Source organism: Artibeus jamaicensis, unplaced genomic scaffold, assembly GCF_021234435.1.
Source record: "Artibeus jamaicensis isolate MK-2021 breed Jamaican fruit bat unplaced genomic scaffold, CSHL_Jam_final contig_700, whole genome shotgun sequence".
NCBI lineage: Eukaryota > Metazoa > Chordata > Mammalia > Chiroptera > Phyllostomidae > Artibeus > Artibeus jamaicensis.
In genome coordinates this window covers 11,130,560-11,274,738 of record NW_026521930.1, presented here as the reverse complement: position 1 = coordinate 11,274,738, position 144,179 = coordinate 11,130,560, and the positions used below count along the sequence as shown (strand labels likewise).

At 43.4% G+C, this 144,179-nt stretch overlaps 4 protein-coding genes across 4 annotated transcripts; 2 read left to right on the top strand and 2 right to left on the bottom strand.

Annotated features, from left to right (window-relative positions):
• The first annotated feature begins 42 nt into the window (after positions 1 to 42).
• CUNH16orf90 (chromosome unknown C16orf90 homolog) lies at positions 43 to 3,184 on the top strand. Its single transcript, XM_037154665.2, has 3 exons — positions 43 to 127; positions 1,937 to 2,290; positions 2,666 to 3,184. The coding sequence occupies exons 1-3, from the start codon at positions 43 to 45 to the stop codon at positions 2,851 to 2,853; spliced, it is 627 nt and encodes a 208-aa protein (XP_037010560.2). The 3' UTR covers positions 2,854 to 3,184.
• A 2,600-nt stretch (positions 3,185 to 5,784) lies between these two features.
• NAA60 (N-alpha-acetyltransferase 60, NatF catalytic subunit) lies at positions 5,785 to 30,140 on the bottom strand. Its single transcript, XM_037154619.2, has 7 exons — positions 30,034 to 30,140; positions 14,125 to 14,240; positions 12,587 to 12,716; positions 10,686 to 10,782; positions 9,649 to 9,883; positions 7,979 to 8,320; positions 5,785 to 7,190 (listed from the first exon to the last, which is right to left on the bottom strand). Exons 2-6 carry the CDS (start codon positions 14,232 to 14,234, stop codon positions 8,164 to 8,166), a joined length of 729 nt encoding a protein of 242 aa, XP_037010514.1. The 5' UTR covers positions 14,235 to 14,240; positions 30,034 to 30,140; the 3' UTR covers positions 5,785 to 7,190; positions 7,979 to 8,163.
• A 4,442-nt stretch (positions 30,141 to 34,582) lies between these two features.
• Positions 34,583 to 48,474, top strand: ZNF597 (zinc finger protein 597). The gene is given in 7 exon segments (XM_053671742.1): positions 34,583 to 34,595; positions 43,084 to 43,164; positions 46,664 to 46,759; positions 46,762 to 46,854; positions 46,857 to 46,997; positions 47,000 to 47,091; positions 47,094 to 48,474. Coding segments are annotated over 7 exon segments (801 nt in total). The 3' UTR covers positions 47,379 to 48,474.
• An 11,562-nt stretch (positions 48,475 to 60,036) lies between these two features.
• Positions 60,037 to 106,274, bottom strand: ZNF174 (zinc finger protein 174). The gene is made up of 11 exons (XM_053671741.1): positions 105,950 to 106,274; positions 105,743 to 105,857; positions 104,041 to 104,233; positions 102,944 to 103,035; positions 102,319 to 102,445; positions 100,321 to 100,428; positions 99,572 to 100,163; positions 71,665 to 71,945; positions 70,804 to 71,219; positions 69,631 to 69,853; positions 60,037 to 63,245 (listed from the first exon to the last, which is right to left on the bottom strand). The coding sequence occupies exons 2-11, from the start codon at positions 105,749 to 105,751 to the stop codon at positions 62,653 to 62,655; spliced, it is 2,634 nt and encodes an 877-aa protein (XP_053527716.1). The 5' UTR covers positions 105,752 to 105,857; positions 105,950 to 106,274; the 3' UTR covers positions 60,037 to 62,652.
• Between the last annotated feature and the right edge of the window lie 37,905 nt (positions 106,275 to 144,179).

The window sequence follows — 144,179 nt, the reverse complement described above, 5'->3', positions numbered from 1 at the left end:
CTGGGTTGTGCCGATGTATGTGGGGGCGGGGTTAGAGGGGCAATGGCGTTCGTTCTGCACTCTCGGATTTTGGTCCTCTCTGCTGCTTCCTGTAGGCAAATTGGGTCCCTCTGGTGCCGGCTCCTGGGTGTGTGGGCCTGTGCACCCTCCAGGACCCTGTGGGTCTCACCAATGAACTCTGTGAGCCTGGGAGCCTCTCCCAGCACCTCAACCTGGGAAAGTTTTTCCAATTGGTGCTTTTAGGCTTTAATTCTCATCGCTGGGGCCCTGGTTTGCATGGTCTGTCTCACCGCTCGCTCCCTTTGCCTGGTTTATCTGAGTGTGAATGTGTGACCATGGGCAGCCAGCCACCTTGTGCCCTCACAGGGTCCGCCCGTTGCCACCCCACACCTGGGATCTGCCAACCACCGCCTGTGTGCCTGGGTCAGTCTGGCCACTTTTTCCTGCACTACCCCTTCCTGCCAGCAGCTGATTCTGCTCCTCTTACTGGTCTGGCTGAATGGTTCGTTGTTTTCGGACTTCTGTACAGTTCAGTTTTCTGTCTGTTTTGGTTGCGTATTTGCTACTAAAACTTTGTTGTCTTTAAACTTGGTTTTGTGAGGAGGCACAATGTTTTCACCTATGCCTCCATTTTGGCCAGAAGTGAAAGTTTAACTTTTTAAGAAATTGTCTCCCAATGTGGTGGAGCTATTTAACATTCCCACCAGCAGTAGATGAGGGCTCCAGTTCCTTCATAATCTTTCTTCACACTTGGTATGAGCCATATAATATCACATCATTTTCTTATGGGAAAATGGACAGTTAAAAAAGTTGTGAGGTGCCCCAACCAATGTGGCTCAGTCAGTTGGGTGTCCTCCTGCAAAGTGAAAAGCAGGTTCAATTCCTGGTCAGGGCATGTGCCTGGGTTGTGGATTTCTGTCCCCCAGGAGACAGCCAATCAGTGTTTCTTTCTCTCATCAATGTTTCTTTCTTTTCTCCCTCCCTTTCCCTCTCTTAAAAAGGAACAAGCTGTGACTTCCCCAGTCACCCAGAACCAGCTTATCGGCATGCTCAAAGCACTGACCCAGGTTTCACTAAGTCTGTACCACTAATCCTCATTTCCCACCCACATATGAGGAAACTGAGTGACAGCCTTCAAGAGCTGAGTCTGTTTTGTGTGGCCTGTCACAAGCTAAAGAGACCTAGAACTACCTCTAGGATTCTGCCCCCCTCCCTTGCCCTCCTTACACCCTGTCCCTGTTCTGGGCATCGTCCTACCCCAAACCCAGGAGGTCCAGGAAGGCTGGAAGTCTTCCCTGTGACATCACATAGCTGGTTGCCAAGGGAGACCTGCAGACCTACTCCCCAGGCAGGGGAGAGCAAAGCCCTGCTGCACAGAAGGCTGGGCCACTCCTCCCCCATCACACAGGCTCTCAATGGAAGCCTTGGTCTGTGCGTTCTCTGAGCTGCGCATAAGAGAAGGTGCAGGGCTGTGGGGAGAAGTGGCAGGAAGAAAAATATACTCTTATCCTGACCTGGGCCGAAAGCCACCAGGGTGGCCTCAGAGACATGCATGCTTGGGAGAGAGATGGTCACTGGTCCATGACATGTGACTGGACTGTGATTCTGCACCCACTGTGCAATTTCTCTACTGGCACCAGAATACTCACTCTTTCCAGGGTAGCGGGGTAAAAAGGGGCCAAAAGGGCTTGAAATCCTGAAAGAGAATTTGGTGCTAAGGCTAAGGCTTCTCAGACCTCCCTGTTGGCTGGGAGAGGAAAGAGGAGTAGTATGTTGGGTCAGGGGAGGCCAGAGTCAGGACATTTAGCCCTACTGACAGGCAGGTAAGCTGAGGGTCAGCAGAGCAGTGTGGAAACTATCACATGAACATAGGGCTGTTTCCCCTCATGGCTGCTGTGGCCCACAGACCACCACCCTCCTGCTTTCCCCTCCGCAGATGCAGTAAGCTGGGCCAGAGGACTCCCCAGTCACCCTGATACACCATCCAACATCTACGAGGGAGGGCTGGGGGTCCAGCAGCAGCAGTGCCCCAGTGCCCAGGGAAGCAAGCCCAAGAACTTCCGGCTACGCCACCTCAGGGGCCTGCCACTCTACCTGCCAAGCCACGTGCTGCCTGCTGGCCAGTGTGAGAGTCACTGGCTGGGCCGGCTCCTGGCAGAGGGCTGCCTCCCATGGCCTGAGGGCGTGGCCTGGCCCCTGGACCTGCCACAGGGGACTCTGAACCCAGATAACAGCCACCACTCAGCCCTTCTGGAAGCTCAACTGCCCAGGGACAGCCTGGGAAATACAGGTGAACACCTGTCCAGGTGAAGCAGGAGGGTAAGATCCAGGGAAGGGTTGGACCCAGATGGACCCAGATAGGCCCTCTCCACTCCCAAGCCTTCTGGGTTTCTGTCCCATCTCTACAATTGACAAGCTCCCCCACTTCTGGACCAGGGTTCAGTTTCCCCACTTGGGGAAACTGAAGAACCCTCATGGGTTAGATGAGGGTTCTTCCAACCTTGACCACATTTCCCCCTTCCTTCTCCCTCCCTCATGGATTATCTTTAGAGACCCATTCCCTCCACTCCTGTTTTGAAGGATGCTGGGTTCAGGGTGGGAGTCATAGGATAAGATAGGCTGGCAACCTCCCCTGAGTCCTGACTCTTCTCCCCACTTTCTTCAGCTTCCAGTTCCAGCATGGATCTAGCCAAGGGTGGCTTCTCCCAGCCTGGTACCTCTGAAGGCTTGGCATTCAGGCCCAAGAGGTCCTGGGAGGCCTCAGAGGAGCCCAAATGTCCACTGTGTAAGAGAACTCGCTCTGGGCCTATGGAGAGGACACAGGGATCCCAGGGCCAGGGCTGGTTCTCATAGCTCAGGACAGGAGGGGGAAAATGACCCAGGAAGTGGTAGAGGAGGCAGGTCTAGAGAGGGAGGGCTCAGCCCCACCAGTAGCCCCTCCAGACCGAGACACCTGCTGCTGCCCAGCACCAGAGCCTGGGCCAGCCTGGCTCTGGCTTGAGGGAAACTCAAGGGGAGGGAGAGGGAGGTCCTGAAGGAGGGACAGAAAAAATAGAAGCCCGGGCATGCCCTTGCAGCCTGCTCCAACTCAAGTCAACCACTTTACCTGGGAGGGCCAGGCTGAGCAGAGTGGAGCTCCCAAGAGGTAGGGGAGCCCATAGGTCTAATCTCAATAAAAGCCAAAGCCTGCATGCATCTCTGTCCTTTGGTCATCAAGCCAGTTCAATTAGAGACAGTCCCTTGGCACCCGTGTTTCTGAGAGCAAGTTTCTGTGTCCTTGGTCCTGTTGATATTTGAGACCAGATCATTCTCTGTGGTGGGGGCCATCATGTGTGCTACAGCATGTTTAGTAGCATTTACCCACTCTATTCATCCAGCTCCCTTCACCCAATTGTGGCAACCAAAAGTGTCTCAATAGAGTCCAATGCCCCCTGGGGGCAGGACCACTCCTGATCTGTCACTGGGGCCTCAGGCCTGCTGGGGCAGGATGGAAGACATACTGACTTCGGTGACCCTCACTGTCTGGTTGACTTCCAGTCCTGCAGCCTGGGTTTGGCTAGGGCTGAGCTGCCCCTTTTGGGGGTTCCTGCCAGACCCACATGATAATGTCAATGACACTCTGGACAACAGGACAGCTGGGCTCCTTCCAGACTCAGGGGAAATACTACTTTAGGCCCCTTCCCTGCTCCTGTACTCTGTTCCACCTTGGACATTGCATAGGTTCCTGGGGCAACAGATTCTAGAGACTTTGGTCCCTGAGCTGTTTTCAGGTTATCAGTAGGGGTGTGGCCCTTGTCAGTGGGAGTCAGACCGCAGTAGCTAGAGAGCAGCCATGAGAAAGCAGGTGTTTGAATATTCCAGCTGCGACCGGGGCAGGTGTGTGAGGGACACAACCAGTCAGACAGTCCATGAGGTGAGCCTCATGGGGTGTCAGAAAGGGCAGCTGCCTTCTCCCACCACCCCAACACTCCCCCAGAAGGCTGAGGGACCACTGCTCAAAACAGACATTAGGGATCTGTGCCAGGCACCAGGCAGAAGTGAGAGCATTCCAGAAGCCCTAATACTCAGTCCTGGGAGACAGTTACATTGCCCTCCCAGGCCTGCTTTTTGATTAACTGTGGCTCAGAGAAGAGCACAGACTGCCCCAGGGTTTGGGTCTCAGGATGCCCAGGCTACAGTGGCCTCTGCTGGGCCGTGTCATGGTAGTTTAGCCCTATGCAGAACTCCCCACCCTTCACTTGGGACTGGCCCTGTCTCTTGCTTTACCAATAGAATGTGGGAAAGTGACATGGCATTACTTCTGGCATAAAGGAGGCCTGGTAGCTTTGTTTGTGTTTGTGTGTGTGAAGTCAGTGTTCACATAAGAAGCCCTTAGCACGGTAGGAAACCAGCCCACCTAGGGGAGGTCCCCGCTGAGCTCAGGCCACCTGAGGAACAGACCCTTCAGCCTGTTGAGCCACCCTCCCTGAAGCATGGAGGGCAAGTGAGCCACAGGCCGGGTCTTTCCCTAAGGAAGGACATTTGCTACAGCAACATGTCAGTCAGCTCCAGAGAAAACTGAGTTGGCCTCAACGGTTCTCCCCTTAACTTCCCAAAGCTTTCTTGAAAAGCACCCCAGAAAAAGCTGAGCAGAAAAGCCATGGCCATGGCAAGCTAGAAACGAGGAGCTGCTGTGAAGGAGTACCCAAAGCCTCAAACGAGCGGACATTTGTGGAAATACACACTGATCAACCTGGGGCGTACTCACTCCATTCCCTGGACGGCCAGTAGGTGTGGAATGGGGTCACCAGGAGTCAATCTCAGCTGAGTCTGTCCTTGAAGCCCAATGGGCTGGGAGAGCAAAGCTCACCAGAACCCCCTCCAAAACCCGCCCCAAGCGGATACCTTGCCATGCAACTAAGCAAGGGCCCCAAGGAGTCACCCCTTAACCCTGAAGCTAACCCATTAACAAGGTCAAAGAAGACTGATATTTCAATAAGCAATGGTGTAACTCAGCACCAGGACACTGCTAGGTAGTCAGAGTCCAGGCCAGCTTACTGACCTTACTCTATTCAATACCTCCAGCCCCCACACAACCCCATGGGCTCCCCCCATACGCAGCTCTGCAGGTGCCTTGGGCCCTGTTCTGGGCCAGGCAGTCTGGGTGGTTCTCTGCCCTCAGGGAGCACGACACACCTGGGCTTTGGAGGGGCCATTCAGGAGCTGTGTGGCTCCTGGGTAACTTCTAGCCCTTGAGCCAGTTTTTTTCATCTATTGTGGTGAGAACAACCCCCACCCCCTTGCCCTCAGGGTGGCCAGAAGCTTTAACAGGAGGTTGGTGGAAGCATGTGGTCCCAGGCTTAGCCCAGCCTCAGGCTCCCATGACAGGCTGCCCTAGCCCAGGGGTCCCCCAGGCTCCCACGGTAGGATGTCCTGGCCCAGGGTCCCTACCTGACTACACTGAGCCACCTACTGAGCCTTCTCTAAGCCAGGACAAGCACCCCCCAGAGGACCAGGCCCCAGCTCAAGGCCTAAAGCTGGCCAAGGAGACTCCTGAACAAATGAGGGCAGCTCCTGAGGACCTGCTGAGTTCAGAAAAAGAACCCAGTTGTGCTTTTCACCTCTAGAACCTCCTTCCCCAGGGCTGATCTATTCAGCAGGACAATTACACAAAACAATGGCCCTTTTACCTAGAAGCCATCCTTGGGACTTGATAGCAATAAGCAGTTCCTGGGCAGCCCAAAGCCACTGCCCCAGCAAGGGGGCAAATCCCCACAGGAATGGCCCAAAGTGCAAGACAGGATGTGACCAATTAAAATCTATTTATTTGTTTGTAATGAAACAAAACACTACAATCTGTTCAACACTGGGCTGGACACTGCTGTGATCGGGGGCAAGGAGGAAAGGGGAGGACAAAGCCTTGGCTCAATTACGAATGTCCAAGGCAAAACCTTCAGGAAGATTCTCCCCTTCCTCCAAGAGGCAGAAATAAAAACCACATGATAACCGTTGATTCCGATTAGAGAGGACACCGAGCTGGGCCTCAGCTCGAAGCTAAAGTCAGGGCAGAGTAAGGACCAGTCAGCAATGGTGTGAAGTGGCCAGGGAAGGAGGGGTGATTTTCCTGCCCAAGCTCACCTTCATCTCAAGACATGCCCGTCCTCTACCGTAGAGCCAGAAGAGCCCCTGGGCTGGGAATTCCAAGGGAAGGAAGGGTGCCAGTCCGAGACCCCTTGCCTGGCTATTCCTTCTCCTCCCACTCGGGCTGGTGTACCATGGTGAGGGCTCCGTGACACTGCAGCAATGCTGGGCACGGCTCCGCCAACCATCTCTCCTCTGGAGGGGAGGGCAGGGAGCAGGCAGCTTTGGGGGATGAAGTGGAGGGGAATGCCGGCAGCAAGTGATGTCCACGTACATGCTTCCTGGTACTGACACAGCCTCTTCTGTCTCTGCCCCCAGAGGCTGAGGGACCACAAGGCACGTGACTGCCTCCAGTCCCAAGGGCCAGGTCCTACTTGACCAACAGCACACTCAGCTTCTTCTTGTCTACATCTGGCTAGGCCTTGGAACCAAATCTCATGGGACTGAAGGGCTGGAGGGGAGGACCCCCAGGACACCCACCAGCACCTGTCCTCAGCCTGGCTCCCTGCAGCAGTTCAGCTGCATGGCACATCCAGCATGTGATGGGTAATTCCTCACTCTCTGGGAGAGCAGGACTGGCCGCAGAGGAGTGGAAAACTTTCCCACCATCTGATGACCATGTTAGGGAACTAAGCCTCAGAGCTCTGTGGTTGGGTGAAAAGCTTCCCTCACTGTCCACCACTTGCCAGCCCTGGGTAGGTAGGGGCTGCTCCCTACCCCCCAGGCTTTTGTGAGCTGATTCTGGACAAGGGTTTATTTCACCCCTTCATTGTTCTGAGGCTCCTGTGTCTTTAGGGTCAAGTCTGTCTACAACACTTGGGTTCCTCCATCCCAGAAGTTCATTCTGGCTTTGGAGGAAGGAGTTGGAAGAAACAGGAAGTACAGGGGAAGAGTCCGGTGAAGAGGTGCAGGGAAGGAAGCCCCCTCCTGCCCCTTTACTTCCAAGGCAGCAGAAGAAACTGACCACAGTGAACACTATGGCCATCCCATGTGTGGGCTGGTGCACTCACGTGGGAGCCACACCAGGGGATGGGCAGAGGTTTCCAGAGCAGGAAGGAGGGCTGAAGAGCCTGCAGGAAAGAGAAGAGAGGAGCAGGGGTGAATGCCTCTGCAGAAATGCTATGTCCCACCCTATGTCTGGCCTAGAAACCCACAGATGGTCCTGGGTACCTCCTAGAGTACCTTCTAGTGACCCCTGGGCTCCTCAGACCCAGCACAAATCAAGGCACTGGGCATGCCAGCCCAGGTGGCCATGGTGCACACAGGGAATCACCAATCTGCTCTAGGGCAGTCCATGCACAAGGAGGCTTAATGACCCTGTCCAGCTCCTATGTTCTCTGAGGTCTGAGAGAAACGGGCTCCCTGCAGCATTCATAGTAGTTAGAAGTGGCCATGTCTGACCAGAGCTCTTATTTACAAGGTGCCCACCTCAGAGAGCTTCACTGTAAGCTGATGATGTCACTGCTGTTAAAGCTGACATCTAAGCAGGATCTACAGAAGCATGCCTGAGACAGAGCAGCTCCAGACACCCCTTGGGAGGGTAATGAGTGGCCATGGACAGGTGGGGAGATGGGGCTTGATCTTTTGGTACCTTTTCCTTTTTTGAACCATGTGAATGCATTGTTTTTTTAAAAGTCATTCAGAAAGTAAAAAAATAAAGTTCTGGCCAAGAGCTCAAGGACTCTGCTTTCCTCCAAGTTTCTATGAGTGGGTCAGGAACTACCCTGGCCCTTGGTGCAGCAAGTGCCCATCCAGAGCCTTCTGTCTTTACTGTCGAAAGCACCAGGCCCTCCATTTCTCAGGACAATCATCCCACTCAGTTCTGCTCCCCTCTTCCCCACCACCTGTTCTGGCATACCTGTTGGAGACCAGGCACACCCGCCTCACGACTCTCTGCTCCTGAGCCCATGTAGCACCGGGCCTGCAGCTGGGGCAGGCAACGGGCCAGCTCCTCTACAGAGTACAGCCGAGGTCAGGTGGCCAGGAAGGTGGGCTCCACAGGGCGCCAAGGGGTGGGACCTGTTGGAGGCTGCCCGGTTGGCATCACATGGTCCGGCTATACTCAATGCCGCCCTTGGTGGAAATGCTGGACCATGGCAGGAAGCTGCAGAGCAGGCTGTGGGCCTGGCGGTAAATCCTGTGTGGGATGGAGCAGGGGCTCAGGTTTGCTAGAGCAGAGCCCAGGTGCTGGATGTAGTCCGTGGGGCTCTGTTAAGGAAGACGCCAACTCGCCTTGCCCACACACCCCTAGAGTAGCACTGTCAGCAGGGGTCTGAAGAGAAACCTGTAGGACTGTGTGCAGGCAGCATGACATTCTCAAGAGAGGCCAAGAGTCTGCTCCGCCTCTGCAGAGTGCTGGAAAACCTCCTTATATGGAGGGGCCTCCAGTGTGCAAAATAATAAAGGGCAGCACATGGGTATAAGAGGACCTTCCAGGCAAGGCCTCAAGTATATAGATACCCAGACTAAGGCTGAAGGATAGGGACTGGGTGCTGCAGGGATGGCAGAAGAGCAAATGTTTGCCCTGGCTGGTGTGGTTCAGTGGATTGAATACTGACCTGTGAACCAAAGGTTTGCTGGTTTGATTCCCAGCCAGGGCTTATGCCTTGGGTTTTGTTTTGGCACAGGTCCCCAGTAGGGGGAACATGAGAGGCAACCACACATTGATGTGTCTCTCCCTCTTCTTGTCTCTCCCTTTCCTCTCTCTAAAAATAAATAATAAAAGCTTAAAAAAAAAAGCAAAAGCAAATGTTCCTGGCCCTCCCCCTACTCTTAATCCTCAGAGGGGTCAACAATGCTAAACCTTAGCACAGAGACCCATATTCCCATCTTCACATGAGCTTGGAGGCCTGTGGGTTCTTGTACCACCTTTCTCTTTCCTGTTTATATCCCTATGAAATGGATAAATCCTAGACTCGTTTAATTACACACACATGCAAACAGTATTTTCTGGGCCATACACAATGGCTATTAAGAAGTCTTCCAGCTTCCCTCCTACCTATCAAGGGCTAAAGAGAGTTAAAGAGGAGGGAACAGGGAAGGGACATACCTCTGAGTCTTGTACCCCACACCCCATATTCAAGTGTTCAAAACAGCAAATAACTCTTTCATCTAGTTTTCCCATGCTAGCACAGAGGCCCCACAAGGGCAGGGGCTTTTGTCTATTTTGTTCATTGCTGTAGCCTTTGCATACCAGCAACAGGGGGCTTTCAACCAATACTTACTGGATGAATGAATGGACAGAGGGATGAGTGGATCTTGGACCAGGAAAGTGAAAAATCCACCCCTCATGCTGAGCTGAAGTCCAGGAACACTGAGTACCAAACCCCGTCTGGTTTCCCAATATCTGCAACCAGACCATCATTTCCAAATACACGTAGACCAGACCTACCCATAATACCATCTCATTGGGAAAAAATGCATCCTGTGAGCTTGGCCTGTGAATGTCATCTGAAAGTGACCACAGCTCCAGCTGGTTCACAGGCCCTGCTAAGAAGCCAGTCCCTTGCCCCCGAGAAGAAAGGATATAGGATGGTCCAGGGAGGGTGGCCGCCATTGATGTAAAGGACGTAGGTGAAGCCATCTTTGAGGACCCCACGGATGGAGTAGTAATAGGGGAGATAGTGGTGCTGCTTAAAGTCTCTGTTTTCGTAGAAGTTTATTGCTGTGTTGTTGGTGGTGAGGACGTGCAGGTAGATGGCTTTGCAGTGGTCCTGGGCGGTGGTGGATATGTGATCCTTTAAACTCTCAAGTAAAAGAGAACCTGCAGGTAAAGGGGCAACAGGACGGCAGAGAGGTGAGAAGGAAGGATGAGGCAGACAAGGAAGTCACCTACAGATCTCTCTGCCACTATATCAAAGACTGACTTCCCATAACCAGGTACTATCAAAGTCTCTAAATCCCACAGCCAGACAGAGCCCATGAGCTGCAAACCACTGGATGTCCAGGACCACGGACCCAGGCTGCATAGTTCCCTCCCAAGTGCTGGACCCACAGTGGAGGCTCACTAACTTCTCAGACAAGAAGTCTAAACCTAAGGCCAGAAAAATGGGGAACGGGCAGGCCTGGGTTACAGTAAAGACTGCTTTCGCTGGCTGTGTGGGGAATTTGGAGATAATATGGATGGCATAGCACCCCAGATGTGACAGGCATCTGCTATGTGGCAGCTAGGACTGTTTAATTATGTTTCCTGTACTCTTAATGAAAAGTGCCTAAAGACCAGACAAAAGCTGTGTAAGGCAGCAGATGTGGTCAAGAGGTGCCCATTCTGTAATGAGGACCTTTGGAAGTTGTTAGTAATTTGATCTCATCAGACTTGGGAATGAGGCCATAGCAGGAAGACCTGGTAATGTGTGGAAAGATCATGGGCTGAAATGAAGGTCACTTTGGGGGGTGGGGTACAGGAGACCTGTCAAGAGGAAAGGATGAAGGTCTGATGCAAAATGGAGGAGGGGTAGAGAGACAGCGGGATACTGAAAAGCAAGAATCATCCGGATTTGGGAAGTGACTAGATGTGGGTAGGTGGGGTGTATGTGCCAAAAACCATGAGCTTGGCCGCCCCTTACCTATGCCGTGCTTTCTGAATTCCTTCACTACTCCCAGACTTAGAATGTATGCAACTTGTGTGTCAACAGAGAAGTTGGAGGCTAGTATATCTCCATCCTAAAGAAAAAGTCAGAAATAAAGTCAGGTCCACATGAAGTCAGTTGAAGTACCCGGTCCCACCGTAGAACACATCTCATGTGCCGACTCTCCCACCCACAATACCTGGGGGGACACCAGGGCAGGAAGGGACAGAACGGAGCATGTGGAGAGTCACCCCTACTCCATGGAAACCAGAGAGTATGGGCCTTTCTACTAAAAACTATTAAAAATAAGAACACTCACAAAAAGTTGTTTCTCTCTGGAATGGGTGGTAGGCCATACAAGGAAGGACACTGGGCCACACAAGGGAAGCTATGGCGGGCGGCACAAAGGAAGTGGCTGTGCTGCGTGGGCTCTACGTGGTGCTCACACGTGTCAGCTGACACACTGAGAGACCAAACAGCCAGACAAACACAAAGTTGAAAAGTTTAATCAATAATGGGGATAAATGGTAATGGAAAAAATACAGTAAAAAATAACTATTAAAAAAAAGAAAAGTTTAAAGGATCCTGTACTGCCCCAGGTGGTCTTGAAGTAAAGACAGAGGGGAGTGTGGGTGGCCCCTCCACTGCCTGCACCAGGCAGGGCAGCGTGCCACGGCCAGCTACCCCACGTGTCTCTCTTGGTTTCGGAGATAGAATTCTGGACTGAGAGTTGTGAATTCGACCACCAAGGGGTTCTGATGTTCTTTTACCTCACAAAAAAGAAGGCGGCTCAGTGAATTCTCCCCCATGGAAAGGATGCCTGGTGACTTGGCCTCCCTGGTTAAGTGAGTGGCTCCTGTGTGCTGGGAGTGGGCTGGCCTGTCCCTGTCCCTACTCCCCACTCTCCTGGCCCTGGCCCCAGCTCTAGCACTCCACACCACAGTGAAGCTAGATACAAGCAAACTCAGTCTTAGGGAAGGGAGTATCCTTATTGTTCTGGTTACTTGAAGCCCATGAGAGGGTCAGGGAAGAAAGGCAAGCACTTCATTCCCCAGCTGATGTCTAACAGGCCCTGCTTCCTCTTCCCAGTGTTGAATTCATCCAGCCTCTCAGCAGGGCCTAAAAAGTGCCAGAGTGCCGTATCTTAGCACTAAAAAGATGGAGTAAAAGGTACTCAAAAGAAACCAACTTTGCCAAAAATCTAGTAACAGGCACATTAGGGAGAAAAAAAATTGAGTGGGTCTGGTCTCTAAAAGAGAGATCCTTCTTGCATTTTTAAAGCAATAGCCTTAAGCTAAACAAAAAGGAACAGTTGCCAGTTGGTGGACTTTTTTTCCTCCTCCTTGGAGTAAATACCCATGTGGGATGCTCCTCAGTCGTTAAGATGACCAAAAGCATAGGCAGAATCTAGACCCAAGTCAACCACATGGAACAATGTGTCTGTGACCATGACCTCACATTTTACATTCAGAGCAGGACTTGCTAACCTGGGGTCCACAGACTCTCTGGGGTTCTTAGACAGACTTTGGAGGGGGTCTATGAAGTTGAATTAAAAAAATTATATCTTTATTTTCACTAACCTCTAACTGAAACTTAACATTTCCTTCAGCACACCACAGCAGTATTAGCAGTTTCTGTGATGCTGCCATCAATATAAATCAGTCCCTCGCAACTGCAGATTCTCAGTGGACCATTTATCCCCCTCCTAACTTCAAAATGACAGTCCTTAGTAAGAAGCTGTGGTTAGGACTTGTTACTTAACGCGCATACGACTGCATCACATACACAGAGAAAGAAACCAGCGGGATGTGAATCTGAGCTCCTAAGAGAAGGGTCCACAGAGCAGGCAGCACGATTCTGTCCCAAGGCCCTGGCCCCTCATCACTGAACACACTTACCTCCTTGTGTATCTTGGTCCTACTTTTTATCTCAGCTACTATCATTCCTACAATGGTGCCCCTGTAGGTTGCGGCAAGTGAAAAGAACTTCTTATTGGAGGTGATGTCACGATACCATGAGTCTGGGTACCTGAGGAGAACAAACTCAGGTGAAACTGCCAAAGACCAAGTCCGATTAACATTGTACTTCAGACAGTGGACCCAAGGGGGGACTCGAGGCTACTCTGTCCACTGCTCCAGGGTTGACAAGGAGCCTGCCGCTCAGTCTCCACCTAAGTGTATCATTCTCAGTGAATCATATTCTTAAAGCAGCAATCCATCCAGATAGGGAATTTCTGATGGGAAAATTATTTTATAAGATGTAGAGATAAGGGGAGGGGCAGGAACCTTCCATGACATTGTCTCTCTGTGAGCTGTGTCTGGAGGGGCAGCTGGAAGAGTTCAGACTCAAGACCTTTGGTAGCCCGAAGGGAGCAGGGAGGAGAACATTTCCTGCAAAGTCCTAAGTCACAGTGATGAAAGGCAGATGACTCAGCCCCAGATAAAGAGACTCAGTGATGGAGAAAGGGCTCTAAGGGCTTTAAGGGTCTGTGGGTTTGTTTCTTAACTTGGGACACAACAAGTCAGCCCAGATGCCTTTCTTGAGACCGAGAGCTGAAAGAGAGTCAGACCCCAAACTGTGTGCAGATACAGCAGAGAGGTGCTCTGCTTGGGTCTGCTCTGCAGAGGCCACTGAGCAGCCACCAGAAGGCCCTATGGGGCCAGAGCGTTGTCCAAGCTCCTCTCATGGTCGCAGTGGGTGAAATCTGAGGTTAAGACTCACAGACATACCATATTTAGCAGGGTCTCGTTTATTTTTAATTTTTACAAGTTTTGCACCTATTTTTCTCAACAAAAGCTCTATGTGCATATTACAAAAAAATGTAGGAAATACAGTCAGTCAAGCAAAACTAACAATAATCTACCCATCCCAAAATACAAAAAAACACTTTGCTAGATGGTACATATCTTCACAGGCTTTTATCTTGTTTTCAAATGAAAAGTGGAATTGTGGTACCAACTATTTTCTAGTCTTTTTTCATTTACTAGCATGTAAAAAAAAATTCTTGTCAAATGTATCTTGATGACAGATATTTTTTTCCTGGCTGAGTAATATGGCATTTCTGCATGTACGTGCCCATGTACGTGCCCATATATGTCACCAATCCCTTACTGGTAAGTAACTTAATTTGCTTCTCAATTTTAGATTTATAAACAGACTGTATCAAACATCTTTGTAATTAAGTTTCTCAGCAAAGTCCTTTTGGGGAACTCTTCACATAAGGGATACAGTGAGGTAGAAAGGGTCTGATGGCCATCAGGGAGCAGGGCCTGGGGTTCTTTGACAGGCAAGGTGACTCTGAGCCACCATGGCACCTCCAGGTCATCCTCACCTTTGCACAAGCCTGCCAGCTTCAGTGGATCTGTGGGTACTACCCCCATCTGCTCCCCTACCCCTCCAATCTGCAGCTGGGGGCAGAGGGGGCCATTCAACTTACTCAATGGGGAACCAGTCGCCACAGAGATGCTTCACAGTGTCTATGTCATCGTGGCAGAGGAGGCGCAGGCTGACCTCGCTGAGGGCGCTGGATGGCACCACCTCTGTCATTCACACCTGCAGAGAGAGAAGCAGTGTCAGGAAGGCAGCCAACCCCCATCGAGCCCACTGACCCCATCATGGCACACTTACTTCCTCTTCCACCTCCAACCTGTGAGGCAGGAAAGACGGGAGGACTAATGCCTTCCCCCATGGATGGCAGTGCCCTCAGTAATCGCATGAAGCAATTACTGTCTCTCACAATAATCCCCGGTACCAGGTGTCATACTCACCCACACACTGCAGACAAGGAAACCGAGGCTTGGGAAGAGCTGGCAGGATGGAGACCTAAGGTCCTTTGCACTGTTCACGCAAGATATTTCTTGCGTGAACAATCCCAGAGAGCAGCCTGCCTTTGGTCAGCTTTTTCTCTCTTCTCTGCCCTCTGAGCTGCCCTCAGAGCACCCGCCTCCCTGGTTGGTCTCCTGTCTCCCTCTCACCGCCATTTCTCCATTGCACAAAGCACACAGCCCTATCAGCCCAACTGCTCCCGACTTGGGCCAGTGGCCACCAACCCTTTAAGAGCTGCCTGGGCAGGGTCCGATGACCTGCTGGATTTCTAGAAGTGGCACTTGCTGGGTGGGTCATTTTCCCTCCTTTATCCAGCAGATAAAGACTCATGAGAAAAGAGAGAGAGAGAGAGAGAGAGAGAGAGAGAGAGACTTTGCAAGACACCAGATGTTCAATCAGGGGTCATGAGTTGCTGACAACTATTTTAAATCAGGAAATTACATTCAGCCCAGGTTGCTGATGGAGCAGCTGCCCTGGGTCCAGGTAAAGTAAGGCAAGGAGGCGGAAGGAAGGCCAAGTATTGGACTCTGACAGAAGAAACACAGGAGTCTTTTTTCTTTATGTGGAAAGCTGGTAATAAAAGGCAAAGGATCGTGAATTTACATCTTTTTAGGAGGAATAGTGATAGAACTGAAATGTCATAACTTTGCAACTGCTGATGAAAATAACCCAGACAAGCAAGATTCATCAAAAGCTTTTAAACCACCTAGTGGAGGGTGTTGGGGAACATGTATGAGGCATGAAGGCACCCACAAGCCTTATCCATCACAAAGGAAAAGCCTTTCAACCTTCAGATTCTGCGCTCACAATTTCCCCAGTGATGGAGCCCAGCTTCTCTGACCAGTGTCATGGGTGTGAAATCCACAAAGCCCTCAGGTTCCTGCCGAAAATGCTGAGCCTGAAGCCAATCGTGCTCCAGACCTGACTTCACAACTACAGATGACACCGGCACACAGGCACGATTCCACAGCACTGTGACACCTGCCACACTGAAGGGTGGTACTCTATAGGATGAATGGCCTGGTCTCTTCAAAACGTCAATGTCGTTAAAAAAAACCAGAGGCAGACTAAAAGACAAAAGGAGACCTACAACCAAATGTAATGTGTAAAACCCCTACTGGAAAAAGAAAAGTCACAACAACATTTTGTGATAATTTAATTATGAGCTAGATAAAATTGTCATTAACAGTCTTAGATGTGACACAAACACAATCGATTGGCACGACTGTGTTTATGAGTCCTTAGTTCTAAACACAAAACCAAACCAAAACACCAACCAAATAAGAAAATACCCCCAGACTTGGTAGATCTGAACTTCCCATGTTGCTTGTTTTCTTCCCACTAGGATGCACATTCAGAAAATAAGACACCGTTTGGCCTGGTGTCTTGTAAACAGCTTGACTATCTGGCCTACACTACACGGCAGGGCCATTCCAGTGACCAGCACGGCTTTCATGGCCATCTTCCAGCCGCCCATCCCCAAGGGCACCCGGGACTGTCTATGTTCCAGTGAGTGTGACCTCAGGGACTTCATGCTGCCTAAGTGGCTAGCTACCTCTTGGGAGATGGACTGGTTGACCAAAATAGGCAAGTCCTGAGTTTTTATGAGTCATCTCTGTCCAAAATATATCCTAGTGGTCATTGGCTAGGAGGGTCTCCCCAGTCATCCTGGGTAAAGGGCTGTTTTGCTCCACAGAACACAACTGTATGGGTTCAAGAGGTCCACCTGCCAAAAGCAGGATAGAGACAAGCACATCACAGCCCCCAGATGGAAACAGCTTCCCTGGAGGTTTCTACACAACCTCTACCACACAGGTGACCCTCCCTTCCCCCAGAAAAGGAACAGATTCCCCACCACACACAAAAACTGAAGGTGTTTTTTCTTGTTAGATATGAGAATAGCATTGTGGTTATGTAGAAGATGTCCATATTCTTTAAGAGATGCACACTAAATATGTAGGGGTGAAATGACAAAATGATGTTCTGGATTTTAATTAAATTGGAACAAAAATGGCAAAATATTAATAACTATTGAATTGGACGATGGGTATGCCAAGTGAATGTTTAAAAATATCCTTAACTAAAATTAACCACTGATCAACCAAACTCCTCTACCTAGGCTGAGTTTTGGATACGGACAGCAGGTTTTCAGGGAGACAGATTTCAATGCCTTTGGTGTCTTCACTGAGAGTTTTGGGAAGCAGTGTCACAGCCTTTGCACACTTCCTCCCTGGAAACAGTGAGTTCTCAGCAAATCATGGTCGGCTGATTGCTGAGCACTCTGGATCCCAGATGAGTCAGGCACTCGGTTCAGAATGTTATGGGGGCAGAGATTACTGTTTGGGACCCATCTTAACCAACCCTCAAATTCTACTAAGGTTTTAAAGAGTGACAGTGTAGACACTTGCTGTGCGGTCCACGGACACAGGGTGTTGTTTTAGGAGCTGTGCTTGAACTTGCCCAAGGTGCTAGGTATCAACCACAGGGCCACTTCGGGGCAACACCCTTCCTTTTCCCTCAGGGCCAAGAAAACTTGGAAAGACAGAAAGCCCTGTCAAAAATTTGAGCCTCTGGAACAAAGTCAACAATCCTACATCATCCCAGGCCAAGGCAAGGCCTGTCCATCAATGCAGTCTTTCTGGAGAGGGCTCCTGAGACAAGGGTTTCCCTCTCTGTTGTAATCAGCTCTAGGGAAAATCCTGGCAGACAAGCCCAATTACCTAATCACCTCCTTAATCCAAGTGGACAAACAGGATGACCTATAAAAATTCTGCTCAACACCCTAGTGATAATACAACCCACGCTCTAAACTAAGCAAGGAAGTATGAGTGGGAGTCCACTATGGGCTCACCAAAAAACAGCCCTCAAGCGGAAGCAACCCAAATATCCATCAATGGATGACTGGACTCAAAATGTGGTCTATCCATACAGTGGATATTCAGCACTGATACATACCTGCTACGATGTGGATGAACACTGAAAACATGTTGAGTGAGAGAAGGGCCACATATCTTATGATTCCATTTATATGAAATGTCCAGAATAGTCAAATCCATGGTTGCCTACAGGTGGGAGAACTGGAGGGCGATGGCAGAGGGTGTGGAGTTTCTTTTGGAGTGGTGAAAATGTTCTGAAATAAAATGTGATGGATGCACAGCTCTGAACACACCCAAAACACTGAAAGGTGCACTTGGAATGGGTCGACTGTATGACATGAGGACATTATATCTTCAAAAAAAGCTGTTAAAAAAAAAACAGCCCTAATCCTGAGACTGAATGATTCTTTTGTGAGCAAATGGATAAAAAAAGATTCTTTTTGAAGACATAGTAAATTCCAGAAAGAATCACAAGCTTTCCAGCCTGCAAGTCAAACTGCAGGGACTCATGCTGGTGCCCTGTGGTGGGACTCCTTTAGTGGGGTTGGCCCAGAGCCCACCTCGTGTGGGCCCACCACTGTGCCAGGTCTGCTAGGGTGGGGCTGGGGATGCTCTGGGGAAGATGAGGCTGAAGATCAAGGGGGCACAGACTCACGAGATGAGGCAGAGCCACCAGCCCACCAAGGCCAACGTGGTGGCTTACTCCAGATTTAGGCCAACTTTAGTATTTCATATTCAAAGGAAAAAAAATCTGTCATTGGCTTGGAATGTGTAAGAAGTGACCCCCAAAAAGTTATCAAGTCTCAACTAAGCACATGTGTGTTGTCCACACATTTTCAGGGGGTAGCTGCTTAGATGATTTTGAGGAAGGAAAGATCACGCCAGATATCCCCTGGCTAGAAAATTAATGCAAACCACAAACCACCGGATAAATATACAATCAACTTTCAGCCCCAATGCATGACGTATACTAGTAAATTCCACACTGTCCTCTTCCCTGGCAAACCAGCTTTGGTGGTTCGTCTGGGTCTGGACAGGCTCAAGCCAGCCCCAGAAACAGGGTGACTTGACTGCGCACCCTCATCACCCGTGGCAGAGCTCCAGATGTCTCATCGGCTGCACCCCGCTGTTTTCTTAACCAAGGGCAAATGTGCTCTGAGCTCCTCCTACAAAAAAGAGCTGCAGGACAGGCTGCTGTCAGCTTGCTCTCAGCAGTCACTCCACCAGAGCTGGCCGGATAAGTGCAGGCAACTGGCAATACCAGCTAGCAAAGCTAAGGTCTGGATGGCCAGAGAGAGACCTGGGGCACCTGAGGAGCTGGAGCCACTGCCCAGTCAATAAGTGCTAAGATGCAAGGCGTTGACCTCTATGGTTGCCTCAGCAGAGGACTGACTACAGAGGCTAGGGGTGGGGCACTTCCTGAGGAGATGGAACTGTTCTATATCTTGATGGTGGTGGTTTCACAAACGAACATATATGCACATGTTAAAAATCACTGAGCAGATTTTCTTGTATGTATATAAACTTCAACAAAGTTAATGCTAAAAGATTAAAAAAAACACTATATTTTGAGGTTTGATAGAAAAGGGAGAGATCCATAATAGATCAGCATCTCTTATGCGCTGGGATTTATATTTTTTTCTCCTACTATCCTTGGGACAAGGCTCTCGACCAAAAGGGGCATGTTGTTCCCTGTTCAATTTTCAAGAAAAACAGTGGGCTCCAGGACACACAGCTATTTGTGGATTCTCACATCCCTATTAAAAGTCCTTCCATGTTTGCAAAGGCCAGTTCTTCAGATGCCTTGATTTAAAAACAGAAACGTCACATTTAACTAGGGAGAAAGCAGATATTACTGTGCTAGTCTGTCCCAGCCCAGCTGACAGAAAGGCACAGGAGAAGGAGAATCTGGCACCCTAGTGCCAGTAAAAGAAGAAATGGAGTCAGAGGATGAGTTTAGAGATGGTGGCAATGCAGGTGGGAGGCTGGTGTGGCAAGTGGCTGGTTTACCGCTGGAGGAACAAGTCAGGGAACCCACATGTAAGCACTTGTGGGGACCCCACTTGTCCATCCAGAACCTTCCATCAAGTACTAATCTCTTATCACTACGGGCTATTGTTAGAGCTCAAAGGACAAAAATTCTAAGACTTGCTAGAGAACAGGTGACAGTGGGCAAAACCAGAGCAGAGGCCCGGTGTTAGGCCCTCTGCTCCGTTCTGAGCCCTGGGGAGCTGATGGGATGGGCACTGAAGCCACAGATGCACAGGCCACCTCTTGGTATGCATTTCCTTACAAAGACACTGACATGTCTACATTACACTGGTGGGGACACACTGTACAGAAGAACCCAGTTCACTTGGATTTGTAAAAAAATTTATTTATTGACTTTAGGAGGGGGGGACACACATCAATTTGTTGTTCCACCTATTTTTGCATTCGCTGGTTGATTCTTGTATGTGCCCTGACTTGGGATCCAGCCTGCAACCTTGGTGTACTGGGATGATGCTCTACACAACTGAGGCGCCTGGCCAGGACCACTGAGGTTTCAAGTAAAAATATGAAGCTGCAAAGGTCAGGCTTTAAGTGAAAATTCTTCCCAGGGATTCCTGGGTCTGCATCATGTTCTTGGCCTTTAGGAGGAGGATGAGTGAAGTAATTCAAGGAGGGGCAGAAACTGGATTCTCCAAGACCCAAATGAAGGGCCTGCTGGCTCAACCCTCACTCCATCCTTTCTCCTTCCCCAAACCTCATCTTCCTGAGGCTATCTGCAAGCCTTGTCTTTCTTCTGTGCTGAAATGACCTTTCTGGTCCCTTTACCCAAGGCCGCTTTTTCCCGAGGACTCCGTGGTGGCTCTAAAATGACGTCTGGATATCTGGGCATTCCCTCTCTCACAATACTTCCCAAGTGCCTCTGTGTGCTCAACCAGAGGGACAGATGAAAGTGGAGGACTGGCTGCCAAGATGTCCCTAATGTCCTCAGGAGCATTTTCCATCTCCCTTCCATGTCCTGGAGATTCAGAATCTGGGGGGCTTGAAATGGAAGTGTTCCATGTTCTGGAGGGGGTTCCTGGCACCGTCATGACACCCACAGGTCCCTCTACTCCCATGCCAAGTAATAAAACTGGAACAGCCCTATTTGCTGCAGAGCCTTCCCCTTTGTAGACTGTGTCCTGGTGCCCTTGGTCCACAGGGCCTCTCCCTTGCTCAGAGACAATGCTTCCGGGTCCCAGACAAGCTGCACTGAACTTTAAACCGCCCCCGCCTTTCACATCTGGCCGGTGTGACTTGGTTGGAGTACTGTCCCATAACCAGAAGATTTTGGGTTCAATTCCTGGTCCAGGCATGGGTGTGTGCGACCCCCAGGTCTGGACGCATACGATCCCTAGTGTGGGCACTTACAGGAGGCAACTGACTGATGCTTCTCTCTTACATCAATGTTTCTCTCTCTCTAAAAGCAATGGGACAAAAAGTCCTTGGGTGAGTATAAACATTTTTTTAAAGATTTTATTTATATTTAGAGGGGAAGGGAAAGAGAGAGGGAGAGAAATATCAATGTATGGTTGCCTCTCATGAGTCCCCTGCTGGGAACTGGCCTGCAACCCAGGCATGTGCCCTGACTGGGAATCGAACCTTGACTGTGTGGTTCGCAGGCCTGCGCTCAATCCACTGAGCTACACCAGCCAGGGCTAAACATTTTTTTTTAATTAAAGTGTCTCTCTCCAATTTCAATACATAAATTTTTTTTTAAAGTGCTCTGGGCTCTACCCTTGACCTCAGCAAGCTTAAGAGTATTCAGACCAGCAATGACCACAATGCACCCTCCATCACCCTAGAACCTTCCCTTCCTTCTCTTCTTCTACTCCCACTGGTTCCAAAGCATCCTTCCTCTTTTCAAAGACTAGGCCAACCTCCAGGTACGCTCCAGATGCTGGAGTCATCATGACCCAGGGTCAAATCCCAGCTCTGATGTCCACTGAGACACCTCTGTCCCACTCCATACTTCAGCTTTCTTATCTGTCTCTGGGAAGACAAATGAGATGGCCACCTCCGAAGGGCCACCCCAATCCCTTGCCCAGCTCCTTGTCTCCTCTCTCCCTGGCTCAAGCACCCTGTTCTTCAACATTTTCAACTTTCCCCTATGCACAAATTCCCCTCCCATTCCCCTCCAAAGAGGGTTTGGACAAGCCTCCTGCCACCTTCCTTCTCTTCAACATAACCACTTACAATACCACATTTGCTGCCACCTTCTTGCTTTATTCCTGCCCTGCACTTTCTGCTGCACCACACTGGGGATGACAAACCAACAGCCTCCCGTCTCTGAAATCCAGCAGCTCTTCCTCAGGAATTGCCTCCTCTGACTCTCTACAGCTCACACTTCAGTTAACCCCTTTCTCAATCCTCCGACTCCTTTCACTCTGACGAAGCATGACCCTGGTCCTTCCCCAGCACTCCAGGCATTTTCTCAAATGAAACACAAAGAAAGATTAGCACTCTTCCATGGCACAAGGACTCAAAACCACTGGGCATTAAGGAATGCGAAATTCTGCAGATGCCATATTTATTGACTTGGAAAATTCAACAGTAAACTACCAGCTCTTGCATTTAGGATAGAGAGAGGAGAAAAGAAAAAATAAACCAGCGATGGGCACAGGACACTGCCCTGCTCATCAGTAAAATGGGTCAAGGGATAAAAGGAGAGAGTGAGGGAAACAGTGAACGCTCTTCATGGCTGGTCTGTTCAAAGGAGCAGCTGCCAATGGGGGCGGTAAGCCGTTTCCTGGGAAGCCTGGGCTGCTTCCAAAACTTCAGTGTAGAAGGAACGTGATTATTTACAGGGTGACAAGAAATGAACACTCAGCACTCTATTACCAAACAGCCTCCTTCTTAAAACCCAATCATCACTCTCTCAGGGGAGCCTGTATATTCGTGACATTTAATTTAAGACACATCTCACCCCGACTGGTGTGACTCAGTGGGTAGGGCAGTGTCCTGCAAACAGAAAGGTCACCAGTTTGATTCCCAGTCAGGGCACATGTCTGTGTTAGAGGTCAGGTCCCTGGCTGGGGGCATGTGAGAGGCAACCAATCAATGATTCTCTCACAAATCAATGTTTTTCTCCCTCTCTTCCACTTTCTCTAAAAATAAATAAATCTTAAAAAATATATACATAAATCAAAAGCTGTATTTAAAAAAAAGACACATCTCTTCAAGCATAAATTGAATGATACTGGAGGATTCCACTTGCATGAAATTCTCAAACTGGCTAAGGGAACTGCTGGTGACAGAAATCGGAAAGTGGTTAAGAGGGGAACACTGAGAAGGGGCATAAGGCAACTTGTTGGGACTTTGTCGATGTTCTGTGTCTCCTTCAGTGGTCATCAAACATATGGACCTGCTCACTTAAAATCTGGAACACAGCCCTGGCTGGCGTAGCTCAGTGGATTGAGAGCGGGCCTGTGAACCAGAGTATTGCGGTTTGATTCCCAGTCAGGGCACATGCCTGGGTTGCAGGCCGGTTCCCATCAGGGAACAGACAGGAGGCAACCATACATTGATGTTTCTCTCCCTCTCTCCTTCCCTTCCCCTCTAAAGAGAAATAAAATATTTTTTAAAAATCTGGAACACTTGGCTGAGTGTTACACCTCAGCTTTAAAGATGACAACAGGTGGTCCTGGTGTGGTCCCAGGTCCAGGCCGTCCTTTCCTTTGGGCCAAAGATTCTATCATCCCCTAAATTTCATACTGAGAATCCATTCAGGTTTTTATTTACCAAAATTGTACTGATAATCCAAGCCCTGCTCTGGGTACTGTGGTGGCAGCAATAAGCACAGTCAGAAATCTTGGATTATACAGGGGCGAGGGTATACAGGGGACCGAGGTTTGTGCTTTCCTGCACCATTACAAAATAGTCACAGAAACCACTTTCTTTTGCTCAAAGAATGCCATGGCAAAACAGCACATCGATGAACATGAAAAGTGCTGTCAACTGGGCTATGCAGGGAGGGGTTAACACAACTGTGTGGAAGGGATGCTCCGCTCCCTGGAGCCACAAGGACAAAGGCAGGGGATCGGTGCTCTTGCATCTTCCCCAAACTGCACCTAAGATCTAAGGGGCCATACTAAGAAAATGAAAAACACCTAAATGTGGCAACATTCTTTATCATTTTTTTAAAGTGTGGTAAAATATACATAAATTTTATCATCTTAATCATTTTTAAGAATACAGGTCAATGGCATTAAATACATTCGTATTGTTGTGCAACCGCCACCAATGATGGTCGCCAACAACAGTCATCGCCTGAAACTTTTCATCTTCCCAAACTGAAACTCTGTCCCTATTAAACACTAACTCCCTGCTCCTCCTGCTGCAGCCTCCAGCCAGCATTCTACTTTCTGTCTCTACAAATGACACCAGCAACATTTTATGCTTACTGACACCTCTTCATTCAAAATGTCAATTTGAAAGGAAAACTTCTATTTCACTTAATCAGAGACTTCCATCAAAGTCTCCCACAGATGTGGCTCCACCCACGGCACGGCCTCTTCGACTTCCCAGGAAGGGAAGATGCAAGACCCCAACATCATTTCAGCACGCCACAGGCCTCCAAGACAGTTCACAGCACCGTGTGTTTCAGAGATGCGCTCTTTAGCTTTCCAGTGTGTTCAAGATGAGACCTTACTTTGTTTGCAATTCTATTTTATCATTTTTGCTTTTTAATTTCATGTCCACAGTAAAATGACCTGATGAGAAAGGCAAGTTCTCAGGCCACTACTGTGCATATGTACCAATTGTAAACCCCAATGCTCCTTCAGAAGGCATTTGGGCTAACCTTGGTCATGGCAGTCTGAGAGAATCCTTTCACTGTTCTCGGGACCTGTACCAGAGCAGCTAATGAGTTTCTACAGGAAGGAGGACCTGATTGTGGTGTGCTACCGAGGACTATTTGCCTTTTGTGGCCCCATTAGGTCAGTGTCAGAACTGGAGAAGGACAGCCCAGGTTCAGAGAAAGAGACTAGGACCAAGAGGAAGAACAGAGATAAGAGCAGGACCTGGGAGGGCATGAACTGGGGGGCCAGAGACATGAAACCAAGACCATAAAACAGACAGAGAGACCTCATGGTTCCATTGCCTGAAAGCTCAGAATAGTCATCTTCCTGGAATAGAAAATGAGGGCACAGATGAGCCTGCACTGCCAGCCTGCATGGTTATGTGGAAAGATGCAGCTAAAGCTCAAAGCAGAAATAAGTGGGGTGTGGCTTGGATGAGCTGTAAGGATGGTCTGGTTAAGAAGTGCCTTTGCAACAAAACCACCTGTATGACTACATTTTTGCCATGTGGAAATCAAAGAATAATAAAATACCCAACATTGGACCCTGCCCGGGGCTCAAAACCTGAAGAGGATTGGTTCTTCCACAGAGAACCTCAACAGCTACAAGCAAACCTGACACCATTTAATTTCAGACTTTTTTTTTAAAGCTTGGGCTGTTTTTATTATCAGGAAAAAAAGACTTTCAGGTGGTATGTAAAAATTAAGAGCACACTTTTATATTAAAATAATCTCGCATGTTGTTTTTAATTAATAACTTTGATATTTTATAGTGTCTTTTCAAATTGTAAGTAGAATAATTAGCCATTTTGCTCTAAAATAGACTCTCTTAGTGCCAGTTTTTAAAACCCATACTATTGAAATAACATGGCATTTTGTGTACTGATGCCAGTAATAGATTCAAAGTTGTAATGAAGCAAAGAGGGGTGGTTGTGGATAAGGGCACTGAACAGACTTGTAAAAATATTTTAAAGGGTTCCTGTGTAATCATTAAAAAGCAATTTTTAGTGACTGCTAAATGCCAGCCCTGGCTGGTATAGCTCAGTGGATTGAGTGCCAGCCTGCCAACCAAAAGGTCACTGGTTCAATTCCCAGTCAGGGTACATGCCTGGGTTGCAAGCCAGGTCCCCAGTCGGGAATGCATAAGAGGCAGCAGATCAATGTATCTCTCATATATCCATTTTTCTTTCCCTCCCGCCACCAAAAATAAATAAATAAATAACCCAATGAAAAGACTGTAAGTAAAATGATGGGAAAAAACCAGCAATTTTAGTAGCTACCTAAAATCCAGTTTTAAAAAATGTCAATTTAAGACAACCACTTAAAAAAAGGTTTAAAAATAACATTGCCCCCCACCCCTTCTTGAGGGAAGGGAATGTTCTTTTAAACCTTTTTGTTTTACTATGAACATACATTCATAGAATAAGAATTCACATGTGCCCTGGCTGGTATGGCTCAGTGGACTGAGCACCAGCCTGAGAATCGAAAGGTCACCATTCGATTCCCTGTCAGGACACATGCCTTGGGTTTCAGGCCAGGTCCCCCACTAGGGGTCTACGAGAGGCAACCAATCGATGTTTCTCTCCCTTTCTTTCTCCCTCCTTTCTTCTCTAACATAAAATAAATAAATAAATATAATCTTTTAATAAGTTTTTTTTAAAGACTTCATATCCAATATAAAGGAAAAACTAAGAATCCCCTATTTACCCCATTACCCATAAAATCACTCTTAATGGTTTCTGGTGTCTTCTACAAGAAAATTAGTATTTTAAATAAAGAGGGCTTGTCTGGTAAGGTGCCCCAGGTAGTCTTTTGGGGCGTACAGGTAGCTCATGCCATGACCATTCTTTGATCAGTGTGCTTTTCTCTATGTATATTTTAATGAAAAGGTTAAAATGGAAGGCCAAGGTAAAAGGGAAGTACCAATACTTTGAAAATAAGTATAAGGAGCAGCAAGTATCCACTAGGGAAACCTTCTGAATAGTTTACAATTGGAGTCAGAAGGAGTCATCCTCCAAAAGAAACAAATTAGAAAAAGGTACCCAACATCACTGCCATGAACTACAGAAATGATGGAAATATTGTTGCATTACATATTCCAGATAAGAATTCTTTTTAGTACTTAAGGGACAATTACCCACAGCCTTTTTTGTAAAGTGAAATTGCTTTCTTCTGCTATTTTCAAATGGGCCCAAATTTCAATATTTTGCTGCCCAAACAGACCCTATTTCAGTAATGCAGTTAATAAAAAAAGAACATAATTTGATTTAAAAAAATAACTATGCAACAAAAGAACTGAAAGAAATTTCTTTTCATACTGTGGTCTGTTAAAGATGACAAAATACTTTTCTTTGGCCTTCCTGTGGAAGCAAAGGTAACAAAGTCTTTCTCAAATATTTGTTCTGTGTCTCTATCCACAACAACCTGTGCTTTCCTTCTTTACAATGTGAAACTGTGTTTAGAATGTTGATTTCTGGCATCAGTACAAAAAATGCCAAGCCATTCCATGGGTATAAGGTTTAAAAGTTAGCACTAAGAATTTATTTTGGGACAAAATGGATAATTATTCTACCTACAGTTTAAAGTCACATTTAAAAACCTCTAAGTTTTCACACTCATAAACAATTCTTGCCATCATTATTTGGAGTGTTTGGCCCCTCCCTGCCATGTGGGTCCTGCCTGAGCAGGAAGTAGGTTTCAGGCGAAGGGATGAGGAGTCTGAGATGCTAACAGTTTAGGATTAGGGACTGGCTCTCACTTGCTGTTAATCCCCATCCACCTGACCATCTCAGCTCAGAGCTGTGGCTGCCTTAGGGTGACTGCCATGTGCCCGCCAGCCTCCACAGCCAGGTATTCAGGCTCCATCAAGCACTTGTTCAACTGATGGCATGAACTCCAAACCACTTCCTTTAGAGAGCCCTAGCTCCCTGTTCAGACCCCCTTCCTATGACTTCACAAGCCCTGAGCAAATGCCTTAAGGTCTGTAACAGAATATGAACCCTACTATATGCATGCTAAGTTTTCAAACACAGTTCTCTTTAATGAGCAATGTTAGCTGACCGGGCCTCAAATAACTCTGAGCTGGCCTGCAGGCTCATTCCTATCAGAGGTCAAGCTAAAAAGAGTGATATTTAGGGAAAGAGTCCTGATCCTGGAGTCATTGTGGATACTCACAAATATTTGCTAAATCAAACTCAGCACCTGAACTTAGCCAGAAAAAGACTGAGTAGTTCCAGCATCATTTTTGCAGGTCAGTATTTTACTTCAAAGCACTACACATGGATACGAGCAGGACCAGCTTCAACACAGTCTATATATCAAGCTTGTTTTCTACAAACAAGGGACTGAGACGGAAAAACCATGAGAGCTTTGTGGATTCTTTCTAGAGAGATGCTGAAGGAAGAAAATGGAGATAAGATGTAGAGATATAGGAGCCACCATAAGGGAAGACACTGCCTCATAAGCAGTCAGCTTTCTATTCAGGTAGAAGAGCTGTCACCAACAGAGTGAGGCCTCTGGGCTGTTTCAGCAAACAGAAGTTATGCACTGGTCTGAACTGAGAACTCTGAGAGTCTTTCCTACAGTGTGTTCCCTGTAGCTGCTGCAATATGATGATGCCATGTCCACTGTGCTAAACGCACCTCAGGCTTTGAGACATCAAACTGTTGCCAACAAGTACACTGAGGCTTGGAGACTGGGCAGAGCACCCAGGACAGCAGCACCCTTCTCAGTTCAGGTATATCTTTAATCTCTTTCCAATCTCCTATCATCCAGGAATTTTCTTCCATCCAGGGCAGAGCATGTGTTACTCAGCAACTTCAATAAGTCATATCCCAAATCTGGAATAGGTGTGGTTAAAATAAATAGTGACAAAGTCACTGCAAGTTACAACTGGGAGAGGCCAAAGATAGGAAACACACAGGCCTTTAAAAAATGTGTCTATATTTTTTATTCTGATCTGTTAATACCACTCCATGTCCTGGCTTTATTTCTTACAGGCTTTAACTGTTTTCATAGAAAACCAAACAGCTCAGTAAGATGGAACTCTAGCAAGCCATGGTCCAATGAAGGACCCACGAACACTGCATTCGCAAAGGGCTGATGTGAACATTAATTCTTATGGCTACAACATTCTGGAATCGGGGAGCTGAAGACCTCTGTGCCCTGCCATGGCTGATTTGTCCATTTGGAAAGATGACTGGGACTTACCGTATTTTGTCGTGTATAATGTGCTTCTGCCAATAATGTGCACTCAAGTTTTTTGCCCAAACTTTCAGAAAAAGAAAATCTTTCATTTTTATTCAATTATTTATTTATTCATATTTAGAAACAAAACTGATTATTGTATTCCAGCATGTTATTTTGCACACATATATTGTTATTGCTTTCTAGAGTTATGCTCTTAATACATAAGCATAAGTAAAAGAATTAAAAACATTTGTATAGATACTGAATTTTACTACCCATGTATAATGTGCATCCTTATTTTTCCCTAAAAATTTTGGGCAAAAAGTGAGCATTATACAAGGCAAAATACATGTATATTTCAGCAACCCCTGAGTTTCTTCTAGTCTTTAATTCCATCTTCTCTAACTAAGCTTAAAATGACTCAGGGACTTAGGGGGGAGGGCAAAAGAGAGGGGGGAGGGGAGAGAGAGAATGAATATGGATAAATGAATTTGTCTTTGTTTTCAGTCCCTTTCAATGCAATGATGCTCAAGACTCCCCTTCTTGCCTGGTACTATTGGCCACAGAACTTCTATCAATCATCTCAACTTCACGAAGTGCTCAGAGGATTTCAATGTTTCTGTACATGACCTGGAGTCTGTCTCAAACTAACTAGGGGTTTTCTGTCTTTCTGATAGCCCCTATGGGGCTATCTTCTCCATCGGGACAAATGAATAACAAAATCATACGGAAGGACTTGGCAGAATGAAAACAGATCAATGAAACAGCCAATGTCCACATTTACTGCAGAATTACTCCTTGCCTCACATCTCAGGTCCTGTGCTCTGTCGCCCGCTGGGCAGGCACACAGACATTTGTTATTAGTGGTCCAAAGAAGGCCCACAGCGTCCCTCAAAATTTTCCCAGTGGGACAAACCACAGATGCTACAGATTCCCTGTTCCTTAGAAAGTGCCCAATTCGGCGAAAGAGGTGAAAGTAGGGAGTGCATATAAACTACCAGAAAAGTAAGGAATTGATTTATCTTACTGCGAAAAGGTACAGCTGAAGACGCGGAGACGACCAACACAGAGCCCCCAAGCTTTCAAGAGTTCACAGGAGAGCAAACAAACCGGCAAAACAACTACAAACCGTGCAACAAGTACCAAAGTCAGTCGAGGAAGCAGCAAGTCGCTCAACCGTGAAAAGGCCGGACACTTCAACCTCAGTGAGACCCAGCGGGTAACGAGGGGCAGGCTGCACTCTGGTTCCAGATATCCCCAACAACTCGTCCCGGGGCCCAGCACCAAGGCGCCCTAGGTGAAAGGGCCTGCTCCCACCTAACGCTGGGAACCGCGCCCCTCGGCACCCCTCGGGTTTGGGGTGCTGCCCCTTCTCAGCCCCCGGCCCCCTCCTCGCCCCTGCACCGCGCGAGGTCAGTGGTGGCCCCGAAACCCCGTAGCGAGATCTGGGCACCGAGTGGAGTGAGCCGCCCCTCGGCCTCCCTCCACCAGCCCAGTTGTCCCGCGCCCCACCAGTGTCCCCTACGCCACCACCCGCCCCAACCCGAACTGCTCCTCCTTCCTATTCACGATCCGGCGCCCAGAGCCGGGCCCGCGCCTCCACCACAAGCCAGAGCCCCGGCGGCCTCACCTCAGTTGGGAGCCGGCCGCAGCGCACGGCGCCGTGGGGCTCAACGCATCCTGGGGTCGCAGAGAGCCGGAAGTCGGGCCACAAGGAGCCCGTAACGAGTTATGTAACCGGCAGGGGCCGCAGCAGCCTAAGAGACGGCGGTCCGCGGCACTTCCGCCCCCCGTGCTGGGCCGGCAGCCCATTGGCCACTGGGGCTCCTGTAGGTCGCCACCTCCCCGAGGCCGACGCCGCCATCTTAGGAGCGGGCAAGCCTATGCTAAAATCTGCGACGGTGAAGCTGGGAAGCTGGTTGGGGGGCGTCAGCCCGGCTACGGGGCGTGTGGAAGGCTGGGGGAAGTTCTGACAGTCGACCAGGGTGCCCAAATGAGGCGGGCCTGAGCCTACGGGCCCTATGCGCAGACTGTGAGGTTGCTCACAGCTCTCAGCTAACATTTCCCTTGTTTGGTCTTGTCTCGTTCCTAGCCCAGGGAAGTGTGATTGAACGACTCACCCGACTGCAAGCAGCACCATCCTGCCTAGCACCGGAATTCAGGCCAACGGTCCGTTTACGCAGAAAGGCAGTTTAGGGCTGTTACTGTGTAAATAAATGGGCAGGGGTCAGTTGCCCTCAAATTGCAGGAGGGCCTATATCACAAGATCCAGGGAATCGTGTTGAGCGAAATCTGATGTTAACTTTAAAGCAGGAATTTATTCTTTGCCTCCCAATAACTTAAACAATGGATCATGTAGCCAAAGAGTGGAATAAAAAGGGCCTGCTTATAGCCAAGGACTACAGCGAACAATGGTTAAAGGGCTTAATTCATAATCAAGAGAGCAAACATCGCAGATTAAAAATCTAAATAAAATAATGTTAGAAATGTTAACACCACAGTCTTTTAACATGTTGACAAGGAAATGGTACCTAAGTAGATTTAAAGTTTTAAGGTAATTTGTATAAAGTGATCAATAATAGTATAAAAATGCGATAGAGAACCAGGAATAAATCATGCGTTATCTATCTATCTCTGTGTGTGTGTGTGTGTGTGTGTGTGTGTGTGTGTGTGTAGTGGCTGGTGGAATCCTGATTTATGTAAAGTAACCTGCATTTACATTTCCTTTTTCGTAGCTGTTTCTGTAAGTTCTTATCTTTTGTAAAAGGCCAATAACAACAACAAAACAATCACGGGCACAATGAAAACTAATATAATACTAATTTACAACTCTATAGAGTTATAGGTTTAAGTACTACAAACATACTACTGTAAGCAAAAACGCTATGGTAAACCATATTTAGGCCCATTCAGAAATGAGCACTGTACAGGATTTATTTAATGTTATTAAATTGCTTATTAATAAACTTGTTGTAAAACATTAAGAGTAATTAGAAAGATCCACACAATACATCGAGATAAAGGACAATAGGACCCTTAGGAGTGAGGAGGGAGTATAAAATGCAGACTTTGAAGCCCTACGTACTTTCTAGAGATGGGCTACAAATTTAGATCCAATCTTTCCAGAATCCACTTTGAGAAGAGTGTGTCAGAAGTGGCTAATTGTCCCCTAGTGTCCATTGTCCAATTCCTCCTCCTTCCCCTCCTCCTCCCCTCCTAAAAAATAACTGCTTTATTATATCTTCTTATAGGTTTAGAACCTTACCCTTTCTAGCAGGTAAATAGCTACTAGACCTATAGACCTATAAAATAGGTTTATATTTCTTGGCCTCTCTTGGGACAAAGGTAAGGCTGTGTGCCAAAGTTTTTACCAATGGACAAGAGTGAAAGTGATATAGGCATCTTCTGGGTCCTGTCCTCAAAGGGAATTTGCTTACATGTTAACAATTGATGAAGCTAGGTGAAGGGTACATAGATGTTTACTGCATTATTCTTTCAGATAATCCCATTTGAAAAATTTTAAATAAAAAGAGTTTAAGAAAAGGAAATTACTTGCTTTCCTTGTCCTCTCTCTCCCCTTTCCCTATGGATGCAGTGGTAAGCCCCTTCAATCACACAACAGAAGCAAAACCTGAAGTATGTCCTTGCTACTCAAAATGTGGTCCAGCAGCATCAGCATCACTAGAGACTTGTTAAAAATGCAGAACCTCAGTCCTCACCCAGATTGACTGAATCATGATTATGAATCAATCATAATCATAATTATGACTGAATTATAAATGCAATCTTAGTTAAAACTTAGTTAAATTGCATTTAACTAAAAGACTCCTCAATTAACAGGTTCCTGAAGTGATTTATATGCATATGAAAGTTTAAGAAGCACTTCCTCACTGATGACAGAGTAATTTTTCTAAGATTCAATGTACAGGTGAGCTTAAAATGAATTTAAGATGAACTGTCAAAAGTGAGAAGGGGCTCTGGCTGGTGCGGTTCAGTGGACTGAGCGCAGGCCTGTGAACCAAAGGGTTGCCAGTTTGATTCCCAGTCAGCGCACAAGCCTGGGTTGCTGGCTAGGTCCCCAGTTGGGGGCATGGGAGAGGCAACCACACGTTGATGTTTCCCTCTCTTTCTCCCTCCCTTTCCCTCTATCTAAAAGTAAATAAATAAAATCTTTTAAAAAATGAGGACATACATATCCATTCAAACTTTAAAAACACTTTTTAAACACAAATGAAAAAATAATAATGTTAGGTTGGAGTCGCTCAAGAAACTGGACGGACGCCGTGAGCTAAGGAGAGCGGGGTTTATCAGCAGGGAATAAGAGGGAAAGTGGAGCCAGCTGAGGGAGGTTAAGAGAAAAGTGGGTCGTACCAAGGGAGGTTAGGACTCACTCAGCTGTTCTTAGATCCGGATTTTTAAACTCAAAAACCTGCAGTTGGGGTATTAGACTCTGATTGGCTAGAGCCGGTTGCTGGGTGAAAGCTGCATTTTGTTATGCCCAATAAGCCAACCCCATACCCTAATCTTCCTGGGTAGGGTCTGCAGGCAACTTCAAATGGTGCCATTTTCTAGCCTGGTGATTTTCATTCCTCCTAGGCCTGCCTAGATCTAACAAATAATAGCTCTTTTCCTGGGGCTTACTAAGTGTCACACACTGTGTTAAGCATCTTACACAGGATCTCACTGATCCTTAGGACAATTGTTTCAGTTAGGAACTGTTACTGTAGAAATAGTCAAGATAATTAATTGTTCTAGAAGAAAAAAAATTCCGCTTCCTCCCACTGTGTGAATGGTATTGACTCCACCCTCAAAATGATGTTAATCAGCTCTAACCAATTTGGTGGGCCTTTCCCCTTCCTTGGTAATTGACTCAGATAACACAGAAAGTGGGAGGGGCACCTCTTGGCCCCAGGGATGGGTTCAGGAAAGGTCTAATCAGCACTGAGCTTAGTACTGATTGGTCCCTCCAGTTTTTGCCTTCCTAGTTTTTTTCTCTTGTTGGTGTGTTTTGAGATATTTCTTACACTTTATCTAAAAGACCACTGGCTTTGTGATGAGCATCTTCTCCTTCATTTATCTACTGAATTAAGTGAAAAAAAATCAGTTCCAGAAAGTTTTGCTACAAACCTCCAGTCCTTGTATTTATTGCAAGTAGCGCTGCTGTCTCCTCTGTTTTGTGTCTGAAGAGTTCTGCCTGCTCTCCTTCTCTCTTACTGTAAGGTCTTTTCAGGTTTATCATTATTTTTCTCTTGTTTAATCATGGCTCTTTTTACCCTTTGGCCATGGGTCAAGCAGAGAGATACCTAGAGGCACTATGAGTGAGCAAAGCCAGCAGTCTCTACCACTGTAGTCTAACCACATTCCAAGAGGCCATAGAGAGACAGTCCTTTGTGGAGCCCTTGAGAAAACCCCTGAATTCCTACCTCCTCAGCTGCAGAACTCTCCCCTTCTTCAGAGATAGGAAGATACCCAGGTTCCTCTGAGCCACACAGTGCAACAAGCTACCATCTATGTGAGCGGGCTCTGCCCTTCTAGAGCTCTAGTTTAATTACTCTGCGAATTATGGAAGTAATACATACTGTACCAAATAAGAATTAACTTTCTCTGCAGTCCCTTGAATATCCAAGGCCAAGATCTCTCCGGTAATTAAAGCATTTCAATTTCGCCTCTCCCCTCTGTTCCTAGGCTCTCATTGGCCCATACCGCTTGCACCAACTTGGGTGATAATACTCACTGCCTAAGGCCCCACTCAGATAAACTGAGGTTGGGGACAGGAATAGCAGGGGTTGATAATCAGGTTTCCCCACCAAATACCCAGACATTTGGGTTATAATGTTATTGCAATTAACAACCTTATACAGAAACCTGCACACAATTCAATTATTTCCTTAGGGAAAATTTTTAGAATGTTGGTTAAAATTTTTTCAGTGAGAAGACTCCTATTTCACACATCCTTACCAACATGGAGTATTATCATTCCTTACCTCTGCAATCTAGGTGAAGCTCTCTCTGTCTTAATGTGTATTTCTTAGTAAGTTTGACCACTTTTTCCTATTTTTATTAACCACATATTTCTTTCTTATATGATTTTTACAGATCTGTTCAACATGATATTTTCATTTTGATTTAATTTGGGGGAATTCTCTCCCTAAAAAATGACATAAACATTTTTTAGGAGTATGAATGCCCATGGTAAGTTTTTAAAGATTTTATTTATTTATTTTTAGAAAGGGAAGGAAGGGGAGAAAGAGAGGGTGAAAAACATCGTTCCATTGCCTTTCACACACCCCCATTTGGGGACCTGGCCTGCAACCCAGGCATGTTCCCTGACTGGGAATCTAACCAGTGACCTTTGCATCCATAGGCTGGCATTCAATCCACTGAGCCACACCAGCCAGTGTGTCCTTGGTAAATTTTTAAAAGCAGTACAAAAAGTACAGTTTCCCTCCCTTCTGACTGGGAAAGTAAGTTTCCCTTCCTTTTGACTCCGAGTGCCAGAGTTCTCAAGGTAACCACTCCTACAGTGTTTGGCATCCTCTCAGAGATCTTATTTATACAGACAAGCAATGTGACATTTTCCTAAATAAAAGTGAGTGTGAGTGAGATGAGGGCCATGCTTGGATATCAGATTCGTTTCCTTCTTTCTTCCCTCACGGTCGAGCACTGTGCTAGGAGCTGTGGGTACAAATGGTGACTGAGATACATTCTCTGCCTTTGAGAAGATGCATAATTACAAGATGGTTTGATAAGGATTTCAACAAAGGTACTTACACAGGACAATGGAATATGAGTGAACACATATTTGCTGTGTCTGCTACATGCTACTCATTGTATTACAGTACTTCTTGAACGTATTCATTTATTTTCCCATTGGCCCTGAAAGGTAGGTGTTGCTCTCCCATTTTACAGATAACGACAGAAGCCCACCCCAACCAGATATTTAGAGCATGCAGAATGAAGCTTCTTTCCCCAGCAACACCATGAAGGATGAAAGCCAAGGAACAAATGAACTGTTCCACCATCTAAATCCATGATGCCTTCTCTTGAATCATAACCTTCCTGACTCGCCCAGGAAGACAGCTAAGTTTCCAAAAGCAGCCTTTCCAGGAAGACCCTAAAAACATTGTTTTCAGGGCTCCAGAAACAGATTATGAACAAGCCATTTCACTGGCAAGCTCTGGGGACAGTCAGCTTGTTGACCAGCATCTGCTCTGCCTGAGAGGACTCTGAACCACCAGACAGCATTCCCACGAGAGGAGAAAGACTCCCTGGCGCTGGCTTGAGTGGGAGTAGATTATTCTGACTCATGGTTCTGAAGGTTTTATTAACATTTGCATGGGTCAAGCCAATACAACCTGGAACCAAATATTTTACTTTCAAAGAAATTCCCTTTCGGTGTAAAATGATGCAAGTGTGTAAGAGATCACCAAGGATGATACTGCTTGCTGCAATTAGAACCAAGACAGAGGTGATAGAGATAGTTACAATCATTATTCCTACTTTGCAAACCATGTGGTCTCTTAGCCTGGATCAAGAGAGAGAGGCTAGTATATTGGGACAGTCTGGCTCTCCACTTACATTGTCAGTGTACCCTGAGAGTGGGCTTACCAGCCAGTGCAAGACTGAAGCTTAAACCAAGTGATGCCAAATGCTGGTTTACTTGTTTCATAGTTAAGAGTCACTCGAATACTTGTATCCCTGCTCCAGACACTTCTCCTGTATAATATTCCTGGGAATATTCCTAGATTGCCAAATAGAAAGTTGTTGGTGAGCGAGGTATAAGAGGAAGGAAAACAGCGTCTTTTACTCAGGCAGCATATAACACAACAAACCCTTCCACAGTGTCAGGAAGGGTTTGTTGTCCCCCAAGTCAGTGTTCCTGGTGTCCGAGCAGTGCCGGGAGGGCGGCCACACTTGTGATGACCCTTCTTTCTCGTGGCAAATTCAAACTAGGCCCTTCTGTAAACATGTTCCTTTTCAGGTCATAAGTCATGCCTTCATTAACTTTCTAGGCTTCGGTGAAGATTACTTATTTCTACAGAAATGTGATTTTATTTCTGTTTTCCCAGTTTAATTCTCAAAATTCAGCCTTATTCCTTCTATATTCTTTGGAAACACCTCATTACTGGAAGTGATATGTGGACTACACTAATGTATCTGATTGCTAAAGAACCAATATATGATTTTATTTTAAAAATTTTCAGTTATAGAGCTCATACTTTGGGGGGGTAAAGTCCTTTAATTAATTAATTAAGTTAAGTTAGTTAGTTATTATTTTAATTGTTGTTCAAATACAGTTTTCTGCTTTCTATTCCCATCCCAGCCCACCCGGCCCCGGCCCTTCCCACCTCCCTCCCATTTCCACCCCCCATGCTGTTTTTGTCCATGTGTCCTTTATACTTGTTCCTGTAAACCCTTCCCCTTTCCCCCTGAAATTCCCTCCCCTCTGCCCTCTGGTCACTGTCAGCCTAGCTCATGCTTTTGAGCATTTATTTTATGCTACGTGTTGTATAACATATTATCTCATTTAATCATTCCAACAATCACACGAGGTAGTTACAATAATGATTCCTATTCTGATATGGAATAGGAAGATATGGAGAGTGAGGCTTATAGAGGTTAAATAAGTAACATAAAATGACAGGGCTGTTAGGAGAAATTTCAACCCAGGAAATCTAAATCCAGAGCCCTGACTTAATTACTCTGCTAATTATAAAGGAAATGTCTACGCACTGTAACAAATAAGAAAAATATAGAAAACTATAAAGAAGATAAAAGTTCCCTTTCCTCATTATCCAAAGATGATCTCTCAACATTAGTATGTCTCCTTATTGCTCTTTTCAGTATATTTTTTAATAATTATAGCATTGTATCTATAATTTTGTCTTATTTTTAGACTTATAATTGAAGCATTTCCTGTTATTAAAAAACTCCTTATAAATATCATCTTCATTGGCTGCAGTCTTTCCTCATACTTAGACAGTAGGTCATTGCCAATTTTTCTCTACTGTAAATAATTCTTCAGTAGCCATCTTCATGTTTTCCCATACATTTCCATTGATCTTTTTCCAGTTTCAACAAATTTTCTCAGTATGACATAGTGCTTATTGCCAGTTGCCCTTGATGTCTAATTTCTCCTTCGTTCTCATTACAATAAAACTTGTGCTTTGTACCTGGCCATGGGCTACCTAGAATAAACACATACAATACTTTCTAGCCCCCCTTAAGCTATGTATTGTTGTATGACCACATGACTACCTAACAGGATGTGAACTGAAGTGACAGATGCAACCTCCCAGTTCTGCCCTGAGACGGAATGGACAAGCCCTCCCTTTCCCCTTGCTGCTGGCTGCAATGTCCATGTGGTAGCAAGACATAGCAGGCTAGAGTCTCAAAAGAAAACACTCTAAGGGCAGTGGAGCACAAAGCAGAAGGAGCCTTAGACCCTTTCTTTTTCTTTTTTTAAAATGATTTTCTTTCTTTTTAAAAAAAGATATTATTTATTCATTTTTAGAGAAAGGGTGGGAGAAAGAAACAGAGAGAAACATCGATGTGTGATTGCCTCTTGCATGCCCCAACCTGGGTACCTGTCCAGCAACCCAGGCATGTGCCCTGACTGGGAATTCAACCGGCCACCCTTTGGTTTGCAGGCCGACAATCAGTCCACTGAGCCGCACCAGCCAGGGCCCTAACCACTTTCAAGAACATAGCTATCATACTAGCTTGCATTATATGTAAAAGAGAAATATATTTCTATTTGTTTAAGTCAATGTTACTTTGGGTCTCCTTGTATAGTTAATCAAATCAAATGTCCAATCAATACAGAGAGGTTTTACAAATTAGATTGACAGGGACTAAGAAAAACTATGAATAGTTTTAAACCTCACAATGCATACAGTGGGGATGAATTACTTTACAAAAGACATACTCATCTACCCATTTACCAGCAAAGTAAAAGCAGTTGTTTCACTAAACCTTCTTCATTACTATTAATACTTTTTAAAAAATTGACCAATATAGTAGACTTCATTTCAGTAGGTTTCCTCTACCTATGAGAGCATCATATACAGCAGGACACAGCAGGCTTCCACTCACCCCCTGGAACTCTTCTCCCCACTATGGCTGGCTCAGTGCCTGTTCCTTCAGGTACTGCCCTTTTGTTTGCTGCAGGGGTGAGAGGCAAGGCCATCACTGCACTCCTGGCCATGCTGTCTCTGTAACTTCTAGGTCAGTTTTCTCAGACAATTAAACTCCTGATCTCAACTCTCTAAATCTGATGGGCCCTTTGGGGACAAATTAATTATCTAAGCATGCAGTCCACTGATATACCATACAACCCATTGTCCCTTGTGCACCCTCACTGTCTAACTTGAATTCTCTGTAGATTTCATTGCTTTCCAGGACTTTCTGGTTGCAGCTTCTGTTCTATTCAACAGTCAGCAACAGTTGGTCCAGAATCTTACTTTGAAAGCATTTCTGGCCTCAATGACTAAAAGAGAATTCTGCTAGAGTTGACATGGAGCAAAGCCATTTTCTGGTAATGGGATTAACTGAGGGGGTACATTTTAGACATTTTAGAGCCCTGATCCCATTTCTTTTTTTTTTTTTTCATTTTTTAAAAATTTTATTTAGTTATTTTTCAAGTACAGTTTTTTGTCTATTTCTCCCATCCCAGCTTCCCCCATCCTGTGCTCCCCACCTCCCTCCCATTTCCACACCCCTTAGTTCTCATCCCTGTGTCCTTCCTTTTTGTTCCTCCAAATCCCTCCCCCTTTTTCCCCTTTCTGATCCCATTTCTGATGAAGGAACGCCTGGCCAGCTAGAGGTAATACTAGTTTCAAAGTCATGAGAGCCTCTTGTTTTTGGTGAATAATTCCTTCAGGCATGATCTATAGCCATCCTTTCCTCAGTGACAGACTGGATACTAGTAAACCTAGTTTTTTAACTGCTCGGTTAGGCATTCTGGATACCTGTGAGAAAAGCCTCTTGTTGAAGTTTGGGAAAAGAAGATAGCCTTTTTAATTTAAACTTCTTTGATGCACCGTGAGAAGGTCCTGCCAACTTCCCATGGATAACATACACTGAAGGCTGTAAAAACCAGCAACTTAGTTATTTTTACATAATGTGCCCTAAAAAACAATGCCATCTGGGAATGTTAAAAATACTAAACTTAGTAAACAATTAATTCTAGAAATCATGTTTAAAATTACCAAGGAAAATACATACACTGAGGAGTAAATAGTGGTAATATCTAGGTGATAAAAATGGCGTGCTTTTATTGTCTAATTTTTTCTTAGCTGCATTTTCTAACTTTCTAAAATGCACATAAACTACTATTTAAATAATAAACAGTTATGTTTAATTTTTTAAAGATTTTACTTATTCATCTTTAGAGGCTGGAGGGAAGGAAAGGAGAGGAGGAGAGAAACATCATTGTATGGTTGCCTCTCGTGCACTCCCTGCTGGGAACCAGCCCGCAGCCCAGGCGTGTGCCCTGACTGGGAATCAAACTGCAATCCCTTGGTTTGCAAGCCCACACTCAATCCACTGAGCTACACCAGCCAGGGAAAGTTGTGTTTAATTTTTTAAAAAATGATGTGATCTTCAGAGAGAAAGCAGATGTTTGGCTATAGAATGAATCTTAATACTGACAGATGATGATGATGATGATGATGATGATGATGATGATGATGATGATTAAAGGCTGAAATAAAGAACCTTGTCAGAAGTTGTGGCAGAAGGATTTTGAAAATTTTGATGATTAAAATGTTTCACCTGAACATATAATGGATATATAGTCAAGCACCTCTGATTTGTTAAAAATCAAGTTATACATATAACTGTCTTTTTCTTTCAATCTTGATCTATCTTAGACTTTATATCTCATCCCTTTACTTTCAGAAGGATCAGGTTTTTCAGCTTCTCCTTTCTTGCTCTACTTGCTTAGTTTTGGTAGTTATAATGTCTAGGGAAGATTCCATTTCCTTTCCCATTTCAGAGATATGGGCCATCCACTGAGTTAATGCCACAAGCTTAATTTCTAGCCATCAGAAACTGTGTTTATCTGTTTGTAATAATGAGAACAGAGTTAAAAGGAAAGAGCTATGAGAACCTCTCACTCATTCTTGGTGAAAGGGCCAAAAATAAAAATCAGGAGCATCTGAGTCCAAAATGAGACATGCCTTAAGTAAGCATACCTTTAAATATAAGCAGAAAGGAAGAGGGTAAAGAGAATTCCTTGAGCAGCACTGTGACTCTATGATGAACATGCTTTTGGTTTAGACCAATATATACCAGGCCATTAGCTCTTCTTAACCATTTATGTTTTGGATTGGTTTAGGTCATATGGAAGTTTGCCCTTATCATTCTTACACCTGTCCTTTCAATACCTTTTTCCTTCCTCCTGGAACAACCAGATAGATCTTTTGGGACCCATTCCCACAAAACCTAGGTCTTAGCTAGCTGTCAACAGAGGTCACTTGTGGCATTCTGTTAGTTATTTGTCTATTCTACTTCCTTCTTTTTCTTTTCCAACAGAGCCCTGATTTTGCGCAAATAGATGGTCAGAGAGTCTGGGCCACAGTGCCAAGTAGGCTTTTTATTTTTGATAATGACTGGATTAGGATAAATAAGCACACAACACAATGCATGTCACCTTCACCAACATGCTAAGGATGGCAGAAGAGAAATATGAAAACACTAGGACCTCGATGGTGTCACTGAACCAATGAATTAACCAATCTATAACTGCCCTACATTTAAATATGGTTTTGTTGGGTTTTCTGTTATTTGCAGCTGAAACTATCTTGAGATTCCACCAAATCCCAATACCTATTTTGTGAATTTTAGTATTTCAATAACCATGCAACCGTTCCTTGAGTATCCTTTTAAGTACATGCCTGACACTAGAATAAGAAAATACATTGAGACTCGCTCAGAATTTTTTATTAAGGTACCCATCAACCTTGGATTTTCATACAAATGCCTTTGTAAACTGACAACTTCTTTGAAAACAGACTCTGAGGAGAGGCATTCTGAGCTCTTTGCACCTGAGAAAAGCAAAGTTGTATATTGGCCAAGAGAACCTAAGCAATTTTTTAATTTTTAAAAATTTATTGATCTTCAGAGAGGGAGAACAGTGAGGGGAAAAGGGAGGAAGAGAGAGAGAGAGAGATAGATACAGATAGAGAGGGGGGATTTGTTGTTTCACTTATTTGTGCATTTATTGGTTGATTCTTGTATATGCTTTAATCCTGGATCAAACCAACAACCTCGGCATATTGAGATGATGCTCTAACCAACTGAACTACCTGGCCAGGGTAGGAGCTCAACTTTTAAATTCCAAATCCTTACACCACAGCACTGAGTGTCATCAGCATGGAATATATGTGGCAGTGGGGCAGGTCCAAAGTGAGGTATCATTAGACATACAACCTTCTGAGAAGCAAATCAACAGTTCTAATCCCCACTTCAGGCTCTGAGCTTGATCTCAGTTGGGTTGCAGCCTCCCCCCAGAACATAATGCCTCTAAACCAGTGATTTTCTTTCTTCCTTTCTTTTATTGTTAACACTATTTCTGATGCCACCATTTTCCCCCAGACCAGAGACTTTCAACGGGTGTGCTGCAAGAATTTTTAAAGCACGCAAAACCTGACTAGTCAGGAGCACTAACCTGTTTTCCCTTAGATTGTAAATTAAGCAACGACAGCCAACACAATAGCAGTCTGGTGTGAATGAACCAAAATTATACCTATTTTTGTTAGATAGACAAAAAACCATATCATTTGGTGTGCTGCAGAATTCTAGTATTTAGTTTCTGTGTGCCACGAGATGAAGGTTGAAAATCGCTGCCCTAGACTACATTGGGTCTGGACTAGCAATCCGGCCTAAACCAATCATAACTTCGACCACGTTGAAAACACTCCATTATTTTCCACGTACCCACAGTTAGCCCTAGACACAGGGTACTACTCGGGCCAAAACTAGGACCTCCATTTCTGGTCAGTTATTCACCTCACCCCAGCGGGACCCAAGTTTTGAGCCCACAGGGCACTGGCGGCTATAGCCAACTTTCGATACTGATAATCTTTCGGGTTCGAGCCTCCCGTTTTCTTGCTGTCGTCCTTTCCTGAAACATTTACGTCCCTCTAGACTTACTCTAACGCTCTACTTCCTCGGATTACTGCACAGAGCTCACCAAGGAGACCAGGCAGCGGAACCGGAAATACTTGCTTGGAAAAACCGGAAAGAGACTACATCTCCCAGAATGCCTGGTGACCTATCCTTCCGGCGTCGAAGTCAACACTGGAGAATCGACCTTTCCACGCTCACGCTGTCCAATCACAGGGCAGAGTTGCTTAACCTCTTGAGGCCGGCAGCTCAACCTTTGGGGAGATTAAGAGCGTGGGTCACTCACCGTGGCTTGTATTTGTGATCTCGGGTTTTGATTGGTAGTAACTTTCTGCTACTTCTGCCTAGGTAGCGGGAGGTTTCCCAAAATCGTTAGTTCTGGAGCAGTAAGTGGGGCGGCCAGCCCGGAAGTCAGCCCTTCCGAGACCGGGACCGTGAGAGGAGCCTTCGGCTCAGGTCCTAGAGGGGAGCGAGGGAGGCTCGTGGTGCTTGAAGGAGCTTAGCAGCGGAATTGGACATCTAAGGATGTCCCTCCCAGTTTTTCTGTGAGGGACTGAAGTCCCTGTGGCGACTGGAGGAAGGCACTCCCGCATCCGAAAAGGTGTCCACGCTCCCGACAGCGGGGGCCCAGGTGAGATCCGGTCCCTACCTCGTAGTCCTACTTCCAGTAGCTACTTTCTGTGCTCTGCCTGTCCTCTTTTAGAATAAGGTAGGCTCTATGAAATGGGAGGGCCTCTGGCCTCCATAAATCCCTTTCAACAAGCTGTTTTTGCTCCCAGGCACACAGGAGAAATGGCTTACCAAATTCTTACTTTCAGAATCACCATCTGGGAAGAGGACCCACGGTAGAAGGCTATACGAGTACCTCAAGTGTCTTTTTGAAATGCCGCTCAAACTACAGATATCCAGGCTTCCATACCTGTTGAATAAACACAAAACCTCCAGGTGATTGTTAATCACATTGAAGTTCTGTTGATTTATATAGGACTGGTAAACTTAAAGTAGAAGGAATAGGCCTGGATGTGATACCACAGTGAGCGTGTCATTGAGTGTCATATGGAAGAAGGAGAAGGACTAGCAAAGGGAAGGATGTTGGGAGAACCCTGAGTCCCTATCTCTCTTACGATTCTTCCTAGGCTGCTCAGTCCTCTCCTTTACCTTTAGCAAGGGTGTCCACCCAAGGCCTAGGATGGCTATGAATGCGGCCCAACATAAAATCATAATTTTACTTACAACCTTTTTTTTTTGCTTATCAGTTTTTGGTAGTGTTTGGGTATTTACTTATTTCTTGGGTATTTAAAGGATTTTTAAAATTTATTTTTAGAGAGGGGAAGAGAAGGAGAAAGAGAGGTAGAGAAACATGGATGTGCAAGAGATACATCAATCAGTTGCTTCTTGCACATCTTCAACTGGGGGACCTGGCCCGCAATCCAGGCATGTGCCCTGACTGGGATTCAAACCTGCAGCACAGGCTGATGCTCAATCCACTGAGCCACACCAGCCAGGGCTAGTGTTTTTTGTATTTAATGTGTGGCCTAAGACAACTCTTCTTCCACTGTGACCCAGAAATGCCAAAAGCTTGGACACCCCTGTTAGAGCATCCTTTCTTAATGTTCCCCTAGAGTTGTTCCCTCACCTTTCTCTTCTAGTAATCTCTTCTAGAACTTCACAGTTAACTGTCTTGGTCCTTATAGCACTGACCCAAAAATTATGTCCATTTTTAGCCCTGGCCCGGTAGCTCAGTTGGTTAGAGCATCCTTCCATAGACCAAAAGGTTTCAGGTTCAATCCCCAGTCAGGACACATACGTTTGATCTCAGGTTGGGATGCCTATAGGAGGCAACTGATCGGTGTTTCTCTCTCACATTGATATTTGTCTCTCTCTCTAAAATCAATAAAAATATATCTTCAAGTGAGGATTGAAAAAAGATATGTCTGTTTTTACTCCCTCCTTCCCAGGCCCCACCAGCAGCTCTTAGAACCCATTTATATCCCATCCTCAATACTCAGGAACATTTTGCACTATGCCATTTTTTCCCTTGCATTTAATGTTTCTAGCTCTTCTCAGCCTTCCTAGACTGAGTGAGGGGATGGTGTTCCCAGCTCTTGTCCCGAGGTGGGCTCTCATACTGTTTAAGGGACAAATGCTGTTTGAAGACCTGTCTGTGTATTTTTCTCAAGAGGAAAGTGTGAGTCTGCAACCTGCCCAGAGGTCCCTCAGCCCTGTTTTGAGAGTAAGGCCTTAATGGGTAAGGCAGTTTTCTCTGGATATTGGAAGTTTTGTCGGTTCTGTGATTAGGATTTCATGTCTAATCCCCATGTTGGTATGGGGGATTGGTACCTCTCCCTGGGTCATTTATGCAAATATGATAACTTGCATGAGAGTACAATTTTCAAAGGATGAGATGATTTGTAAAATACAAACATTCTTTCTAGTACAGTGACTATGGTTTGTCATGAGACATGGCAATACCCGGTTACCTTCTCAAATATTTGTTATAGTCAATTCACAATTTTACTTTCGAAACTCCATTAGTATAGGTTACTGTCGTTGTCAAAGACTAGAAATTGATGACTGTTGAGAGGGTGCTATGCTTTTTTTTTAACCTAAGGGGAACTCTATGCCTGAGTAGATTTTATCCCTGATGAAGGTTGACTTTTTGAACTATGCTGTTATTCATATTTTATATTTTTTACATTTTTCTTCATGTTCATGTTTTCCTCTATCTTCTCATACATAAGAAGTATATTTAAATAGCTATTCCTACATTCTTTCTACTAGTTTTATCATCTGTGTTATTTCTGGGCAGGTTGATTGATTTTGCTTCTTTACATGTCTGGTAATTTTGGATTGGATGCTGGGCATTGTGAGTCTTATGTTGTTGGAGCTGGCTTTTTATTGTATTTTTAAAAATATTTTTTAACTTTGTGGGGCAGTGCAATGCAGTTTCTTGGAATTGATACACTCTTTTCAAGGCTTGATTTTTACTTTGTTAGAGCGTGTTCAGAGTAACCTTTAGTCTAGGGCTGATTTGGTCTGCTGCTAAGGCAGTGTCTTTCTGGGGATACTGCCTATGCCTGTTAGGGAGTCTTTCCACTTTAGCTGTGGGAACATGAACTATTGAACTACTATGTGAACTCTGGAGATTGTTCTGTCTGTTCCTTTTTGGCAGTTCTTTCTCTGGCCTGGGGTAGTTTTCTCACATGCACTTACAGATTAGTACTCAGCCAGAGTCTTAAGAGGACCATATCTAGAAGTCCAGAGCTTTCTGCCTGGGCACCTGCCTCTTCTCTGATATTTTTCTGTCAAATTCTAACCACGTAGGCATCCCTGAAATTGGTCTCCTTAAATCAGCAAAACCACTGGGTTTTGTTTGGATTCCCACTCAATGTACTGCAGCCCAGAAATGCTTTCCAGGTAATGAGCTGGGTCAATAATAGGACTGTTTCTTTGGAAGAAAAGACCCCTTTTGTATTGATATATTGGCTTTATAAATTAAGGGTGTTTAAAAAATATTTAAAAGAAATGCTTTTTAGCAGGTCCAGGTTTTGTCAGCCATCCTAGCAGTGAGACTGATTATTATTTCCCTGTGGTTTGTGTAGCAATTCTACCTTGATCTTTCCTTAGTGCGAGATTTTAAAAAAAATTGGAGAACTCTCCTGCTAACAATAAAACTGTTTCTAATAACCAGAGTGTTTCTCTGCTAGGTAGAAAGTACTCATTTGTTCTCTTCCTTTCTTAATAATATGAATCCCACTCTCTATTCCAGTTGTGGTTACTCAGCTGTCACTTGAGATTGCTTAGGTGATGAACAGCTCTTGAGGCTCAAATAGACTAACTGGAAAACCTCACCTCTAGACAATGTCTATCAAGATTTTCCTTAGTTCCTGTCCCATTGGACCCTGACTTAGTTGTAGCTATTTTCTCCTTCCTCCTCTTGCAGGCTCACCTAAAAACTGAATTCTCTGGGAAGCCAGGAGAACCTGCTACTCCTGATTTTGTATATTTTCAGTGACTAAGTTATAGAATAAAGCACCTGCAGTTCCCTGATTCTCTGTGTAACTACCTTAGCTTGTTTCCCCAGTACTACTTCAGGATGTTGTTTATACTTTGGTTTGTTTTATCAACAGGAGGGGAAGGCAAGATTGAGAATAATCAGCAGCTAAGTGTTGAAACTATAGGACTTGAAGGGCTTGCCCTAGAATACTCCTCCACTGCTGCACCCTTTGAAGGAAAATACCAAGTGGAACTTTTGCTTTCAAGAAAAATTTCATGAGCCTTGTAGTTACCACTGAAAACTATACCCCGTTAATAGAATCATCTCCGTGTTAGATACCAGAGCACTTTGTGAAATTCTTGAATTTCCCAGGGAAGAAGACAGAAATCTGTACAAGTATTCTGAATGCAACCAAAGCTTCTGTGAAAATTCATACCATGTTTTACATCAGAAAACTCACTAAGGAGAGAAAAGTATAAATGTGATGCCTATGGGAAGATTTTCAGTCATAGAGCAAACCTGAGGATGCACAAGAGAGTCCATATTGGTGAGAAGGGCCTTATTATAATTGTGCTGAGTGCAGCAGCAGCTTCCACCAGCACTCACATCTGACTCAGCACATGAATGTCTGTGTAAAGGAAAAACCCTACATATGTGACATATGTAGAAGAGGTTTTTTGTGGCCCCCACCATTAGCACAGCATCCAGAAACCCATGCTAACAAAAACAACAACAAAAAGCCTGTGAATGTACCAACTCTGGTAAATATTTTGGTCAGAAAACAAATCTTGCTTTGCATGAGAAGATGCACACATCAGCCACCTAGTATCAGTACATTCAGGGCGTGAAATGCTTGAGGCAGCCTCACATCTTGCCCTCCCTGAAAAGGGCCACAAGCATGACTCTGAACGCTGCAGGGATTGTGGGGGAAATTTGTTTTTGTTCTCACAATTCAAACTTAAAAATGTCCCAAATGTGCGATGAGCTTTCTTTGTATCTGAGTTTATTTCTTTTTTAAAAATATATATTTTTAAAAGATTTTATTTACTTATTTATATAGAGAATGGAATGGAGGGAGAAAAAGAGGGAGAGAAACACCAACCAGTCGCCTCTTACACACCCCCAACTGGGGATAGCCCACAACCCAGGCACGTATCCCCACCTGGAATCAACCAGCAACCTTTCACCTTGCAGTACGATGTCTAACCAACTGAGTCATACTGGTCAGGGTTCTGAGTTTATTTCTCCTCAGAGTGTTCATAAATAAGAAAGGTCCCATAAATGCAAAACATGCAAAAAGTTTTATTTTGGACTTAGAGCTTGCACACTACCAGAAGAGTCAGACAGGAGAGAAGACTTTTAAATGTACTGTGTGGGGGGAGTTTCCAGTTGAATATGCATCTCATTTTTCATTAGTGAACCCATATGAAAAACATGTATATACAACAGATTTTCATTAATGCTTGTGCTTTTCAGTATCTATACTAAAAATGGGGCACAATTACCCTATATGTGCTAAGCACTTAACACACATTCCGCCCTGGATGGTGTAGCTCAGTGGATTGAGCACAGGCCTGTAAACCCGAGGATCGCGATTCGATTCCCAGTCAGGGAACATGCCTGGGTTGCAGGCCAGTTCTGATGCACAAGAGGCAACTGTACATTGATGTTTCTCTCCCTCTCTCATCCCCTTCCCCTCTAAAGATAAATAAATAGAAAATCTTTTTAAAAAACCACATTCCATTTAATATTTAATTTTCACCACAACCTTGATTTAGACACTATGATTTCTATTCCATAATTAAGGAAACATAAACAATGTCACAGCTAGAGAATGAAGCCAGGATTCTAACTGAGTAACTCAATTACTGTTCAAATTTCATTTGTACAAGTTGGAGAACATGTTTTTTAAATTGATTTTCATTAAAATAAAGGTTATTGCTAGAGTTCTTTTAATTTAGTTTACATGGTTTCTAAGGAAGCTTTAGAAGGAGGAGAATTTATTTTTTTTTTTACCAGTTCTGTAGATATATCATCTAGGAAAGTAAATACTTTTATATCTGTGGGTTTTTTCTTTTTTTTTGTTTTGGCTTCTTTATTTTTCATATACTAGAAAATTTTTAATGTTTTTTAGACATTTTTTAAAAATTTAAATAGGTGTTCCATGTTTGAAAACAAAGTTAATTTTTTATTCCTTGTTTTCTACTTACTAACATGCAAATTATAATCCAAGTCTTGTAAGTTTGGCCTTGGCATTGTTGCTCAAATCTCATTTCCATTTTCACTACCAGCATCTTAGGGCTCCTGTACTATCCAGGACTGCTGCAGTAGTTCATTAACATTTCACTCTGCCTTTTGCCTCTTGCCGTTTCAAAGTCCAATTGATTGCATGCAAACTGCCAGACTGCTCTTCTTAGCTGCTCTTAAATTATTTACAGCTTAAAATCTACCAGGAGTCATTTTGGTTTAACCAAATGAAGTCCCCCATTTTTCAATTCAGCTTTCCATATCTTTGGTAAGGGATTTTACCTTACCAGGTAAATCCCTTTCCAGACCTTTTTGATTGGGATTTTAGAGTGGTATTTACCTCTTCGGTAAACATTTAATATCATTACTTCCATAAGTATACTCTGTATTCTGAGCCAGTTAGAATCTGGTGCTGTTTACAGAATACATCACCTATTTTTTCAGCCCTGTGTTTTTGTTCTCCACCTATAAAGCTCCTTGCCTTCATGGTCCTACCTAAAAAAAAGTAATATACACCTTTAAGGTACACTGCAAATACAAGCTATTTTGTAAATTTTTTCATAATCCTGCCTATTCTCTTTTTAAAATATTTTTAGCGATTTGTCTACATTTCTTATAAATTACTTGCAGACCTAATCATTTATGCACTAGATTCATTCGGTCTTTTGCCAGGCTCTGGGAGCCTCGAAGAATGTAGCTGTGCCTTTTTCAATTTTATAGTCTTTGTTGTTGTTCCAGTACAGTTGCCTCCATTTTCACCCCACCACACCCCGCCTCCTACCCTCAAACCTATCCCCTTTGGTTTTGTCTATGTGTTCTTTATACATATTCCTTGATGGCTCTTCCTCTATTATCTCATATTATCCCTCTACCCCATCCTCTCTGGTTACTGTCAGTTTGTTCTTTATTTCGATGTCTCTGGTTGTATTTTGCTTGCTTGTTTGTTTTGTTGATTAGGTTCCACTTATTGGTGAGATCATATGGAATTTATCTTTCACCACCTGGCTTATTTCACTTTGCATAATACTCTCCAGTTCCATCCATGCTATTGCAAAGAGTAGGAGCTCCTTTTCTTTCTTTCTGCTGTGTAGTATTCCATTGTGTAAATGTATCACAGTTTTTTGATCCATTCATTTACTGATTGATATTTAGGTTGCTTCTAGCACTTGGCTATTGTAAATTGTATTTCTTTGAACATTGGGGTGCAAAGGTTCTTTTGGATTGGTGTTTTAGGGCTCTTAGGATATAATCTCCCAGCAGTGGAATTGCTGGGTCAAAAGGCAGTTTCATTTTTAATTTTCTAAGGAAATTCCATACTGTTTTCCACAGTGGCTGCACCAGTCTGCAGTCTCACCAATAGTGCACTAGGGTTCCCTTATGCTTATTGATTTGTGAATGTTGTACCATCCTTGCATCCCTAAGGAGAATCCCAGTTGATTGTGGTGTATGATCTTTTTAATGTATTGCTGGATGCGGTTTGCCAGTTTTGTTGAGGATTTTAGCGTCTATGTTCATCAGTGATGTTGACCTGTAGTTTTCTTTGTTGTGTTATCTGGTTCTGGAATTAGGATGTATATCTGTGGGGGGATTTACTATAACTATCTGAATGTAACATTTGTTTGAGATTATTACTGTTTTACTGGAAAGGTTTAGAAGCTTTATTTCTCCATGTGAAAAGTTCCCAGATGGGTTGGGACTAGTTAGTATCTTGATGGCTATTAGTATCTGTGGAGTTCCCATTCTCAGATCTGATGCTGTTGACCTTTGTGATTAAGTGTTTATAAGGAATTTTGGCATTTTGACTATAGTCCTTTTTGGTGCCTGGACTTGGTCAAGAGAAAGATACTTGCTCCTCTCTAGGAAAGTTTACCTTCAGTCTCTACCAAGGCACATTATTACCAGTCTTGCTATGAAAAATAGTAACTATTCTTTAGTGAGCATGCCAGATACTTTAGGTATATCAGGTAATTTAATACTCAGAATAAATCTATGATAAAGAAAGGACTGTCCTCATTTCATAACTAGGAAACAAGCTCACAAAGGGCAGTCAGTACCTTGCCCAAGTCACAAACATAGCAATGTGCTGAAGCTGGCATTTAGGCTTGGGTCTCTGACACCAAGGCTGTGCATTCTGCCACACTGCATTATGTGTTGGCATTTGTACCCCATGTTAGCACTGCAAGCATCTGAGGAGGCTGAAGTAGATGGATAAGGATGGTCGTCATGGAGGCTATGCTGTATATGCATATCCTGGATCCCTTCACACTCCTGTTGTGGTTTATCCCATGCCCGTACTTACATGTATGGTTATAAAGCAACAACAAAAAAAACTTTTTAGCCCTGGCCAATATGGCTTGGTTGGGATATCGTCTCATAACCTAAAGGCTGCAGGTTCAACTGTTGATCAGGGCACATACCTAGGTGGTGGATTCGATCTTCAGTTTGGGTGTGTACGGGAGGCAACCATTCTATGCTTCTCTCTCACACTGATATTTCCCACCCCCCTTCCTCTCTAAAAGCAATGAAAAATATCCTCGGGTGAGAGAGGACAAAAAAAAAGAAAAGGAACACTATAACTTCAAACTCCCATTCCTACTTTCAGGTCAGAGACCGCAAACCGTGGAGTACAGTCCTAATAGTTTTAATTGGGTCAGGGTTTAAAAAAAAAAAACTCCAAAGAAAAATACGTACAGAGTTTAACCAAAATACTTGAGAATATATAGGTCTTTAGATACTGTACGTAAATGTTGGAGCATTATATTAAGTGGAATGGTTATTGTTTAAAAAAAAACAGGGAATCTTATAAATATAAATTCAGAGTTTCTCTTTGAAGTGATATTGTGTACTTATCAGCAAAACAGCATTTAAGTGGGCTTTTGATTGGGATTTTAGAGTGGTATTTAGATTTTAAAAGTATAGATGTACAGCATTTACTAAAATGGGATTTTTGCTGGGAAACTTCAGGAGCAATAACAGTCCTCTTTAAGATTAAGTGGATGGCCCTGGCTGGTATAGCTCAGTGGATTGAGTGTGGGCCTGGGAACCAGATGATCGCAGCTTAATTCTCAGGGCACATGCCTGTGTGCAGGCCAGGTCCCCAGCGGGGGATGCACGAGAGGCAACCATACATTGATGTTTCTCTCCTGTCCTTCCCTTCCCCTCTAAAGATAAATAAATAAATTTTTTTTAAAAAGAACTATAAAAAAAAGATTAAGTGGATGGAAAGTAGTACCTGGAAGATGTGCTCTTTCTCCAGAACAGCAGATTGAGAACCGAATATTCGAAAGGATGCTGGCTGCTGCTAAGCACTTAATACTGGTTTGAGTCAGGAAGATACTGTTGGTGAATAAAGTAAAGGGAAACTAATAGTCCTAGCCCAGTTCCACCACTCCTTTCCCCCCTTCTGTCATTCTTATTTTGTTTCCAGTCTGCATTTCCAAAGTTGAGACCATGTGCTCTGTAGGCCGAGGTCACACTTGCTTCTTTGTTTATGATATTTTCACTCTTAGGATACAGGACACCAGTCTGCTGGGTTGTTAGGGTCTTAAATTTAAAAGTGAGGGCTTCTAGAGTTTTTTCCTCAGCAAGCCTCTCTAAGGTGCTTAAAATTGTGTAAAAGATAGTCTCAAGTTAGATTTGTCAGTCAGCTCTGGGATATAATGATCTTTGCTAAATATCAAAAAGCACTACCTCCCTTGGCTCCTGTTTCTGCCTTCAGTGGGAGCAGCTGGCACAGTCAGTGCCTTATCACACACTGGTGACTCTCATAGTACAGTTCAGTGAATGAAGAGTTGTGGGGGTGGGAGGGAAATCTAATTGGGAAAAAGGCCCCTACAAGCAGAGTTGCTGCAGAAAGAAATAGGAAAAATTATTTTAGAAGGCACTTGGACAGAATGGGTCTGATGTAAAAGCCGGAAGCTGTCGTTCCTTTCTTTGCTAAGATAGGGGAAGGTCAGAATTCATGCCAAAAATGTTGTTCTGTATATTCATTCCTCAATATATGGAAAGTCACCTTTCTAGATGAAGCTTCTTCACAATTAATTCCAGGTTTCACATTTTCCTTTATTTTCCAGATGTTGGGAGATATGTCAAATCTCCATAAGAGATTAGAAGAATAGCACTTTTACAAAAACATTAATATAGACGTGAGTGTAATTAAAATACCTCTTCGGTGTAATAATATTAATGATTGATTTGCAGAAGAAAAAAATTTTTTAAACCCTAAATGTGCCCTGACCAGTGTGGCTCAGTTGGTTGAGCATTATCCCACAAAGGGAAAGGTCACCATTTCGATTCCGAATCAGGGCACATGCATTAGTTGGGGGTTCAGTTTCCCGTCAGAGCATGTGTGAGAGGCAACCAATTGATGTTTCTCTCTCACATCAGTGTTTCGCTCCCTCCCCCTCTCTAAGTAAATGCAATCTTTTTAAAACCCTAAGTGTTAGTTATTGTGAGAGGGGCATATTTTCAGTAGTTACTTTATTGTGCACTTGCACCTGAACTTGATGTAGTTCATGCTTCTCTGAGCCCTGTCTCTGTTGGCTCTATTGGATACAGCCACAAGACTGACTGGAGGAAAGGGAATTGGCACTGGTGCTGTCACAAATAGGCAGGAAGTGTAATAGTGGCCCACTTCCAGTATGGAATTTAGCAAAAAGCTTGACTAAAATATTTCTCAGAAGGAAAATATTCTTATCTATAGGCTTAAATGGAATAATTTAGCAAAGATGCACAATTGCTACAAGCCATGTTTGAAGGACATGAGATAAATGTGATATTTGTATGGAATAGGATTGTGTTGAGCCAAGACCACAGAGAATGAGACTTGAACAAGTTGAGTCTATCTACATCTTACTACTTTGAACCCTCTAGGAATAAAGTCTTAATGTCCAAAGTAGCTTTCATCACTGAACCAGAGGAACCTGACCGAAGAACATCACTGTCCGTAAAAAGTGTAGGAGGGGCAACAGGTGGCAGAATGGTGCTACACTTGAAGGCTAGGCTGCCTAGGAAATTCCAAGAGGGGGAACTGCTGACACCTCGAATATCATGGAACAACAGGGACTTGGCTAGCAGGTCCGCATGTGTGTTAGAAGTGTGCTTGACTTATTTGTCTCACGAGCCCATCCCTGAACCAACCCCTGTGGCTAGAAGGATGTAATAGACTGGCCGGGTCTGGCTCTCATTTCCTCTCCTGGAGCTGTGGTTGGGGTCAAACCCCACCAAAATCACACGGATCAAGTATGAAGGAAGAAGTGACTCTAAGGGATACTTATGATACTGTAAGAAGAAGAAGAAGAGAAGATGGGTATTGGGGTCACAAGTAACAGATAAGCCAGAGTAGAGAATCAGGTAATTAGAATAGTGATGAAAATGGCTAATACTAATGAAGTGCTTGTTATATGTCTGAACCCTCCTGGGCTAAGCACTTTTCCTGAATTATTTCACCAGTATCATTCACATTCTACACATGGAGAAAATAGGGCTGGGTTGTAGGATATGTCAGGAAGAAGGAGACAGGCTGGAAGTCTAAGAAAATCGCCCAGCTTTTATTGTTTTGTATAAGCATCCAGAAAATGACTGAGTCTCAGTCTCCTAAAAGGCCAAGACACTAATCATCAAGTCTACCTCAGAGCATCTCAGGGTCAAAGGAGAGGCTATGAGGTACACCTCTGAAGACTCAGTACTGCCATCAAGTCACTCTTTGCAGGAGAAAGCCAGAGGGCCCCGACCTTCCTATCTCAACTACAGCCTTCCCCAGGAATTTTCCAGCATGTAATTCCTGTTTAAGTTTCTTTTGTTTATTAGTTATTGTTGCAGTTTTACATTTGCTTAACTGCTTTATTCATATGCCTCCCACCCAAACTGGGCTAATACAGCATGCGCATCATCTGGATTCACCATAGCACCCAGCACCTAAAGGTGCCTGAGGTATAAGTAGGCACTCAATGAATATTTTTCACAAAGGTGAACAAGTTTAATGAATGAACCTCCAGGACAGCATTTTAGCTTCAGGCCATCTGTCCCAAGCAAGCAACTGCACAGTGCCTCCTGACTCAAGCTGGACACACAGCTGGCTGGAACTACATTTCTTGGAGGGCTCCACGATATTCCGGCTCTGTTGGCCCAATCGGGGGAACAGTGTACATTCCATAAAGGAACCTGCCCCTCACCCATAGGCACCCAGTGTCTATGTCCTATCTGCCAGTCAAGCCCCAAGCCCAGCCAAGGAGACACTGTGCTGGGATAATCATCTCTTGGGGCAGTTTGGTGGCCCCACACACTACCCTCGGCTGAGGGGCACCCCCATTGCCATGGTGGGGCAGGAAGACGGGGACAGGGTTGGATGTGATCAGTATTGCAGGGGTAACTGTAGCCAAATGCTGCAGATTGGGAAAAACTCAGAGACTGCAGATTCAGGAGCTGCTGTAATAGACTGATGGAGAGATGAGGGCCTGTAGTCGGGAATCATGGGAAAGAGGAAAAGGGCTGACTTTGATTTGGTGGGGTGAGAAGGCAGAGAGTCACAGATGACTTGGAAGTTTCTGCTGTGGGTGACTTGATGGTTGGTAGCTTTATGGAGAGAAGATCTCTTGCTTCCTCATGAGGTTGCAGTTTTTTCTAAACTTTCTAGGGAGATGCTTTAATCACAAGTGAATGTGACATTGCAGCTGTGGTACATGCTATAGAGAAGAGACACATCATGCTATGAAAGAGATTTTGCTTGGCCAGGAAGGTCAGGGAACCCATTTTCTTCTGAGAAGAGCTGGAAGCTGCACAATGACTTGGAGTTTATTGGTTGGAGACTTCTGGAAAGGGCAGTGGGCTGACCTCTTTAATGGAGAATCTTACAAGGGCTTCAGCTAATGTGTCAACTGATCCCATGTATAGTAAGCTTTCCTGTTCACCTGTACTGTGTGTTTTCAGGGAAAAAAACAGCCAGAAACTGGAGAACCCAAGTGCCTGACCACACCCTACAGATAGAGAGTGTGCCATTCCCAGGTTCAGTCCCAGCTGGCATGAAGCTGTCCCCTAAGTCATAAGCTGGCTGCAAAGTTGGGTATCCTGGACTTCCCCACTCTCCTGAACTGGAAAGACTCCTGATAAAAGAAGGCACCTCTGGGTGGGAATCTGACCTAGAAACCCATGGTCCTGGCCTTAAACACTTCCTGCTCAGCTCCTCCACCCAGCCAGCATGAACAGTCCTTTGGGATACAACCGTCCTGTCCCATCCACCTGCCTTGGAAGGTCCCTTATGCTCTAGTAGCAAACTTCCCCAACAAAGAGGACTTTCTCCTTGGCTCCAATATCCTTTTCCTGAGGGTACATATCTGACTTCTGGTTGATCTATGACCTTTGATTCTTCCCAGTGCTGGATCAGAGAGGACTCTTACTGTTCTCTTCTAGAACAGAACCTCTTTCCCAGGGAATCATCCTGCTCAGTGTGCTGTATACCTGAGAACTAGACATACAGGGGTGTCTGGGTCTCCAAATGTTTTATTTCACCTTCATTCTGAAAACACGCCTCCCCAGTGGGCTCCTTCTCTCTGCTGAGGACTTAAGACTGACAGGTTTTCACAAAGTGTGGGGCATTTTGGAAGCTATAACATGATCCCCCTCTTTCTCAGTCCCCTGCCCCCATTCATCATCTCTCCAAAGTATCACAGAAACAACCAGGGCTGCAGAGGCAAGAGCCTGCCTGACTGAAAGTCCAGCATCTTAGAGCTGAAACAATGAGGACAGCTCCCAAATGAAATGTACCTTGTAAAGTGGCAAGTTCCCCATCTACAAAAATTTCTAGTGGGACCTTGGATGGCAGCCTGTCAGGGTATGGTAGAAGGATCTATGCAACAGCTGGAGTACAGATAATCTTGGTTTTACTTCCAGCAATAGACTGTGATTTTAAAAAGGTCTGTAAAGAGTGTGGGGTTGCCAGATGCAAACTTGATCACCTTCCCAGTTTTGCTGTGGGGCTGGCCTTGCCTGGGGCAGCCTTGGCCACTTGTTCACACTTCCAGTGGTGGTGGCTGAACCAGACCCATGAGAGCCACCCTGACGAAGGGCCAGGCCTCTTGAGGGATGAGGCATTTATATTCCATGGAGCTGTCGCCTTAGAGTGCTAAGAGACAACTTGGATTCTCTCATTTAAACCTTATTAAGTTGAAGAAACAGAAAGGGGCACTCGATCCAGGACTGGATCTAGGCCTGTCCAAAGCCAAAGTTCAATCACACTTGGTGCTATGGTCTGTATGTTTGTGTCTCCCCCTGCCTCCACCACACTTCACATATTGAAACCCTAACCCTCAAAGATGATGGTATTAGTAGGTGGGCTATTTGGCGGCTACTTAGGTCATTAGGGTGGGGCCCACATGAATGGGATTACAGCCCTTACCAAAGAAACCCCAGAAAGCTCCCTCGCCCTTCCACCATGCTCACGTGACCCAGAGAATTCAGCCTGCTATGAACCAGGAAGAGGACTCATCAGAATATGGCCTGATTGTGCTAGCTCATTGATCTTAGACTTCAAGCCTCCAGAACTATAAAAAATAAATGTCTGGTGTTTATAAGCCCCCAAGTCTGTGGTATTTTGTTTTAGCAGCCCAAGCAGACTAAAAAAACTTGGCTACACCGAACTGTCTCCAAACACTCCTTTCTTCATTCTGCAAAAGGTAAAATCGGTGCCTTAAAACCTCCCTCAGGGCATTGTCTTTGGCGTGAACACCCACACTCTGCATGAACTATACTTCTGTGCAGTATCACTTCCTGGGCTCTGCCACTTCCTAAGAGTCTGTCACTCTCAGAATCTGTTAACTCAGACCTTCCCTCCTGATGATGAAAGCACACTGCTCATGTCTTCTCCTGACAAGTCTGAATCCTTAGTACAGGTGCCCCCTACCACCCTGCCAATAGACATGCCTATGTTCTCACACCTCCTAGGGGAACCCAGGTGAGCTCTATTTGTAACCTACGGCTTTAGATGTTCTTCGCTCCTTTAAGCTGATCCTGTTGGGGATGCCCTCCCTCTGCCACCCTGGTCTCTCCCATCTTCTAGAGCAGGGGTGTTAAACTCATTTTCACTGGGGGCCACATTAGCCTCACGGTTGCCTTCAAAGGGCCAAATGTAATTTCAGCTCCTTAACAGTTAAGGAATAGTTGCATTTATACAGTCCTAAAATTATTACAGCCCTTTGAAGGCAACTGAGAGGCTGATGTGGCCACTGAAGAAAATAAGTTTGACACCCCTGTTCTAGAGCAAGCCCTTCCCTAAACCTCTGCTTGCAGGTGTTCTAGAAACACATATGACACTACTCTCACAAGACTAGTTTCTAGGTCTTCTGACAAACTTTTCATTGAGTTTTTAAAATTAATGTATTTATAAAAAGTAAGAAGCACATTATTGACAATAGCCAAAAGACGGAAACAACCACAGTGTCCACTGACAAATGAATGGTTAAAAAATGTGATCTATACAATGGAATATTATTCAGCCCTAAAAAGGAAATTCTGACACATGCTACAACATGGATGAGCCTTGAGGACGTTATGCTAAGCAAAATGAGCCAGTCACAAAAAGACTGTATGATTCCACTTATGTGAAATACCTAGAGCAGACAACTTGATAGAGAAAGTAGAATGGTGGTTATCAGGGCTTGGGGGATAGGGAGGAATAGGGACTTGTTATTTAATGGGGAAAGAATTTAGGAAGATACAAAAGTTCTGGCCCTGCCCTGACCAGGTTGCTCAGTTGGCTGGAGCATCATCCCACAGGCCAAATGTTTGCAGATTCAATCGCTGGTCAGGGCACATATCTCATGGGTTAGATCCCTGGTTGGGGCATGTACGGGAGGCAGCCAATAGATGTTTCTCTCTCCCTCCTTCTCTAAAATCAATAACATATCCTTGGATGAGGATTGAAATAAAAAAGTTCTGGCCCTGGCTGGGTAGCTCAGTTGGTTAGAGTGTCATCCCAAAACACCAAGGCTGTGGGTTTGATTCCTGGTCAGGGCATATTCAAGAAGCAACCAATGGATGTATAAATAAGTGAAACAACTCTCCCTCCGCCCCCCTTCCCTTCCCTCTTTCCCTCCCTCCCTTGCTATAAAATCAATAAATAAAAATTTAAAAAAGAATCCCCTTGATGGATAGTGGTAATGGCTGCACAACACTGTGAATGTATTTAATGTCACTGCATTGTACACTTATAATGGTTAAAATGGTAAAGTTTAAGTTATGTATATTTTACCACAATAAAATAAATAAATAAATAAACCCAATGGGGAAAAAAGTAGCAGCATAAGGATTATGGAAAAAGGAGGATTCATCCACTTCAGGGCACCTCTCTCTAGGACACCAACTTTATTCATAAACAGCCCTTTGGAGAAATTCTCCCTTTCCAGGACATTGTCTCCTGTGACCACGGTATAAGCAAGTGCCAAATCCCTTGAATCCCTATGGCCTCTTTGTTTACTCTGGGAACAAGTGTTTGGATCTGAAGAGCTGGCAGAGTTCAAGAGCTCAGTTTTACGTGATGCATAATTCATACTTCCTTTCATATGACATTTCCCAAAAAACAATATGCTTTTACATACACATGTTCATTTCACCAGTCATGTAAGTGGAAGAAAAAGGCTTGGCAAATCTAAGTGACACATTCAGGTCACGGGTCTGGAGAATGACAGAGCTGGGAACAAAGCCATCCCTTGGTCTTAGCTGGGTACAAAGTCCATTCCTTTCGTTTTTCTTTGAAGCTGTCTCAGATCTGACTAAACCCAAGTCACCCCTGAGGCTAAGGTAGGTGCTTGGGGTTCCTCTAGCGGGCTCTGCTCTTATCTGGTCCCAGATGAGTTTCTGGATCCAAGAATAACATTTAGAGAGGTCTGCCTCACACTTCTGTTTCACTGGGTATTTAGGAATTGTGACTGTATTGGTCACGTTTGTATTCTGGCAGGTGGCAGCTGCTTTAAAGAGATGTATTGCAATTGTGCAAAAAAGTATATAATACCAGAATGGGAGAAAATATTGGCAAGTCATACATCTGGTAAGGACTTGATTCCAGAGTATATAAAGGACTCCTACAACTCAAAAAGAGACAATAAAAGGGCAGAGGTTTTGAATATCCACTTCTCCAAAGAAGATACACAAATGGCTAATAAGCACATGGCAAGATGCTCAGCATCATTAGCCATCAGGGAAATGTAAATCAAAACCACAACAAGATACCACTTCATATCCACTATCATGGCTATAGTTAAAAAAAAAAAGGTAAGTGTTGACAAGAATGTGGAAAAATTAGAACAATCACACACTGCTGGTGGGGATGTAAAATGAAGCAGACCATATGGAAAACAGTCTATCAGTTGCTCAAATGGTTAAACACTGAGTTACCATACAACCCTCCTAGGTATATACCCGAGAAAAATGAAAACACATGTTTGCAGAAGAACCTGTACACGAAAGTTTATAGCAGCATTATTCTTTTTTGTTTTGTTTTACTAACTCCTTTTATAGCAGCATAATGGCCAAAAAGTGGATTACCAAAAGTTGGGGTTACTAACAACCCCAACGTACATCAACTGATGAATGGATAAACAAAAGATGATCATCCATACAATATTAATACATTGTTCACCCATAAGAGCATATGGTAATGATAATTTCTGCAACATGGAGGGACCTCAAATATATTGTGCTGAAGAGGAGGGTGTTCAAGGGGCACAGGGCTGGGGAGTGACTGCTGATGGTGATGGGGTTTCTTTTTAGGCTATTGAACATATTCTGAAATTAGATTGTGGTGATGGTTGTGCCACTCAGTGAATATAGATATTAAACTATTGAATTTTATGGTATGTGAAATATGCCTTAATAAAGCTATAATAAATAGCACTTTTGTTTTAGAAATGTGGGAGAAATTTCAACACTGTCTATTGGATGGTATTAGGGAGTTATTGTTAATTTTGTTGGGAGTGACGATGGTATCCTAGGACAGGTTTTACAAGTCCTTGTCTGCTGAAGATGGATAATGCTTTTCAGAGAACTCTGCTAGGTCCACACCCTCCTCCATCATCTATGCATGAATGCTCCCCCATTCCCTGTCTCTCTGAAGGTAACAGAGGACCAAGTACCTGAATAGGAGTCATCCCAGCCCACTATGGGTAAGTACATACCCAGAAAAGATAGGGCAAACCCAGAAAAGATAGTAAAACTTTCAGGCTGCTCCATGGGAGAGGGCTGCACACAAGAGGAGAAAGATTATTTTCTTACATGGGTAGCTGACTGCAAGCCAGTGTTTTGTGCTGAGACCTTCTACTGGAACCAAGCATGAGTGAGGGAGATGGGGAACCTACATCTGAAGAACTGAGATTACAAATGTTGTTGGACACTCAGGAGACTTCCTCCAGGTTTTTAGACACTCACAGACACTCATCACCTTATTTGCCAAAGGAAACCTGGACTGGGTCAGGGAGGCAGATGACCCTTTGGGAATGAGTGCTAGTCGGTGTGTAGGTTTATGTATGCCTACAAGTTGTCAGAGAACACTGTGCAGAGCTGGTAACTTGTGAGAGGGGAGAGAGAGAGCAGGGAATGGGGAGTGGCAGGTACTAAGGGCAAAGACTTGGAAGGCAGGGACACAGGTGTGTGCACTTGACCCTGTGTTGCAAGGAGAATCACAATATTCTTGGGAGTGGGGTGGGTAACAAGAGCACAAGCTACGGCCCTGAGGTGACTGGCAGTGACTTTAGAATATTGATGCTTTGGGAGCAATGCTATCTACCCATTTTCTGCTTGAGGTAGTGTGCGCCCATCTACCAGAAGTTTTCTCTAAACTGAAAGATCAGCTGGCTTGCCCAGGGTGACTAAAGATTGTATACTGACTGGGTTTTAATTTCCTCTTTGACAGTTGAAGAGTAGGATTAGATGATCTCTCAGGCCTTGTTCCAGGACTTTAACATTTTATATATTTTGTCATTTTTAGAAACTTCATTTTGGCTTAAGTTACATATCATACAGTTAACTCATTTTAATGATTTTTAGTAAATGTACCAAAATAATCCAGTTTCAGAACGTTTTCATCACCCCATTTTGTTGTTCTTAAAGCTACTGGCTTAAGTAAGAAAGGAGACTAGTAAGGATTCCCTTTGACTCCCCTTAGCAGTCTACATCCACTGCTTGCTTCTTGTAGCTTTGCCCTGTTGCTCGGGCAGGGTGGCAGCAACTGTGTAGATCTTCTTTTGCTAAAACAAGGGTGCTTTGGTATAAAGATATCCCTCAACGTGTGTGTGTGTGTGTTGATTTAGTAAAAGCACTGTGTATATAATTATCTGGAAACCCTCTCCTTGCACAAACATGTTCATACCATACCCTCCCTTCATGCATTCTTTGTTATGAATAGCTAGGAATTACAGAAAGAAGGGGATTTATACGCCAATGAACTTATGCTTTGACATTCTTGTGGCTCACCCATCTTTATTAGGAAGCATATGCATGATAAAGATTGTCTGGTATGACAGTAAATGTATAACTATATATAGGATATACCTTTGAGGATAAATAAAGCAGTGCAGGAAAGATTTAACATGGGGTGGGGGCACCTGCAGGATCATCCTGATTCTCCCTCAGTAGTTACACCCTGCTCTCCAGCAGAAACCCCAGTTCCCTTTCAACCAGTACTCAGACCTGCCATTTCTTCACCTCATCTGTGCATAGTCACGTCCCCACCAGCTTCTTCTGGAAGTCCGTGAAATGTACACCGTTATTCCTCAGGGACCTCTTGCTTTCCTTATAAGTCACACAGACTGGGATTTACCATAAATGCAAGTAAGGTAAAGGAGAAACGCAAATACCTTCCTTCTGAACAGAAAGACCAAAGCTCTGCTTTCAGTCCCCATGGTGAAGTCTGTGATGCTGGTGGAGGTTTGAGCTCTGGCGAAAGCTTTTCCCACACTGGCTGCACTGGTATGGCTTCTCTCCAGTGTGGATCCGCTGGTGCAGTTTCAGAGTTGATTGCCGCCCAAAGCAGTTCCCACACTCTCCACACGTGTAGGGTCTCTCCCCTGTGTGGACTCGCTTGTGTCTTTTCAGCTCTGAATTCCATGTGAAGCTTTTCCCACAGTCATCGCATTTGTAAGGTTTCTTCACCAAATGGGTTGGCTGGTGACTAAGACGTTGTAAACGATTGCTTCTTTTACTTCCTTTGCTTTTCTTTAGCTCTCTCAGTGGATGGCTTTTTAGGTTGCTGATGTATTCCAGTTCTCTGCAATATTTCTGGAAGTGAGTGAATGGCTTTTGAGCATTTGGGGGACTGACTTGCCTCTGTGACAACCGGGATTCATTTGTATTTGCCCCTCTTGGTTCAGGACTCTGCAGACCATTCCCTTTGGACCTGTTTGGTGACACTACACATGGTTTTGCTCCTTTAGCTCCCTCCTGTTGTGGATTCTCCTTGTTCTCACTTTTCATTCTGGGGGCTTCTATAATTAGAAAGAAATATGTTTCATTTTCTGGGCTTCAAAGAAAGAACCTCAGCAAAGAGTTATGAAATATACTGCAAGGTTTCTCAAAGTGTGGTTCTCTATTGGCAACTTGCATTAGACTCATCTGGGGCACTTGCCAAACAAGTAGGCTGCTGAGTCAGAATCTCTGAGGGGGTGCAGTGGGAACTGGAAATGTGCGCAGTTAACAGTCTCCTGGTGTGATTCTGATTTATATTAAAGTTAGGAACCAAGTTCTTTAACCCTCTCACCCTTCCTAAATTTAGGAAAGGTTTAGGGAAGAAGAAATAGGGAAAAGAAAAACCATAAGGCCTGAGTCTCAACTAAGGAATGAAAAGAGAGTTGGAATTTCAACATTGCAAGTATATTCTCTCTTCATGGACACTCAATGACCACCACCATCTCTTCAAATAATGGCAAATCCAGTGAATGTGGAATTTTCTTTCCTTATAAAATTGCCAGCATTTGTGTTTGGAAACTGGAATATGGGTTAGATGTACATCCTATTTACAGAAAGGGGTGGTGACCACTGGGGTTGAGCATCAGGATGGAGATGAGCTGCAACGGCCTGTGGGCAAGTAGAAGATCTAGAACTGTGCTATCCTGTAGAATTTCTGAGGTGGGCAGCATGTGTATGGCATGTGCGCATGCATGCACACGCTATTTAATATGGCAGCCACCAGCCACATGTGACTATTGGATACTTGAAACATGAGTAGTGCTGACTGAGAAAGTGGATTTTAAACTTTTAATTAATTTGAATAAGCAGCCCACAGAATTATGGTCAATTGTTTTCCAACAAGGTTGTCAAGACAATGAAATGGAGACAGAACCATATTTTCAATGAATGGTACTGGGACAATTGCATTTCCAGATGCAAAGGATGAAGTTGGACTCCTTCTTCACAACATATATAAAAATTAACTCAAAATGGATCGAAGACTTAAATGTAAGAACTAAACCAATCTCTCTTTGAACAAAACATAGGGGTAAATCTTTGGGACTTTGAATTAGGCGGTGGTAATTTAAGTACGGGACCAATAACACAAACAAGCAACAACAAAAAAATAAATTAGGCTTCATTAAAATTAAAAACATTTGTACTTGAAAGAATACTATTAAGAAAATAAAAATACAACTCCCGGAATAAGAGAAAATACTTGTAAACTCTATATTAGGATCTAGTGTCCAGAATATTTAAAGAACTCTTTCAACAATAAAAAGACTAACCCAGGACTTCTAGCCAAGATTGAGGCATAGGTAGACACACTGTGCCTCCTCACACAACCACAATAAGGACAACAACAATTTAGAAACAAAATAACAACCAGAACTGACAGAAAATTGAACTGTATGGAAGTATGACAACCAAGGAGTTAAAATAGACACATTCATCCAGACCAGTAGATGGGGCAGGATCAGGCGGCATCGGGTGGTCAGGCGGTGAGGTGTCCCAGAAGCTGTAGCACTAGACACATGAGGTGGCAGCTGACAAACCCCAAGCATGCAAGTCAGCAGTGGGCAGACCCTTGGTGCGCAGGCAGCAGCTGGCAGACCCCAGGGCATGGGGTGGCAATGGGCAGACCCAGTGAGGCGGCAATTGTGAAGTGAGGCACTGCATGCAAGGCAGCTAGCTAACCACATGGTACCACATTCATGCACAGATAAACCAGGTGAAAATGGGGAGAGAGACAGACTGTGCAACACAGGGCCCCAGGGTGGGGAAATAAAGCCTCAAAATACCGACCGAAAACACCTACCAGGTGTTGAGGTACCAGGAGAGGCTCCCAACCTCACAGGAGAGTTTGTTGGAGAGACCCACAGGGTCCTAGAATGTATACAAGCCCACTCCCCAGGAATTAGCACCAAAAAGGCCCAGTTTGCTTGGGGGAAGTGCGAAAAAGACCGAAATCCAACAGAGAGCAGAGCAAGCGCCATTGTTTCCTCTCGGACCCCACCCCCACATACAGTGTCACAACCCAGCGACTTGGGTTGCTCCACCCAGGGGAACACCTAAGGCTCCACCCCTCATACGTAATAGGCACAACGAGACAAAAAAAAAAATTGCCCAAAAAGAAGAACAGATCAAAGCCCCAAAGCAAATACTTTTAAGCGACCAAGGGATAGCCAACCTATCAGATGCACAGTTCAAAACACTGGTGATCAGGACTGATTGAATTTGGTCACAAATTAGATGAAAAAATGAAGGCTACACTAAGTGAAATGAAGGGAAATACACAGGGAACCAATAATGATGGGAAGGAAACTGGGACTCAAATCAATGGAGTGGACCAGAAGGAAGAAAGAAACAACCAAACAGAAAAGAATGAAGAAACAAAAATTCAAAAAAATAAGGAGAGGCTTAGGAACCTCCAGGACATCTTTAAACGTTCCAACATCTGAATTATGGGGATACCAGAAGGGAAGAGGAAGAGCAGCAAGTGGAAAAGTTATCTGAACAAATAATAAAGGAGAACTTCCCCAATCGGGCAAAGGAACTAGTCTTCCAGGAAGCTCAGAGAGCTCCAAAGAAGGTAGACTCAAAGAGGAACACACCAAGGCACATCATCGTTACATTAAGGAGAGAATCCTAAAAGCAGCAAGACATAAGGAGACAGTAACCTACAAAGGAGTAACCTACAAAAGAGACCTTACAGGCAAGAAGGGGCTGGAAAGAAGTATTCCAAATCATGAAAGACAAAGACCTACATCCAAGATTGCTCTATCCAGCAAAGCTTTCATTTAGAATGGAAGGGCAGATAAAGTGCTTCTCAGATAAGGTCAAGTTAAAGGAGTTCATCATCATTAAGCCCTTATTATGTGAAATGTTAAGCTTTCCACCTCCCATCCCCCTGTGCTCCTGCAGACGACGGGTTAACCCAGGATTGGATCTAGTGAGCGACTGAGCAACCCACCGGGTGAGCGACTGCAGAGGAGACAGTGGGGAGGCGGTGCTGCGTGTTGACTGCGGTTGCCTAATTGCGCGCGAGCGAGGGAGTGGGCGGTTGGACCAGCCGCGGCGGCGATAGACGGCGGCGGCCAAGGCGATAAAGGGCGCCGCCATTTCCCCACTCTGACCACGCCCCCACATACAGCGTCACAACCAAGCGACCTGGGACTCCAAGGTGCCGCTTCTCCCACTTAAAGGGCCAGAACAGACCAAAAATGTCGCAGGAAGACCTCAAAGCCCCACAGATAAATCTAAGCGACGAAGAAATAGCAAAACTCTCAGACGCTCAGTTTAAAACACTGGTCATCAGCTTCCTCACAGATCTGGTTGATTATAGCCACAAATTAGAGAAACATATGAAGGCTAAATTAAGGGAAATGAATGGAATTCCACAGGAAACCCATAGAGATGAAAAGGAAACTGGGACTCAAATCAATGGAGTGGACCAGAAAACCAAATAATGGCCAAACAGAAAAGAGTCAAGGAGCAAGAATTCAAAGAAATGAGGAGAGTCTTAGGAACCTCCAGGACATCTTTAAACGCTCCAATATCCGAATTATAGGGGTACCAGAAGGGGGAAAGACACAACCACCAGTGGAAAAACTATTTGAACAAATAATAAAAGAAAATTTCCCCCAATCTGGCAAAGGAAATAGACTTCCAAGAAATCCAAGAAGCCCAGAGAGTACCAAAAAAGTTGGACTCAAGAAGAAACACACCAAGGCATATCATAATTACATTAGCCAAAATTAAAATGAAGGAGAGAATCCTAGAAGCAGCAAGAGCTAAGGGGACAATCACCTACAAAGGAGTCCCCATCAGACTGTCAGCAGATTTCTCAAAAGAGACCTTACAGGCAAGAAGGGGCTGGAAAGAAATATTCCAAGTCATGAAATCTAAAGACCTACAACCAAGATTGCTCTATCCAGCAAAACTTTCATTTAGAATTTAAAAAAGAAAAAAAAAAAAAAAAAAAGGAGCAAAGATGGGGGTGAAGAGGGGGGGGAGGGGGATAGAAAAATATTAAAATGTTAAAGGGACTTATCTAAGAAACAGAAGATAAAAAACATGTATAGTAAAATGACAGCAAACTCACAATTACTAACAACCACATCTAAAACAAAAATAAAAACAAACTAAGGAAACAGCTAGAAGAGGAACAGAACCACAAAAATGAAGATCACATGGAGGGTTAACAACAGGGGAGTGGAAGGAGGAGAAGGGAGAAAAGGTACAGAGAATAAGTAGCATAGACAGTGGGGAGAAAATAGACAGGGGGAGGGCTAGAATACTATGGAAAATGTAGAAGCTAAAGAACTTATGACACATGGACATGAACTAAAGGGGGGGGAATGTGGGTGGGAGAGGGTGTGCAGGGTGGAGGGGAATGAAGGGGGAAAATGGGACAACTGTAATAGCATAATCAATAAAATATATATTTTTTAAAAAGACTAACATCAATTTAAAAGTGAGCAAAGGGACTGAACATTTCTCCAAAGAATACATACAACTGGCCAAAAAACACATGCAAGGATGCTTAACATCATTAGTTATAAGGAAAATAACTCAAAACTTCCATGTGATACCACTTCACACATAAAGAATGGCTATAATCAAAAAGACCAACAATAACAAGTATTATCAAGGATGTAAGGAAAGTGGAATCCCCATAGACCATTGGTGGGACCGTCAGTGGGAATGTAAAATTACACAGCTGCTTTGGAAAACAGTCTGGCATTCCCTTAAAAGGTTAATTGTAGGCCCTGGCTGCTGCGGCTCAGTGGACTGAGTGCAGGCCTGTGAAGCAAGGGATCGTTTGATTCCCAGGCAAGGCACACGCCTAGGTGGCAGGCCAGGTCTCCTAATGGAGGGCACGCAAGAGGCAACCACACATTGATGTTTCTCTCCCTTTCTTTCCCCCCTCCCTTCCCCTCTAAAAATAAATAAAATCTTTAAAAAAAAAGTTAATCGTAGTTACTGTGTCACCCAGCAATGCCACTTTGTACCCAAGAAAAATGAAAGCATGTTCACAGAAAAACTTGTAAACAAATATTCAAGTAAATAGCCCTAAGTGGAAACAACGCAAATGTCCGTCAATTAATAGACAAAATGTCCAGTAATATAATATCATTTAGCCATGAAAAAGAATAAGGTACTGACACACACTACATCATGGGTCAACCTTGAAAACATTATGTTAAGTGAAAGAAGCCAGTCACAGAATATCACATATTGTATGTTTCTGGACAATGAAATGTCCACAACAGGCAAATCCAGGGACAGAAAATAGACAGTGGTTTCCAGAAACTAGAGAGGGAGGTATGGAGAGTGACTACTAATGAGTATGGGTTTCTTTTCAAGGTTATAAAAATATTCAGAAATTAGTGGTGGTTGTACAACTCTGCAATTATGCTAAAAAACACTGTATTTATACTAAAATTCACACTTTAAAAGGGTAAATTTTATAGTATGTGAATTATATCAATAAATACAATTTAAATAGTTGCATGTGGCAACTGTGTTGGTCACTGCAGCTCTGAAAGAAGGCACTGTTGGATCTTAGGGATGAGAAGCATGAGAATGTACTCTCTCAGGAATCAAATCAAAAGAGATAGAGAATATACATATACCCACTTGCCTCTACTGAGGCAGAAGGGTGTATGCACGGTCCACTTTATTCAGGACCATGAAAGCTACAGATATGGGGCAGTTCTCCATTCCTGAGTTCTGAGAATAATCAAACCTAATTGTTTCGCTGAATGTAGCAAATATGAAGGGATCAAGGCTCTAGCCTCCTTGTAACCAACTTTCTTCTCTAGCCTGCCAACTGTATTCTGTATTCACATCACCAAGACTGGCTAAAGTGTCGCTGCCATTCAGTTTTAGGAATCACAGGGCTGTGTGGAATAGGGTTGACTGTGATCCTGGCATCGTAACAGAGATAGGAAGGGACGTGGACACAAAACTGTACAGCACAGAAAATATTGCAGGAGAAAGAGGCAGAAAATAATACGGAGTGGGCTTTTTCTCTCATGAGAAGGACATTCTTTAGGTACTTTCTCAACATGGGACCAATTTAAGTGATGAAACTCAGCTATATCTTGCATGGAAGTTCATCAGTGGTCATATTTGGATCTGTCTACTATAGGAAGCTCTGAAAGGGATAGAAAAGCAGGCAGTAGAATAGTCCTATTGTGTAGTGCATTGTCAAATAGTCATTAAGAGAAAACAAAAACATACTTCTTATGTGTTGCATCATTACCATTCTTGTTAGTGAAATTTGTTAGGGAACAAAGATCTATCACATACAATATTTAAAATAAACTCAACACCTGGTGTACAGCTTCTCAGAACCACGAATGCTTTGATGGAGATAGAGGACTGATGAGAAGAAAGGAGGCACAGAGTATTTACCTGTCCCAGCCAATTTGGTGGGTGGTTCCAGAAGGAATGGGGATTTTTCCCAATGATGGGTGCTAAGCTCGTCCTGAGGTCCTGCCTGGGAAGGCTCCTCCAGACAAGTTTCCCTAGGATATCTCCTAGGAGTTTGCAATTGAAAGTCTGGCAGTTCCTGTTCTCCAAGCTGAGATCCAGTTTTCTCCAAGAGCACCTTCTGCCCCTGCATGCAAACGGCCACCTAAAAACAAGCCCCATGAATTAGAGTACACCCAGAGAACTGACTGAAGGCAGCTTGACCTCTCTCTTTTGACCCCTTTATCCTGGAATTCCTGATAACAGCATACAGGTCAACTTTGATAGACACTGCTGAAACTCTCAAAGGAAGCACATGGAGAATAACCAGAATGAAGCTGCTTCAAGTACTTGAGTGGATACTCCTAAAGCTTGGGCCTTGCTCAAGGCCTGTAGTCAAAGTCATCAGAGAGCAGACACAGACATTAGGGTTAGCCATGACTGGCTCAGCAGATTCCCACCTTATGCCCAACTGTCTTCCTACTTCTGAAAACAGGCTCTGTAGGACTGGAAAGCAACAAAAACCACTTTTATCTAATAAATTGTTCTTTCCCAAGGGTCTCCTGGTAAGGACATCCAAGTAGTAGCAGGGGTCTAAGAGGACTGCCCCACTCCTGTTCCCTGCTTCCATTCCCAGAAGCACACAGTTGTGTTCTTCGTGCTTAGGGCTGGACTTTGGTTTGACTTGGGGGGGTGAGGGGTTGGAAGGAATATTAGTCAAATGAGCTGTGAGTTACTGATCCAAAGGTAATATGCAAGACAATTCACTGGAATAAGATCCAATGAAGTTCCCCCAAAACCAAATTCCTACCCAGCAGGTAAGAATCCCAATTGTAGGAAAACTTCAAGAGGAATGGATAGGCAGAGATCTTTCAACAAAGAATCAATAACTTTACTCTTTCTTCTACTTCCTCATTGGAGTGCCAGTGAGGAACTGGGTTTTCTGAAAAGCTGGTACATCTGGGGGAAGGAGGGCTGTACCCAAAAATAGGGACCAGAAGACATGTTTGAAGCCATTGGTCCATTTCTGGGCTCTATCTAGGGAGGGGTCCAGAGACCAAACACTACCCGGATGAAAAAGAAATCTTGGGGACCATTAGAGAAGACCCTCCTTACCCACTGCTTTGGTCTCTTGGCTGCTCTGTGAAAATCTTCCACCAGAGTCACCATCTCCTTGCTGTTCATTGGACATCGATGCCTGACCCGAGCCTGGATCTCTGGGGGCAGGATGTTCAGAAACTGCTCCAGCACCAGTAGCTCCAAAATCTGCTCCTTGGTGTGCACCTCAGGCTGCAGCCACTGCCAGCAGAGCTGTCGGAGACGGGAGAGTGCCTCTTGGGGTCCAGACACTTCTTGATAACAAAACCGTCTAAAGCTCTGGCGGGACACCTCAGGATCTGGGCAGTCTTTTCGCAGAGATGCTCCCCGTTTTTCTTCTAGCTTTGCTATGATGTGTCTCTCTTGCTTTGAGGAAGCCTGAATGTGGGACTGAGAGCTCAAAGTTATCTCCATCTTAGCTGCCATTTTGGGGGCTCAGGAGGAAGCCTCTCTCTCCTTGTAAACAGCTCAAGCCTAAGGGATCATGGCCCTGAAGAAGTCTTTCCGACTTCTGGAAAGATGCTAGAAACGAAGTTCTTCTGAGGATGTTGAGGAGAGGATGCAGATCGGGTCTAATTAAGTTACCCAATACAAAATTTCTACCCAAAAGGACAGGGTCTTCTCATTCGTTGGCCTTGACCCCAAACTCTTGAAGATGACACAGTCCACGGCAATGGAAAGAATTTATCTTTCCGTCAGTTTCTAGAACTGTCCTGTGAAGGGGAAGAGTCATAACGCCCTAAAAGGAAACTGGGGAAAATACTGCTTTTATTTCGGCAATAAGCACACGAAGTCTCCGGGGTGGGGGGCTGGATGCGCAATATGACCTAAGGGGCTGACAGGAATCCCTACGAAAAGTTCAAGCTGTCAGCCAGGTACACTGCACCAACTGTTCGGCATTCTGGTTAGGCAGACCTCCGGCATCTCGCCGCGAACTGCAGGAGGATCTCAGGCAGGCCGCGGCGCACTCCGGGGGCTGGGAGTTAGCAAAAGCCTCCGGCTCACAAGCAGGATGGTGGGAGGCACAGTGGCAGTTTATTCCAGGAGATCCGAAGGCCCAGCCGCTCCAGCCTCGGAGAGAGCCAGTCTTGGGCCCCGGGCTTGGCAAAACTCCAGCACTTGGCTCAACTTCCTGGCCGAGTGCAAGCCCGCGCTGGCCCCTAGTAAGGCAGAGTCGCCGACAGCCCACACCCCGTGCCCACCTGCAGCGGACTCACCTCTCAAGGGACCAGGAAACCAGAACCCTGGAGCCAGGGCTAGGGGCGGGGCAAAAGCCGCTCTACGCGGACACTCCCACTGGCTGCGGAGGAACTACGCCACGGGAGAGCCCGCCTATCCCCTAGAAGGATTGGCTCTTCCAGGACAGTTTCATCTGTCTATTGGTTGCTGTATCTGTCAATGCTGGTGAGGAACGGTGCCCAGACGTCATAGTGCACCCCGGGAGTCGTAGTCCGGTGTCAGGGCCTGCAAACTGACTAGGGCAAAGAACCCACCAATGCTGCGGCTAGCGCTCTGGCAGACGGCCCCGCTGCTACACGAGTTTGGAGAGTCGTGAGCGCGTGTGTCTGACGAGTGCCCTACTTGCTCCGGGCCGGGGGCGCGCAGCTGGGCCCCACACGGGCCTGCGTGCCCTTTGCCGCCAGACTCTTTTTAGGGCGCTCGGTCCAGGCCCGGGAGGCTCTGGCATGCTCCGCGCTCACCTTTCTGCGCCCCGGTGCCCTGGCTCTATCAGAGATAACCAGTGCTGTTCCGATCTGTGCGCCCGAATCCGGACTCCTTCTGGCCTTTGACCCTGATCGTCTCTTGCGGCAGCGGGAGCCTGCGGGTGTTTTCCTACGCCACTTCAGCCACAGTACCGAACCTTAGCATCCAGTGCTCTAGGAGTACTCACTGAGTGCATCATTGCCGAGTGAAAGTGAATCAGTCTGGTCCCCATTCTCATCCTGCTTTCCACTGAGTGGATCGTCGCTTGAGGGAAACACGTTTTTGAGAGACCAGAATTTTAAAATTAAGTATGAATGGAATGGGATGTCAGAGGTTCAGAGGAGTGTTGGCTCCGCCTTCTTCATGAAACTAGCATTTGCAGGCTAGGTCCCCAGCTGGGGGTGCGCAGGAGGCAACCGATTGATGTTTCTCTCTCACATCCATGTTTCTCTCCCTCTCTTCCTCCCTTCCCCTCTCTCTAAAAATAAATAAAATATTTTTAAAATAAACTAGCATTTATTATTCTTTTGGATAAAATGCTGGTGTGTGTAAACGTGTAAGGTAAGGGGGGGATGTGAGGCCTGCTCCTTTTTTGTTAAAAAGGACTGTTAACATCATCTTTTATTCCTCTATCTCTAGCCCCTACTGCCACATTGAAATGTAAAGAGAATATAAATGCAGTTCAAGTTCTTTGGAAGAAAGCCAGCCTGCATCTTTTTTTTTTTTTTTAATTCCTGTAAACAGGCTTATCCCTTTTGTGGAAGAGAAGTGGAATGTTGAGTGGGACATAATTAAAGATAGTTCCAGTCTTACATCTTCCCAATTTAGCAATTCACAGGAAACTTCTCCCACCCTACCTGTGTGTAAAATCTCAGAGAAGAATTTTGACAGGCACAGCCTTTTTCAGGTACCCACTCCTGGAGTAGTAGGTAGAAGAGTACTGTGCTGATGAATAATCCCACCACAGCCAATGGAATAGACAGGGGCTCTTTCAAAAAGGAAGATGTTGCTGCCATATCAGAAGTGGCGAAGGAATGCTGGGGAAGGAACCAACATACGGCCCGCCATAACAGTCATTTATCATCCAGATTTTATGTGATAGTGATGGTAGAGAGGAGGGTGTCACAGTAATAAAGAGGTTAATCGAGAGGCACTCATGTACTGTTATCTTCTTAAGAGAAGGTGGCAATTGGGAAGGTGGGTTCAGGCTTTTTGAGGGTGGGAAAGGGCAGGGACAAGACCCAGACATGGGGACCATGAGAAGGAACAGTTGGACTACACAGTAATGTGAGGAATTCCTTAGCAGAGAGAAATCTGGCTGGAAGAAAAGTATGTTTTTTGATATTTCTAGTGCTTTGGGTCCTTGGCTTGGATTGTTGGAGGGAGTAAAGGATAAAAATAAATCTCAAGAAGCAGAGGGAAGGAATATGGAATAGTTTATGCTATATTTTTCCCATTTTCCCTTCAAAGATGAGCCTTTTCCAACTGTGATTCTGCATGTCTGAGTCAATCTCAAGTCTCTGATTCCTTTCATTGGTATCCAGGAGAACTGCTTCCCAATAATATGAAAAGAAATAGGATTTAATCCTCGGGTGGAAGTGGCAACCAGTGAGCCAGTTCATGAAGTGAATAATGGCTGTAACAAAGAGTCCCCAAGCACACCCATCACCAAACAAGGACTCCACACAGGGACAGAAATTAGCTCTTCATAGCAACAGCCTTGGCTATGAAGCTTCTTCCCACTAATGATTCAGGCAGTTCTGCTGTCAGGAGGTAGCTGGCCCCCTTGAAGCTTTTAGCACACTCTTGGAACACAGCTGAGGCCTAAGACACACTCAAAAGAGCAAATCCTGGAGCTGCTGGTTTTGGAGCAGTTTCTCACCATCTTGCCAGAGAAGATCCAGACCTGACTACAGAAGCGGTGTCCAGAAAATAGTGAGAAATTTGCCCTGGATGGTGTGGCTCAGTGGACTGAGAGCTGGCTTGTGAACCTAGAGGCTGATCATTCAGTTCCCACTTAGGGCATGTGCCTTGGTTGCAGGCCAGGTCCCCGGTTGGGAGCATGAAAGAGGCAACCAATCCATGAATCTCTTGCCCACTGCTGTTTCTCTCCCTCTCTTTCTTCCTCTCTTCCTCTCTCTGAAAGTAGATAAAACCTAAAAAGGAAAAAAGAAAATGATGAGGAAGCTGTGCCCTCTGGTTGAGGGTGTACAAAGAATACCTGGGCAACAGTTGAGAAAAGGAAGCCAGAATCTTCTGGTTTTGGTAATAAGAAGTTGGGGTGAGGAGCACAGGAATCTAGCTACTGGTCACACTAGCTCTGTGCCATTCACCAAAATACTAGGTAGCTTGAGTTGGTCCTGTGCCCTAAGTCTATGGGAAGATTTTCACATTTGCTGAAATAACTTGGACATTCATATATTTAGTGAATGTTTAGAGTCTCTAATTAAAATTAAAATACTCAAAACAGTTCTCTAAAAAAATACTCTGCCTGTGGCCCAGAATGAGTATGAATGCGGCCCAACACAAAATCGTAAATTTACTTAAAATATAAGATTTTTAAGTGGCAATGATATACCAGCTATTAGGGGGGTTGTTTTTTATTTTATTTATTTTTTATCCTCACCCTAGGACATGCTTATTGATCTTAGACCAGGGACTGAGCCCACAACCCAGGCATGTGCCCTGACTGGGAATCAAACCCTCTACCCCTTGGTCCATGGGACAACATTCCAACCAAGTGAGCAACATTGGCCAGAGCAATATTGGGGAATTTATATTGAACTAGACAGGCATGGCACCTGGCCGACTGGACCCTGCATTCCTTGGAGGAAACACAATATGCAAATGAATAAAGATACAGATAAGTGCTCTGAAAGAATGAGCAAGGTGATCTAATAGAGGATGACTGTGGGGGAGTCAGGTAGTAGGGAAAAGAAAGTCCTCAGAGGGGATGTTAGTGCTGAGATGTGAGAAGGACCTGGCTGTGCCTGGAGCAGAGAGGAGAGCACTGCAGCTCTAGGGCACAGCACGCTCCAAGAGCCTCAGGTGGGGAGGACTTTGATGTTTGATAAGGAAGGGAGGGTGTGTGGCTACAGCTTTCAGGACCAAGGAGAAAAATGATGAGACAAAGTGAGAGAAGAAGGCAGGGGCCATGTCATGCAGGGCCTTTCAGGCTGTTAGAATAATTTGGGTTTTATTCTGTGCGCAGTGGGAAATCACTGAAGAGTGATTAACAGGGATGGAAGTGATGTTACATTTTTTAAAGATCTACTGGCTTTTTTGTAGAGAGAAAATGGATTAGACTTGCAGGAGGGTCCAACTCATAGCCCATGGGCTGCATGCAGCCCCAAGACAAAATCATAAATTTACTTAAAGTATTATGAGTTTTTTGTGATTATGTGTCACAATGTATTTAATACATGGCCTAAGACAGCTCTTGTTCTTCCAGTGTGGCCCAGAGATGCCAAAAGCTCGGACACCCCTGGAGAGGGTCCAGCAGCAGAGAGGATGCAGGGCAGACAGTTAAGCTGCAATGACAGTAGTTCAGACAGGCTGGAGAGTACAGAGAGAGAATGAGGAGCAATGTAGGGGTTCTTCTGAAAGTGGAATGGATTGCACTTTGTCATGTATAAATTTGCGGGGAGAGGAAATGGTAGTGGTGCTGAGATCACAGGAGCTTTCTCAAGTGGAAGCAGACACTCCCACTTCCAACACATGCATCACTTTTAGCACTTCTGGTGTGTCAGGCTCCATACTAGGTGCTTTCATATTGATGATTGGTTAAAGTGATTGAAACCAAATTCTATTCATTTTTATTTTTATTTTACAGTGGCCCTGAGAATATTTCTCTTCTTCTTCCCTATGTGTCACATTCTTTTCTAATGCTACTCTGAGGGCTTGTAAAGTGCAGCTACGGCAGGAATGTGTCATGACAGATGATGAGGTCTGGGTCCTGGGAAGGACTGAAAAGTGCTCTCAAAGAGACAGCCCCTTTGGGAACAGCCAGCGAATCACTGAGATTCCATCTGAAACAGAGAGTTCATCCCTAGAAACAGACTTTGAAAGGGTCCTGGAGCTCAGGTAAGCAGAAGCCTGGGCCCTCACCTGAGGTGGGGCAGGAGCAATCGTCTGTAGGAAATGCAGGTCTGAACTTGAGTTTGCCCCTGGGTTCCAGATTAAATGCCTTTGAAATATGCCTAAAAAACAAGATTTCAAATCAGTTGATGGTAATAACACATAAGTAGAGTGGAGACCTGTTATGTGTTAGCCAAATTCTCTTTTATTACAATTTAATTCTATTATTTTGTATCAGTTGTATTAAGGTGGACATGTTTACAGTGACCTTCTGCAGTTCTTTATGTACTTAAAGACACTGAATAATTCGCCTGCCCATCTTAATCTCTTCCAGAATACATTCCTCCTATTATTTTCTTCTTTCTCCAAAGCTCTATTTTTGTTTTTATCTCAATTTTTCAGAAAAAAATTTAATTAAAGAAAAATTTTCTTAATTTAGTTGAAATTCACATCATATAAAATTAGCCATTTTAAAAAATATATTTTTATTGATTATGCCATTATAGTTGTCCCATTTCCCCTTCATTCCCCTCCACCCGCACACCCCCTCCCACCCACATCCCCCCTTTAGTTCATGTCCATGTGTCTTAAGTTCTTTAGCTTTACATTTCCCATACTATTCTTGCCCTCCCCCTGTCTGTTTTCTGCCTGCCATCTATGCTACTTATTCTCTGTACCTTCTCCCCCCCCTCCTCCTCCCACTCCCCTATTGCTAACCCTGCATGTGATCTCCATTTCTGTGGTTCTGTTCCTGTTCTAGCTGTTTCCTTAGTTTATTTTTATTTTAGGTGTGGTTGTTAATAATTGTGAGTTTGCTGTCATTTTACTATACATGTTTTTATCTTCTTAGATAAGTCCCTTTAACATTTCATAAAATAAGGGCTTGGTGATGATGAACTCCTTCAACTAGACCTTATCTGAGAAGCACTTTATCTGCCCTTCCATTCTACATGAAAAGCTTTGCTGGATAGAGCAATCTTGGATGTAGATCTTTGGATTTCATGACTTGGAATACTTCTTTCCAGCCCCTTCTTGCCTGCAAGGTCTCTTTTGAGAAATCAGCTGACAGTCTGATGGGAACTCCTTTGTAGGTTACTGTCTCCTTATCTCTTGATGCTTCTAGGGTTCTATTCTTAACTTTTTCATTTTTTTATTTAATTATTGTTCAAGTACAGTTTTTTGTCTTTTACTCCCATCCCAGCCCACCCTCTGCAGTGCTCCCCACCTACCTCCCATTTCCATCCCCTTAGCTTTTGTCCATGAGTCCTTTATACTTGTTCCTGGGCTCTCCTTAATTTTTATCTTGGCTAATATAATGATGATGTGGCTTGATGTGTTCCTCTTTGGGTCCAACTTCTCTGGGACTCTCTGAGCTTCCTGGACTTCCTGGAATCTATTTCCTTTGCCAGATCAGGGAAGTTCTCCTTTATTATTTGTTCAGATAACTTTTCCACTTGTTGCTCTTCTTCTTCCCTTTCTGGTACCCCTATAATTCAGATGTTGGAGCGTTTAAAGATGTCCTGGAGGTTCCTGAGTCTTTCCTCATTTTTCAAATTCTTGTTTCTTCATTCTTTTCTGGTTGAATGTTTCTTTCTTCCTTCTGATCCACTCCCTGATTTGAGTCCCAGTTTCCTCCCCATCACTATTGGTTCCTTGTACATTTCCCTTCATTTTACTTAATTTAGCCTTCATTTGTTCATCTAATTTGTGACTAAAATTAACCAGTTCTGTGAGCATCCTGATCACCAGTGTTTTGAACTGTGCATCTGATAGGTTAGCTATCTCTTCGCCACTTAGAAGTATTGGCTCTGGGGCTTTGATCTGTTCTTCTGCTTGAGCCATAATGTTTTAGTCTGTTCACACCTGTTACATATGAGGGGCGGAGCCTTAGGTGTTCACCAGGGTGGGGCGACACAGTTGCTGGGTCATGACACTGTATGTGGGGGTGGGGTCCAAGAAGGAAAAAATGGCACTTTGCTCCACTCTTTGTTGCACCTCAGTCTTTTCCACCACTTCCCCCAAGCAAACCGAGCCTTTCTGGTGCTGATTCCCATGTGGGTGGGCTTGTGTGCGTTCTAGGGCCCTGTGGGTTTCTCCAGTGAATTTTCCAGTGAGGGTGGGAGTCTCTCCCTGCACCTCAACCCCCACAAGTGTTTTCAATCGGTATTTTGAGACTTTATTTTTTGGTGCTAGGACCCTGAGCCGCGGGATCTGTCTTGCTCCCCAGTTATCCGCCTGCGAATGGGGGACCACTGCCCCATCAGCCAGCCACCTTGCGCATGGTGCCCCACTTCTCAGTTGCCGCCTCACTGGGTCTGCCTGTTGCTACCCCATGCCTGGGGTTTGCCAGCTACCACCTGGGTGCCCAGGGTCAGCCCGGTGCCGCCTTGCACACCCGCAGTGCCTTGTGCACCCGGTGTCACCGCTTCCTATGCTGGGACCCCTCTCCTCTCAGCCATCCAACTCCACCCCGCCTACCAGTCTGGATGGATGTGTCTATTTTAACTCCTTGGTTGTGGGACTTCCATACAGTCCAATTTTCTTTTAGTTTTGGTTGTTACTTTGTTTCTGAATTGTTGTTGTCCTTATTTTGATTGTTTGAGGAGACACAGTGTGTCTACCTATGCCTCCATCTTGGCCAGAAGTCTAAAATTAGCCATTTTTAGAAAATATTTTTAAATTTATTTTTAAAGAGGGGGAAAGGGGGAAAAACATCAGTGTGCTTGAGATACATCATTCAGTGGCCTCTCACACACCCCCAGCTGGGCACCTGGCCCACAACCCAGTTGTGTACCCTGGCTGGGAATTGAACCTGCCACTTTCCAGTTCACAGGCTGGCACTCAGTCCACTAAGCCACACAACCCAGGGCTAAAATTAGCCATTTTCAAGTGAACATTTCAGTAGCATTTAATACATTAAAAATGTTATGCATTCACTACTGCTGGCTGGTTCCAAAACATTTTATTCTCCCACAAGGAAATGCTGTACCCATTAAGCAGTTGCTTTTCATTGTTTCTCTGTGGATTTGCCTATTCTGGACATTTCATAGACGTGGAATCCTATAATACATGACCTTTTGTGTCTGGCTTCTTTCATTTAGTATGTTTCCAGCATATATCACTACTTAATTCTTTTTCATGGCTGACTCATATTCCATTGCTTGGGTAGACCAAGACTCTAAATTTAGAAATCTCTTTCCAGACTTCCACCAAGATGGAGGCGTAGGTGGAAACACTGTACCTTCTCACACAACCAAGTTTAAAAACAACAAAATTTTAACAACAAAAACGCAGCTAAACCACAGAAAATTGAACTATACTGAAGTCCAACAATAACAAACCATTCAGCCAGACCAGTAAGAGGTGCAGAGCCAGCAATAGAGTGGGGTTGGGCAGGAAAGATCCACTGGACTGACCCAGGCATTGCACCCAGGCGCACAGGCAGCTGTGGGCAGATCCCAGGTGTGGAGTAGCAATATGCAAATCCAGTGAGGGCACAAGGTGGCAGGCTGACCGAGGTCACACATTCGCGCACAGATAAACCAGGCAAAGGAGCGAGCAGTGAGACAGACCATGCAGGCCCCAGCAGCGGGAAGCAGCAGAGGAGACCGCAATTGTCCCTCTCTGACCCCGCCCCCACGTATAGCATCAAAACCCAGCAACCTGGGTGGCCCCGCCCTAGTGAACACCTAAGACTCCCCTCCTCATATGTAACAGGCGTGAACAGACCAAAACATAGCTCAAGAAGAACTCAAAGCCCCAGAGCCGATAAATCTAAATGACCAAGAAATTGCCAACCTACCAGATGCACAGTTCAAAACACTGGTGATCAGGATGCTCACAGAACTGGTTGATTTTAGTCACAAATTAGAGGAACAAATGAAGGCTAAACTAATTGAAATGAAGGGAAATGCACAGGAAACCAATAGTGATGGGAAGAAAACTAGTACTCAAATCAAGGGAGTGGATCAGAAGGAAGAACAAAATGACCAAACAGAAAAATATGAAGAAACAAGAATTCAAAAAAATGAGGAGAGGATTAGGAACCTCCAGGACATCTTTAAACACTCCAACATCTGAATTATAGGGGCACCAGAAGGGGAAGAGAAAGAGCAACAATTGGAAAACTTATTTGAACAAATAATAAAGGAAAACTTCCCCAATCTGGCAAACGAAATAGACTTCCAAAAAATCCAGGAAGCTCAGAGAATCCCAAAGAAGTTGGACCCAAAGAAGAACACACCAAGCCACATCATCATTATATTAGCCAATATTAAAATGAAGGAGAGAATCCTAGAAGCAGCAAGAGATAAGGGGACAGTCACCAACAAAGGAGCTCCCATCAGACTGTCAGCTGATTTCTCAAAAGAGACCTTACAGGAAAGAAGGGGCTGGAAAGAAGTATTCCAAGTCATGAAATCCAAAGACCTATATCCAAGATTGATCTATCCAGCAAAGCTTTCATTTAGAATGGAAGGGCAGATAAAGTGCTTCTCAGATAAGGTCAAATTCAATGAGTTCATCATCACCAAACCCTTATCACATGAAATATTAAAGGGACTTACCTAAGAAAAAGAAGATAAAAAATATGAACAATGAAAGGACAGCAAACTCACAGTTATTAACAACCACACCTAAAACAAAAGCAAACTAAGAGGACAGCTAGATCAGGAGCAGAACCATAGAAATGAAGATCACATGGAGGGTTAGCAACAGGGGAGTGGGAGAAGTAGGAGGGGGAAGAAGGTACAGAGAATAAGTAGCATAGATGGCAGGTAGAAAATAGACAGGGGGGAGGGCAAGAGTAGTAGGGGAAATATAGAATCTAAAGAACTTGAGACACGTGGTCATAAACTAAAGGGGGGGAATGGTGGGGGAGGGGGTGTGCAGGGTGGAGGGGAATGAAGGGGAGAAATAGAACAACTGTAATGGTATAATCAATAAAATATATATTAAAAAAATAGAAATCTCTTTCCAAGAAGCACTCTGGCTCCATGCATTTCTAGATAGTACTAAAGAGCACCGCTGCTTTCTCTACTTAATTGAAAGCTGCCATTAGAAGTTGCTAAATAAGTTTTGAAACCTAGCTCATCTATATAGAACTCAAATCCTGGAGGAAAACTTGGTATCTTCATGGTGTTTAAATTGGCAAGCATCTATTGATGAAATGGATAATTGTCTGAGATGCTTATTTGCCTTTGTATTTTTTAAAAGATTATTTATTTATTTATTTTAGAGAGGAGAAGGGAGGAAGAGAGGGAGAGAAACATTAATGTGTAGTTGCCTCTCATGCAACCCCTACTGGGGACCTGGCCAGCAACCCAGGCATGTGCCCTAGACTGAGTATGCAACCAGCGACTCTTAGGTTCACCGACCTGCACTCAGTCCACTGAGCCACACCAGCCAGGGCTGCTTTTGTATTTCTTAAGTAATGTAAATACTCTCTTTGCCACTCAGCATTTATTTATTTTTTAATCCTTGGGAAGTCTGTCCTCTCTGGTGTGTGATTTCTGAGGCTCTGGGGTCTGTAAGTTAAGTAGGGGCGGGCAGGACTCACTGGGTTCCAAGTCTGCTTCCTTCACTCACCATTCCCATAGGCTGCTCAGATCTTTGTGTTGGAACTTCCAAATGTCCTCTGAAGGTCCATTAGTAATCATCAAAATGAACCGTTTCCTTTGTAGAATTCTTGAAGGTGGGGATCTGGGAAATAATATATTATCTTGGTCTGAAATAAATAAGAGGTCCAAGATAAATAAAAATACCATATTACTATGGTATTTTTAAGAGCATGTGGTTATCTCTAGTATTTGGCTATAGGACATTCCCTCCCCTGCCACCATTATTAAATTTTATTTTATTTTTAATTTTAGATAGAGGGGGAAGGAGGGAAACCCACAACATAGGCATGTGCCCTGACTGGGAATGAAACTGGTGACCTTTTAGTTTGTAGGACAATGCCCAACCAACTGAGCCAGACCCACTGGGGCAGCACCCCCTCCAACACACACAATTATTGTCTTAAAATTTTTCTTTTGATAATATGTACATATTTCTTTGGGATTAAAACAATCTTTTAAAAAGCTATTAAGCAAAGAAGAATCTGGTGAAATAAACTTTTTTACACACAGTGAGGCCACTGGCTATGAAAGTCTTCCTCAGACTTGAGTGTGCATCACACTCCTCTGGGGACATGTCAAAACATATTTCTAGCCACCACTTCCAGACTTTCTGATTCAGTAGATCTGAGGTGGGGCCCAGGAATATGCATTTGTGGCAGATTCCCAGGTGCTGCTGATGCTGTTGGCCCAGGGACTCCACTCAGAAACTTCAGTTATGTGGAAGCCGCTCTCTAATAGTAGATGTCTCCCCAAGCCTGGCTTACTCCACAGGCTCCAAGGAACCATCTCCAAAAGAGGGGTCTTTAAGACCAGGAGACAGGTGCTTTGCTCTGTATTAGTGAGACCCAGGTGAGTTAGGGTTGACATTTTTGGTTTCTTGAAGTTCCCATTTCACCTTGCACTGGCTCTCACTCTAAAACTCATTCTTCCCCAGAGATATTAGACTTTTATGTGGCCCATTGAGCTTTTCCTGTATTGTTTTCTTATTCCATCCACCCTGATATCTTCACATGACTGCTTACCTACCGCATCCTTCTCTCAGAGACCTGGCCACCCTTGCCTTCCTTTGCCTCTGACCTGATGACTATGGTGCTATCTCTGCCCCACCCCAAGGCTAGAGCAGTGCTATTCTATCAGTAGCCGCAGACCCCAGTGTTATCACAGGGGCCAGTCATGTGTGAGGACTGAATTGTATCCCTTTGTCAGGAAAGACAGACACACCTTGGTCCCATACAGAAGGCCCTCTCCGCTGGGGTGTTACGTAGAAGGATGGCAAATATCTTGCTAGGTAAGGATCTGCATTCTCTCTAGGTCTGGAGTGGAAGTGCTCAGTTGTTCAGAGAGAAAGAGAGAGTCCGAAAGAATCTGAGAAGGGAGGAGACAAAGGCAGTGGGGAGTCTGTTAGGTAAAGGAAAAGAATGAAAATATTGAAAGTAGGCAAGAGAAATAAAGAAAAAGAAGACAGAGAAAGGAAGACCCGGACAGAGACACACACAGAAAGGGAGACACAGAGAGGACACAGAGACTGAAAGGAACAGAAAGTAACGGAGTCAGAGGTCTCATGACAGGGATGGCTGGCACATGTGAACGGTGAGCAAGAGCTAGGGAGGGGCGTGAGAAGGAAAGCAGTGGGGACAGAGAGTGTGAGGAGGTCAGTGGCAAGATGGGGAGAAAAGACAGGAGGAGAAACACAGAACAGGAGACAGAAATCAGTGAGGCATAGACTGCAATGAACAGATGAAAGATGAACGAACATGTGCTCACACACAGAGCTCTGATATCCTCAGTGACAGGAGATTAACAAAAATAACCCAACCATGAGAGTCCAATTCTATGCCCAGGTCCTTCAAGAGGCACCAAGAGCCCTTTGTCATTCTCAGGACTGATCACTTCCCTTCCTCTTGTCAGTTCTGCCCCATAGGGGCTGCTCCTCTTCAGAGAAGCCTCCCTGACAATCAGAGTCAGACACTCTCTGCAGCTGCCTTTGGCCTTGATAACTCCTCCCTGCTTCTTTACATGCAGGGTTTCCCATTCATGGTCTGAATGTCATCTCTGGGCTGAATCAGAGTAAACACACAGAGACCCAGATATTCACTGCTGCAGAGTGAAGAAAAATTCTGAGTTTCCACTGAGAACTGTGAGTCACAACTGAGACTGGAGTTGAAGCCCAGGAGACACTAGAAAAGGGGGAAGAGAAAAATAAAGAGTGATGCACAACAGCCAGACTTGGTGTATGGAAAAGTAGCAGGTGTACCCTTGGCCACTAATGAAACCAGGACTTTCCTGTCTCTTTTTAGAGAGCCTTGGATTTTATAAGAAACTCCAGTGTAGCAGCAGAGCCATCAGCTATATGGGGAAGTGGCTGAGCTCTTCTGTGAACATTTTCCAGAAGTGGGTGGAAGTAGGCAGAAGTGTCCTGTGATCAGCTCTTCTCTTCTCTGAATCTTTGCTTCCCTCCAAGACTCACCTGTTCACCAGATCCTCTTATGTGACCACACCCCCTTTAGGGATTCCCACCACTGTGGAGACAGGCAAGCACTGCCCTGAGGGAAAACGAGTGGGATTCAGGATAATTAAAGAGAAATAAAAAGGGCAGCTTTAGTAAATACACTACAGTCTTTCTCAGTTGGACAGGATGGTTTGTTTGTCTTCTGCGTGATGGTAGTCAGTTCTGGCATAGTTTTAGAAGCTTGTATGCTGGGCTGCTAGAAAGCAGGCATTGAGGTATCCAGTCCTTTCTGATCTGACCTCTGTGTTCTTTGTCCTCTGGTGCAGGTATGCACAGGGGCAATGAGAACAAGACACTCCTGGCCACTCTCAGTAACTGTGTTTCATAACTCCAGAGCCATTAGTAAACTGCAGGCTGTGGGGGAATAAAACCAGGAGCAGGGTTTCCTGGGGACCCCAGAGCAGTGTCACACCAAGTTCAAAAGCCTACAGTCAGGTTACTGCAAAGTGAGGATAAGTCAGGTGCCTGAGCCGTGTATCTTTCATGAAAAATAGATGCCCTTTCAAGCTCCTCTGCATCTCCTGTGGCAAGTGATGCTGTTTCTGGACAAGAGGAAGTGACTTGGAGTCTGGAAAGCTGAGTCAGCAGAACAGGGAGTCCACAGAGGTTGGAGAAGGTACTGCTGTGAATGGTATAGCCAGGGATGAAAAGGACTTCAGAGTTCCTGGCCAGGAAGTTAGGGGAGCTGACCTGCCAGTCCTCTTTCCAAACAGATTGTAAGACTCTTGGTTCTGATGGTCAAAGGATGGGAAAGTACACTTAGAAAGGGCTGTTTCTGCTCCTGGCCTTGTCTTCTTGATGAGTAACATGCACAGGTCAGAGAGCTTTGGTTTTTATGCATTTTAAGGATGATTTCCCTTGCATTTTAGAGCCCTGATTTTGCATTTGCTGGTCCCTTTCAGAGTCCACAACATTTTTTCTCATACAGTTGCACTTCCTTTGCTTCCCTACATTGCCCAGTTAGGCCTCCAGCCCAGACTCTTTCTGCTTCCCTCCTTTCATAACCTAAGTCTGTGCTTGCCAAGTGTTCAGAAATGCTTTATTCTTCTTTGAGTTGCCCAAACTTGCAGTGGCCGATTAAGATTCAGCTCCCAGAAGCTAAGCCATCAACAATTGTGAACACACCTATAGACAGATAGACAGTTGACACAGAGCTCCACTCTTTGCTTCAGTTTTGTCATCATGTCAGAACATGCAGAAACTTACAGAATAAGAATAAAGCAGGGAGATGTCCAGTATATTTACCAGTGACCACAGATTTGGAGCTAAAAAGTACAGTATTACAACTGGAAAATAAAATTTAGGTTTTTCCTAAGCAGAAGACTGAGGCACACGAAGAATTCCAATTAGGTATTTCTTCTTTACTGTAGTTTAATTGTAACTCTTTCCTCATTCCATTGTTTTCTTTGTCCAGAGTCCAGTGTAATTTTATTCTTTCAGGTTTTAAGATGAAGAATGGGGTTTCAAAAAAGAATCTGAAATCGGATGATTCAGAAGAAGTAGAAATGAACACAGCTTCACAGAGAAAATCTAGTGCAGAAGTCTTTTTGCCATTGAGCTAAAAATGTGGGAGGCTGAGCCGATGTCAAGAAAGCAACATAGACATTGTCCAGGGGAGAGTGAGGAGACAGCCCCATCCCAGGAGAGGATGAGTCACCAAAGACTCTAGATTGAGGAGAAGCCTTGGACACGTCTGTTGTGTGGGAGAAAATGCTCTCAGAGTTCTCCCTCCTCTTATCACCAATCAGCCCCTGAACTGAAAAAAGCTTCCAAATGTCACAGATGTGGGGAACACTTTAGCTGAGGTTCTTATCTTCTTCGACATCAGAGACTCCACACATGAGAGGAGCCTCACATGTGCAGTGAGTGTGGGCAAGGATCCAGTGAGTGCTGCAACCTCACTGCTTGCCTGAGGACTCACACAGGGGAGAGACCATACCAGGGTGGGGAATGTGGGAAAAGCTTCAACCAGAGCTCCAGCTTTATTGTCCACCAAATGATCCACACTGGGGGGAAGCCTTATCAGTGTTCCATCTGTGGGAAAAGACTCAACAACAGTTCCTAGTTTGGTACTCACTGGTGAGTCCACACTATGGAGCGACTGTATGAATGTTCCCAGTGTAGGAAAGGCTTCAGTGACAGATCCAACTTGACTGCTCCCCAGAAAATCCACAGTGGGGAAAAGACATACAAGTGCCTTCAGCTTGAGAGAAGCTTCACTGAGATCTCTGTCCTCACCCTGCACTGGGATACACATTACAGATTTATATCAGATGAAGGAAGAGATGTGCAGTGTTTGTGGAAAACCAATTGCATCAACTCTGTGTTCCTTAGAGCTTCGTGTGTTTCTTAGAGCTTCCTTCTGCTGTGGAGAGTTCTACTAGCCAGTCCCTGGCTTAGCAGTTCTTAGAGATCCTGATAACTGGATCTCAAGAACCATGTCCAGAAATAGAATCAGCCTACAAAAGTAGAACTCCTTCTGTTTCTGCCTGCAACTTCACGGTCTTGTCTCACTGTGGATTTCCATTTTGCTTTGTAGGGAAGAAGGCTCTAAGACCCATAATAATCCCTGCCAGGAAACTAGAGTATTCTTGTTCTGAACAAAGAACTCGTGCATAGTGGCCTGAGAACTGTTTCTGGTCTGTGTCAGAGAAGAAATTCTCCCCCACCTGCTGGGAAGCACATCTAGAATTTTAACAGCTTGGTTCTATTCTAAAGCAATAATTGACCTCTAGGCATTTACTGTTTTATACTACTGCTGCCTTCAAGGCAGATCACTACTCTGCAATGAAGTCACCACCTAAAAGGGAACAAAGGGAAGGAAAGACAGGTTAAGCCATTTGGGCAATACTAAATCTAAGCAACCTGATCTTATAGCAAGTGCAATACTTAGTTTGTAAGATTTCTCATTTTACCATCACCCTCAACCCAGTTTCTGGTTTCTTCTCTATTACACAGGTTTTACAAGTTTATAAGCACTGCTATTTATGATGAAAGTAAAGGCATTTCTCCTTCCACTTCCTTGGCTTTGGGTTGTAGTTTTCTCAATTAGAAACTTTATACTCATTGAAGCCTGCTGGATCCTGATAGGGGTCTAAGAATAGAACATGCTTCAGGGCAGTAGGACATATAGAGACCGAATACAGGGCAGAAAATGGGGAAAGGAGGAATAGAATTGGATGGGAAGGGTTTGAACTGTCACCAAGAATGGAGATCATAGACATAAGGAAAATGCAGGGACTGCATGGGATTCTGACTGCAGATGAAAGGAAGGCTGGGTGGGTATGAATGGCAGTAGAAGCAACATCAAAACTTGCCAATTTAGAACAAGGCATAAATATTTAAGCTGTTGTGAAATACCCATGCATTTAAAGTGGCAGATAGTTGGCACATTGTCCACGGTCGTTGGCTTGTGCACTTGAGCTATTAGTACCTTAGCTAAGCTGTGGTGAGAAGTAAGAGTGACATGGTCTCAGCCTTTCTAAGAAATTAAAGATGGGCAAAGAAGAAGGCATATTCTACCTCAAAGAAAAAGAAGGAGAAGCAAATGCAGGACAGAAGGGTATACTTCAGTGTTTCCCCAGTTTGAGCCTTGCTGGTGCCACCACATGTTCCCCTGCATACAGCCTCCTTGAGCATGGCCCTTATGACAAGCTTTGCAGGCCAGTTCCCAGTGTCACACACTTACCTCTACTTTACACAGAGGCAAAAAGGAACATCTTCCAAAATCCTTGGCAAGGACAAAGAGTTGGGCTTGAATATGACCTGTTTGGGACAGCCTGACTTCATTGGAGATTCTTGGTGAGGAAGGGAATAGCCCATGGGATAGTTATATTATTGAAGGGCTTTGGATATGAACTCCAAGAAGTTAGAATTTATAAATGAGCAGAGACAGTGAAAGTAAATGAAAATGCTAAGGAAATACCTACTCACTGAGGCCTCACTGTCAGTATTCTCCCACTCATGGGTTTGCATTGGACAGGGAAACTGTGATGCTATTGTTGACCTCCTTAAAGTTTTAGGTTTCCTCTACCCATCAAATTTCTTTATTCTTGAGTATACTAGACAGAAAAAGGAACACAATACTGGAACTCATAATCCTTGCCCATGAACTATTTTGGATGGTCTGGAGTAGACAGGTAAGAATTGGAGAATTCATTCATTGAAGGAATATTTGATTGGTACCAGGTATTGTAGTAGGAGTTAGATACACGGCAGTGAACAAAGACACCATCTTCTAGAAACATCCTCAGTGGACCTAACAGAGGTACCAGTACCAACCAGGCAGCACCACCTAGCCACCAATCCCCCAGGATTTGAATGTCAGCTAAGCAGGGCCTCTCTTCCAACCTTCCAAGTTCTTATACACACAAACTTTTTCTTGTATTCTCCCAATCCCATGTATGGTAGCTGCTGCCTATGGTTATGATTTCTGTTACCTTACTGTCTACCTCCCATTGCCCAGTACAGCCTGTTACTGCACTACCCACTTGAGAATGAACTTGAAGTGGGTAGCACCCCAAAGTCTACAGAGTTCTTCAGATATGTAACATTGCCCTCTTGGTTCAGTTTAGCCCTTCAGAGTTTCATTAAATAGCCAAGTCCCCCCCCCGCTGCCCCCCAGAAACTAACTAGCAGGGCTCCTAATATGGTTTCTTTACCTCCTTCCTTCACTGAAACATTTCTACTAATTGAACAAAGTTTTCAATTGACACTATTCCTTTTTTCCAAGGATTCCTAACCATTTCCCATAGACTGGATCAGATATTCTCACTACAATACAGAGAAATGTAGGGCAAAGCCTATTGATCGACACCCTTTTCACACATCTATTGTGGTTCCTCAGCCTAGGGTGGTAGATTGGTGGTCACAGCCAACACAAGGGCTGGGCCTCTAAAATCTCCTTACACAACTTTCCTTTCCTCTTGCCACCTCTTCTATGCCTCTCCTGTAAGGGGACTGCCTTACCAGTCAGTTTAGGAACAGCCTGCAACTTACATTATCCTAAACCATAGTGCCCATTTTATTGCTCAATTCACCATGAGTGGATCCTCATTTTCACTATGATCAGGTCCAGCCTCCTTGCAGTCCTGTTGCTCATCCTTGGCTTGGCTTCTGGATGGAAACAAGAGAAAGACTGACCACTCTTTACTTGTGGAGAACATAGGATACTAGCAAGGAGTCTCGCCACTCCCTGTAGTAGAGTACTTAGCCTGAAAAATTTTGAAGATGTGGCTGCCCTACTCTGGCGTCTGGAGGAAGCTGTGCTCCTGAAGCTGCTTAGGCAATCCCCATTCATTTGGTCATTCTAGTGGCACCTATCAAGTTTTTTCATAAATTTGGGATTACTGAGAATTGCAATTTAAGTCTGGGTTTCCTGGTAGCTCCAGTCCATACCTGCTATCTATGTTAAATGACTTGCATAGTGACTGGAGTAAAAGATCAGGATTTTAACATGGGTCAAGTCAATTTGAAAATTTTTAATTACTTGTCTCTCACATTCAACAGTCTTTCTAGCTAACAATTTCTATGCAACCTCAGAGCAGAGACCTTACGTTGCATGTTAATGTCACCAGGGCAGTATTGTTATGATGTATATTTATAAGATTAATGTCTATCATCCCCTAAAAAGAATGCAAGGTTCTTAAAGAGCAGGGAATTTGATTTGTTCATTGTGGAATCACAGGATCTCAAATAGTGTGTGATGCAAAATAAATATTTAGCAAATGAATGAGAGGGTGAAAATATATGAGAGGCCTGATGAATCAACAGCATATCAAGAATTTAAGCATTTTAAAGAATATCAAAGGATAGTAAAAATGATCATTGGCTCTGACACTGTCTCTGGTCTAATTTCACTATTTTCATTCTAGGGCAGGATTTCTTAACCTGGGCACTATTGTTTGGGGCTGGATAGGTCTTTGTTGGGAGTGGGAGGCTGCATGTGTGTTCTGTGCATTCTGGGTGATTTAGCTGCATCCTTGGCCTCCTTCCCATAGATGGCATTAGCATCCCCCAGTAGTGACAACAGTTACCTCCAGACATCACCAAAGGTCTTTGAGGCACAAAATTGCCCCTGGTTGAGAAGCCCTTGTCTAGGAACATAACATTAGATCAGGCTGGTACAGGAGTCTTGCATCTGTCCACCTGGTCTTCCTACAGAGCAGATCTGGACTTCTTGACTTTTTACATATCTAATCCAATTGTATAACTACTCTGCCCAAAAACCTTCAAGACCTTCTATTGCCACTGAAATAAGTCAGGATCTCAAGCTTTCAAAACTCTCTCTGGCATTCAAGGTTCAACCTATCTCAGTCTCATTGCCCATTACCCTATAAACATCCTATAATCTAGCACAGGTGACCTGGTCCCAGGTCCTGGAACAGTCTCTGTGCTTTCCAGTCTTAGTGCTCTTGCCCACTAAACTTTTCCTGCCCAGAATACTCTTTGCCCAGGGCTGATTCATTCTATTTACACTGAACACAAGAGGCTCCCAGTTGTTATTCCTCCCAAACAGGTAAGAAAGGGTACCTAAGCCTATGCATTAGAAATGTAGAAATAAGTAAAAAATTTAAGTTCTCAAGGAGAACACCATCAAAGAAGGTAAGAAAACCACAAGATGAGGGCTGCTAACACCACCACCACTGCCTTCTTGAAACCTAATTCTTTGTACTCCTTGGGTCTGCCTGTAAATCTCTCTCAGGGCACCTTACTTCCTGCCACCTAGTACCAGAATTTTTCTGGTGGGTTTATCTATTCAACCAGATTTGGAGCTCTCTGAGGGCAAGTGGTATGCCTGAATTTTCTGTGTCTCCACTGCCCAGCACAAGGGTGCACAAGGACGCAGTAGGGCCTTAGTGAATGAGTGTTTTATTAGAGTGAATCTCAAGGGCAAGGGCTCACAGCCTTTCAAAGGAGTTGTCAGCTGGGAACTGAACAGCAGGGCCCTAGTGGGCACCAGGGCCGACAGGCTGTATTCCCTCACCTTCTGAGAGTGGAAAGTGGTGCCAGTTCAGCGTCACTCTGAGGGAAAGGAATGAGTAGAGGGCTGAGCCACAGCAATAAGGGGCCACTCTGTCAATAAAAAACAAGCTCACATTACCACATCACCATACAGGCAAAGTTTTCCAAAATGGAAGATCAGAATCTTCCACAGGGCAAGTCAGGACTTTTAGAAGGCCAGTTGCATGAGGGAGGCTTAAGTCTGAAGAGGTTCAGGTCACAGAAACACTGCATAGACCACCTCTCCCACTCGTTTCCACTTCCCCACCTGTTTCCACCTTCCTCTCATTGACAGCGCTCCTGGCCAAAGTGTGGACAGCCTCCACAAAGGGCCACTGAGACCAAAACCGCTGCTGAGACTGGTCAGCCCTCAGTCTGGGTGTTTGTTAATATCTTTTATTAGTTTATTGGTGTTCTGGTTGCAGAATGCTTCCACTTCTGTACTTGGATAGGTCCTTAGACTACTCCTAGCTGGGCTCACACTGAGTTACAGGTGCAACAATAATGAAATAAATGTAATGCTTTTGTGCTTATCACAGTTCTAAACATGTACATACTAACACATCCTCACATCTTTTATGATGGCAGTATTATAATTTCCACCCTCCAAACAAGGAACCTGACACAAAATTTAAGTGTCTAATGTCAAAAGTGAGGCTAAAACTTGTAACTAACCCAATGTTTTATCCCCTGTTCTTATTAATATTACATAGGTGCCACAAAAACATTCACACTTAAAAATAAAGTCTTGTAGCCCTGGCTGGTGTGGTTCAGTGGACTGAGTGCAGGCCAGTAAACCAAAGGGTTGCTGGTCCAATTCCAGGTCAGGGCACATGACTGGGTTGTGGGCCAGGTCCGCAGTAGGTGGTGAATGAGAGGCAACCACCCATCAATGTTTCTCTCCCTCTCTTTCTCCCTCCCTTGCCCTCTAAAAATAAATAAATAAAATCTTAAAAACAAATATAAAGTCTCGCCATCTCTTACCTAAAAAATTGCACTCCCTCTTAGAGGAAATGAATACTAGTGTATAGCTCTTTCTGGACCTTAATCTGTAATTTTGCCCATTTACTGTATCTTCAAGTTTTCATTTCAATATAGTTACCTCATCTCTAAAAAACAAACAAACAAACAACCCTGCTCAGTTGGCTGTTCTCCAATATACCAAAAAGTCACAGGTTCAATTCCTGGTCAGGGCACATACCTAGATTGTGTGTTTGATCCCTAGCTGGGCATGTACAGAAAGCATGATGTTTCTCTCGCACATTAATGTTTCTCTTTCTCTTTTCCTCTTTCTAAAATCAATAAACATACCACTCAGTCTATCCATTAAGTATCCAGCCATGTAATGTGAAAAATAGGACATTTATTTAAGAAAATACAAGGTACAGGAAACATTGTATGTATGTATGTTTCCTCACTCCTTCAAAGTAGGCACCTTGGGACCTCACACAGGTCTCCCAATTGCCATCAGCTGTCTTGTTGTATTTTCCTGAATCTAATCGACAATCTGAAATATCTTCCCTTTCAAAGATGATTTTAGTTTTGGAAAAAGGCAAAAGTTGCAGGGCGCCAAATCTGGGCTGAGTCACCTGTGTCATTTGCTGTGTTGCCAAAAAACTCTGCATAAGAAGTGATGCATGAGTGGGCACATTGTCATGATGAAGCTGCCAATCACCAGTTGCTCATAGCTATGACCATTTTCATCGTATTGCATCTGTCAACTGACAAAGAACATTGAGGTCGTACTTCTTATTAACTGTTTGGCCTGGAGAAGCATACTTGTGATGGACAACACTTTCCCAATCGAACAGTTAACATGGTTTTGATCTTGTGACTTTTACTGCACATTCTTTGGGCATGGAGAGCCAAGTGACTCCCACTGGGATGACTGGGCCTTTGTTTCCAGATCATAGCCATTGACCCACGATTTACCTCTGGTTATGACCTTTTTGAGGAAATCAGGTTCACCAGTATTCAGTTTGAACAAAGTCATTAGCAACTGCTGCATGATGTTCCTTTTGCTCTGGTACCAGAAGACACGGAACAAATTTTGCCACAGCATATTTCGTGCCAAGATCCTGTGTCAAATTCTCAGACACAGTAGTTTTTGGAATTTCCGGATCAGCTTCTCCTTGTTGTTCTTGCACTATCTGTGGCCAATCTTTTGTTGACTGCAGCCCATACATGTTCAACATTCTCAGGTGTTCTGCTTATTGCAGGCCTTCCAGACATGGATCACTTTCAATGTATTTGCAGCTATCTTTGAAGCATTTGTGCCACACTTTCATTTGTGCTGCACTCATTGTATGTATCATCCTAAAAAGCCTTCTGAATCATTCAGTAGTTTCCACAGAGTAATGTTCAATCTTAATGCAAAATCTGATGCAGATTCGTTGCTCTACTCAGTCATTTTGAATGTGATGGCCACACACTATACATGCTCACTCAACAGTATTTACCACCTCCACTGACTAGTACAGTAAAGTCGTCATTGTTTGTGCCTGAGCATTCCCGTCTACTCTCCTTGGCTGCCAGGTTACACCAAGGTTGTACAAACTGTTCTCATTGTATTAACAAAGGCTGGACTTCTCCCGAACAGATCTCATATTCTTGGGTGAGGATTTTAAAAAATTATTTAAAAAGAAAACAACTCCTGCATTAAGGCATGTACTGTAACATATTCAATCTACAATCATTTCCTTCTCATTTTTTCCATACTTACCTGAGGACATTTTTTCATTGCTTCCAGAGAGGAAGGAAGAGAGAAAAACATTGAAGTGAGACACATTGATTGGCTGCTTTCTATACATGTGGGATTGGGGATTCAATCCATAGCCTTTTGGCTATGGGACAATGCTCCACCCAAGCCTCAGTGGCCAGGGCATAATTTCCCTTTTAATATGACACACACTTTCCTTAATTTTCATGTGTGTTAGTCTACATTGTGATATTCTATATATATTCAAGAGGGAGCTAAAGGATTAGGTTGTGCAGTATGAAAAAAAGAGTAATGGAAGTTTCTACATGGTCTCTGTCTTTATTCTGCCCTCCTTCATCCCTCAATAATTTCTGAAGACTCTTCTTTGCACAGTGAAGGCAAAGTAGTCCATCAGGATATAAGTGGCAGGAGGTGAAAAGTGAAATAGACTGATACACCTCTGTAGGTTATATATTCCATCTTTGATTAAGTGTAACACTGAGCAACTTAATCTAAGCATACCTATATGGATTATCTACTTTGACCTTTACAACATACCTGATAGCTATTATATTCATCTTACTGATGGTAAAACAGTATTAGAAAGATCCACTACTATAGTTGCAGAATACAATGAAATGTTCAAATGTCTTGGGTCTTAGTTTCATGAACTTTCTAGAGTATCTTGCTGCCTCCCTATTCAGAGGGCAAGGTAACTAGATGGCTATATTGACAGGAAAGAAAGTTAGCAGAGTCTGATTGTGAAAAGCAAGGGCTTCTAGTTCCAGCCAAGATAAAGATGTAGGTAGAAATCCTTCGCTTCCTCATACAACAAAAAGGTTAACAACCAATCTAAAAACAGTATACAGCCAGAAGTGCCAGAAAATCAAACTGCATGAAACTCCGACAACCAAGGAATTAAAGAAACAGTCAACCAGACCAACCAGACAGAGAGAAACCACGCAAGGTGGTGGACCCTGTGGGCGGGGCTTCCTGAAAGGACCTGCAACAAGGTGGGGGCTGGCAGAACAGGAAACTGTGACTCAGAGCTGACTGTGGACTACAGCGGGGAGTTGCCACAGTGGGAGAAACTCCCAGCCTCATACAAGAATGCATTGGAAAGTAAAGCTAGAGCCAAGCAGGCAGGGTGCATTGTTCCCTCTCTGACCCCTCCCCCATAGGCAGCACAGCAGCACTGCAAAGAGGGTTGCCCTGCCCCAGTGAATACCAAAGGCCCCACCCACCCCCTTACAACCTAACAGGTGGGCCAAGTCAAAGAAATATGGCCCAAATGAATGAACAGAGCAAAACTCCAGAAAGAGAGCTTAGCAACGAGGAGATCACCAACCTATCTGATGGAGAGTTTAAAGGCCTGGTAATCAAAATGCTCCCAGAACTGATTGAGCTTGGTTGAAAAATGAAATAACAAATGAAAGATACCCAAAATGAAATAAAGCAAAATATTCAGGGAACCAACAGTGACAGGAAGAAAACCAGGACTCAAAGCAATGATTTGGAACAAAAGGGAGAAATAAACATCAAACCAGAACAGAGTAAAGAAACAAGAATTTTTTATAAAATGAAGAGAGGCTTAGGAACCTCTGGGACAACTTTAAACTTCCAATATCCAAATTATAGGGGTGCAAGAAGAACAAGAGCAAGAAACTGAAAACTTACTTGAACAAATAATGAAGAACTTCCCCAATCTGGCAAAGGAAATAGACTTCCAAGAAGTCCAGGAAGCCCAGAGAGTCCCAAAGAAGTTGGGCCCAAAGAGGAACACACCAAGGCACATCATCGTTAAGTTACCCAAGATTAAAAATAGAGAATCTTAAAAGCAGTAAGAGGAAAGGAGACAGTCACCTACAAAGGAGTTCCCATCAGACTGTCAGCTGATTTCTCAAAAGAAACCTTACAGGCAAGAAGGGGCTAGAAAGAAGTATTTGAAGTCATGAAAGGCAAGGACCTACATCCAAGATTGCTCTATCCAGCAAAGCTTTCATTTAGAATGGAAGGGCAGATAAGTGCTTCCCAGATAAGGTCAAGTTGAAGGAGTTTATCATCACTAAGCCCTTATTATATGAAATGTTAAAGGGACTTATCTAAGAAATTGAAGATCGAAAACTATAAACAGTAAAATGACAACAAGCTCACAACTATCAACAACTGAACCTCAAAAAAAAAAAAGAAAAACAATGAAAACAAAAACTAAGCAAACAACTAGAACAGGAACAGAATCAGAGAAATGGACATCACATAGAGGGTTTTCAGTAGGGAGGTACAGGGAGTAAGAAGCATAATTAGTAGGCATAAAATAGATGGAGAGAGGTTAAGAATGGTGTAAGAAACAGAACTCTAAGAACTTATATGTACAACCCATGGACATGAACTAAGTTGGGGGAAATGCTAGAGGGCTGGGGGGTGGAGGGTGGGATAAAGGGGGAAAACTGTAATAGCATAATCAATACAATATACTTTTAAAAAAGATTCATTGTATTCCAATTAACTGACAGGGGAAAAAAACCCAGATATTTGTTAAGTATCTAATGCCTGCTGTTTCCCACCTCTGCTCAGAGATCAATAACTCAATTCAAACTATGTAATCTTAGGAAAAGGAAGGGGATAAAAAATGGATGTTTTCCCAAAACAGATATATTCATTAAGAGCAAAGTTTTCAACTCTGGCTACTAATTAAAATCAACCAAGAAAAAAAAAGAAAGAAAAGGGCTTCTCTGTTAGCCCTATTCATGTGCCTCCTCAGCCACCTAGAAACTTCTTCAGTGCACCCTTAAATTCTTTGTTCCTCAGGCTGTAGATGAGAGCGGAGTATGCATCTGACTATAAGAACAGGATAAGGATAAGGAACTTGTTCTGATTAAGAAAATACTGTTCTTAGGCCAGATTTAATCAGATGTGACTGTGTGAAAGAGTAGTCCACCACCACCGGGAAATTTCTGGTTCCAAATCCTTTCCTTCTCTCTGCCCTTAGCTGTACAGTTCCTTGGCTAGCTATGGCAGTGTGGCCACAGGTGACTAGGGTCAAGTCCAAAGAGACCAGGAAGATTACTGTGGTCACTAAGACCTTGAACTTTTTTAAACAGGCCAGGTTATGCTGCAAAAACACACAACACCAACATTTCTGTGCTTATACACCAAGTTCACTCATTCCTACAAAGCCCATTGTAGGTCTTGGAACTCTCCAAAACAGCTGTCCTGCCAAGTGGGGGGACACAGCATTCCAGACTGGTTTGATTTCATGGTTCCTCTCTCTGTATGTGCTTCCATGACTGAGGCTGGGAGAGAGCACTACAGAGTCTTGCACCAACAGATAAATGCTTCACACCAGAGTCTTACAACTCATTGACCAAAACGACCTGATGACCCTAACTGCAAAGAGCAGAACATAATCATTCTCATTTTTACTGTTCACCAGAATAAAAGCTGCACAAGGGTATGCATTTGTTGTTTTCTCGTTTACTACTATATCCTTGGTCTAGAATACCAGTGCCTGGGTCCTCCTCAAATTGAATGAATAGCGATAAGGAACTTGGTCTAAGTACTGTTCTTAGGCTAGAAAAACATAATAGGGCCTCATCAAACCAAATGAATGAAGAGTCCCAGGAAAAAAATCCACATGCATCTTGGGAGAAGAGAGAGAGTCCTAGGAGTCTAAGGCTGAGGCTTTCAGGTAAGAGCAATGCAGACTACAGAGATTCATAGCTGCCACTGATCTCACCACCAGGTGATACCCTCAGCATAACCCTCATCGCCAGGGCTCAGCTCCTGAAAGGAGCTGCAAGAGCCACAAATGCATCTGCTCCTTAAATGTAGTCAGTCTGCCCAACCTATGTGGGAAGCAGGGAAAAGTGAAAGAAGTGCACATTGAGTATTTACTCCATCTACTATTGGTTTTCTTTCTTCAATCCCTGTAATCTCCATATCAACTGAGGTGACTGTTTTCTCTCTTTCACAGAAATTGGAGACTTGAGTGTTTCAATAACCAATCAAAAACAGGAATGTTTCACAAGCTAGAAATAGATATGGTACAGTCTAACTCCCAAACATGACTCTTTCCTTATTCTTAAAAACATACAAAAGCCAGCCCTGGCAGGTGGGTCAGTTGGATGGACAGTCAAAAGGTCACAGGTTCAATTCCCAGTCAGAGCACATACCTAGGTTGTAGGTTTGATCCCCAGTTGGGGTGCATAAAGGAAACAACCCATTAATGTTTCTCTCTCACTCCTCCTCCCCTTTCCTCTATCTCTAAAATCGATAAATATATCCTTGGGTAAGAATTTTTTTAAAGCCAAATTAATAAGGAAACAACAAAACCCTGAGAAGTTGATCCTGAACTCCAATTAATTTTCTTTTGGGCCTTGGGAAAATGCCTTTATGACTGTTTTATCCTATTGACTTTGTGAGGGAAGGAAACAGTTTATTGTGTTATTGCAGAAAATTCTTCTTTACATCTAATACATATTCCATGGCTAAAAATTCCAACCTATTTCCATAGATCTCATTAGAAATGTTTTCCTTTTTCAAACACCACCAATGAGAGGTATAAGATATTATCAGTTATCTGGTAGATTCCCTACTGGTGGAAGTAAATGTGATTTCATTACAAAAAAAATTGTGCTAATGGGATTCAAAAGCTAAGTAGCTAAAAAGTTCAAGAAACTCATGTGGTGTCCAATGACAGGAGAGAGGAAGAAAATCCAATTTCGTTCTTAGAAAACTTTACATTACACTTCATCTGTATCCTATAATATTATTGAAATTGATAATACTACTACCCTAAAGTCATGGTATGCAGTAACACAAGGACGTTATTGATTTTGTTTCAAAAAACCATGCTATGGATGTTTTTCCTCATTCAGAATGTTCTTTAAACACCTTCTTGCTAAGAAACTCCCTGAAGGTTTAAGTAAAAACAGTAAATAATATGACTACTAACACATTCCCTGCAGAGTCCACCTTGATTCCTCTCTGTGAAACATTTATATACCCAAATTTTCCACTGATGAAAAATTTTCATGCTTCATAAATTTGCATTTTTCATAAAATACAAGTTTAGGGTCAAGCTCCACTCAGTAAAATTCTTCAGACTAAGGACACTGGACAATGTACTTTCTGGTGTAAGGTTTGAATGCACACTGAAGATTCTTGTGCATAGGCTACAAGTGGGTTCTCCGGTGTTTAATAAGGTGAGAGTTCTGACTGAATTTTTTTCCACATTCATAACATGTAAAGGGCTTCTCTCCAGTGTGAGTTCTTTGGTGTGTGTGGAGATTTGAAGTTTGACCAAAGCTCTTCCCACACCATGAACATTTATATGGTTTTAATCCTTGATGTGATGTGAAGTGCTTATTAAGATCTGAACTCCATCTAAACCTCTTATCACACTGTGTGCATTTATACGGTTTCTCTTCAGTGTGAATTCTTTGGTGCTTAATAAGGTCAGAGCTAACTCTGAAGCTTTTCCCACATTCCTGGCATTTAAAAGACTTCTCTGCTGCACGCTCTTTCTTGTGACGATCCATAAGTGTCAGCAGCTCTTGTCTCCAGGCCGAAAGTTTCTCTCTTTCCTTCACTGAAAAATCTTGGTGCCATTTCCCCACCCTGTGCATTTCACCATGATTTTCTTTGATTGGTGTTTCCTGGAGAACTTTTACTCTGTTCATTTTTGAAATGATGTCTCCTGGTGTTTGCATTTCTAAATCAGGAAGGCACATAGATTGATGATTCTCAGCATCATTTTTGAGCTTTAATCCTGTTGAAATAATCATAAAAATCAACCAACTATAAGGCAGAGCAAGAAAATCTCAGGAACAGAGATAAAAATTCAATGATCACTTGATTTTAAAATATAGATAAATAGAATCTTTAAGTTCTTGCAAAGGTTCCTATGAAGGCACACATGTACTTACCTACAGGCAGCTCTCCAGGACTGTCCACGAACTCGGTGGATCCCTGAACCCAGGACTCTTTTCCTTGCTCTAGAAAGATCACTTTAGGTTTGAGGTGTACAAACATGGCTGTGAAATGAAAAAACTGAGGTCAAGACTGCTAACTTAACGATGTCCACTAATTATAGACTATTTCAGGAACAGCAAGACACGCTTTTACAGTTTGTTACCTCAAATGGTTAAATGGATAGACTCACACATCAGGTATTAGCTTTACACTATACTGCATTTGTAAGTGAACATGCAAAGTGTAGATTAAGAAATAAACCTAGCTTGCATTGACTGGGAGGGTCAGGTGGTTGAGTATTTCCTGTGCACCAGGGGGTTATGAATTTAATCACCAGTCAGGGCATATGCCTGGATTGTGGATTTGATTTGCAGTCAGGGTGCATGCAAGAGGTGACCAATTGATGTTTCTCTCTCTCTTTCTCCCTTTCTCTTTCTCTAAAAATCAATAAACATACACTTGGGTGAAGAAAAATAAGAAATAAACCTAGCTTGATCAATGAAAAGGTCATAGGGTATAGGAATCTCATGCATATTCCCCATTTCCTGACACCAATAACTCCACACCTGACCCCGCTTGAATAGAACTCCAGAGATTTCAGGGAATACAGGCTGGTCCTATTAACTCTTTAGGGCTCACCCTGAATAAGACCTGGTTAGTAGCACCAATGTGAAGGTCAGTGGGTAGGAAATCATATGAATAAGTGACTCCTGTCATAATTATACTAACTTTTTATTTAGCAGCTGAGCACACCAGACACTAGACTAGTATTCGTACCACTTCTATAGCTCATTGCTTCACATCCTGTTGGATGAAACAGACCAGAATCACTTAGTGGACTTTTTGTAACTACGAATCAGCAAATATAGGAAGTATTCATCATCCAGTCTTCCAACATGTGAAGTGAGTGCCTATGGTATGCTGGACACTCTTTAAACTAGGGATATAGTGATACATAGCTGCATCTCAGAGAACTTATCTCCTAGTGGGACAGTGAGACAATCAAACATCAATAATCCAATGAAATGTCGAGAAGAAGCTAAAGCAGGGTAAGAGAGCATTTAAGATTCTGCTTCTCTGAAGCTATTTGAGATAAGGCTGTGTGGAAGGCCTCTTTGAGAATGTGATATTTGAGCAGACCTAAAGATGAGAGTTTTTCCATGTGGCAGAAAAAGTGTGCCAGGTAGAGGAAAGAAAGCACAAAATAGAAATTAGCATGGCAACTTCCAACAACAGCAATAAGACTGCTATGGCTAAAGAGAACTGAGGCACTAGTGTCAGGAGTTGAAGGCAAAGAGGTAATAGAGGCCAGATCTAGAGGGTTTTAGAAACCTCGGTAAAGAGGGCTGATTTTATTCTGAATGGATGAGAAGTCATCATAAGGTTTTGAAACAGGGAAATGTTATGATCTGGGCAGGTTTTAAAAGACTCTGGCTGCTGTGTAGAAAATAAACTATGGGAAGGCAAGACTGATGGCAGGAAGGGCCAGTTAGAAGGCTACTGAAGTATAACTGGTTAGAGATGGCTTAGGTTTGGATATTAATGGCACAAAAGGATGAGACGTGGCTGAACTCAGACTATACTGTGAGTGTAGAATCCAAAGGACTAGTGATGCATTAGTAGTGGGATATGACAGCACTAACAGAGTAAACAATATTTGTCTTGCTGAGCAACTGGGTGAACTGAGGTGCCCTTTACTGAGTAGAGAAAGATATGAGAAGAGCAGGTTTGTGGGGGAAGAGGGAGAAGAGATCAAGAATTCTGTGCAGCATAAGGAATGTGTACTTGCAAAAAGCTCCCAAGAGATCTGCATTCACCTTTCCCCTACCCACACCATCAAGTTGTGAACCAATAAGCTACTGAAACAGACTCTCTCCCAGCAGTGCATTCCCAGTAAGTAAAACAAGACAAACTACTCAACTTCTACACAAAGGGAAGGGGAGAACCTTTACCTAGAAAGATGAGTGTCTCATAGTTTTCCTGCATTACATCACTGTAGAGAGCCTTCTGATTGGGATCCAGTAACTCCCATTCTTCCTGGGAAAAATACACAGCCACTTCTTCAAATGTCAACAAGCTCTAAGGAAGAGAATGGGCTTTAGTTTAGTACTGGCCACTCCAGAAGCAGCCCTCACACCCAGCCCATGAACAGCATGATAGGCCAAAGAAATTAACAGCACACTAAAAAATTTATTTTAATATTTTGACTTTAGAAAGAGAGAGGAAGGGAGAAAGAGAGAAACACTGATTTGTTGCTCCACCTAGTTATGCACTCACTGGTTGCATCTCGTATGTGTCCTGACCAGGGATGAAACCCACAACCTTGGTATACTGGGATGACACTCTAACCAACTGAACTACTTTGGCCAAAGCCCAGCATCTGTTTTGTTTTGTTTTTTGTTTGTTTTAATTGAGAAGGCAGAAAGGAAGGAGGCAAGGAATCAGCAAACAGCCTGGGAGGTGTCCACTTCCCCGGGGAGAACATTTGGGCTAATATGCCTCTGAGCACCTGCTGGGCAGTGTGGGTCACGGGCAGCAGGGAAAGGCAGCCCTAAACAGCTGGAAAGCACAGCTCACCTGAGATTCAGGCAAGAAGAGCTCAGGTGCCACTGTCCAATCTTTGGTGTTTGTCTGCTCAGGAAAGTCTTGGGTCTGGTGAACAGGCACTGCTATGGGTAGAAAAGAGCCATAAGAAATTTCTTGCACTTTTGCTCTGGCCAGGTAGTTCAGTTGTTTAAAAGCATCATCCTGATATGCCAAAATTGTGGGTTTGGTTTCTGGTCAGGGCACATACAAGAATCAACCAATGAGGCATAAATAACTGGAAAAACATCTCAATGTCTCTCTCTCTCTCTCTCTCTGAAAATCAATGAATAAAAATTTAAAAGAAAAAATAAATTTCCTCCACTTCTATGCACATCCTGAGCTCCCTTCTGAAATATAGAAGATCTTGACTCTTCCAGTAAATGGGAAACATTTACAAGCATGTGTGGTGTCCATAAATGGCCTTATCATTGTTAATGAGAACTCAGTATCTGTCAAGCCCCAGAACAGGTTCCCTAGTTTTCAAAAGAAAAATTAATAAAACAAAACCCCTTATTTTCCTCTCATAAGACAAATAGTTCTGAGTTAAAGAAAAATGCAATAGATTTGAAAATGAAACATTCACAACTCCAGTGCAGAGCAGACGTATTGTTTATCATTTATTATTTTTCTGATACATGACTTGAGAGAGAGAGGAAGGGAGAAGGGGAGAGAGAGGAACATCGACTTGTTCCACCTCTTTATATATTCATTGGTTGCTTTTTGTATGTGCCCTGACCTGGGACTGAACCCACAACTTTGGCATATCGGACAGCACTCTAACAAACTGAGCTACCCAGCCAGGGCTCCTTGCCACTTTTCTAAGGAACAGTGTTCATGGTGTTATTTCCAGGGTTCTCTGGTTTGGGTATTTCTGTAGCTTACGCCAACCCCCACCTTCACCCACATCTTGTCTATTCTAAGGCCATCTATCTGTATGGCAGGGAAGGGGGAGAAGAAGAGGATCATAATTGCTACCACAGCTGTACTTGCATATGCACAGAGCTAGGTGCCCAAAAAATGCTCACAATGTTCTGGCCGAACAAATTACTATCACAGTTCCCAACAGAAACTATCATGCAGCTCCTTACCCCTCTCACACACAGGCTCAGTTTCTTTATGAGTACTCCTGCTCAGCTGTTGTAGATCCTGATATGCACTCCAAATTTCTTCATCCTGGGACCTGCCTGCTGGCTGGGCCTCTGCTGGCTTCAGTTTGAAGCCTGAGGTCTCTGCTGTTTCTCCCAAGAGCACTGCCTCCTTTCCCAGCACATGGACTGCAACCTAGAAATAATTCCCATCCTTGTTACCAGACTTACTTTAGGCTTGGGGGCTTGTGGTAGAGGGAGGAAACACACAGAGTCCAGATTATGGGAAGGGTGAGACACTAAAGGAAGTGACAAAGAGACTTGAAAAAATGGGCCACCAATTTTCCACAAAATCTGGAAAATTTAGGATAAAAGGAAAAAAGATGTGGCTATTGCCAGCCCTTCAACACAGTAGGCCCCGCCCCTCTGCACAGAGCCCAGCTCAGACCACTAGCAGGGTGGTGCAGACTGCCTGTTCGAATCCTGTCTTGAAAGCCTTTCTCTGTTCACTTGGATCCCTGCTGCAGTGATTTCTTGTCTTATACTTTTTTAAAAAGATTAAAATTTTTGATTCTCCTATCAACTATATTTTCTTCATTACCAGGGAAGGCTTTTACTGAGAATGTAGATAAAATGAAGAAAGGGGGAGGACATATTCTGGCTCCAACCTCCCTCCAGATGATTTTGACACTTAACATGTGTCTGGCCCTGAGTTCTACACAGGAGGCTGAAAGCCAGTTGAAGCGCTGCCACCTGCCCAAAGGCGTATAAAGGATTCCCACTCACTAGCAGCGCCAAGGATTATCGAGGGAAGGTGTCAGAGGGCAGTGGAGGCTCTTGACCATGGTATGGAGGACACTATCCTTCAGCCATTCTGTTGGCATTTCCACATCTTTGTTTCTCTTTTTCCTTTCTCATTATCTTCTCTCCCCTTTGTCTCTAAGTGTACTCCATTTTTTGTTCTCCCCCTTACTCTCTAACCCCTTGTTGCCCTTTATTTGTTTCTAATGACTTAAGACCCATCCTGTAGGTCAAACCAGACTAAGCTTATTACCCTCAATACACACTGCCCTAAAAAGGGAAAAAAGCAACTCTTTCTCTAAGACCATGGAAGTCTCTGTCAGGGTCTATGGAATCTGTGGAATGACTATTGCTGTATGTCTGTGGTTTCTTGTCCTACCTTAAATGGCCTAAAGAAACAATAATAGATCACTGACCTAACTCATCTTATTTTTAAATTAAGTGCCCCCATATCCCATATATCCACCTTCATCCTATTTCATTGTTACACATCAGGAATTTTTCTTCTCACCCCATTTCTCATTTAGCAAATTTACGCTGTGAGTGGGCTACCAAGGCCACAGCCTCCTCAATGCTCTGTGGGTGGTTCTGCTTTATCTGGGGTTTGACATCCCTGGGCAGAATGGTCAGGAACTGCTCTAGTACCAGTGCAGTTTCCAAGATTTGCTCTTTTGAGTAGAACTCTGGCCTCAGTACAATTCTTGAAGTTGGCCAAGGCTCTCACAGGGTCCACCTGCTTTGTGATAGTGGAAGCTCTGAAAGTGCTGGCAAGAGCTCTCCAGTTGAGGCCAACCACGTGTGCACTGTATTTCTTACCCTGAGTGGAACTCTCTGTCACAGGTCCCTTAGTCTCCCACAGAGCCCTGACCTAAGAATTCTAATACTCTGCCACCTTCGGACCTACCGTCATCATACTGCTCTGGAACAGTCTGCTCCTGTGTTGGACATACCACCAGCACCACCTTTGAGAACTGAGGCCCAGTCTTGTCTGGAACAAAAAGAATCTTCTTCCTAAGTCTCTGAGGACAGAAAAAAACGTGCAGCTCGATAAGAAAGTCCCAAGAACTGTACTACTCACTACTTATTATAAGAAAATGAAGAAAAGACATACTGTCTTGCCTTTCCTTGAACAATCAGCTGCCAGGCTGTCTCTCCTTTGTTTCAACTGAACTACAGCACAGTTCACTGAAGACAACTGCCAACTGATGACGACTCTGCGTTGAAAAAAATCACGAAATGTTGGTGGGAGAACCCTGGCTGGGTGGCTCAGTTCGAGTGTCCTCCCGATACACCAAGGTGGTGGGTCTGATATCTGGTTAAGGCACACACAAAAACCAACCAATGATGCATAAATGAGTAGGACAAATTAATGCTTCTCTCAACCTCTCTCCCTTCCTCGCTCTTAAAAAAAAAAAAAAAAAAAAGAAAAGGCTTGTTGAAAGGTGAGAAAACTGGCACCCACTGGCTCCAAAGTTTGGGGATTTTCCAAAGAATTCACTGATGTATGTCCTATCTCAGTTTCCCCATGTCAAAAGAAAATTAGAACACTCTGAGTTTTTCTTACATTTTAACTATCATCCTAGTCTTCTGTTTTTAGTAAGGGTACAACTTCTATGACCCTTCACCCTCTCCTGATAATGGAAGCCTTCACTTCCTGGACATTTGAGACTCTCCTTTTCGTGTATCAGTATGAGCGCTGAAACAATACAGTAGAAGGAAAGTAATTAGGGAAAAAGTAGACTTTTCTTCTCAGAAAGCATCCTTCAATTAAGTAGCTAGATGTTCAACATTCTTCTTTGACATGTCTTTGCAATACCTGTGAAGGGCACTACACAGATTTATAACTGTATTTAAATTTTTATGTTTTCTTGAACTAGGAAAAATTACAGCTGACTTTTCTTTACAAAATGTTTATCCAAATATCAAATGGAGAGAGAGAGAGAGAGAGAGAGAGAGAGAGAGAGAGAGAGAGAGAGAGAAAGAATGGGAGCTGGTGACGATTAAGCTGACGCTTCTTCTGACTTTACGTTTCAAGAATCTTTTAGACTTTTACTAAGGGAGGCTAAGGAGAGCGTCATGAGCCTCATTTGGCCATGGTACTCACAAACGGCCGGCTCCTTGCTGCCCACTGAGGTTCAGGAGGCCCGGACATACATCCTACACCTTTGTTATCACTCTGAGGAGAACATGTGATCACTCTAACGCTTAACCGCGGTTCCCTGGCAGTTAACATCGCCCCGAGAAACAAACAAACACGCTAGCGGAGGCCGTAACGCGAACATTTCTTACGGGGAACTGCGAGCCCAGGAGCTATCTGCACCAAGAACAGAAATACTAGCCTTCGGAGATGGAGGTCCAGCCTCGTCCCAGACGGTCTGGCCGCAGGCTCCGGTCCGTCGGCCACGAGAAATGGCCAGCTCGCTTACAGCAACAACCAGCAGCTCAACCGGGATCCGCAGCATTCACCGACCAAGAAGCGACTCCTGTTTACCTCGGACTGCTCAGTTTCTAATAGGCCACACCCTCTTCCTACGTCTCAACTGGAACTCTCGGCGGCCGACGCTCTGGTATCCTAGAACGCCGCCCGCCTAGCCTATGAGCAAACGGTCAGGGCGCAGGTCTACAAGGCGCTCTCGCCGCAGCTGGCCGTCACTGCGTCTGTCCGGTGCTGCGCTAATACTGGAAGCGAAAGTGAGCGCTTCCGGCCAGGATGCGTCGGAGGGAACCGGCCTCCTGCCGCAGTTCCGCCTGGCAGCCTAAGAGTTAATGCCATCGAGTTCCAATCCGCACGCCTAGATTGTCCTCTAAGTGGCTTGGCAGTGGGTGTCACCCTCTCGCGGTCTTCCTATGTGAGCCGTAAAGCAACAGAGTCGTTTAGGTGGAGTGCTCTGAAGGAATGAACTAGGACCTGATAGAGAATGACCTAGGGAGACAGGCGGTAGGGCAAGGACATTTCTAAGGGAGATTTGTGCTGAGATGTAAGAGAGAAGGAGCTGGCTGGGCCTGCAGCGGAGAGGAAAGCACTGCAGCCCTAGGCACAGCACACTATAAGAGCCTCAGGTCGGGAGGACTTTGATGTTTGATAAAGAAGGGAGGGTTTGCTGTTACAGCTTCAGAATCAAGGAGAAAAATGGTATAAGAGCAAGTGAGAGGAAGGCAGGGGCCATGTCATGCAGGGCTTTTCAGGCTGTGAAGAGGAGTTTGGATTTTATTCTGTGTGCAGTGGGAAGCCACTGAAGAGTGGTAATAGGAATGGACACGATCTTACATTTTTAAAACATCTACTGGATTCCATAGAGGGAGAATGGATTAGAGGGTCCAGCAGGTGGGGCAAGACTTCAAGTTAGTTAATAACACATAAATAGGGTGGAGATCCTTTGTGCTCTATTACTTCAGAATCAGTTGTATTAATGTGAACATGTTTATCCTGACATTCTGCATAGGAGTTCTTCATGTACTTAAGACATTAAGTTCTTCATGTACTTAAGAAGTACTGTTGCCCCATCACATCCAGCTTAATCGCGTTCAGAATATATTTCTATTATTTTTATCTTTCTTATGAAACTTTTGTTTTCACTTTTCTCAATTTTTTAAGAAAAACCTTAATTAAAAATTATCTTAATTTAGGTGAAATTCACATAACATAAAGTTCACCATGTTCAAGTGAACAATTAAGTGGCATTAAGGACTATCGCATCGTTCTGAAACACTGTTATACCACCAAAGTAAATCCTGTACCCATTAAACAGTTGCTCCTTGTTCTCTATGGATTTGCTTATTCTGGACATTTCATAGAATTGGAATCTTAAAATATTGGGTTGGCCAAAAAGTTCATTTGGTTTTTTCCATATGATGGCTCTACTAGTGCTACTTGTCTTTAACTTAATTTGAAACAATGCTGTTAGATTGTATTGTGACAGCTGTCCTACCAGCATGCATTTTTTTAAAAAGTATTAAAATTGACAAATTTTTGTGTAGCCATTTTCATATTGAAAGTGGAAGAAAATACTCGACATTTTCAGCATATTAATTATGCTTTATCTCACAATGGAAATGCAAAAAAAGATTTGTGCAGTTGTATGGAGAAGGTGCCGTGACCGATCATATATGTCAAAAGTGGTTTGTGAAGTTTTGTGCTGGAGATTTCTCACTGGACAATGTTCCACGGTCAGTAGACCAGCTGAAGTTGATAACAAATTGAGACATTAATTGAGAACAGTCAACAGGGAGATAATTGACATTTCAAAATATTTAAATCAATAGTTATTGGTGAAAATGAAAAATGTAACTTTTATTTTACAGAAAAAATTACATAGAATTATTGCTAACCCAGTATGTGTTTGTGTCTGGCCTCTTTCATTTAGATGCCTGTGAGACACAAGCAAAGAGGGTAGAAAACCAAGAGTCACACAAAAGAGCTAGACTTGGCAGATGAAAAAGTAGCAGGTACACTATGGGTTTCTTAGGAAACCAGGGCTTTCTAGTCTGTTCTCAGTGAGCCTTAGTTTTATGAGAAAGCTCAGGTATACAAGCAAAGCAGCCAGCTATCAAGGAAAGTAGCTAAGCTGTTCTGTGAGTGAGGCTTACAGCGGACCCTGTATCAATGTCAAATGTAGTTCAGAAGCCTCTAGGACAGTTGCTGTCGAGGAAAGCGAGGCTGCATCCCAGAGACCTGTGCCTTTCAAGAGAAGATGGCCTTGTAAGTCTCCTCCAGTTCCAAAAGATTAGCAGACAAGCCTACTAAGGTAAAGGGACAAGCCAAAGCACATGAAAGTGAAATGAGGAGTATGAGGACAGTGGAGGACTCAGCTAGAAATTAGACAGCAAGTAGCCAGTCCTGGAAATTGGGAGCCCTGGCACTTACAACCTGCTCCAGAGTTCATTTAGTTGAGGACCTTTCTTAACATGTGGCCTGGTACTGATTACCTATTCGCAAATTTCTCTCCCAAACTGGGTCTTGTCTTCCAGCTACAAATTAAAGATGGCCCCCGTTCTCTCATTGTTGCAGGTACGTTAGAATAAAAGCTATAGCAGATACCCAGTGTAAAGTCATTCATTTGGCTAGGTACTTGTTCCATGTAGGGGAGAATAGTACCTAAACTCATATGTTGTCTGTAATCCAGGGGATTTTGTTTTGAGTTGTGAAACTGGAAGGCCAAAACCAGGTATGTTACTGTCATATCCAGATTTTATCAACAGAACATGAAAGAATGAAGGTGCTGTTGGCCAGGGGAGTGAGCTGTATTCTTTGAAGAAGGTGGGTAATGTCCTAGTAGGTGCTACTGTGTGAGTTCAAAAGGTTGACATTAGTCTGGGAATTAGGTTTCATTGTAATTGCAGGGTAATGAAGCAGAATAAGAGTGATCAAGAGTGTGGGGGCAGACTTCCAGTCAAGACAGAGGCATAAGTAAACAGGCTTCACCTCCTCATGTAACCACAGAAAGAATTACAACTTGACCTCAAAACAGATGCCCAGAACCATCAGAAAATCAAGCTGTATGGAAGTCCAACAACCAAGTATTTAAAGAAGCCACATGCATCCAGATGGGTAGAAAGAGTGGAGAAGCAGAGATGGGCAGAGGGGTGAGGAGACATGCAGAGACACTGTGTGGCATGGAGAGATCATGCAGCCCAGGATTCCAGCACCAGGAAGATAAATCCCCATAAATTCTGGCTATAAAAACCAGTGGGAGTTGGGGTGGAGGAAGAAACTGCCAGATTTTTAGGAGTCTCTGCTTAATAGGCCTGCATGGACTTAAAACATACACAGACCCACCTCCCCTCTGGGATTCAGCACCAGGGCAACAGCTGGGAGGGTACCAGTCACTCAGTGCCAGAGTTGAGCAAACCTCCAGAAGCCAGGCAGTGGCACTGTCCCCTCTCCAAGCCCTCTCCCCACACAGAGCCACAGAGTGGTGAAGCAGATTGTCCCACCCTGGTGATTACCTAAGGCTCCGCCCCACACAATTTACAGGTGCCTCTTCTACAATAGGCTACACTACTAAGCCAAGGAGTCAAAACAGCTCTACTTGATACACAGAAACAAACAGGGAGGCTGCCAATTTGAGGACACAAAGACATACGGCCCAAATGAAAGAACAGAGGGAAAAAAAACAAAAAAAAACTAAATTAAACAGAGATAACAACCCTATCACATGCAGAGTTTAGGATGCTCGAAGAACTCACTGTGTTCTCAATGGGCAACAAAATAAAAAAAGACCCAGGAAAAAATGAAGGTAACACTAAGTGAAATATAGAAAAATCTTCAGGGAACCAACAGTGGAGGGGATGAAGCCAGAATTCAAATCAATGATTTGGAACATAAGGAAGAAATCAGCATTTGACCAGAACAGCAAGAAAAAAAAGAAATTAAGAAAACAAGGATAGTATAAGGTGCCTCTGGAACATCTCCAAATGTACCAACATCCAAATCATAGGGATACTAGAAGGAGAAGAAGAGCAAGAAATTAAAAACTTACTTGAAAAAATAATGAACAAAAATGTCCCTAATTTGGTGAAGGAAGTAGACATACAAGTCCAGGGAACACAGAGCCCAAAGAAGACCACACTAAGACACATCATAATTAAAATGCCTAAAGTTAAAGATAGAATCATAAAAGCAGCAAGAGAACAGCAGAGAGTTACCTACGAAGGAGGTCCCATAAGATTATCAGCTTATTTCTCAAAAGAAACTTTGCAGGCAAGAAGTGACTGCCAAGAAGTATTCAAAGAGATGAAAAGCAAGAACCTATATCCTATATTATTCTATCCAGTAAAGCTATCATTTAGAAAAGAAGGGAAGAAAAATTGCTTCCCAGACAAGTTAAAGCTACAGGAGTTCATCATTACCAAACCATTATTACATGAAATGTTAAAGGTATATTTAAGAAAAAGAAAATTAAAACTATAAATATTAAAATGGCAATAAATTCACAACTATCAACAACTAAATCTTAAAAAACAAACTAAGAAAACAACTAGAACAGGAACAGAATCATAAAAATAGAGATCATTTGGAGGGTTATCAGGCAGGAGCAGGGAGAGGGAAAATAAGGAATAAGGTGCAGGGATTAAGAAGCATAATTGGCAGGTACAAAATGGACAGGGGGATGTTAGTAATAGTATAGGAAATGGAGAAGCTGAAGCACCTATATGTCCCATTGATATGTACCAAGGGGGTGATTGCTGGAGAGAATGGGGGTACTAGTTGGGGAGGTGGGGAGGGAGAAAATTGGGACAACTATAATAGCATAATCAATAAAATATATTTTTAAAAAAGAGTGTGGGGGCAGAAGGTGCATTTCATTTTCAGTTTGGGTTGTCAGAATAGTCATTGAGAAAATAACATGTTAAAAAAGACCAGCAGGAGAAGGAATAAGCCATGTTGTTCTCTGGGGGAAGAGTGTAACAGACAGAGTGAATAGCCAGTGCAAAGGCTCTGAGGCTGGAAGGGAAACTGGGCAAGGAGGCTGCTGTAATCTACTGCAGATTGAGAGAAGATGAGAGTAATAAATGAGATCCATGAGCCAGATGATGTAGGGCAGTGCTGTTGGAAGTAAGGTACTGCTAAACTGAAGTGAACTGAAATGGAGAGTAAACATTTAGAAATCTTTATAACAATTTCATATTGCTGTATTAACCAACTTCATTTTTATTGTATTTTAAACAACAGAAAACCTGGTTCTTCACACATCATCTGTGAATTATTAAGATAGAGCCATGAGTCCCTACATCAAGGATGTTGTGAGGACTTTGACTTTTGAATTACAAGGGGTAGCTTTGCAGGATCCTGAGCAGAGAAGTAATAGTTTTAAAATAACTTTTAATATTTCAATTTATTTGGCATTTAAACATTTGTGTCTTTTTTATGTTACAGAGACTTTTACTAAACTGTGGTCTCCTTGAAGGCAGGATCAATGTCATATTGATATTTTGCATTTCTCAAAAATTAGCATAATAGGCACTGAATATATTGTTAGTTGAATTGAATGAAAAAGGGGAGGGCCACACTGACTGCTGGGTTAAGAAAAGACTGTAGATGGTCAAGAGTGGAATCAAGAAGACCAGGGAAACCCAAAGCAATCTACATATTTAAAGCAATCCCTATCATAATACCAATGATATTTTTTCACAGAAGTAGGACAAATAATCCTAAAATGTATATGGAACCGGAAAAGACCCTGAATAGCAAAGCAATCTTGAGAAAGAAGATAAAGTTGGAGGTATCATGATACCTGTTACCATACTGTACTAAAAGGCATGGTACTGGCAAAAACAAAACCCCAAACAAACACATAGATCAAAGGAACAGAATAGAGAGCCCAGGAATAAACCTATGCCTATATGGTCAAGCAATCTAGGACAAGGGAGGCAAGAGTATACAATGGGATAAAGACAGTCTCTTCAAAAAATCATGTTGGGAAAACTGGATTAATACATGCAAAAATGAAACTAGACCACTCCCTTACATGGTGTACATGAATAAACTCAAAACGAATTAGACTTAAATGTAAGACCCCCAAACCATAAAACTCTTATAGTAAAATATAAGGAATGAACTTTCTGACATTGCTTTTAGTAATATTTTTGTGGATATGTCTCCTTGGGCAAGGGAAACAAATAAAAATTTTAAAATGATACTACATCAAACTAAAATTTTTCTCACAGTGAAGTTTTCTCATCAATGAAATTAAAAGATAACCTATTGATTGGCTGAAGATATTCACCAATAATACACTTGATAAGTGGATAATATCCAAAATGTACAGGGTAGGACAAAAGTAGATTTACACTTGAGAGCACACAAAACAAGAGTTTATTGTTGTATTATTATTTATTGTATTATTTATTTGTGTTACATAAAACAACTTTTGCCAAGTTGCACACACAATGAACTTTTACCATTTTTAATATCATGGATGGACCTAGAGGGTATTATGCCAAGTGAAATAAGTCAAAGAAAGACAAATATCATATGATTTTACTTATATGTGCAATCTATAAAACCAAATAAATGAACAAACAAAACATACAAACTCATAGATACAGAGAACATATTGATGGTTGTCAAATGGGAGGAGGTTTTGGAGGCTAGGTGAATATGGATGAAGGGGTTAAAGTAGAAATTGGCTGTTACAACATAGTAACAGAGATATAAGGAACATAGTCAATAATATTGTAATAATTATGTATGGTGCCAAGTGGGCAGTATACTTATGAGGGGAATCAATTTAAAAGTTATATAAGTGTCTAACTACTATCTGAAACTAATATAATAACAAATGTCAACTGTAATTGAAAAATAAAAAAGTTAAAAAAAGAACCCAAAGATGCAGCCATAGTGTAATTCTCCCATGAGCTGGTGCCTCAGAAGACAGTGGACTACAAGGTGTGATGAAAGGCTCTGTGCCATTCAGAACATCACAACCCAATGTAATCAGAATGCACTTGCTGGGCAAGCTCTAGCCACATGAGCCCTCATCAATTCCCTGAGATGGGCACATATTAATAGGGATGCTGGAACTCAGCAGGATGCAGGGACATGTGTGCTGAGGGATCTTGTATCATCAGTCAGCCTGAACTGCTCTTTTCAGACATTAACTGCTTATTCTAATCTTGGGATAGGAACTCATGTAGTTTCTTGCTTCTACAAGGATGACAGGAGATGTAATAGACTGAGATGAGTAGATCGGTGGTACTTAGGCATCAGAAGTAGGTGAGAATATGCAGAAGTCTCCTGTGATCAGCTCTTCTCTGAATCTTTGCTTCCCTCCAAGACTCACCTGTTCACCAGATCCTCTTATGTGACCACACCCCCTTAGGGATTCCCACCACTGTGGAGACAGGCAAGCACTGCCCTGAGGGAAAACGAGTGGGATTCAGGATAATTAAAGAGAAATAAAAAGGGCAGCTTTAGTAAATACACTACAGTCTTTCTCAGTTGGACAGGATGGTTTGTCTTCTGTGTGATGGTAGTCAGTTCTGGCATAGTTTTAGAAGCTTGTATGCTGGGCTGCTAGAAAGCAGGCATTGAGGTATCCAGTCCTTTCTGATCTGACCTCTGTGTTCTTTGTCCTCTGGTGCAGGTATGCACAGGGGCAATGAGAACAAGACACTCCTGGCCACTCTCAGTAACTGTGTTTCATAACTCCAGAGCCATTAGTAAACTGCAGGCTGTGGGGGAATAAAACCAGGAGCAGGGTTTCCTGGGGACCCCAGAGCAGTGTCACACCAAGTTCAAAAGCCTACAGTCAGGTTACTGCAAAGTGAGGATAAGTCAGGTGCCTGAGCCGTGTATCTTTCATGAAAAATAGATGCCCTTTCAAGCTCCTCTGCATCTCCTGTGGCAAGTGATGCTGTTTCTGGACAAGAGGAAGTGACATGGAGTCTGGAAAGCTGAGTCAGCAGAACAGGGAGTCCACAGAGGTTGGAGAAGGTACTGCTGTGAATGGTATAGCCAGGGATGAAAAGGACTTCAGAGTTCCTGGCCAGGAAGTTAGGGGAGCTGACCTGTCAGTCCTCTTTCCAAACAGATTGTAAGACTCTTGATTCTGATGGTCAGAGAATGGGAAAGTACACTTAGAAAGGGCTGTTTCTGCTCCTGGTCTTTTCTTCTTGATGAGTAACATGCACAGGTCAGAGAGCTTTGGTTTTTATGCATTTTAAGGATGATTTCCCTTGCATTTTAGAGTCCTGATTTTGCATTTGCTGGTCCCTTTCAGGGTCCACAACATTTTTTCTCATACAGTTGCACTTCCTTTGCTTCCCTACATTGCCCAGTTAGGCCTCCAGCCCAGACTCTTTCTGCTTCCCTCCTTTCATAACCTAAGTCTGTGCTTGCCAAGTGTTCAGAAATGCTTTATTCTTCTTTGAGTTGCCCAAACTTGCAGTGGCCGGTTAAGATTCAGCTCCCAGAAGCTAAGCCATCAACAATTGTGAACACACCTATAGACAGATAGACAGTTGACACAGAGCTCCACTCTTTGCTTCAGTTTTGTCATCATGTCAGAACATGCAGAAACTTACAGAATAAGAATAAAGCATGGAGATGTCCAGTATATTTACCAGTGACCACAGATTTGGAGCTAAAAAGTACTGGAAAATAAAATTTAGGTTTTTCCTAAGCAGAAGACTGAGGCACACGAAGAATTCCAATTAGGTATTTCTTCTTTACCGTAGTTTAATTGTAACTCTTTTCTCATTCAATTGTTTTCCTTCTCCAGAATTCAATGTAATTTTATTCTTTCAGGTTTTAAGATGAAGAATGGGGTTTCAAAAAAGAATCTGAAATCGGATGATTCAGAAGAAGTAGAAATGAACACAGCGTCACAGAAGTCTTTTTGCCATTGAGCTAAAAATGTGAGAGGCTGAGCCAATGTCAAGAAAGCAACATAGACATCGTCCAGGGGAGAGTGAGGAGACAGCCCCATCCCAGGAGAGGATGAGTCACCAGAGACTCTAGATTGAGGAGAAGCCTTGGACACGTCTCTTGTGTGAGAGAAAATGCTCTCAGAGTTCTCCCTCCTCTTATCACCAATCAGCCCCTGAACTGAAAAAAGCTTCCAAATGTCACAGATGTGGGGAAAACTTTAGCTGAGGTTCTTATCTTCTTTGATATCACAGACGCCACACATGAGAGAAGCCTCACATGTGCAGTGAGTGTGGGCAAGGATCCAGTGAGTGCTGCAACCTCACTGCTTGCCTGAGGACTCACACAGGGGAGAGACCATACCAGGGTGGGGAATGTGGGAAAAGCTTCAACCAGAGCTCCAGCTTCATTGTCCACCAGAGGACCCACACTGGGGCGAAATCTTATTAGTGCACCATCTGTGGGAAGAGATTCAACAACAGTTCCCAGTTTGGCTCTCACTGGCAAGTCCACACTGTGGAGGGACTGTATGAGTGTGCCCAGTGTGGGAAAGGCTTCAGTGACAGATCCAACTTGACTGCTCCCCAGAAAATCCACAGTGGGGAAAAGACATACAAGTGCCTTCAGCATGAGAGAAGCTTCGCTAAGATCTCTGCCCCCACCTGCCATTGAGATACATATCAGAGGAAGGAAGAGATGTGCTTAGTTAGTAGAAAACCAGACACACTGGATACTACCAGTCAAGTTGGAGGGTAGGTAGACACACTTTGCCTCCTCACACAACCAAAAGATGGACAACAAAAATTAAAAAACAAAATCCAACCAAAAATGCCAGAAAATCAAGCTATATGGAAGTCTGACAAGCAAGGAGTTAAAGAAGAAGCTCATCCAGACATGTAGGAGGGGCAAAGACGGGTAACCGTGGTGAAGATGACATGCAGCAATGTGGTGGCTGGATCACTGGGATTTGCATATTTGGGTACAGGTGAACTGGGAAGAACAACTGAGGTGTGAGATTGACTGCACAACCCAGTGTACCAACTCAGGAAAAGAAACCCAGTGTACCAACTCAGAAACTCTGAATAAAAACCTTGGGAGTGACAGTGAGGGAAACTCCCAGCCTCATAGGAGAATTTGTTGGAGAGACCCAAGGGGTCATAGAACATACACAAACCCACCCACCCAGGAATCAGCACCAAAAGGGCCCAATTTGCCTGTTTGTGGCAGGGCAAGTGACTGAAACCTGGTCAACATTCGAACAAGCGCTATTGTTCCTTCTTGGACCACTCCCCCACATACAGTGCTACCATGCATTGATGTGGGTTACCCCACACTGGTGAATAACTAAGGCTCTGCCCCTTACTATGTAAGAGGTACTCCAAGATAAAAAATATATATATGGCCCAAATGAAAGAACAAATCAAAGCTCCAGAAAAATATAAGTAATTGATGAAGAAATGGGCAAACTATCAGATGCACAGTTCAAAACACTGGTAATCAGGATGCTCACAGAAATGGTTGAGTGTGGTTGCAAAATAGGCAAAAAGTGAAGGCTATGCAAAGTGAAATAAAGGAAAATGTACAAGGAACAAACAGTGAAGGGAAGGAAACCAGGACTCAAATCAATGATTTGAAGCAGAAGGAAGAAATAAATATTCAACCAGAACAGAGTGAAGAAACAAAAATCCAAAACAATGAGGAGAAGCTTAGGAACCTCCGGGACAACTTTAAACATTCCAACACCAAAACACAGGGGTGACAGAAGGAGAAGAACAAGAGCAAGAAATTAAAAAATTATTTGAAAAACTAATGAAGGAGACCTTCCCCAATCTGGCAAAGGAAAAAGACTTCCAGGAAGTCCAGGAAGCCCAGAGAGTCCCAAAGAAGTTGGACTCAAGGAGAAACGCACTAATGCAGATCATAATTACATTACTGAAGATTAAAGATAAGGAAAGAATCTTTAAAGCAGCAAGAGAAAAGAAGACAGTTACCTGCAAAGGAGTTCTCATCAGACTATCAGCTGATTTCTCAAAAGAAACCTTGCAGGCAAGAAGGGGCTAGAAAGAAGTATTCAAAGTGTCAAGGACCTACATCCAATATTACTCTATCCAGCAAAGCTATCATTTAGAATGGAAGTGCAGATAAAGTGCTTCCCAGTAAGGCCAAGTTGAAGGAGTTCATCATCACCAAACCCTTATAATATGAAATGTTAAAGGGACTTATCTAAGAAATCGAAGAAGATCAAAAGCTATAAACAGTAAAATGACAGCAAACACAACTATCAACAACTGAACCTAAAAAAAACAAAAACAAGAACTAAGCAATCAACTAGAACAGAAACAGAATCACAGAAATGTAGATCACATGGAGGGTTATCAGTGAGGTGGGGAAGGGAGAGAAAGGCGGGAAAAAATACATGGAAAAAGTAGCATAGATGATGGGTGTAAGATAAACTGGGGGGAGGTTAAAAATAGTATAGTAAATGTAGAAGCCAAAGAACTTATATGTATGACCCATGGACATGAACTAAAGGGGGCAGAGGGAATGTGGGTGGGAGGGGGTGTGCAGGGCAGAGGGGAATAAAGAGTGGGAAATGGGACAATTATAATAGCATAATCAATATTATATATATTTTTTAAAAAGACATAAAGTATGCAGTTTTGAAAGACAAGGATTAAAAGTGATTTTTTTTCTAAAGATGGTTATTTCTGAATGGATGAGAAAGTTTGTGAAAGTTGCAGAAAGTCTTGAGAAGATTGTAAAAGTTTGTAGAAGTTTTAAATTTGTAAAGAAAGATTACTTAGAGTAAATCTCTTTCAACTGTAAGGAGGCTCTACCAATTTCCCTACTCTGGACTAGCGTAGCCCCCAAGGCTCAGCTAACATTCAGCCCCTTTGAGGCCTTAAAGGACCAACCCTTTTTATATTCAGAACCCCTACTAGTCCAGGACTTCCTCCCTAGAAACCTTTATGCAAATGATAACTCAGTTTCAAACTACCATTGTGGAATTTGGCCTGTGGCAAAAACCTGGCCAGGACTCAGCTACCCCATTGTATTCTTTGGGAGCCCAGATTTTCACCAAAGTTTGGAAGAATGGTTCCCCCAGTTCTCCATTACAACCCTCATGGGAAGAAACCCTCTCTGTTCTTGTGTCTTCCCCCAAGAGTCATCAAGGTACCTGGCATCTCCAGCAGAATATATCACACTCAAGACGAACTGTGGAAGGAAGCAACTAAACCTTCAGGACTTCCAAAACAGCAGAAGAATGCTACTTACCCCTCTGAGCCAGTGGGAGGACCTCAAGCTCCTTTTTCAGAGGTCTACTCTTGAGTAAACAGACACCTGTTATTCTCTTCTGCAATTCTGAAGTACCTATACACTTTGGGTCAAAAAGAGGTTTTATCTTTACTGAATTCATAAACAATGTTCAATTGTACAGCCCTGCCATAGATCCTCTAGTAGCAGCTCCTTTAGCAGTCCAAGGGGTCCAGTGGTGGGGAACCAAAGAGAAAAATACCTGGCAGTTAGTGAATGGCAAATATATCAATGAGGGCCTGCCTGTCAAACTCATTGATATCTCCCTGGCAGCAGAACTACCCCCTCTAACAGGGGCATACTGGATTTGTGGGTTTAGGCATATTGGACCCTCCTTCCACACTGAAGAGGAATCTCTTCCCTCTGGTTTATCCTTCCTAAAGTTTACATAGCATGGGAAAATGCCACCCTCCTCTTCCCATTTTGAGGACAGAAATATCTTTTCAAAAGGGCCAGTCCTTTCATTCTTCTAATATCACTTATTGGCACGCTATCTGCTATAGGAACAACACTAGATGGTGCTTCTTTAGGAATCTACCACCACCTATCACAGGAAATGGCTGAATCATTAACTTAAATATGGGAAACACTTGTGGTACTCCAAGAACAACTGGATTCATAAGCTGGGGTCACCCTCCAAAACTGAGGGTATTAGATCTTCTTAGCCTCAGAAGGAGGAACATGCCTACATCTTAAGGAACAATGTTGCTTCTATGTTAACAAATAAGGAATAAGTTCAATAGACCATCCAGAGCATCCATGAATCTGCATCTAGGATCAAAACTTCAACCTTTTTGCAATTCAAAATCATAGCTCATGTCTTTATTTCTTTCCTTTATAGCTCCATTACCAATCATATTAATGTTGTCACTATTCAGACCAGTGATAACCAACTTACTAACTAGAATTACTTCTTCTAGAATAGAGGCTATAAAACTACAAATAATCATCATGAATGACTACAGGCTCTTGGAACCCCAAGTTATGGACACCTATCATGGGCCAATGGATGAACATTTCCCTCTGCTTCCTCCCATAGTTAGCAAGGAAACAAAACCCAAAGAAGTCTCAGCCTCTGTTGGGAATTGCTCTGCCTGGTTTCAGGATCCGTAAACACCCCCATGGCTAAGGCCGAGTGAGCGAACTTCAGACCATAAGCCACTAAGGAGACAAAGCTTATCTCCCTGGCAGAGCGCCGCTTCTGCTCCTTTTAGTTCATCCATAACTGGCCCCCAATGCTTGATCGGTTAGCCAATGATGGGTAAGATTCCTCAAAGGAGGATCAACCTAAGACAGGCACAATCACGTGGAGGCCCTCAGGGAAGGACTTGGGGGACTATAGCAAAAGAGGGTGATGGATCCTTGCCCCTCAGCTCTGACAGAGCCTGAGTCCTCCTTTTGTCTGTGAGAAGTCTCTTAATTTCTTGTCTATCTTGCCTACTCTGCCTGACTTAAGCTAGAAACAATGACAAAGGGTGGTGCATCCATGTGCTGAAAAGGGCCAGTTCCCCAGGTGATCAGGCCTAAGAAAGAATGGGTAAAATCCTGTGAGACCTGCTTTGCTAAGAATGTTCTCAATTAAATGATAAGGGTCCAAGCAGGAAATGAGTTTGTTTCCCAAAGTTTTGTAGCCCCTTATCTAACAGACCCTGACTCAGAATAAGCCCTCATAGTCCTTCATATGCTATCTATTGTTTGATCCTTACTGCCTGACAATGATTAATGAACTTTACCTGTATTCCTGTGCAAACTGAAACCCAATAAAAACCTGTCAAGGCAAGGGTCAGAACGCTCTCACCTTGAGAGAATGGCCAGGCCGCTCCAAGGTGCTCCTGCCTTGAGGGAGTAGCCATGCCGTCCCTTTTTCTCCACAGGACTTGGTGGTCCATGTGAATTTGTCTCATTTCTTATCCATAACACTGCAGACACTGCAAGCCAGTGTCTAGGTCAAACCTCCCTCTACAGCAGGAAGGAGGCAGAGTGGTTTGTAACCCCAAAGTTCCCAAAGATTTGGGTTCCTAATGAGGAGGGGAAAATGTTAGGCAGAAGTTAGAAAATAAGGAAGGAGGAGGGGTGGGAGTTCACCCATTGTTCTTAAAGAAGAAAAAGCTCAAAATAACTTTAACTAACTGCCTCTGGTTGAGTAGCTATTTCATAACAAATGACCAGATGTCTGGAGCAGAAGATGAGGACCCTGAGAACAGACCCCTACCCATGCCTATGTTTAGGTGGTCATGTCTTCCATGGGAGAGCATGCATGGTGAGCACCACCATTGTTTGCCAGTCAATACGTAACTCCCATCTCCTAACATCATACCAACTTGCACCCCACTCCACATATTGTATTTAAGTCTACAGGACAAAGGACCTAATACCTGTGCTTCTCTTGCCACCCCAGCAAGGCCCATTCTCTTCCTTGAGAATTACTAATATATTCTGCTTGCATACTAACCAATTTGCTGATCTGTAAATCTTTACCACATTGTCAAGAAATGAGTTTCTGACAATACCTGCGCAGTCTCCTTGAACACGGCCCTTATGACAAGCTATGCAGGCCAGTTCCCAGAGTCATTTACTTACCTCTACTCTATGGAAAGGCAAAAATCAACATCTTTCAAAATCCTGGGCAAACACAAAGTTGGGCTTGAATGTGACCTGTTTGTGACAACTTGACTTCACTGGAGATTTATGGTTTTGAAGAAGGAGAGAGCTTGAAGTGGACTGATTACTGAAGAGCTTTGCCTACCAGCTCACAGAAATTGGAACTGATGTTTTATTACAGTTCTCCCAGTTTTTCCCCATTGCTCTCCACTGCCCTGTTCACCACCCACTCCCACAATCAATCTTCATCATGTTGTCCATGTCCATGGATCATCCATACATTTTTCTCGACTGGACACTTCCCCTTATTTTCTCCTTTCTCCCCCGCCCCTCCGACTCCCCCCTGGTCACTGTCAGTCTGTTCCTTGTTTCCATGCCTTTTGTTCTATTTTGCTCATTTGTTTGTTTTGTTCATTAGGTTTCTGTTACAGGTGAGATCATATGGTATTTGCCTTTTGCCACCTGGCTTATTTCACCTAGCATAATACTCTCCAGTTCCATATTATGAAATGTAGGAGTTTCTTCTTTGTTTCTACTGTGTAGTATTCCATTGTGTAAATGTACCAGTTTTTTGATCCACTCATTTACTGATGGGCACTCAAGCTGTTTCCAGCACTACTTTAAAAAAAAAGAAATTTGAATTGATTAATCAGGAGAGCCAGTGAAACTCAAGCAAAATTCTAAGGAAGTGATGATACTGAACTAGCAGTCTCCTTACATATCTAGGTCTCCTGTGGCCCGGGAAACAGTGATGTAATTTTTAGGTTGTTACCACCCTCCAAATTGCTTTATCCTTTAGTCTGCTGAGCAGAAAAAGGAACATACAGTACTACCGCTTCCAACAAGTAACTGACTCTCCTGTCAGCTACTCCAGATGGTCTGTGGTAGACAGGTAATAACAGCAGATACATTTATTTATTCATTCATTTAAGCAGCATTCAAATTGTCTATAACGTGCCACGTACTATAGTAAGAAGCAGGTATAAATCAGTGAATGAAGAAGACACTGTATCTTCCAGAATCAATCTCACTGAATGCCTCAGCTATATGAGCACTAGTCAGGTAGCACCACCTAGCCACTAACCTCCAAGATCTGAGTCCCAGATCTGCAGGGCCTCCCTTCTGAGCATCCAAGTTCTGATAAACCCAAACTTTTCCTTATGTTTCCTCAACAACACATATGGTAGTTGCTTCCTACAATTACCATCTCAGTTATATTAGTATCTACCTCCCATTGCCTAACACAGTCTTATACTGTACTACCCACTTTAGAATAAATTTGAAGTAGGTTGCACAAAAGGCAACTCCCACAACCTACAGTTTTCCTTAGATGTGTAGCATTACCCTCTGGGTTTGGTTTAGCTTTTCAGATGTTCATTTTAAAAGCAAGGTTTCCCTCTGTAAATTAACTGCTGATGCCCTTCATCAGTAGGGCATCCTACTGATAGTTTCTATGCCTCCTTCCCTTACTGAAACATTTCAACTAATTGATACAATATTTCCATTGACGCTATTCCTCTTTTCCAAGGATTTCTAACCACTTTCCACAGACTGAATCAAATATCCTCAATACAACCCAGAGAAGTAGGCCAAAGCCTACCAACTGTTACGTTTTTCACACACTTATTGGGGTTCCTCATTCTAAGGTGGTGGGCAGGTTGTCACAGCCAAAGCAAGAGCTAGCTGGGCCCTTAAAACCTCCTTAATTCATTTTCCTTTCTTGCCACCTCTTCTATACCAGCCAGTATGGGAACCCAGAACTTCTGGGATCCTGGGCTAGAGTGCCCATTTCATCCCTGACTTCATCACAGGCAAATGCTCACTTTTACCAGCATCAGCTCTAGTTTCCTTGCAGTCCTTCTGCTCACTTTTGGCTTGACTTTTGCATAGAGACAAAGAGAAGGACTGAGCATTTTTTTGTAGTGAACGTAAGACTCTAGCCAGTAACCTTACCACTCCCTGTTGTAAGGTAGTTAGCCTGAAAAATTTTGAAGTTGGTGCCACTCTGCTCTGGCACTTGGATGTTGCTGTGCTTCTGAAACTGTGTAAGCACTTCCCATACACTTGGCTATTCTAGTGACACTAAATAGTTTTTCATAAATTTGGGATTATTGAGAATTACAAGTAAAGTCTAGATTTCCTCGTAGCTCCAAGGCATATCTACTATCATAGGGTGACTTACATAGTGACTAGAGTAAAAGAACTGGATTTTGAACATGGATTAAATAAATTTGAAAACCTTTAATTACCTCTTTATTTCATTCTTAAAACTCTTTCTGGCTAACAATTTTTTTGAAACTTCTGAACACAATCCCTATACTACATGTTAATACCATCAAGGCAGTCTTGTGATATGTATTTATAGTTTTAATGTCTGTCATCCCCTAAAAGAATGCAAGTGTCTCTGACAGCCGGAATTTCCTTCTTCATTGCTAAGTCGCAGGAACTTGAATAGTGTTTAGTGCTAAATAAATATTTGACAAATGAATGAGTGGGTAAAAAAAATATAAGGAAGACTGGGGTCATGAGATCTGATTAATTGACTGTGTGTCAAGTACTTCAACATCATAAAGAACACCAAAAGAGACTGATCTCTGGATCAAATGTTTCTAGCACTGTCTCCGGTCCATTTCTACTATTATTGCTCTAGGGTAGGATTTCTTAACTTTGGCACTATTGACGTTTTTGGCTGGACTGGACTCTTGTATGTATGGGTGGGTATGCGTCCTGTGCATTGTAGGACAATTATCTGCACCTCTGGACTCCACCCACTAGATGTCATTAACCCTCCCACACGCCACCCCATGATGGCAAAGTAATTGACTCCAGACATTGCCAAAAGTTTTTGGGGTGCAAAATAACCCCTTGTCTAGGGACATATCATTAAACCAAGCTGGTATAAGTCTTCCATCTGTCCACCTGGTCTTCCTACAGAGCAGATCTTGTTTTCTTGACTTTCTACAAACCTAATCCAGTGTTAAAACTACTCTGCTCAAAAGTCTTAAAAAGTCTTCCTATTGTCACTAAAATAAGCAAAGGTCCCAAGCCTGCAAGCCTCTCCCTGGCATTCAAGGTCCACCCTACCGCTCAGTCTCATTGTCCACAATCCTAGGTACATCCTACAATCCAGTATAGGTGAACTGGTCCCAGGTCCTGGAACAGGTTCTGTGCTTTCCAGCCTCTCCAGTCTTAGTTCCTTTGCCCACTAAACTTTTCCTGCCTAGAATACTCTTTCTCCAAGACCAGTTCATTCTTTCCATTTCCACTGAATACAAGTGGCTGCCAGTCTGCATCCCTCCCAACTAGGAAAGGGAGGGCACCTGAGCTTAGGCATTAGAAATGTAAAAGCAAGGAAACAAAAAAAAATACATTTCATTGATTATACTATTACACTTGCCCCAGTTTTTCTCCCTTTTATTCCCTCCACCCTGCACCCCTCCCACCAGCATTCTGCCACCTTAGTTCATGTTCGTGGGTCATACATATAAGTTCTTTGGCTTCTCCACTTCCTATACTATTTAGAACCTCCCCCTGTCTATTTTGTGCCTACCATTTATGCTTCTTATTCCCTGTACATTTTCCCCCATTCTCCCCTCTCCCCATGTGACTTGAAAACCCTCCATTTGATCTCTATTTCTATGAATCTGTTCCTCTTCTAGTTGTTTGCTTAGTTAGTTTTTGTTTTTTTCAGGTTCAATTGTTGACAGTTGTGAGTTTGTTGTCATTTCACTGTTCATAGTTTTTTATCTTTTTCTTTTTCTTAGGTTAGTCCCTTTAACATTTCATATAATAAGGGCTTGGTGAGAATGAATTCCTTCAACTTGACCTTATATGGGAAGCATTTTATCTGCCCTTCCATTCTAAATGAAAGCTTTGCTGGATAGAGTAATCTTGGATGTACATCCTTGCCTTTCATGACTTCAAATTGTTCTTTCCTGTAAGGTTTCTTGCCTGTAAAGTTTCTTTTGAGAAATCAGTTGACAATCTGATATCTTTATAGGGAACTCCTTTGTAGGTAACTGTCTCCTTTTCTCTTGCTGCTTGTAAGATTCTCTTCTTATCTTTAATCTTAGGTAAGTTGTTGATGATGTGCCTTGGTGTGTTCCTCCTTGGGTCCAATTTCTTTGGGATTCTCTGGGCTTCCTGGACTTCCTAAAAGTCTATTTCTTTTGCCAGATTGGGGAAGTTCTCCTCCATTACTTTTTCAAGATTATATTTATTTTTTTTTAGAGGGGGAAGTGATCGAGAAACAGAGGAAGAGAAACATAAATGGATGGTTGCTTTTTGCATGCCCCCTACTGGGGACCTAGCCCACAACCCAGGTGTGTGCCCTAGATTGGGAATTGAACCAGTGACCCTTCAATTCACAGGCCAGCACTCAACCACTGAGCCACACCAGTCAGGGATCCTTCAGTATTTTTTCATATAAGTTTTCCATTTCTTGCTCTTCCTCTTCTCCTTCTACTGGCACCCCTATGATTTGAATGTTGGGAGGTTTAAAGTTGTCCCAGGGATTCCTAAGCCTCCCCTTAATTTTTTGAATTCTTATTTCTTCATTCTGTTCTGGTTGAATGTTTCTTTTTTTCCTTCTCATCCAAACTGTTGATTTGAGTCCTGGTTTCCTTTCCATCAGTGTTGGTTCCCTGTACATTTTCCTTTATTTCACTTTTCACAGCTTTTACTTTTTCCTCTATTTTGCAACCATGCTCAACTATTCCTGTGAGCATCCTAATTACCAGTGTTTTGAACTGTGCATCTGGTAGGTTGGCTATTTCTTCTTTACTTACTTATATTTTTTCTGGAGCATTGATCTGTTCTTTCATTTGGGCCATATATATTTTTTGTCTCAGAGTGCCTGTTATGTAGTAAGGGGCAGAGCCTTGGGTATTCACCAGGGTGGGGTGACCCACATCAGTGCATCATGGCACTGTATGTGGGTGAGGGATATGAGAGAAAACAATGCCACTTGCTCAGCAGTCAGCCAGCTTTTAGTCACTTACTCCACTACCCACAAGGAAACTGGGCCCATCTGGTGCTGATTCCCCATGGGTGGTTTTGTGTATGTTTTAGAACCCTGTGCATCTCTCCAACAAACTCTCCTGTGAAGTTGGGGATTTCTCCTCCCACCTCAACCCCCACAGAATTTTACAGTCAGAGGTTTTGAGGCTTTATTTTCCTGTGCTAGATCCCTGGGTTGTGCAGTCAGTCTCACTTCCCAGTTGTTCTTCCCAGTTTATCTGCACACAAACATTGGACTGCCTGGTCCTCCAGCCACCGCCTTGCTGAGAGTCTTCTTCACCCTAGCTGCTAGTCTCTGCCCCTCCTACTGGTCTAGATGGACCAAAGTTTCTTCTTTAACTCCTTGGTTGTTGGACTTCCATACAGTTTGATTTTCCAGCAGTTCTGGTTGGTTTTTGTTTTTAAATTTGTTCTTGTCCTTCTTTTGGTTGTGTGAGGAGGCAAAGTGTCTCTACCTATGCCTCCATCTTAGATGGAAGTCTCTAGAAGCAAGGAAACTTATTTCCTCAGGGAGTGCACCATCACAGGCAAGAAACCCACAGGGTAAGGACTAGTACCACCACTACCACTTCTTGATGCCTCCTAATGCTTTGAACTCCAGGGACCTGTGTGTAACTCTCTTTCATGGTGCTTCATCTCACTCCACCTAATACCAGAATGTGTTTCTGGTGGGTTTATCTACTCCACCATCTGGGGAGCTGAGGGCAAGGGGTGTTCCTGAGTTGTCTTTGTGTCCCCACAACCCAGCACGAGAGCACACAAGGATGTAAGTGCCTCAGTGAATGAGTGTTTCATAGCATACATCTCAAGGGCAAGAGGCCCTAGAGGAGAACATAGGTGGGAAAATCTCAGATATTTCATGCAGCAATATTTTCACCAATATATCCCCTAGAGCAAAGGACATAAAGGAAAGAATAAACAAATGGGATCTCATCAAAATAAAAAGCTTCTGCATGACTAAAGAAAACAACATTAAAATGAAAAGAGAACCAACCATATCAGAAAACATATTTGCCAATGATACCTTGGACAAGGGTTTGTTCTCCAAAATAGGTAAAGAACTCACATGACTCCACTCCAGGAAGACAACCCAATAAAAAAATGAGCAAAAGACTTGAAGAGACATTTCTCCAGGAAGGACATAGAAAGGGCCTATGAAAAGATGCCCAGCATCGCCAGCCATCAGAGAGATGCAAATTAAAAACCACAGTGAGATCCCACTTCACACCAGTGAGAATGGCCATCATAAACAAATCAACAAACAAGTGTTGGAGAGGATGTGGATAAAAGGGAACCCTAGTGCACCGTTGGTGGGAATGCAGACTGATGCAGCCACTGTGGAAAGTGGTATGGAATTTCTTCAGAAAACTAAAAGCGGAACTGCCTTTCAACCTGGCAATTCCGCTGCTTGGATTATACCCTAAGAATCCTGAAATACCAATCCAAAAGAATATATGCACCCCAATGTTCATAGCAGCACAATAGCTATGCTGGAAGCATAGTGCTGGAAGCAACCTAAGTGCCCAACACTAAATGAATGAATTAAAAATCTATGGTACATTTACATTATGGAATATTATGCAGCATTAAAAAAGAAGGAACTCCTACCATTTGCAACAGCATGGATGGATCTGGAGAGCATTATGCTAAGTGAAATAAGCCAGGTGATGAGAGACAAATACCACATGATCTCACCTACAAGTGGAACATAATCAACAAAACAAACAAGCAAGCAAAATACAACCAGAGATAGTGAGATTAAGAACAAGCTGGCAGTAACCACAGGGGAGGTGGAAGGGGATAATGAAGGGAGAGGGGAAGGGTTTTTCAGAAACATATATAAAGGACACATGGACAAAACCAAAGTGGGGTATGATTGAGGGTAGGAGGTGGGGATGGATGGGGTGGGGGGAACATGGAAACAAGTGTAATTGAACAATAATAAATAAATAAATATAAATATAAATAAAGAGGGAAAAAAGAGGCTCTGAGCTTTTCAAAGAAGTCATCACCTGGAAACTGAACTGGTGGGAGCCCCCAGGGGTGCCAGGGCCCACATGTTATCCTAGTTCCCACATCTTCCCAGATAGAAGGAGGAGGTCCAGGCCTAACAACACCAGGAGTGGTGAAAAAAACACTGCAACATAGATGGCAGAGTCCAGGGCTCAGGTCCTGCCCCAATGATCAAGCCATACTGCACTCTGGCTGCTCAGCTACTACACCCAACTTTCTCAACACACTAAACCAGAAGCAGTCCTGGGGCAAGCTGGGACTTCCAGAAGCCCGGATGCATGCACAAGGGGTAAAGAAGAAGAGCTGTGGGGGGGGGGCAGTGTCACGCAAGTTCTGCACTATCAAGGACCGCCTTCTCCACCTACTTTCCACCCTGTACTAATGTACAGCAGTCCCCGCCAATCAGTGAGCAGGATCATCTCTCCCTCATATCTGGGGCCAATGATGTTCTTTGAAAACTAGAGGCCCTAGATTTTGGGCATTTGCTAATACCCTTTACTAGTTTATTACTGTTCTGTTTGCAGGGTCCTTTTACTTCAGTTACAGGATGGGCCTTTGTACCATCCCTGGCTAAGTTCACATCCTATTTTACAGATGTGCAATTGTTACAGAACAGACCAGGGGGTGCAATTATTGGCACACCCAGGGACACCAAAAACTTACAGAACACCCACACAGAAGGCCAAGGGGGGGTCACGATATACTATTACCAAAAGGACCCCCTACCAGGTTCAATATGTCTGCCATCAGATAGGAAAGACATCTCTCAATGCCGGAGATTTGTGAAAAGGAAAGGAGATGTTTATTTAAAGCTATACAGACTCAAAGTAGTGACCTAATGTCTTCATTAAAATGTCAAAGTCCTTTTGGTTACTCACAGTTGCCCACAGTGCTTCCTTCTCCCCCTGCCCATAATTCAGGGTACCGTAACTCAGGAAAAGAAGCAAACATCCACAGGCTCCTGACACCTGTCCGCTGTGTCACCAACCAGTCAGGATCTCTGATTAATCCAAAGCCATGTGGCACCTTCTCATGGCCTACTGTCAAGAGTTCTTTCACCCTTCTTCCAGGCAAAGTCTCTCCTGCTTCCTAGGCCACACAGCCAAAGGGAGCACCCCAAAGCCACATGGTCCTCTTCTACCAAAGCTGTGGGGGTCTGCACTCTGGCAAAATTGTGTGGTTCCTCTCTCCACCAGAGCTGCGAGGGGGTCTCCACTCTACAAAAGCCATGTGGCTCCCTGCCTCTCACATGGCTGAGCGGGGTCTGCACTCTGCCAAAACTATGTGGCTCTCCCCCAGCAAAGCTGCGGGGAGATGTGGGTCGCCACTCTGGCAAAGCCGAGTGGTGATTCTCTGCTAAAGCCGTATGGCTCCCACTGCACTGCCACAGCCGCATGGTCCTCCCCCTCTTCCAAAGCTGTGCATGGCTCTCTCTTCACCTAAGCTTTGGGGTTCCCACTCTTCCAGAAGCACGTTTCTCTCTCTCACACGGCTGCCTTGTCTGGGTTTAAATCCCTGCGCCAATCCTCCTCTGCAGCCCCATTTCCACCCCTCCCACAATCAGCTATACTTGCCAGCACTCTCATATCCTTCCAAGTTTACTGGGCTGCCATTGTGAGTCTGGGCAGGTATGGTCCCATGGCATGGAGCCAATCATCTCCAGGCTCCCACGCAGGCGCTGTAACTCAGGGGACCTGCCTTCAGTTACATCTTGGGTGGAAGTCACTTTCATCCCCCTGGCTCAGAGCATGGCCACAGCTATTTAACATACCTATGCAAACACTGAAAGGTTATAGATATGTTAAATGATCATGCCAGAGGTTAGCTGCAAAGCTGTTTCTGTACAAAACAGCTCTCAGTGACCTGACTCCATTTGTCCCTTCCCCCAACACACACCTGTGGGGGGAAGGGGTGAATATTTTTCTAATATTTACTGGACACCTTGCATTCTGGACCCCATTTCAAGCCCCCCTCTTGGCTGCACCCTGTAACACAATGACAGTAAAGAAAGGTGGCTTTGGCCACATGCACAGTTGATTAGAGAATAGTCCCTGATAGCCGAAGTTAGCATTCCTGGTTAGAACACATACAAGAATCACCCAATTAATGCATAAAGTAGAACAAAAATATCAATGTTTCTTTCTCTCCCAACCCCCTTCTTCTCTCTCTTAAAAATAATTCTTAAAAAATAAAAAACAACATTTGATGTGTGCTTGGCACAATTCTAAACATGTACCTACTAAACCATCTTCACACCAATCCTATGAAGTCAATGTGATTACTATTTTCATCTGACAGAGGAGGAAACTGAGAGATTTACTGATGAATAACCAATGTTTTTCTGCTCTGTTTCTTTTTTTTTGAAGTTTAGATTGTAGGAAGCATATGTTATTTTATTTCTTTTTTTTAAAAGATTTTGTTTATTTTTAGAAGAGGTGGAGGAAGGAAAAGAAACATAAACGCGTGGTTGCCTCTCACTTGCCCTTACTGGGGACCTGGTCTGCAACCCAGGCATGTGCCTTGACTGGGAATCGAACCAATGACCCTTTGGTTTGCAGGCCAGTGCTCAATCCACTGAGCCACACCAGCCAGGGATCTGTTTTTATTATTTAATAAATAGTCTCTAAGCACGACAAACCATTCCCACAGATAAATGAACCTCTCCACCTCCTATCTCCCAAATTACTCTCCCTCTCTGGAGGAAATGACTATAGTGTGGACTTCAATTTGTGATTTTGACCCTTTCCTATATTTCCAAGTTTTTCTGTTTCAATATATCAACCTCATTTTTTAAATTTAAAACTGCATTTATACATGTACAATACTATATTCAATCTTCAGTCATTTTCTTTTGATAGATATTCAGATACTTTCCTAATTTTCATGTGTGTGTGCCTGTCTTATTCTGGATATATTTTCAAGAGGGAGGTAATGGATTGGGGTGTGCAATGTGAGGGAAAGACTAGAGGAGGTTTCTACATGGTCTCTCTGGCTTTAGTCTATTCCCCCTCTCCCCTTTCATCCATTCAACATTTATGAAGACTCTGGTTGCACAGTGAAGGCATAGTATTACATCAAGATATAAGTGGGGGGAGGTGAATGTGAAATAGAACGATAAACCTCTTTATGAAGGTATTCCATGTTTGATTATGTATAACACTGAGCAGTTTTCTTTATGCCCTCCCACATGCATTATCTACTTTAATCCTTACAACATTCCTGCCAGCTATTATATTCATTTCACAGATGGTGAAACAGAGTGTTAGAGTAACCCACTGACTACCATAGATAATTAGTTGCAGAGTATAACAAAATGCTCAAGTGTCTTGGCTCCTAGTGTCATGAACTTTCTAGGGTGTCTTACTGTCTCTCTATTCAGAGGTCAAGATAACAAGATGGCTACACTGACAGGAAAGAGTGTGATTGTGAAAAGAAGTAGTAGAACAGTGCTTCTTACAATCAGTAACCCTGGTTATATATCTCCTTAGCCACCTAGAAACTTGTTCAGTGCACCCTTAACATCTTAGTTCCTCAGCTGGTACAGAGAGTCAGAGTATGGGTGTAATTATGATAAGAATAGGATAAAGATAAGAACTTGATCTGGCCAAGAAAGTAGCTGATTTTAGGCTAGATTTAGTCAGAGGTGACTATCCTAAAGAGTAATTCACCACCACCAGGTGGGAATTTCAGGTTCAAAGCCTTTGCTCTTTTTTGTCCTTGGCCGAGATCCTTGTCCAGCTTTGGTAATGTAACCATCGGTGACAAGGACGAAGCCCATGAGAGTAGCAGGAAGATGATGGTGGTCAATAAGACCTTAAAAAATTTTTAAATGTTTATCTTCACACATGAACTTTTTTTCAAATTGATCATCTCATATAGAACATAGTCAACTTCTACGCTGCTCATAGAGAGGCAGCTTTAGCGTGGCAGGTGTTTGAACTAGGAAGTTGTGAACAGCAGTCTGCAAGGCCAGGGATGCCAACCATAGTCAGAGGCACCAATAGTTAATGGTCGTGGCTATCACTGGCAGAGTATGCCCTCAGTGGAGTTGAGGGCCAGGACAAAAAAGAGAAAGAAAGAAAAGAAAAATCACCTGCGGTTTCATCACATGTCCTCAAGTTTTTAGCTTTCTGGGATGATTCTTTTACTCTCTAAATAATAAAATTCAACTTCTTGCATGGCTGTGGGAAGTTTTTTGTTTTGCATTTTTTTTGAAACTTTATTCACTGGTTGTTAGATTTGTGACAAACAACAAAATTGATACACATAGCTGTAGTTTATTCATTTTTATTGCTGTATAGTATGACTACCCCAAACACATTACTCCATAGTACTATTAGTGGACAGTTGAATTGTTTCTGGCTTTTGCTTATAATAAACAATGCTTTTGTGACTATTTTGTATGAGCTACTTGGTGTACTTGTGAAAGACTCTCTAGGGCATGCCATAGAGAAATAAGACAGGTATTTGAACCTTCAACCACTAAATAATGCCAAAGTGATTATGCCAGTTTCCACTCCACCCCCAGCAGTATGTAAGAGTTCCTGTTGCTCCATATCATTGTCAGCACTTGGTATTCTCAAACTTTTAAATTTCTGCCAATCAGGGGAAATAAAAAGATATTTCATTGTGGCTTTAGTTTTAATTTCCCTGATTTCTAATGAGATTGGGCATATTTTTGTATATGATTGACCAATTATGTTTCCTACTATAAGAAAGTGAGATTTTTTCCCTGGCTGGTGTGGCTCAGTAGATTGAGCACTGGCCTGTGAACTGAAAGGTCGCTGGTCCGATTGCCAGTCAGGGCACATGCCTGGGTAGTGGGCCATGTCCCCAGTTGGGGGCATGCCAGAGGCAACTGAGCAATGCATCTCTCACATAAGTATTCCTGAGATTCCCTGAGGAATACTTTCATCTTCATGGCTGTCACACATAATTTCATTGACTGCACCACTCAGAGTCTTTCTACTATTTGTATTTGGCCCTTCATTAACAGTTTCTTCATATTGCATCCACTATTTCTTGTCTCCTCTTCCTTATATGCTAAGCTTGGGCACAGTATCCTTTCTTTATTTTTCAAAACAGAGTTTATATAAGGCTTCACTGATGCTTAAGAATAATACAGTGTCACTACAATGCAGAAAAAAAAGTAAAAGCCAAACATCAGAGACTATGGAACTTCTGACTAGTGTCCATGCCTTTTACAAGGTCATTTTGTAAATGATTATCTCTCCTTCTAGCTTTTGCCTGACATCATGTTTATGGAGTCTGCATATACTCTTTAACAAAAATATCCCTTTTATCTTTATTTTTAAATTACCATTTATATTCAGTATTATTTTGTAGTAGTTTCAGATACATAGCACAATGGTTAGACATTTATATAACTTATGAATTGATCCCCCATAAGTATAGTACCTACCTGTATATTATAATATTTATTTACTATATTCCCTATGCTGTATGTTACATCTCAGTACTATTTTGTAACCACCAATGTGTAGATCTTAATCACTTTACCTTTGTCACCCAGGCCCATAACCCCATCTCCACTCTGCCAACCATCACAGACATATTCTCTGTGTCTATGAGTCTGTTTCAATTTTGTTTGTTTATTTTGTTCTTTAGATTCTACATATAAGTAAAATCATATAGTATTTTCCTTTCTTTGACTAACTTATTTCTTTTTTTATTTTTTAATTAATTTTATTTAGTTATTTTTCAAGTACAGTTTTCTATTTCTCCCACCCAGCCCACCGCACCCCATGCTCCCCACCTCCCTCCCATTTCCATCCCCCTTAGTTCTTGTCCCTGTGTCCTTCATACTTATTCCTCCAAATCCCTCCCCCTTTTTCCCCTTAAATTCCCTTCCCTCTCCCCTCTGGTCACTGTCCCCTTGTTCTCTATTTCAGTGCGACTGACTTATTTCATTTAACATAATACCTTCTAGGTCCATCCATGCTGTCTCATGTGGTAAGATTTCATTCTTTTTATGGCTGAGTAATATTCTACTATATATATGTACCACAACTTTTTTTATCTATTTGTCTATTGATAGGCACTTAGGTTGCTTCCATATCTTAGCTATTGTAAATAACTCTGCAATGAACACAGGGGTGTTTCTTTAAATATATACCCAGAAGTAGAATTTCTGGGTCATAAGGTAGTTCCATTTTTAATTTTTTTGAGGAACCTTCATACTGTTTTCCATTGTGGCTACATGAATCTGCATTCCCATCAAAAGTGCCAAAGGGTTCTCTTTTCTCCACATCCTTACCAACACTTGTTGATTTATTGATGATAGCCATTCTGACCGATGTGAGGTGATATCTCATTGTGTTTTTAATTTGCATTTCTCTGATGATGAGTGACATTTAACATCTTTTCTTTCTTTCTTTTCTTCCTTCCTTCCTCCTTCCTTTTCCCTCTCTCCTCCCTCTCTTCCTTCCTTTCTCTCTTTTTTTCTTTCTCTCTTTCTTCCTTCCTTCCTTCCTTCCTTCCTTCCTTCCTTCCTTCCTTCCTTCCTTCCTATCTCTCTCTCTCTCTCTTTTTCTAGGTGGTTCAGTTCCTTAAGAAAGAGAGAGTGACAGGGAGAGAGACAGAGACAGCTAACATCTTTTCAAATGTAAGGGAATCCCTTTGCTTTCTTTCTCTCTACCCCTTACTGATCCAAGCCAAAAAATAAGGAAAAGAAAAGAAAGTAAGTCAATATTATATTATGTTTGGGATGTATCTTACCTTCCCCCAACACAAAAATTGATTGAAGATATATCTATATATCTATATCTGTCTATATTTTTACTATTAGGACAGTTTTATTTTCTCAGTAAAGCCTAGGAGTTTTGGTTACATAGGTCCTGCACATTTCTGAAGTTAATTTCCAGGCTTTCATTTTATTTTTGTTTCTCTTGTAAGTAAGGTCTTTATTCTAACTGGTTATTTCTAGTATACAGGAAAACTTAAAAATGTATATTGATTGAATCCCTAATAGAGTATAACTCTAGGACAAATATAATGGTAACAAACCTGTTGTGTATGTATTGTGGAAAGTCAGAAATATATATCATATATATAACTGATATATATTTAAAACATATATTTATGTAACTGTCAACACTTGGTATTGACAGACCTTTACATTTCAACAAATAAATAAATAATGTTTCTATGCCTGTATTTATATTTGTATGTATCTATCTATTTATCTAGCTCTCTCTCTCCATCTTCCTTGTCTTAAAAGGTCACAAATCTTGTTGGATTAGGGACCCACCCTTATGATACCACTTAACTCTAATTACCTTCTAAAAGCCCTATTTCCAAAGATGATCACACTGGGAGTCAACCAAATGAAAATGATATAAATATTATACAAATTGTTTATTTTAACAATTAATGCCTAAAAAAATGCCCTCTTTGCCCTGGCTGGGTGAGACTCAGTTGGTTGGAACATTGTCCTGTAACTGAAGGGTTGAGAGTTTGATTTCAGTCAGAGAACATACCTCAGCTGCAGGTTCAATCCCTAGTCTGGGTGGTTGTGATCCTCAGTCTTGGCACATATGAAAGGCAACCAATCAATGCTTCTCTTTTGCATCAATGTTTCTCTCTCTCCCTTCCTCTCTTTCTAAAAGCAATGAAAAAAATATGCCCTTGCATGAGGATAAAAATTTTTTAAAGCCCTCTTTATGTCAATCCAGAATTTTTAGAAGCAAAAAGGACAAAAACAAAATTTTTGTGAGCATAAACTTCCAGTACCTAAAACAGTGCCCGTCATATAGAAGGTGATTAACAAACGTTTGCCCAATGTTGAATGAACATACACAGTGAATATCTATCCAAAAGTTTTGGGGAGCAAACATTCTCAAGCAGAGATAAGGACAGAACCAGTCTGTGGAAGCAGGTTATTTGAAATGTCAACCTGGGAATTGAAAGTGATATATAGCAGCTTATAACACCAGGAATACTAGTTGCAAATAATAGTTGTTTGGTTAAATTGGTTTTTATAAATAATAAAGTATAGCAAGTACTGATTAACCATAAAACTGTGGTAGGCAATTAGACAGACATGAGCAGAGCAAGGACAATGGGCCAGGTACAGAAGGTCACCAGGGCAGGAAGCTCCAGGTGCCTCACAATGAGAAACACTAGGAAATCAAGGATCTTGCCCCAGGGTGACACCTCCTCCCCTAGCATATCGCTGGTCATGTGGTTTAAACCTTCTGAATTTTCTTATTTCTGGTTGTTGGGACCCTCCTTGACCCTTCATATCACTGGTAGGTGGTTCAGACCCTCCCCTAACTTTTCTTGCCTAGCATATTGCTAATCATGTGGTTTTATAACCCTTTAGAGAAGGAACGAGAAGCTGGAGAATAGCCTAGAATCTCCTAGAAGATAACATAGGAAAAAACCTACATGACCTTGGATTTGGCGATAACTTGTCAGATACAACATTAAAGGCACAATCTATGAAAGAAACAATTAGATTTCATTAAAATAAAATTTTAATGAACTTCATTAAAATGAAAAACTCCTGCTCTGCCAAAGCCACTGTCAAAAGAATGAGAAGACAAGTCACAGATTGGGAGAAAATATTTGCAAAACATATCTGATAAAGGACTATTATATGAATTAGGCAAGGAACTCTTAAAACTCAGTAAGAAAATGGACAACCTAATTTGAAAAAAGGCAAAAGATCTGAACAGACACCTCGCCAAAGAAGGTACATAGGTGATAAATAAGCACATGAAAGGAGGCTCCACATCATGTCAATAGGGAATTACAAATTAAAATGAAATGCCACTATACAACTATCAGAATAGTGAAAATCCAAAAACACAACAAATGCTGACAAGGATGTGTAGCAACAGGAATTCTTATTCATTGCTGATTGGATTGCAACACTGAACAACTTTTTCCTATAACTCTCCTGCAAGTCCCAGACCCCTTTGATCCTGAGAATGATTAGAGGATGAACTGTTTCTAGGTCCCAGACTGTGTACAGGAACTAGAAACTATTTTGGAGGGCATAGCACCCTGTTAACTCTAAGGAGTTATCTGGAGGATAAATGGGGTTACTTCTGAGAACAAGAGATCACTCCTAAGAAGGGATTTCTGGTCCTTGGGGAGAGAATCAAGAGATTAAGGTTTAGTTCAGAGTGATGGTACTTCCTGAGATGTCTGCTCTGGTCTCTCCTCCTTCTGAGATGGTGAGGATTAATCTGAGTGTTCAGAATGGTGGGGCAATGGAGCCCTGGAAGCTGTTGCCAAGACCCGAAGGGGAACAATGGGTAATGAATCAACTGGGAGCCCTGACTCCTATACCCTGTTCCACAACTGAATGGACAAGAATTTTCTTTCTTCCTGGAGCTCTCATATTCAAAAGACCTTATTGTATCTGAACTAGGAACAAGGAAACCTCAATTCTCTGTCTATCTTCTTCAATACATCTTTTTTTTCCCAAATTTTTCTCCTTTTTATTGAATTTATTGGGATGATACTGGTTAACATTCAGGTTTCAGGTACACAACTCTACAACGCATCATCTGTACACTGCATTCTCCAATACATCTTAAGGCAATCACTTCCTACACTTTGCCTTGTATAATCAATATCTGAAATGGTCTGATTTATCTCTGTTCTTCACCATCCCTGGGAAGAAGGATAGATAAGATACTGTAATGTGAGCTTTGAGGTAGAAAGTTATACTAGGTTGGCAGCTTTGTAAAAGTGAAATGCCAGTTTCCAAACCCATATGCAATGTACTTTTTGCCATGGCAAATGTTGAAAGCTATTGAGACTGTTCTTGCTAAAACACTTTGATCCTGTGCTAAGTATAGAAAATGCCAAACAATTGCTTGTATTGACCTTGGATAAGTAAATCCTCACGATGGGCCGTTGCAAAACAGAAGCCTCCAAGTCATCTCCTAGAAGGATGCACGAGTCCTAGTTCTACTCTGTCTGCAATATCTAGCCATGGGATCTGAAGCTTCAACTTTCTTTTTTTTTTTTAAGTATTTTTAATTGATTGTGCTATGGCAGTTTTCAAATTTTCCCTCTTTATCCCCCTTACACCCTGCAACCCTCCAGCATTCCCCTCCCCCAGGCTTAGTTCATGTCTATGGATTGTACATATAAGTTCTTTGAATTCTTTTTCCTATACCATTTTTTACCTCTCCTCATCTATTTTATACCTATAAATTATGCTTCTTCTTCCCTGTACCTACTTCCCCATTCCTCCCCTCCCCCTCCTCACTGCAAACCTTCCATGTGATGTTCATTTCTCTGATTCTGTTCCTGTTCTAGTTGTTTGCTTAGTTTTTGTTTTCATTTTTTAGGTTCATTTCTTGTAAGTTTGTTGTCATTTTACTGTTTATAGTTTTGATCTTCCTTTTCTTAGATAAGTCCCTGTAACATTTCACATAAGGGCTTGGTGAGGATGAACTCCTTTAACTTGACCTTATCTGAGAAGCACTTTATCTGCCCTTCCATTCTAAATGAAAGCTTTGCTGGATGGAGTATTCTTAGATATAGATCCTTGCCTTTCATGACTTCAACTACTTCTTTCCAGTCCCTTCTTGCCTGTAAGGTTTCGTTTGAGAAATCAGCTGATAGCCTTATGGGAACTCCTTTGTAGGTAACTCTTTTCTTCCCTCTTGCTGCTTTTAAGATTGTCTCTTTGTCTTTAATCGTGGATAACTTAATGATGATGTGCCTTATTGTGTTCTTCTTTGGACCCTTGGTGGGTCCAACTTCTTTGGGACCATCTGGGCTCCCTGGACTTCCTGAAAATCTATTTCCTTTGCCAGATTGGGGAAGTTCTCCTTCATCATTTGTTCAAATAGGTTTTCAATTTGTTATTCTTGTTCTTTTCCTTCTGGCACCTCTATAATTCAGATATTGGAATGTTTCAGGTTGTCCCAGAAATTCCTCAGCCTCTCTTAATTTTGGGGGGGATTCTTGTTTCTTCATTCTGATCCAGTGGGATGTTTATTTCTTCCTTTTGTTCCAAATCATTGCTTTGAGTGCTAGTTTCCTTCCTGTCACTGTTGGTTCCCTGGATATTTTGCTTTATTTCATTTTGGGTCTCTCATTTATTCTTTCATTTTTCAACCAAGCTCAATCAGTTCTGTAATCATTGTAATTACCAGGGCTTTAAATTCTCCATTGGATAGGTTGGTTATCTCCTCATCCCTTAGCTCTCCTTCTGAGGTTTTGCTCTGCTTTCATTTTGGTCCTATTTCTTTGCTTGGGGATCCTGATGAGTTGTAAGGGGACAGGGCCTTTGGTATTGACCCAGGCAGGAAAAACCTCCTTACTATGCTGCAGCACTGACTGTGGGGGAGGGGCCAGAGAGGGAATAACACAGCTTGCCTGATCATCTCTAGTGCACTTTTCACCAAAAATTATCATGTGAGACTGGGAGTTTCTCCTACTGCAGCAACTGCCATAGTCCACAGCCACCTCTGAGTCTCAGTTTTCCCTTAAGTCATCCCCTCCCTTGCAGCCTGCTGTCACGCCACAGCCAGCCCCGCCCCCACAGTCCAACACCTCACCACAGTTTCTCTCTGTTTGCCACCTTACCATTCTGGTTGTTCTCTTTGACTGTTTCTTTAATCCTGTGGTTGTCAGAGTTCCATGCTGTTTGAATTTCTGGCACTTCTGGTTGTTTATTGATTTTAGATTGGTTCTTTTTCTCCTTTTGGTTGTGTGAGGAAGTGAAGGGTTTCTACCTAAACCTCCATCTTGACAGGAACTCCCAGAGCTAGATTTCTAAGACCCCTTCCAGAACCTTCTTTATGCCTCAGTGTTGAGAGAGTCAGCAGGAGGAGAGGTGCCAAGTGCTTGCAATACCTGTAGGACTGTACAGACATTCAGACCCTTGCTAGTCCTGGAGAGCAGACATTGTGGGATGAATACCTGGAAAGGATACCTGAATGAAGACTTTTTTCCTGGGATGCACATTGAATCCTGTCTTCATATTCTGGGGTGAAGCTTCTTGAGCTCTGGTCTTAAACATTCATGCAGACAGAATGATAGCTTCAGACATCCATATGTGTCACCAACATATAAATTATATGTGTGCACTGTTAGAGAACCTACATGCTCTTCTCTTCCAACTCTCCTGATAGAGAACAAAAGCAGGACTCATGGCCGTCACATATCTCAATACCTGAAGAAGGGAAATCAGTGAGCCAGGGGATGACCTAAGTAACCAAAGCGTATCACCAGAGTGATAAGAGTTCAGGTGGCTGTGGCACATTTTTCTATTTGATTCATTTTCATTCTTGTATTTATTACACATTATGACTTGTCAGTCTTGTGCTTGACAATGAAGATTCAAGGCTGCACCAGACAGAAACAGCCCCTGCCCTCCAGTTGCTCACATTCTAATGAGGGAAGACAGATAAAAACAAGCGAACAAACCAAATAACTCTTCATTTGTGATACATATTATGAAGCGAATAAACGTGGTGCTCAGAGTGATAAGAGTATATATGACTGACTTGTTAAGGTCATGGGAAGAAAGAGCCATTGGACAAGTTAGGATTTTAACATGTGGGAGCTTTGCAAAAACCAAAGAGGAGAATATTATAGGGGTGCCTCTTCACTCAAAGAAGAAAAAGATTGGAAATATGAGCTTCTCCTTTTAGAAGGATAAATAATTTTAATGCTTGGTAATGCTTATTCACCATAGTTAAAGAATGAAGAAATATTTTTTTAAACCATTTTCTTAACTCCTCTGTGTAAGAAAGTATTATTCCCTAAGCTAACTTTTTAAGATTTTTCTAAAGTTAAAAGTACTTAATTTTACATTTCCCTTACTGAATGTTAAAGATTCTTTGCTTTTATGTTTTTTTTTCAAATGCTTTGAAACTGTTCAGTGTTAGTACAAATCATGGACAAATGCTTAGTGTGAAAACTATGATGTTGGTAATATACTCATTGATTTAATAAAATTCAACAGTAAGCTTTCTTACTTTTTCCTTAAATGTAAAGTATATCCAAATACTACAAAGCTTAATCTTTTCTGTTAGTGCTAAGAGTGGTGCAATATGCATCATCCTACTGTGGTAGAAATGAGAAGCAATTCTGACAGTTTTCCTATATCTGAAACTCGGTGCAAGACAAGAGCTTGTTTGCTTAATTCTTCTCACAAGAAGTAGATGGAGGAAGTGTTGTAAGTACAGGCATTATCAGATACATGTGCTTGACACAAGAAGAAAGCACTTCAGTGTGGCACACTATCATTGCCCATTGCAGAATTCACAAAGGAAGGAAACCCTACACATAAAACAAAGTCAGTAGATGCTTTAAATGGTCCTCAGGGATTGTTCTCCACTGAAACCTCACAAGAAAGAAACTATAAAAGGGACAAATGTGGAAAAGATTCAGTGACAATATGCTTAAGTACTTGTTTGGAAAGAACCTTAGAAATACAGTGTGGGTAAAGCTTCAAAATGTCCTACTTAATCAAAACTACAACTAAGCTTTAGAACAACAGTCATTCTGAAGTGTCAGAAATTGAGCTGAATGGAAGTCCTATATCTATGGAATTAAAGAAGAAACCAACTACAGAATTAAAGAAGAAACCACACTGAGACCAGTAGGAGACACAGAGATACAGAATGGGCTGGTCCCACACCCACCTGTGGTAGTTAAAAATCAGGAGGACAAAGGGTCGCCAGTTCAATTCCCAATCAGGGCATATGCCTGGGTTGTGAGCCAAGTCCCCAGTAGGGGGCATGTGAGAAGCAACCACACATTGATATTTCCCTTTCTTTCTCCTTCCCTTTCCCTCTCTCTAAAAATGAATTAACAAAATCTTTTTTTTTTTTTAAATCAGGAGGAACATCCAAAGAGTGAGGAGTCTCAGCTCCACACCAGGACCACAGCCCAGGGCCTCCAGTACCAAAAAGAGAAGTCCCCATAACTTTTGGCTGTAAAAACCAGCAGGGATTGAGGTGGTGGATGACAGAAACTTCTTAGTCTCAGACAGTTCCTCTTAAAGAGCCATGCACAGACTTACTTGGACTCACTCCCTCTGAGTTCCAGCATAGAAGCAGCAGATTGGAAGGCACCAGAGATATATGGGGAGGAACTGAATTGTCTGGCATCAGGGTCAGAGCTGGGGGAGGCAGCTTTCTCACAGACAAAAGTGCTAGCATAGGCTATTTTTCCTTTTCTGCTCCTGCCCCACAGAGTTACAAATCCAGCAGGTGGGCAGCATATCTGAGACTCCATCAACCTGGCTCATACTGGTTGCCCCACCCTGGTGATTCCCAGAGGCCCTGTCCCACCCAACTTTTGGACCCATCCAACCTGTTTCCAGTGGTTTTTCCATATAAATGGCTTGTCTTGGCCCATGCTTCATATTCTTCCAAATTTTCTCAAACAAGGAATATCTAGCTTAAGCAAGCCCTGTGCCACTTGCTAGCCTGCCTCAGACCCAGCACTAGCAGCAATCATCTGCAGACTACTTTGTAGCTTTGGCTGTGTGACTCTGGACAGAACACAGTATGTATCTTCTTAGCCTGGATGTGTCAATAGCAATCAAGGCTCAACTACAACGGGAGATGTACACAGCCTACACAGTGGGTGAACCTTGAGTGCCCTAAGGAGGCTGTGCCACTGGACCCTAGAGGACACCTACTACATTAGGCCACTTTACCAAGCCTGTGAGACACAGCAGCTCCACCTAATAGATAGAAACAAACACAGGGAAGCTGCCAAAATGAGGAGACAAAGAAATATGGCCCAAATGAAAAAACAGATAAAAACTCCAGAAAAAGAACTAAACAAAATGAAGACAAGCAATCTATTGGATGCAGAGTTCAAAACACTGGTAATGACGATGCTCACAGAAATTATTGAGCTCTGTTGCAAAATGAAGGCTATCCAAAGTGAAATAAAGCAAAATATATAGGGAACCAACCATGAAGGGAAGAAAACCAGGACTCAAATCAACAGTTTAGAGCAGAAAGAATAAATAAACATTCAACCAGAATAGAATGAAGAAATAAGAATTCAA

What these genes read in the sequence shown, in the direction of transcription:
- ZNF174 (XM_053671741.1), bottom strand. An exon ending in TGAGCCTGTGTGTGAGAGGG is followed by an intron (nt 103,036 to 104,040) that starts GTAAGGAGCTGC and finishes TTCTACCCATAG; the next exon opens with CAGTGCCTGTTCACCAGACC. An exon ending in CACCAAATTGGCTGGGACAG is followed by an intron (nt 63,246 to 69,630) that starts GTAAATACTCTG and finishes TTCTAATTATAG; the next exon opens with AAGCCCCCAGAATGAAAAGT.
- CUNH16orf90 (XM_037154665.2), top strand. Translation starts at nt 43, where the DNA reads ATGGCGTTCGTTCTGCACTCTCGGATTTTGGTCCTCTCTGCTGCTTCC. An exon ending in CCTCTGGTGCCGGCTCCTGG is followed by an intron (nt 128 to 1,936) that starts GTGTGTGGGCCT and finishes TCCCCTCCGCAG; the next exon opens with ATGCAGTAAGCTGGGCCAGA. An exon ending in GGACAGCCTGGGAAATACAG is followed by an intron (nt 2,291 to 2,665) that starts GTGAACACCTGT and finishes CACTTTCTTCAG; the next exon opens with CTTCCAGTTCCAGCATGGAT.
- NAA60 (XM_037154619.2), bottom strand. Translation starts at nt 14,234, where the DNA reads ATGACAGAGGTGGTGCCATCCAGCGCCCTCAGCGAGGTCAGCCTGCGC. An exon ending in ATTCAGAAAGCACGGCATAG is followed by an intron (nt 9,884 to 10,685) that starts GTAAGGGGCGGC and finishes CTTTACCTGCAG; the next exon opens with GTTCTCTTTTACTTGAGAGT. An exon ending in CACCCTCCCTGGACCATCCT is followed by an intron (nt 8,321 to 9,648) that starts ATATCCTTTCTT and finishes ACAGAGCCCCAC; the next exon opens with GGACTACATCCAGCACCTGG.